At 41.9% G+C, this 144,179-nt stretch overlaps 1 protein-coding gene and 1 long non-coding RNA gene across 2 annotated transcripts; both read left to right on the top strand.

The window, feature by feature from the left end:
* The first annotated feature begins 31,504 nt into the window (after positions 1-31,504).
* Positions 31,505-104,753, top strand: KIT (KIT proto-oncogene, receptor tyrosine kinase). Its single transcript, XM_039542345.1, has 21 exons — positions 31,505-31,634; positions 53,223-53,471; positions 59,807-60,091; positions 63,717-63,853; positions 66,464-66,623; positions 70,196-70,385; positions 71,007-71,122; positions 82,663-82,777; positions 84,102-84,295; positions 85,532-85,638; positions 85,731-85,857; positions 86,168-86,272; positions 86,358-86,468; positions 88,612-88,762; positions 90,667-90,755; positions 93,939-94,066; positions 96,773-96,895; positions 99,482-99,593; positions 99,691-99,790; positions 100,515-100,620; positions 101,968-104,753. Exons 1-21 carry the CDS (start codon positions 31,571-31,573, stop codon positions 102,082-102,084), a joined length of 2,886 nt encoding a protein of 961 aa, XP_039398279.1. The 5' UTR covers positions 31,505-31,570; the 3' UTR covers positions 102,085-104,753.
* An 11,973-nt stretch (positions 104,754-116,726) lies between these two features.
* Positions 116,727-117,972, top strand: LOC120406944. The gene is made up of 2 exons (XR_005599677.1): positions 116,727-116,757; positions 117,519-117,972. It is a non-coding gene; the product is annotated as an uncharacterized LOC120406944 (long non-coding RNA).
* The last annotated feature ends 26,207 nt before the right edge of the window (positions 117,973-144,179 follow it).

The raw sequence follows: 144,179 nt of genomic DNA, 5'->3' as shown, positions 1-144,179 counted from the left end.
GGGCACCAGCAAAGCAGGGGGCACAAAAAAAAGAGATTTAAAAAAAAATTGATATTTGATATTTCAAAAAAAGCATCAAAGTAGTCATCATGGGAAAAATCAGAACTTTGTTAGACTTCCTTACACTCCACTACACGCTCTTCCCCCATTTTTCTGTTCTTTTTTTATTACTTATCCCCACCTAAAGCAGGGGTGGTGTCCTACTAATGTAGATCGAAATAAGGAGAGGAAATCAGAGACTGTAACTGATCATCCTACTCCTGGTGGTAAAACAGACATTGTTCTAGAAGGTGTGGATGTATCAGAGACTGAACCTGCTCATGCTGTGAATAATAGGAGAAAAGATCCTGGTTGATTTTGGTACCGATGATGTAGTTTACTGGATAGATCGTGGACCAAATGACTGTCAACACCTGTCATAGGTCTCACCCCCACTTAGAGCTGTTGGGTTCCAATATGGGGACCTGCATGAATTTATCTCTAAACTAAAACCCTAGTTTAGATCTAGTAAAAGCTGCCACCACCCAATCAGTTACGTGGATTGGGAAACAGTCCTTCCCCAAAATACTTGGGGATCCCAAGAGCCCCAAATCCATGGAGTTCTTACACCCAGGAGAAATAAACCATTCCCCCCTGCTTCCTCCCCCCTCCCTTTTCCTAGGATAGCTACCGGGATCTAACTACAGAGGAATGCCTCCCCTTCCCCTTTCCCTGAGAATCCACCCAAGGAAAGGTCAACCAAGTCCTTAATAGAAAAGAATTTATTAAAGAATAAAAAGAAAGTCACTGTCTCTGTAACCAAGATGGAACAATATACAGGGTCTAAACTTATCAATCTCTGGAGAGAATTCCCCCTCCTTTCTTTCTCAGTAAAAGCAATAACAGTACAGACTTAAAGAAATTCTATAGCAAAACACAGAATTGCAAATACAGAAATAAAAGTATAAGAATACTAGTTCCTTGCTAATACTCACTAGCTTGAATAGAAGAATTTATTGCAGAAACCTGGGAGGACTTGATTAAGATGTCTGGACTCTCTTAATTCCCAAGAGAGACTCAGAGCCAACAAGGAACACAGACAAAGGCTTCCCTCCACAGAGATTTGAAATTATCCTGTCCCTTGATTGGTCCTCTGGTCAGGTGTTTCTCAGGTTACTGAGCTTGTTAACCCTTTCCAGGTAAAAGAGACCTTAACCCTTCACTATCTGTTTATGACAACACCACACTGGGCCATTTGAGAAATCATGTCAGACTTTTACCAATGGCAAACAAACAAGACATTGTCAACAAAAAATATTTTTCGTCATGAAAGCGAATGGTGAGAAATACACTCGAGAATGGCTACTGTCTTCACCATCAACAGGGTCTGTGTACTGTTTTGTTTGCAAACTTTTTGCATATAAACCTTCAACATCTCGGTTTGCTGCAGATGGATTTAGTGACTGGCGGAATACTGTTTTAATTGAACAACATGAAAATAACACTACTCATGGAGATTCAATATGCCAGGGCCTTATCAAGGAATGCAGAAGAAGCTTTTAGAACAGAACAAATATGCCATATTCATATCATGTGCTGCACACTCTCTCAGTCTTGTTGGCCGCAGTGCTGTTGATTGTTGTCCGGTGGCAGTAAGGTTTTTCTCAACAGTCCAGTTACTTTAAACATTTTTCTCTGCCTCAACAAACCGATGGGCAGTTCTTAAAACCTATTTGGGCATATGGATGCATTAGAAAGTATAGCTGAAGACCAATCACAAAAGGGAGAAACTATACAAGAGGCAGAAAACATTGCAAACAAGATGCAAGAACTAGAGTTTGTATTCATGTTGACCATGTGGAATGAAATTTTACAACACTTTTACCACACAAGTCAAGCTCTCCAAGAAAAAGAATTGGATTTGAAAACAAGTGTAGACCTCTGTCAATCATTAGCAGACCACTTACACACTTTGAGGAATGATTTTGAAAGATTTGAAGACATATCAAAAGATACCTTGTCTGATACTAACTACAAAGAAGCCCAGTCCCGCAAGCAAATTAGGAAAAAACAAGCAAATGATAGCAGTGCAACAGAAACAGCATTGAATCCTAGAGACAAATTTCACGTATCTACTTACTATGCTATAATTGATACACTTGAAGCTCATATGAAGAGGAGAGGTGAAGTGTACAAAGAAGTATCAAGGTTCCCAAAAGCTAGTTGACACATACCCTGTTGACTTGAACATGCATCTTTGTGGAGAAGTACGGCAGTTCCACTGTTATATGCGCACAAAATTTAATGAAATAAGAAAAATGAAATTCAGTCACATTGATCTTCATGGCACAATATTGAAAGATGGACTACAACGTGTATCTCCAAATGTAGAGATCGCACTACATATTTTTCTAACATTGATGATTACTAACTGTTCTTCAGAATGCTCTTTCTCTCAGCTGAAAAGAATAAAAAACCCTCAGAGAACAACAATGTGTCAGGACAGACTTGATTCACTTTCCCTATTGTGTATGGAAGCGGACATGCTTTGTTGAGTCAGTTTCGATGAACTTACCTAGAATTTTGCAATCAGAAAATCTAGAAAGAAGCTATTTTAATTTCAGCATACATGTAAGTTTTGTGTCATTTCGAAAAATAAAATTTTATTTTACGGTATAGTATTGGTTTCATTTTGAATTACATATGGTGGGGGGGCACCGTAATCTTTTCAGTGCTTAGGGCCTCTAAAGGTCTTAATCCGGCCTGCCCCCAAGGGTACATGTACTCCTGGTTGAGAACCACTAATCTAGTCTGACCTGTATAATATAGGCCATAGGACCAAATCCCCTGCCTCTTTGCCTCCATAACAGTCAGGCTGGAAGGCTCTTATCAATTTCACTTTGTGCCCAAGTAGGCAGCCAGGAAACCAAAATTTTCCCCTGAAACAGTATTTCTTGAAAACTGGTCCCAAGAAAAAAATTGTTTGACTTTTTGTCCTGGTTTGGAACAATTTTTTCCCTCCAAAACCACAAAACTTTTTGTGGATGGGATTTCCATTTTCCAGCCGGCTCTATATGAAATCCAGAAGCAAAGATCTCTGACTCGCAATTAATGGGTCCTTGGCCTAGGCTCCTCTGGCACAGGTTAAATCCTCAACAGATGCAAAAAAACCCACCAAAATGTTTTGAGTGGAGGTAGTTGGAAATTTTAAAATGTTTTTAAATTACAATGAAAAATGGAATAAACAGTCTCCTTCTTTTCTCTTTTTTCAACCAGCTATAAATTTGAGGGAGGTGCCTTACTGTTTACAATTCTCTCTGATACTCTTAGGCCTGGATATTCTTTCAATTCTCACCTCTGGAGGTACTATCTTCTCCAACAGATGGCCCATGCCATAGTATTCCTCTCACTATCTTAACTTCCCTTGCTTCAGTAAAAGTTTACACTATCTCTAGCAGTGTAAACTTTATCTAAGTTTTTTTCCAAGTATGAAGCAAGAAGTTGTTAACTTGTTAATAAGGGCAGCTTAACATCTCTGGCATTTGCCTTTAGGCATTGTGTTAGACAGAACTCACTTTGTTAATGCCTTAGATTGTGATGACAAAAATTAATAGGGCTCAGGGGCATGGGGAAGTCATTTATGAATATAGTACACTGTTGATGACATTCCATTTTCAGATGGTCTCCTCCCATCCCCTTTGTACTGGGTGCTACGCATTGCTTAGAAAAATCTAGCTAATTTTAAGTTATAAATAAGATCTTTGATTTAAAAAATTACCAGCATGCAGGTCCTACCATATAATTCATCCTTTGAAATGAAACAACTAGAGCTGGTCAGGAATTTTTCAACTAAATGTCTTTGATTCGTGGCAATCAATACCTTCTGCAGAAATGTATTGGTTTCTTTGCAGCTTTTATTGGGAAGATTGTCAGGTCCAAGATAGGATTTCTGGTCAGCAACAGTGAGAGACTATGTCCAGAATAGTCCAGTGGTCAGGGCCCTCACGTGGGATGAGCAAGAGCCAGTTTCAATTCCCTGCTCTGCCTGAGTCAGAGAAATCTCTTCTGTTGGAACTGGTCCACACTGTATAAATGAATGAACATTCATTGCATGTGAGAGAACAAGACACTGACTGACTGTAGGCATTCATGTTGAATATGGGATAGAAGCAGAGTAGAGATTTGAACTGGCATTTCCCACACACCAAGAGAGTGCTCTAACTAGCCGTCTATTAGCAATACTGGTGGGAGTTGCTCTCTGTTTTTCATGAACATTTTTGACATTTCAAAATGTTCAATGCAGAACAAAATCAAATTTCAAATCCTCAGTTTTTTGCAAAACAGAACTCTTGACTCTGGCCAGCTCTAAACGCAAATTAATAAAGTACCCTAGTGTCCATGGCAATTTTTTTTCAGATTATGTATGATTTTGATTTAAATCATATCGTATAGACTTCAAAGGTATATGCTATTGATTATTGTTGCTATTTTTAAGGACTGAAAGTAAATCCAGCACTGTACAAGACCCAAATAAAACTTTTCAAATCTAGAGCCTGAAATAAGACACCAAAATCCATATTCAGGGATGTCAGTAGCGTAAGGGTGGCCTGCCTTCTCAGAGGTGCTGAGCATACATCTGACTTTCCCTTTAATGGGATTGTGAATGATCAGCACCGCTGAAAATCAGTCCACTTTAATTTAGGTGTCCAATATGGATTTGTCTAATTATAGCCAAGTCTGAAAATGTTAGCCATGGCGTCTGCCCTGAGAAACGTACAACCAAAAGGTGAATGTGATCTTTGGATGCATAAACAGGGGACTATTGAGTAGGAGTGGGATGGTGGTATTACTTTTGTATGTAGCACTGGTGAGACCATTACTGGAATAGTGTGTCCATATCTGATGTCCAAACTTCAAAAAGGATGTTTAAAAAACATAGAGGACTGGAAAACATGCCTTATGGTGAGAGATTTAAGGAGTTCAATCTAATTGTTTTATTGAAAAGAAAACTAAGAAGTGACTTGATCATGATCAGCAAATACCCACATAGGGAGAAGATTTCAGATGGTAGAGGATGGCTTAGTATAATACAGGCATCAGTAGACCCCGTTGCTGGAAACTGAATCTTGACAAATTTAATCTGAAATAAGGCATACATTTTTAACAGTCAGAGTACTAACCATTGGCATATTTTACCAAGGGATATGGTACATTCTCCATCATTCAATGTCTTTAAAACAAGATTGGATTTCTTTCTAAAAGATATATTCTAACACAACCTGGAGTAATGGGCTTGACACAAGAATCACTGAGTGAAAATCTGTGAAATTGTACAGAAGCTCAGACCAGATAATACCAGTATGTTCATTATGGACTTTAAAATCTATGGCTCTATGAAACCTAACAGTCAGATAAAGATCAGACAAAAAGTATGCTAGGAGCATAGCGGATGCAGATAACTTCAACTCGTTTTAATTGGCCTGGTGGTGGCATAACGTTCAGATGGGTTAATTTTTGAGGACTTTGTCAAAGAAATTTTTTTTAGGAGGAATTTTCAAGGAAGGGTATTTCATGTATTAAGAAAAGGAGCTCAATCCCAGAGACAGAGGGACAGCATGGAAGAAAGCAGGAGGACAAGAATGAGAGGCAGAAACAAATGGAGTGGTGAAACTGTGTCAATGCTGATGGACCAAAGTGGTCCAACATACTGGGAGGAGGGCAGACATGCAGGTGAGTTTGTGCAGAGCCCTGACAGAGAGGGTGAGAATCCTAAATATGATTTTGGTAGGCGGGGAGGTGACATTGAAAGGATTCAACAACAGAAGTGGTCTGATCTGAAAGGCAGGTGAGGATGAATAACTGCATTCTGGATCTTTTTCTCAAGTGGACAGGCCCTAGATAGAGTAAAAACAGAGGAGATTAAATGGCATTCTAGTGTGAAATGTTTTCTTTATTTCGAACTTTAAAAAAAGGTTGTTTTTAAACAAACTATAAAATAGTTATTCAAATTAGGTCTCTATTAGCTAAGACCAAGTCTACATGTACTGTGCTGCAGCTGTGCTGCTGCAATGTGTCTGCTCTATACCGATGGGAGACAGCTCTCCCAGTCCCATCAGCATAAAAAACCCACCTCCCTGAATGGCAGAAACTATGTCAGCGGGAGAAGCTCTGTGCACACAAATGCTTATGTTGGTGTAACTTATGTCGCTCGGGGGGCAGGGGGATCACACCTCTGAGTAACATAAGTTATGCTGACATAGGCTGTAGTATAGACATAGCCTAATTGTTTGGGGAGATGTAAGTGCAGATAAATTGAATGTCTTTCAATAAATCTCTTCAGCTTTGTCTAAGCCAGGGCAGGGGGTTGGGGTGCAGGAAGGGTGTGGCAGGGGTCTCAAGGCAGGGGGTTATGGGGCTCAGGGCAGGGGGTTGGGGTCCAGGGTGCAGGAGGGGTTTGGGGGTGGGCTCTGGCCCGGCACTGCTTACCTCTAGTGGCTCCGGGGTGGCAGCGGTGTGCAGCGGGGCTAAGGCAGGCTCCCTGCCTGCCCTTGCCCTGCGCTGCTCCTGGAAGTGGCCAGCATGTCTGGCAGTGGCTCCTGGGGGTAGGGTGGGGCACGTGGCTCTGCTGTGCACTGCCTTCACCACCCCCCGAAGGTCCCACTGGCTATGGTTCCCCATTCCTGGCCAATGGGAGCTGCGGGGGGCAGTGCCTGCAGGCGAGGGCAGTGCATGGAGCCCTCTGCTCTCCCCCAGGGGTGGCAGAGACATGGTGCTGGCCTCTTCTGGGAGCAGGGCAGGGCCAGGGCAGGCAGGGATCCTGCCTTAGCCCCGCTGCGCCACAGGGCTGCCAATCCTGGGGGCCAGATTGAAAGCCCTGATGGGCTGGATCCGGCCTGCAGGCTGTAGTTTGCCCTCCCCTGGTCTAAGCTGAGGAAAATTTACACATTAAATACTGAAGAGGTATCAGCAATGGGAAGAGCTGAATTTGTGCTGAAAATGGCTTAGCTGCATGTGTAGACATAAAGTTATCCATTCTTTCAGCACAGATTCAGCACCACACATCACTGACTGCTGTTGTCAGCAGTGAGTAAATTTCCAAGTGTAGAGAAAACTTTTGGAGGTTGTAAAACTAATCTATTTGAAGACAGTGAGTCACAGTGAGTTTCTGAGATGCAGGAACTCTTATATATACTAGCCAAATTTACCATGTCAGGTAACGTTTGTTACCCAGCAATCAATTTGAAATGCACCTCAAGACCATACACAAAAGTGCTTCAATTGATTGCCTATGGTTTTAAGTAACATACAGAACAGGCTCTGTTTTTATAGGGTTAGAGAACAACGGAGCCTGAATCATTCTCAGTGTGTGAAGGTGCTGTCGGAAACATCTAAAAATTGAACACCACAGGGAGGATATCAGAAGTGGAGCTACCTGCTCCATTTCACCAATGTCTCAGCTGGCAAACCTCCTATGGTTCACCAGCTGTGTCCCCCCTGTCTGCTATGTCCCCTCTATCTAAGCTCCCCACTCTATCAGTTTCTCCTCTAATGCACCCTGGCTGATATAGTCAGTCAGTGAACCCTGTTGTCATAGATATAGTGGTCAATGATAAAGATATTCATCAAAGGCTTCTGCAGAGTGACTCTCTTCTCATACAAGCCAGAACTCTTGAAAATGGGTATGTCCCTGCTCAAACCCTTCTCCTGTATCAAGGATATTTTAAATAGGAATCACACAGAACTGCTGATCTTTATGTATGGCTTTATCCACCTGTATCTATGGGCCTCAGCCATAGACTTGACCACCCCAAACCCAGTGACACTCTATATTTGTTACCTGTCTTCACAATGCAATAGTCTTCAATTCTCTCATCCCTGGTGGGAAGGAGAGGAGGCTGCAGCTCTCATACAGATGGGATCTCACTGCAGACCAAACTTCACCCAGATACTAAGTTCTTCAACCACTAACTCTTATTCCAGTCTCCCATAATCCCACATCTGAGCAAAACAGTGTTGATCCATAACTATTGCTCCACTTTGGTAAGGCTCAAGGCCAGAATGCACATAAAACAAGCACTGATGTTAGGCTTTGCAATGCAGCGCTCATCCTGAGGCTTTTTTTGGAGTAATGGTCCGACCAATGACAGCAATCTCATGATCTTAAATCTCCTACTACGTTCCACCCCCTACTTTTGCCAGAGTTACACAACTCTCCCATGCCTATGAAACTAGCTGCCAAGTAAACAATAGGCATTGCTGTTCCATGACACTGTCTGGGGTAGTGATAGTAGCAATAATGAATAGGCCTAGGAATTTTAGGACACTTACAGAAAACTCCTAGAAAACTTCACTAGATTGACCCAGCCACACTGGAAACTATTTAACCCCCTTTGTAAAAATGGTTGCTTTGGAAGTCACAGAATGCAATTGTACTACTATGGCATTAAGAAATGTAGTGTGTGGGCATGCTAGAATGGTTCTGTCAAAAATAGCATTGCTTACAAGTCTTGCAAGGAACAGCAATACAACCAAGCATTTCATGCAGGTGTTTTAACAAGGGTTTTCTCACTCAGTGGATATACACCCAAAGTGCAGACCCAACCTTGAGGTTTCACACCCAAAGTGCAGACCCAACCTTGAGGTTCTCTGCCTATTGCTAGGCCACTGCAGATGGTAGAACTGGCAGAATTTTTGCTGGTGGCTGAAGCTTTAACCCCCTCCTTCTCTAAATTTCCAAACAATATTGTTTGGTGAAGAGCTGGTGAATGTTTGAGAGCAGAGGTGGCTGAAAGTCCTCCAGGGAATCTCTTGATCTGAGGCTCTATTGCATACAACAATGAAAAGTTAGAAGCACTGTTCACTTGAAGAAAGCCTCTCTTTCAGCTCTTCTTCCTGGGCTGATTTTTAGCACCGATAGTCTGCCTGATTAGTATGGGAGGAAATTAATGTCTATTTGTTTTCTCACCTCCCTTGAATAAACAAGAAGCAAGGAGATCACATATCTTTGTGTCAGGCTAAAACCTCTTTACTGCAAGGTGTAAACACACCTATTGTTATTTTGTTTAAAAATAACCTGTCCCTTACCATGCACTGGGCATGTCAATTACAGGGCAACCTGTGCTGAGCTTGAAGTGTTGAGAATCAACACAATGGCTCATTTTGTTCAAAGTACAGCACATGGATGGCTGAGTGCTTCAGACATTTAAAAGCCAGGCATTGTCCCTTTTAAACTTCATTTTAAAACAAAAATCCATCCCACTTTTGATCCATAATAAACTGGTTGCTTTACAGAATCATAGAATCTACAGAGGGAGAAAATACCTTATAATAAAATAAAATAATGATTAATACTAATTTTATTTTAAAAGTATCTTTAATGTACTTCAGAGGTAATTGCTGGGTAGTAAGCAACTTTGAAAATTAGGTTCACTTATTTAGGTACCTAGATTGGGACATAGGAGCCTAACGTTAGGCACCCATTTTTTAACTTCTTGGCCCTAGTCCGTAACATTTTGTTACCAATTCATATTTAACATAAAATAATATTCAATTCACATAGAATAATTTAGCAGAATGAATGGGGTGGTGAGAAATGAGAATGACAACAGGTCAGAGTGAATGGAGTTAAACTGTGTTTCTATCATAAAACTGAAGGTGTTCCAAGTAACTGAATGATAGTGAATTTAGCTTTCCAGGCAGATCATGCAGAGATTAATTTAGCTGAGCTGGGATTCATCAGCATAGGGAACTATACTGTGTGGAAGTTATTAGATTGTTCATATAAAGTCTAAGTAAAGATTCCAAACTTTTTGGAAGCCTTCAGTTCTTGTGTCCATATAGGATTACAATTCGAGTTGAGAATTATCTGTTTTGAATTATTTTTCACATGGGGGGGGGAAGGTATTTGGCTATGATCAGGTAAGTGTTGTAATGTCTAGATGAGTTATTAGAAAGACAATGTGGGTGAGTAATATCTTGTATTGGACCAACTGCTGTTGGTGAATAAGACAAGTTTTCAAACTACACAGAGCTCTTCTTCTGGTCTGGGAAAGATACTCAGGCTATGTCTACACTACGAAATTACTCCAATTTTACAGAAGTTGATTTTTGGGAACAGATTGTATAAAGTCGAGTCCATGCGTCCACAGTAAGCACATTAATTCGGCAGTGTGCGTCCATAGTACCATGGCAAGCGTCAACATTCCGAGCAGTGCACTGTGGGTGGCTATCCCACAGTTCTCGCAGTCCCCACTGCCCATTGGAATTCTGGGTTTAGCTCCCAATGCCTGATAGGGCCAAAAATTTGTCATGGGTGGCTATGGGTAAATGTCATCAGTCAACCCTCCCTCCGTGAAAGCAATAGCAGACAATCATTTCACGCCCTTTTCCTTGGATTGCCCAAGCAGATGCCATAGCATGGCAAGCATGGAGCCTGTTCAGATCACCACAGCAGTTATGAGCAGTTTATGCAGAACCAGAACCTGAAAAACCAGGCGAGGAGGCGATGGCAGTGTGGTGACAAGAGTGATGAGGATATGCATACAGACTTCTCTCAAAGTGTGGGCCCTGGTAATGTGGACACCATGGTGTTAATGGGGCAGGATCATGCCGTGGAACGCCAATTCTGAGCCCGGGAAACAAGCACAGACTGGTGGAACCGCATAGTGTTGCATGTTTGGGATGATTCCCAGTGGCTCTGAAACTTTCGCATGCGTAAGGGCACTTTCATGAAACCTTGTGACTTGCTTTCTCCTGCCCTGAACTGCAAGAATACCAAGATGAGAGCAGTCCTCACAGTTCACAAGCAAGTGGCAATAACCCTGTGGAAGCTTGCAATGCCAGACAGCTACCAGTCAGTAATCAATTTGGAGTGGGCAAATCTATTGTGGGGGTTGCTGTGAAGCAAGTAGCCAACGCAATCACTGAGCTGCTGCTATCAAAGGTAGTGACTTTGGGAAATGTGCATGTCATAGTAGATGGCTTTGCTGCAATGGGATTCCCTAACTGTGGTGGGGCTATAGATGGAACGCATATCCCTATCTTGGGACTGGACCACCAGGGCAGCCAGTACATAAACCGTAAGGGGTACTTTTCAATCAACTATCATGTATTCTTTATTAATTGATTATAAAAGTAGGGAGATAACTCACAAGGTAGCCCGGGTGGGGTGTGGGAGGAGGAAAGGAAAAGGCCACTTCAAAACTTGTTGAATGACAGCCTTCTGTTGCTTGGGCAGTCCACTGGGGTGGAGTGGTTGGGTGCCCGGAGCTTCCCCACCCATGTTCTTGGGCGTCTGGGTGAGGAGGCAGCTATGGAACTTGGAGAGGAGGAGAGAGGTTAAACAGGGGCTGTAGCGGCAGTTTCTGATCCTGCTGACATTCCTAAACCTCCACCAGATGCCGGAGCATGTCCGTCTGTTCCTGCAGTAGTCCCCAGCATTGCATCCTGCCACCTCTCCTCACGTTCACTGGCTGCTTTCCTGTACTGTGCTATTGTTTCCCTCCACACATTCTGCTGATCTCTTTCAGTGCGGGATGCCTTCATGAGCTCAGAGAACATTCCATTGCGCATGCGTTTTTTTCGCCGCCTTATCTGAGATAGCCTTTGGGACAGAGGAGGGAAGCTTGAAACATTTGCAGCTGTGGGAGGAAAAAAAGGGAGCGAAGTATTTTAAAAGATACATTTTACAGAACAATGGGTATACTCTTTCACACTGAACAACACGATTCACATTACATAGCACATGTGATTTCAGTACAAGGTCATTTTTGCATCTCATATTGAGTGCCTGCGGTTTTGGTGTTAGAGATCAAACACGCCGGGCAACAGAATTTGGCTTGCAGGCGGCCATGGTAAGCCATAGTCTTTCGGCTTCTGCAACCTTCATAACAGCAGCGCCCTCCTTTCCCATACCAAGCAAAGCCCGTTGAGTTGTCCATTTAGGGCTGCGGTTTTTGTGTTAATGTGCAGCTGCAGAAACCAGACTAACCCCCCACATCCTTTTCTCTGGGATGATCACTTTAACCCTCCCCACACCACACCACGTGGCTGGTATCAGGGAAGATCCCTGCTAGCCAAACGCGAACAGCTCAAATTGAAGCTCCCCCACCCCCACATCCTTTGCTCTGGAATGATCGCTTTAACCCTCCCCCAACCACGTGGCTGGAATCAGGGAAGATCCCTGCTAGCCAAATGCAAACAGCTCAGCGCCAATGCCCGCCCCCACCTCCGCTTGGCTAACTGCGGGGAGGATTTCTTTTCAGCCACAGGCAAAGAGCCCAGTAGGAATGGCCACCTATGAATGTCCCCTTAATTAAATTCCCGTATTTCAACCAGGTTACCATGAATGATATCACTCTCCTGAGGATAACACAGAGAGATAAAGAATGGATGTTACTTGAATGCCAGCAAACACTGGGACCATACGCTGCCAGGCTTTGTCATGCAATGATACCAGATTACTTGCTACGAGCATGGCGTGGTAAAGTGTCCTACCATGGAGGACAGTATAAGGCTGCTCTCCCCAGAAACCTGCTGCAAAGGCTTTTAGAGTACCTTCAGGAGAGCTTCATGGAGATGTCCCAGGAGGATTTCTGCTCCAGCCCCAGACATGTTAACAGATTTTTCCAGTAGCTGTACCGGCCACGAATGCATCCCAAGTCCTCAGGGCAAATTAATCATTAAAAAATGCTTGCTTTTAAACCATATTTTATATTTACAAAGGTACACTCACCAGAGATCCCTTCTACGGCTTCATGGTCCAGGATACCACCTTGGGAGGGCTGCGAGGGTATTTCAGTCAGGGTGAGAAAAAAATCCTGCTCTCCTCAACTTTGTCCTCCTCCTCCTCCTCCTCATCTTCCCTGTCGGCAAAATCCTTAGGCATGGCGAATAAGAATACCCCATCATCGGAGTCCATGGACGGGGTGGAGTAGTGGTGGCGGCCCCCCCAGAATTGCATGCAGCTCAGCGTAGAAGCGGCATGTCTGTGGCTCTGTCCCGGAGCATCCATTTGATTCTTTTGTTTTCTGGTATGCTTCTCAGCTCCTTAAGTTTCACGCGGCACTGTGTTGAGTCCCTGCTGTGGCCTCTGCCCATCATGGCTTTGGAGATTTTTTCAAATGTTTTGGTATTCCGTCTTTTGGAACGTAGTTTTGATAGCACGGATTCGGAAACCCACAGAACACCACACTAATCTTCACAGATCCAGTAACTGCCCCAAACACACCAAGAAATCCGTTATCTAGCCAGGCCCTCAGATACCATATAATATGCTCCAAGGAGAAAGTCTGGGACATGTATCTTAACACAATCCCTGCCAGAACCATAGATGGAAAACCTGCAAACATATATCCACTCCTCACCCACAACACACTTTTCAAGATCCATTGGTCCTACACATGCTTATCACAACATGTGCTGTGCCTTACCCAGTGCACTAAATTCCCCAATAACAACTATGTGGTGAAATCAGATAATCACCATGCTCTCGAATGAACTCACACAGAAAAATAAGACAAAAAGACCATATCACCTGGGGGGTGAACCCTTCTCACAAAACGATCACTCTATATTTGACCTCTCCTCTCAGTCTTTATTGTCAAAGGAAAGCTGCACAACACCTTCAAAACATGAGCCTGGAAGCTTAAATTTATACTTTTGCTAGACACTAAACCCATAGTCTTAACAAAGACACCAGATTTATGGTTTATTACAACAATCTGTCAGCCACTAACCCCTCATGTTTTGTCCAATGACTAGAGGAGTGTTAACAGGCCACTTCTCCTTCAATTGTCCCTTAGAATAGTGTTAACTAATTATGCTAAATAATGTATTGCAACTTGTATTTAACTGTGACACTCTGAGTACCTTTCCCAGACCTGAAGAAAAGCTCTGTGTAGCTGGAAAGTTTCTCTCTTTCACCAACAGAAGTTGATCCAATAAAAGATATCACCTCTCCCACCTTGTCTCTTTAACATCTTGGGACCAACACAGCTACAACAACCCTGCAAACAACATAGATTGGTTATGCTTAGTGACTTCCTTTTTCAGTTTGCATGGCAATTTTTACATCCAAGCTAATTTGAATTAATTTTGAGAGTTAAGACTTTGTGAGGAACCATATCAAATGTTCTATTTAAATCTGTATTACATCTACTGCGTTCCTTTCAACCACTAATTTGGTGATTCTACCAAAGAAAATCTTTATATATTTGGATTCTCAGCAGTGTATTATATGAATGAAACATTTACAAGCATTTTATATTAGATATAAGATACACTGCTGAGCAGCCAAAGGTAATGAAAATTGGGCTATGTCTCCCTGATTTCAAATGTGTAACTTAGAGGCAACGGGTGATTTGAGGACATATTTACAAACTAGATTTTGGATCCTGATATTAATCGTATTTTTCTTGTCCTGCTTCATGCTTGTTATACTGCTATATTGTTTGTATTATTCAGTAAGCCACAGCCATAAACAAATATATCTGAAAATCTGTATTGTGAAGGTTCAGGAATTGCTTGAAGACATAACTGCTGCTGGAACAATTATTTGCATCAGGTTACAGCACATGGTGCCTGCTTTTAGGAAAGTGCTCCTACTAATTGTTGCTAACTTGTCTATTTGAACTTTAGAGAAATTTCACTTATCCCCCATCTCTGTCCCCTTTCCTCCACAAATACCTTCTTGTGATTAAAAACATTATTATTTTAATTCAGAAGAGTTCTGTGGGAACTGGCATATAAGCATGCCTGGGAAAGCTTGGTGCACAAATATAGACCAGTGAAGTGTAGGCAAATTGACACACAAGATGTGCACCCAGAGCCAGTTTACAGCAGTGGGTAAAGATAATAAATTATAATATAGTTGGTTCCCAATATGGTAGGCAACGTCTAAGGTTAGATAACTGTCACACTGAAGAGCTTCCATTGCTCATTCTGATCCTGTACATGTTTGAATTGGGAGTTCAGTGCCCAGTTTAGTACACAAGACAAGGAAGGGATTCAATATCTAGCCCAATTGTTTTCAGGTATTGGGAGAGTGTTGAAGAAAATACTTATACATAGGCTTATCGGAGCTTTGGCTTTGAGTTTGATCCCTTGCTTCCTAGGTAGGGTTGCCAATTTTGGTTGGACGTATTCCCAGTGGTTTCATCATATGACATAATCTTTAATTAAAGATTAGTCTTTAATTCCTGGAGGCTCCAGGACAATCCTGGAGGCCTGGCAACCCTATTCCCAGGTCAGGAAAGACTGTGAGTCAGATCCTCAAAGGTATGTAGGTGCCTAACTCCCACACCTTTGAGGATTTGGGCCAGGATTCTCAGTGGAGGCTGCACTTTGTATCACTCTCTAGTGACTTACTTGGGTTGAAGTTTGGAGAAGGACTGACTGCCTCCGGAAGGAGCTCCATCCAGATCTCTTCCCTAGTTGGGAAAATCTCCATAAAGTGTGGCCTTTGAAGGTGTGGAAGTAGAGTGAAAAATGAGGGGAGATCCTCAATGACCTACTCCTCCCAAATAATACCCATAACTGTTGATGATTTTACCACTTCTATATCATTTCTATAAATGAGTTTCAAGTACTGTATTTTCTCACAAGTTCTCATCATATTTGGAAGATTAAACAATTGTATTTTCCTTTTATTTTTATAATATTTTTATCTCCCTGTGTTGGTGGGAAAAACCCAGACAAACAACCAGGAAAACTGACTGATTAGAGAGCAGTAAGAATAAAATAGTGCTGTCAAAGTATGCAAACTAGAAAAATATTGGGTAAAAAATAATGTTTTCTTTAATCTATTTAATTGGAGTAGACCTAGGCCTGCCCCATGTAGTCATGGGGATTCTGCCAAGGTGCAGGGGTTCTGCCTACCCAGATTCACTTGAAGGTCTGGAGCCTTAGATATTACTTATGATTACTAAAAAATTAAGAAAGTTATTTTTAATTTGACAGTGTCTCTTTAACATGAGTGGGAATTACACCACATATGACTCAACAGAAGATATACTAGTTAGATTATCATTTAAACCTAAAACTATTTAATATTTTTGGTTCCTGTGGCATGATTTACACATTGCCACTTTAAAATGTGCACTGTTATTTATTAGTGTGCAACATAATCTTTAGCACATTATCCATAAGATTTAAACATAATGCGTGCTCTTTATATTTGAGTTGTTGCTTCTGTGACATTTATACTTACTTTCCTTCTTTTTTATGCTTATAAGGTAGAAATGCCCTCTAGCATTTTGAAATTCATGTCTCAGTGTTTGTTTCCATGGAACTATACATCTGGTAGCGCAGGGAAATATATTTATGTTTAGGCCTCTTAGCTTGTCTATTTGTCTTGCAGATATCAATCAAATCAAATCCTTTTGTTTTCCATTCAGCTAGCTTTACCACATTAAACAAATTAAGATTCTATTTCTCTTAATTAATGTTATTATTGCTGCTGTTTCTAATCCCCTTGGTTTAATAGTCACCGCTAGTGTTTGCTACTGTCTTTTTCCCAGAACAGGGCACAAAGTGTCTTTTCCAGAGACAGATCCTATGAAAGAATGCTCCTTGTTATTAATGAGGGCTCCAGACGCGTATGTGCCTGAAATCTTCATCTCAGAAAATGACTGTGTAGACCTAGATTTTCTCCACTCTGAGTCCTCGGGGTATCCAAATCTATTCAAACTTATCACTGTTCTTTCACTTCCTCAATGTGACAGAATCACATGAAATCTTGAAAGGGTTAGATCAGAAATAATTATGAAATCATTATTTATACTGGAGTATAGAATCCAGCCCCGCCCCTGAAACCCGCTCCTCCCCCCACCCCCCAGAAGAAAGAAACCAGAGATAGTAAACAGAAATTAAGACTATTCATCTTTACTCAATGAATAGAACAATGTCAAACCAAAATAGGAATCGTGTATCTACTGAATGCCCCGCATTTACCAAGAGTTAAAATGATTGAAAAAGATATAAGTAACTCTTTTGAAGTAGCTTTTGAGGGTTTATATTGAGGGGGTAAGATATTTTGTCTTGGTTGGCCCAGGATAACTGATAAGTATGGCTATACAGTTTTTAGAGGCAAGCAAAGATATGTTTGAAGGACTGCAGTATGTATTTATCCTCATCTTTGCCTCATCAAATTCAACTCAATACCCATAATTGGTTAAGCTTACAGCTTACAGGACATCCCCAGAAGGGGAATGGAAATCAGTTCAGTAAAGGAATGTGACAGGAGATGAGGCATGTGGATGGAAGGAGGTTAGATGGGGAGAAGGGGAGGGGAAGAGGAGGGAGAATGGTGAAGACAAGAAAAATCAAAATAAAGGGAGGCATCACAGCTGTTAGGACTATTGATTAGGCCAAACCAAGTGTGATATAAGGGTCTGAAATCAGATAAACTGGCTGAGAAAGTTGATGACATCACAGGGGAGGCTAGAGACAGTGAGTGCCTCCCACTGCGCTAGGGTCAGTGTAAGGACTATTCTGTGAGAAAAAGGACTGGTTAGTGCTCACACCAAGAAAGACTGGCCGCTCCTGGAGGTGGAGAGGTCCACAGGGATGATGGAGCCACTGGCTCCCAGAGTTCCCAGACAAATCAGTAGCAGTCCAATGAGCGTTAGGGCAGTATTGAAAGGCACTGCAGCACTCTCTTTGTTGCCCTGCTGGTGTTGATACTGGGCTGGTATGGGGAGAGCTCCCAGACAGAAGTGACTTTTTAAAGGCCACCCCCAGAAGAGATCTGCTGCAGAAAGAGGATGGAGTAATGCAAGAGTGGCTGCAGCTACCTCTGTGAGGGTCTGCAAATTATTCAGGCTTGATGGTATCAAAAACAGCTGATAGCTCTAAGGAACCAATATTGGTGTGGGCATCTGATCAGTATCCATCTCCAGACATCATAAATCAAAATTCTGAGTGTAGTCTCTATCCTGTAAATCCAAACTAAAGAGATCCAAGTACTTCTGGAGCCCAACTCTGCAAAGTGCCTCTTGGGGTTTGCTGAGCTCCCTCACTTCGCTCTAATTTCACCACATTGGATCAGGAGCCAGATGCTGCCATGGCACAGGCTTCCCTTTGGGTTATAGATAACAATTTCCTTGATACCACACAGTGGAGGAATTCAATCCCTAACATGTCTTTCCAAGCCCTTGGCATTATGTTGAACATAATACTTTTGCAGAGGATGAGCATTTTGATCTTGAGATTTTTCCTCTGCACCCTCTTCTTTTTTTGAATCCGATTAAACTCTATGTAAAATGTGTGTTGAAAATTTAATCTAATTGATGTCAGGTATTTCAAAATTGTGGTTCTCGTAGCAGCTATAATTTACTCGCCTTGCATATTTTATATAAAATATATATTTAAAAGACTCTGCATTATAACAACATACTTAGTGGTACTTATATGGAAGTAGACCAAGCAGTAGTTACCCAGGGAAGTATAACTTTGAATTTCCCGATTTCTGTGTGGTTAAATTCTCAACCATAACTTTGTAGTAATGTGTGTTTTTGTTTGTTTGTTTGTTTGCCATGTTGTGTCTTACAATTCTGTCTTGTGCTCACTCTAATGATATTCCGGTTTTAAGTAAAAATATCCACTGCTGTCTGGTTTGATTTAGCACAGAAATTAGACACCGTTCTTTTTAGAAAGTGCTTTTAATTGTAGTTAAAATAGACTGAAATGCCATAAAAACTGATGTCATGGTCCAAAGATACTAACTTTATTTTAACAAATTTATTTGGGCATAAGCTTTCGTGAGTTTGGGTTCTAGCCCTTGAAAACTTATGCCCAACTAAATTTGTTAGTCTCTAAGGTGCCACAAGGACTCCTCGTTGTTTTTGCTGATACAGACTAACACGGCTACCACTCTGTAACTTTATTTTGAACATCTAAATCTTCTCTTGTACTGTAAATGTTTATAGGTTATCAGTAAAAATAAGAACAGTAGAACATTTTAGTGTAATTCATTAGCAGTAAGTTGATTAACAACAAGTCACCCCATAAAATGTTTCCTTTTATAATTGAAGTGTGTCTCACTATGTCAGTCACGTCTTCATTGAAACAAGAGAAAAACCCTGTTTTCTTTTCACTAGGTACTGTTAGGAAAGTGAATTGCATCCTGCATAAAGGACCAAGACTAACTAGCATGTGAATTCAAGTTGTCTTCAGTGCAGAAGGTGTAATGTGCATGGTGGTCTTTTCAGAAAACTTTTTAATTAACAATGTGTTAATGAATATAGACAACTTGTTCAGGAAGGCTTGTGCAGTCCTTCCAGTCCAAACTCATTCGGCATAATTCTCTGTTACACTTATGCCTGTTTACATCACTTCAACAGCGAAAAGAGGGACTGAAAGTAGGAGTAACAGTCCTCTAGGAATATCCCCTGGGCATTTGTTTCAAGTTTGCAGAATGAAATTAGTTTCCAAATTGGAATTTTGTTATCTAGCGCTAACACCCCATCTCTTGCAATGTAATATTTCCTGTGCCCCGCTCCTAGGATAGAAGGTGTATGGGGAAGTGTCGGGGGCATTGCTGGACTGCATTGTAGTACAGCTATAGTTTGCTTACTAGAGACCTGGAGGAATTATGCCTTTGAAATATTTAATGTTTCCTGGGGAGAACATGATGGGAATATTCCCTTGCTACATTTGCATAACAGGCCCATACTACTTCCAAAATAGCTATTTTGGATAAACTACATCCACAAAAATAAAATTCCCACTTGTGGTTATCAGTGCTTTGGTAGCCCTATATCCCCAGCACTGGAAGCCTCTGTACATGTGGGCTAAGAAGTGTCAAAGTTAGACTCAGGACTCACAGTTTGTCAGACCACTCTCTTTTATTAGCACAGCGCTCTGCTAATAACACCCAGATAATGTGAGCACCATGCAAGACACAAACTATCTTATTTATACAGATAAAAGGGTGAGAACTTAACAAGATAACAAAGGAAGCAGAATCAGATAAGTTTACCTGGGCTAGGCATGCATATCTTATTTCCTTACTAACTATTACCGATCTTCTGTTAATGTTTTGCCATTAGCACCATTGTTTATGCCTAATGTTTCTTTTCCTGGAACCTGTATTTCAACATTTCTTATTTCTGCTTAAAGGTACATACAACATTTCTTTAATCCATTCTTATTTTTACAATATAATTCATTCTACTTTCACAGAAGAAAACTCCCTGTATCCCCTTTCCACTCTAGTATGCCTCCCAATGAGGAGGCACAACTTATCTTAGGCTATGTCTACATTAGCACTTTTATTGGTATAACTTATGTTGTGTTAAAAAAACATATTCCTAAGTGACATAAGTTACACAGACAGAAGCGCTGGTGTGGACAGTGCTATGTTGGTGAGAGACCATCTCCCGCTGACACAGGTACCACCACTTATTGGGGGTGGTTTAATTATTTCTCTTTCCTGTCAGCATACAGCGGCTACGACAGGCACCAGCTTCTTCCTTTCCCCAGAGGTGCTCAATCCCTGCCCCAGGCCCCAACCCTACTCTACCCCTTCCTCCAGGAAGGAGGAAGCCCCACCTGATGAGCTCATGGACTACCCTGAGCCATGGCAGGAACCAGAACCCAAGGCTGGTAAGTTACAATGGACCCCTGCCAATATCACCTCTCATGTTGGTGCTACATCCCTGATTTTAAGCCCAGCCCCCACTCTGCTTCAACCTTACATGAACTCCGAGTAAGACCTGGTTATAAATCAATGATTTTATTGATTTCTAATGAACCACTATTATGCATTTGACAGAAGCTATAAAACAGATTATTAATGAGCAATCATGACCCTGTGTCTGTGCAATTCTCGGCCAGCATGCACGCAGCAATGGCCCTAGTGTCCTGTGGACTGGGGGAAGGGAGTGTGTTGGTTTAGAAAGGTGCTGGTTGGGAATGGGACAGTTGTAGAAAACTTACAATAGTTTGTTTAAAGTTAGTACCAGCTCGAAGATTACACAGTTGCAGTGCTTCTCCCTCTCCCCACAATTTTACCATCCACATACAAAGTGGAGCTGGGGGAGGTTTTGGATGGTCAAAGAAAGGGGACACTTTGTTTTGTCTGAGGAAAACGCTAGTCCCACCAGTCCTTTCTCCCTTGGAAGATTAAAAATTTTTTACCATCCCTGTCCCAGCTATCTGTCCTCTGCCTGCACCTAGCCATACTGCACACAATGGTGGAAACAGGTGGGAGAAGGCACTCTGGCAATTGGATAAACAAAGTGTGGTTCCTTTGCTGCAGAGAGGCCAGGGGCTTGACGATCTGAAACTCCAGGGAACAAAATAAAGTTGTGGTGTGACTCCTTTCCCTGTCCATTTCACTATTGATAGGCAGGCACAGGGGCAGGATTTTCTGGTAATGCCTCAGGGTGGTGGATAGGTTGGACAGTTTTTGAGGTTCGCATCACCCTTTGCACGGAAACTCCATATGCTAGCTGCGAATAGAGTCAATAAGTCTTCAAATTGTCTCTGTCCTGCAAGCATATTTCAGCAAATTTCTGGCATAGTGGGTGTTGAGATTCAACAGTAGTGGAAATCTGTTTGATTCTCCTTCATAGCTGACCAAAACCCTCCATTCAGCAATATGTAGAGGGGTGACCATTAGCAGAAACATCTCCCTGGCATAGATTACCATATTTCCTCCAAAGGACTGGAAAGCCATCTCTCTTTTTCATTCTGGTACCTTGAAAACTGATGTGGTCTCCAAATGTTGGCCTTTAAAAGAAGAAATCTACAAACAGATAATATAGCCCCCGGAAGGAACTGCCACCTTCCCATTGACACACTTGACAATTTTAATTAAAAGAAAACATTATTGTATATATCTTATGATTAGTAGCCTCTGCTTCTTCCCCATGTCTGCAAAAGTTTTCTGAGAACCAAAGCTAGACTAACAGTGACATTCCTGGAATGCTGAAAAGTAACAATATTGTGGCCTTCCACAGCAAAGATATGTTATGTAGGGGAATTTCCTGGTTTCTTCCAAAGGGAAAAAAACCATAATGCCACCCTTGTCTTAGATTTGGAAGGACCTTCCACTGGTGAGAGGGAAAACATTCTGCCAGAAGGGCAGGAGCAGCACTTTAGAGACAGCAGAGGCAGACAGAGAAAGACCCTGGAGGAGCTGCTCATTGGCATGGACAGAGAACCTGGAGTAGTTTGAGCTCCTCAGGGCATAGGAGGATCGGGCATTCAACAAGAAGAGACACTGATGAATTGGTTCATAGAGCAGGAGGTACACCATAGTGAACAGGAGCATTCCCTAACGGAGATGCTGCTAGAACAGATGGCCGAACAACTTCAGAGACTGCCTGATGCCATTACCACTGCTCCTCTCTGTGAACAGCTGCCATTTCCTTTTCCTCTGGCTGCCACTCAGGGTGCTGCTGAGGTGGAGCACCTCCTTCTCCCTCCAAGTGACCATGAGGAGTCTGCACGACTCCCAGGACCACATCCTCCACTGGCATCCAAAATCCCTTGCAGAGGGACCCTCTGTAGCACTCAGGAAGGGAATGATGAGCCTGAAGGAGTCCCAGAAACCCATGTGCCAAGGATATGCAGGAGGGATGGTGGAAGTGCCCAATATATCTCTGAGAAAGCCACTCCTCATCTAATCTGGGGCAGAAACATTGGGGCCCAGTCTTGCAATTGACTAAACGTGGGATCACCATGGGCATTTCACTGACATCAGTATGGGGTGTCCAGGAAGGTGCATGACGCATGCATCTCCAGGAACACCAGCCTGTACAGAAAGCTACAAGTGGGGACTTTCTTTCCAAATCAGAAGATTACAGTGGGGGATGTTGAAATGCCCATGGCGATCCTGGGAGACCCGGCATACTACAGCCATGGCTTATGAAACCTTACATGGGACACCTGGACAGCAGTAAGGAGCGGTTCAACAACAGGCTGAATAGGTGTCAGATGACAGTTGAATGTGCCTTTGGCAGATTAAAGGTGCACTGGAGATGCCTTTAGGGCAGGTTAGACCTTAATGAGGACAATACTCCCATGGTCATAGCTGTGTGATGTACATTGCATAATCTCTGTGAAGCTAAGGATGAAAGGTTTGCTCAGGGGTGGAGTTTTGAGGCAGACCGTTTGGCTGCTGATTTTGAGCAGCGAGATATCAGGGCTATTAGAGGAGCCTAGAGGGGGGCAATTCGAATCAGGGAGGCTTTGAGGCAACACTTTGAAAATGAGAACCAATAATGTATATCTCTGTGATTGGTGCTTCAATTTTACATTACATGTAGTTTTCCTAGGAAGCAATGGTGACAGTTGGGGCCTTACAGTCCAGTAAGCAAATGATTAAAACACCTGTGCATGTATTGGTAGAGTCTGCAATCTCAATTTGGAGGAAACAAATAAAGATGAGTTACCATTCAAATACTTTGCTCTTATTGCACAAGAAACAGCACGCACAAACACACAAAGATGCTTGGTGTGACAGGAGGAACAGGGAAGGGCAGACTTTCACAGCTGTGTGTAGGTCCAGCTATCATTGTGAAAGCTGCGCGAGGAGGTGGAGTGAAGAGGAAACCGAGAAGTCCTGGAAAGTGGAAACAAATGTGTGAGTGGAGTTTTGGGGGTGGACATGGAAAAGAGTTCTGAATGTGCTGCAGGGGAGGGCGGGCATGGATCCGCTCAATCTGCAGCATTATTAAGGACTTCAGCATCTGTGTTTGCTCCTCCGTTACTTTACTCATCCACTCAGTTAACATCCTTAACAAACTCCTGATTCTCTTTTCTGTCCTGCCATTCGGCTTCCTAGCCCTCCTTGTGTTCCCTTTTCTCTGCATTGGAGCACTGCAGAACCTACCAGAACATGTCTTCTTTGCTGTGTCTTGAGCACTTTCTTATCAGGTGGAGACACTCAGCTGGGGCGTGTGGGGTGTTCCTGAAGGCCACATCTGCTGAAGCACAAGGGACAATGCACAGAAGTGGGATTGTTAAATTCACGCACGGCATTGAAACATTTCAGTTAAATACCCCTTTTGCAACATAACACTCACTTTCGCACTGACCCTTGGCAGGCACACATCTTTGCGAACACCCAAACCTGGTGAGTGTTGGTAGGGTGGGGTGGGAGGTAGGCACTCGAAAAGAGCACACACTCTGCAAGGGTCCTGGTGCAGCTGACAAGGGAAAAAATTCTAAAATTCTGCCACACTTTTCCACAGGTGGGGGTCATTCTAGCAGATATCTCACTGCTAAGAATAAGCAGGGAAACGAGTGTACATCTACTCCATGCTTGTGGCTTCCACCCTGCTCTCTGTGCTGCTTGCCCATGTGCCTCTTTGGTCCCTGTACAAGTGATTGCTGAATGGCGCAGGAAAGTTTCCTACAATGGGGGGAAGGAACAAAGCTGCTCTGCCATGGCACCTTCGGCAAAGGATTACCGAGAACCTCCAGGAAACTTTCCTGGACATCTCTCTGGAGAATTCCCGTGAGATCTCGGTGTGCATCAACACTCTGTTCCGCCATACCAATTAGCTACACAGGGAAATGTCCAGCTCACAGAAACACAGCCAGCCTTCCACATTTCTATACCCTGAACCCACATCTCCGCACTACACAAGCCACAACCACTTACCAGGCATCTCCTCTCCTGCTTCTTGCTCACCAGAGAGCAATTGCTGAGACTGGCTAGATACCTCTGGAATGGAAAGCAGTTCCTGGCTGCCTGCCCCACCGGGCAACCCCTCCGGGAGTTCCACACCATTGTCTAACTCCACCTCTTCATCAATAACTTCATCTCCAGTTTAGGTCCGCTTTCTGCAGCCTCCAGGCCCGCCTAAGTATCCACGGGGCTCTTGGCGATGGAGGTGCGGTTACCACCGAGGATAGCATCCAGCTCCTTATAGAACCTGCAGGTCTTAGGTGAAGCAGTGGAGTGATGGTTTGCTTCCTTGCCTTATGGTATGCCTGCCTCAACTCCTTTATCTTCACTCTGCATTGCAGCGTGTCCCGATCATAGCCCTTTTCGCACAAGCCTTGAGAAATGTGCCCGTAGAGATCCCAATTCCTACTGCTCAAGCGCAGCGGTGACTGCACAGCCTCCTCTCCCCATATACTGATCAGATCCAGCAGCTCCGCAGTTGTCCGAGTGGGAGAGCGTTTGCTGTGATAACCCATCACGGTCACCTGGGAAGATGTGATGAGACCTCTCCACGCCGATCCAGCAGGAAATGGAATTTCAAAAATTCCCAGGGCTTCTAAGGGGGAGGGATGGATGGTTGTTTACCTGGATGCAGGGTGGTGGAGTTCAGATTGCGGACCAGAGTGGTCACAATGGGCATTGTGGGACACCTCCTGAAGGCCAGTTAAAGTGCTGAAATCAAGCGTGGTGTCTACACTTGCACTTTGTCAAGAAACATTTAGAGGAAAAAGATGTACGTCTCTCTTCTGGGTGGTTGTATTTTGTTGCCAAAACTGGGCATTTTTCCTGACAAAAGTTGCATTGTTGTGTGTACACATTCGTTATTTTGTCAACAATTGGCAGTTTTTGTCGACAAAACTTGGTAGTGTAGACAAGGCCTATGATTCCAGCTAAGATCATCTAAGCACAAGCTGTTAGCTTTGAGGATCCTACTTTCTGTCTCCAGCAAATGGCAAACTTTCTTTTGCCAGGGCTGGGAGTTACTGGAGCAAAGGGCTATACATAGGTGCTGGGGGTGTGGCAGTTTGAAGTGGTTTCCATTATATAAGGGTTACAGTTTGGTTCAATGGCTCTCCACACCCCCATTACACAAATTGTTTCAGCAGCCCTAGGGCTATAATCAGTTAAACATGACTTGATTTCTGTGAAAGGGATCAATTGCCAGTGGCTGATCAGGAAGTTGTTAGTGAGCTCTGACAGGGAGACAGGTTGCTACAGTGAGAGGTTCTGAGGACGAATCTGTAGGAAGTTAGAGTCACCTGGAAAGACAGATGTATGTACAGTCTGGACTGTTTATTAGAACATTAGCATTTCAGAGAAAACAATACTTTGATTTAAGAAGGCTGTCTAGTCACTGGTTACTACTATAATTGCTCCCGGAGGGAACAGAATTCTAGGATCTGGATTTAAATCAGATCTGCTGAAGTAATCATGGTTGATGCACAAGAACTACAACAAAGATGTAGTCTGCAAATAGGAGTCACATGATAGCCTGAGACCTAGAGGAGATGTGCTTGGTGAGACCAAGAGGAGTCTTCATTAAATAAACAAAATGGGACTAGACAAACACTGATGGCTCTTTATTGGCACATCTTTAGCTTTACTAAGTACTAAATTAAAATGTATTAAGCAAACATAGGCGTTTAGCTTTTCAGCTCAGGAGGCTACAAGCAGGAAGAGTATAGCCAAGAAGCAAACACTCTATTCCCTTATTCTTCTGATGTACATCAGATCAGTCAAGGATTTTAATATTTTTGTTGCAGTTTATATGCAGATAGAAATATCCCCTTAATTAATTTACCAAAGTAATTAATTCTCAAAAAAATTAAATTAAGAAAAATATTGGAGGAGTTCACTCAGTCTCATGTGCATCTAATCAACTCAAAAGGAAAAAAACTTGACAACCTTTTTCTAATAACTTATTTAAATTTTTAGATATGCCAAACATTTGATCTGGAAGAAATCCCAGAAGGATTTTTCATGACCTGTAACAGAACCTGTCACAGTATGTAAAGGCCCTACTTTGTTTCCAGCAAGCAAGGAGTTAATTCCTTGTTCAGACCTGACACAGAATGGAATGAAGTAGCAGGGCTAGAGTTTGAAGGCCCAATCAGACACTGAGTAAATGATATAAAAATACACCTATGAGAAGCAGAATGCTTTTGTGAAGGCAGAGTTCTACGCTCACCGGTCACAGGACTGAGTTGTAACTAAAATGGGTTGTTTCTGTATATTTTCTTGTTATGTTAAGCCATTTCGGTCTTTTGCTATACAAATCATTCTCAGGAGTGAAAAAACCTCGGGGAAGAATAACTTTTTTGCAAATCTTTTCAAACAAATTCACTGCACTGGGTTACAGTACCCTTACTGACTGAAACTTATTACTATAGCCTTCCACAGGATTTCTAGGCTGACAGGTAGCAAAGGGGAAAAACACAGTACATAAAGACTTATCTCTTTTCTTCATATAGACTGCAGACTATAAAAACTCACAAAGGTTTTATCAAGAAGTTTAGAACCTTTATTTTTTGCTTAAGCTTCTACTGATAGGACAATTTTTATAATAGGGTACCATGGATGTGATAATGCAAGACATATCTTTAAGAATAGGATATCGTTTTTACAGTTTTTAAAGATCTAGTGAAGATTGTGTCTATGCTTTTGACATCTGATGCTGGAAAACTCTTTAAGGACTAAAATGGCAATACTGATTTAAGGTCATAGGGACAATGGGCTTTAATAATCATTTTATAAATTAGATATAAAGGGAGTCTGAGATACCCTCTTTCTCAGCAGCAGTGAATAGACTTGTACTGAAATTTTAAAAAGTTTGGCTATTAAGATCCCTCTCCCCTCCGAAATTAATTTTGAGGCTGACTCCTAGTGAGAAATGTGATTTTAAAGAATGCTATTTGATTTAAAAATGTATTCTCCTTTGCAGGCAAAGGCAGGATCTGCCCAGCAATAGAGACTAGCTGTCTAAAATGAAAACAGGGAAATTGAGACAGCCATTTTAAACATACAAGACAAGACTTTGATCTAATGATCTAATATGAGATAATGTTGTTAACCTTGGAAAAATCTGACAGTTTTGTGAAAAAAAAAGAAAATGAATAACTTGCTTTCAATAACTTTTCTGATTTTTACTGACACACCTGAAATTTAAAAAGTCCACATTGATTCTGGTTGCACTTTCCCTGTTAAAAGTTGTCCTATCTCCCTCTCTACATCCAGATGCACAATAAACAAGGGTTTTTTGGAGGGGGGGTGGTTACAGCTTTTTGACAGTTTTCTTTAACACTCCCCAAGTGTGTCTTTTCTTTCTCAGGATGTCTAATAGTGTATAAAAGTTCTTTCTGCATGTGAGTGCCTATTAGTAGGGCTTTGTCTTGATTGTCTAGTGTCAACCGCTCTATGATGCTTGGGGGGGGGGGGGAGCAAGCTTAGTGGAATTTCAGTGCTGTTAAACACTCATGTCTATGTTTTTATATATATAGGCAGCATACATTTTTGTATTTTATAAAAATAGTTGTATATGTATGAATATTTATATTTGTTTCTGTAAAGACTTTCCCCCCTTTTTTCACTGTGGCAGAGATATTTGATCCCATCGTATGACAGCTTCTTGCTTAAAGGAAAGTGATTTTGTGTAGCTGTAGCTCTTTTTACTAAGGAAGGAGCTCTCTTTCTAGGGCCCAATCCTGCCCAGCGCTCCCTGCAGCCTAACGCTGGTGTAGAGAAGTCCCACGCAGGCTACACCCAGGATTGACGCCGATCCTACCTGTTAATAGGCCTCCCCCCATCACCCTCAGTTTACTATGAGTGCTGGGGCGTAAATCTATGACCAAGGGCTTGGCTACACTTACAAGTTGCAGCGCTGGGAGTTACAGCGCTGCTCGGTCATTCCGCTTCCTGTTTTGCCGCCGCCGTGGTGCAGCATTCATTCCGGCAGCGTTTGGCGCCATTGTGAGTGTCTTTCTGTTACTCTCTGTGAATCGCGATTTCTGTGGCAAATGGAGCCCGATCTGCTGAGGACTCTGCTGATGAGTGTCACCAGCACAACACGTTTGGCAGTCGAGCTATTCCTTCAGCTCCAAAGTGACAGTGAGGAGTCCGACGATGATATCAATATGGATTTGTAACAAGCACTGAGTGGTGGGATCACATCGTCATGGAAGTCTGGGATGACGAGCAGTGGCTGCAGAACAAGCCACTTTCATGGGACTGTGTGCTGAGCTCGCCCCACTCTCTGCGCGCAAGGACACAAGATTGAGAGCTGCCCTGACGGTGGAAAGTGGCTATTGCAATCTGGAAGATGGCAAATGGAACCAGTTTGGTGTGGGAAAGTGCAGGACATTGTGGATGGCTTTGCACAAATGGGTTTACAGGCTGGCCTGGAAAGGTGCATGATGCACGCATCTTCGAACAGTGGCCTGTTCAGGAAGATGCAGGCAGGGACTTTTCCCAGACAGGAAGATCACAGTAGGGGATGTCGAATGCCCACTGTGATCCTTGAGACCCCCCACATACCCCTTACTGCCTTGGCTCAACCTATAGGAATAGAAGCAGGAGCAAGGAGCAAGGAGGTTCAACTACAGGCTGAGCGGTGCAGAATGACTGTGGAGTGTGCTTTTGGGCGTTTAAGGCTCGCTGGAGATGTTTGTATGGGAAGCTAGACTTCCTCCATAATATTTGTGAAGGGAAGGGTGAAACATTCAGTGAGGCATGGACCACCGAGGTTCAAGTCCTGGAGGCTGAATATGCACAGCCAGAGAGCAGGGCTAATAGAGAGGCCCAGCACAGGGCTTCAAGGATTAGGGATGCCTTGAGGGAAGAATTTGAGGCTGAAAGCCAACAGTAATGTTGCTGCCTTGCATGGGAGTGAATTGCACTGCTTACACTGTTATTCTATTATCCATAATAATAATATGATTTGCAGTGCCTCTTTCTTTACTGGGCTAAGGTGTCTTTCACTATCTGCTATAATAAAGACTGTTTTCAAAGCCAAGAATTGTTTTATTGAAAAGAAAAAAACTTCCTTGACAGACAGACAGACACACAACATTTCATTAACACAAGAGGGCAAGGGTGTGGGTTGGTGAACTGTACAGTCACAAGTTTGCATATGCCATGTCTGGATTGCTGTTTAATGAATCCTGCACTTCAGGGTGCATATACTGCATGGTGATGGGGTTGAATGCAGAGGGTAAGGGTGGTGGTAGGTATCAGGGCTGGTTGGGGAACGTTCTGGTGTTGTAGGTAGCTGGTGGTGGTTAGAGCCTGGATGCTGGGGAAAGGTGGTTGTGACTCTATAGACTCAGGATGCTGCATTTCTCTTGCGGGTCCTGCTTTCTTTCTCTCGCCACTCCTTCAATTCTTTTCTCTCTGTAGCAGAGTGCTGAAGAACAGTTTTCAGCATGTCCTCTTTGCTCTTTCGGGGATTTTTTCTCAAATTTTGAAGCCTCTGTGATGTTGAACATCTGGGCAGTCCAGTCAAGGTCACTGTACACACAGAAATGACAACATTTAACACGGGCAGCATTGTATCCACTATCTCCAGACATGAATTGTTACACTGAGGAGTTCTCACTTGCAAGTTCTCACTTGCATTCTTTATCCCAAAAGGAAAACACAACAGAAGCCACGAAATGGTGAGTGAGGAGTGGGGCTTGAGTGAGAGGAGCTGGTTGCTTGGGTAATCTGGAGTGCTAGAGGGGTTGAGTGAAGATGCAGATGCAGGGGTGATCTTATCTCCTATCTCTTCACTAAAGAGTCTCCCAACATTTTCACAGGACTTAATCCTGGAAGATGTTTTGTGTTCAGAAATGGTCCCCTGGGACAAGGGACACAGTGGCTCTGCCTATAAACCTTTTGCTGAGATAACTGAAGCAGATTACATCAACGGGCTATTCCACATCTAGACGCTGCCATGCATGCATCCATAACCCCCTTCCTCTCCAGAAACATTTCCACCCAGAAAATCCTCTGCCTGTCCTTCTGCAACTGCTGGCTGCTGCTGCGATTGGGTACTTTCCTCCTGGCTTGAGAAGAGCTCCTGGCTGCATGCCTCCAGGAATCTGCGGTTTCTTCCCCATCCCAGGAGCTTCACTCCTCCTCCTCCTCCTGTCCCCAGCCTGCTCAGAAGTGTCCATCGTTACCCTGGGATTGGCAGTGGGGTCACCCCCCCATGTTGTCCATCTCTATCCAGCATGTCCCTTGATATCTGCTCAAAGATACCCCAAACACTGATGAGGTCCTGCAGGCATGGTTACCTGTAACCTGTAACTGATTAACTGATTGCACTCCACACCTGGCTGCAGCAAACAGGAAGGAGAGAGTGCAAACTGATGTGCAGAGTGGCTGAACAGGCGCTGGAAAGCCTCCACCAGCGCTGCAACTTGTAAGTGTAGCCAAGCCCCAAGCTGCTGGCTGGTCGCTTCTCCATGCGGCGCAGCTGTAGCGTCCCCGACGCGTGCGTTAGGCTGGCTCCCTGGATACTTTCCCCCCTTCTCTAGCGTATGAAGCCAATTCCCGTTAATTTGTGTGCCCCTCTCGCTGACACACGGCGCCACACCCCCCCCGCCCACCGCAAAGGCGCGGAGTTTCTGGCCCGCCTGGGCATCAGCTGAAAGGGAGGAACGGCCCTGGAACCGGTGAGACTCGGGGGCACCGAAGCCCCCCCCAGCCAAGAAGCCCGAGAGAGCAGCGGGCAGCGCTTGCCTGAGCCGCCCGGGACTGGGATCCGGGAGGGGGGGCAAGGCAGAGGCGTGGCTGGAGGAGGAGCAGGTTGGGGGCGGTGGTGGCTGTGCGCTCCCGGGCTCCCTCCCGCACTAGCGAGGTGTCCGTGCGCGCGGGAGGCTGGCGGCAGTGCTGGGAGCGAGGAGCGCAGCGCAGGGAGGGCGCAGCGGCAGCATGAAAGGCTCCTACCTGGCCTGGGAGCTGGCGGGCGCTGTGCTGTTGCTGAGCTTTCCAACAGGTGGGACTGGCCGCTGCTGGGGGGTCCGCGTTGCACGGCTCGCTGCGTGTGCAGGGGGAGACGGTGCGCCGCTCCCAGGAGCGAGCGAGTGAGGGGCGGGAAGGGGCAGTGCTCATCCAGCTTCTCCCGCTGGTACTTGGGCTGTGCAGTCGCCGGTGAGGAGCTAGCAAAGCTCTTGCTTCCAGCGCAGCGCCGGGACAGGTAGGGCTGGTAGCTGTGCAGTGCCGGGGTGCGTGGAGGCGTTGGCGGAGAATTTCTGCTCCTCTGTCTAGGGGTGCTTGAACAATTTGTGTAGTGGGGTGGGGGTGGTACTGAGAGCTATTGACCAAACTGTGAACTCAGCCCCCCTAGTTCCAGCACCCATGCCTCTGCCGGGCGAGGACAGTGTGCCTGGTTTTCTTACCCGCACTCCATTGATAAAGATCGACGAGCTCGCCGCACCAGCTGTGTTTATTGTGAAAACTCTGGCGCGGTAAGTAGGAGAAGCAGCGGCTCGCGCAAAGGACAGGTTCCTCGCATTACTTAGAGGTCCCTCCTGCTACAGCAGGGGGGCTGGTATTTGTTGCATTGCATTGACTACTGACCTGAGTTTCAGTTGCACGAACTTTGGCAAGTCCTTGCATAGCTCGTCCTGCCAATGAATAGCTTGAGCGCGATTTTTGGAGACGCGTGAGCGCTCCTTGCCGCCCTCCAATGCCCAGTCTCGTTACGCTGCTGTAGCGCTTCCTGAAGTCAGGCTTGCATTGGTTTTGGAGGGGCAGCGTGGTAGCTTGATAGCTATTGCAGAGTCAGAATGGGCTACTGTGAGGGAAGCAGAAACAATCACTGCTCCCGAGCAAGGTAATATTTCCTATTCAGGCGTGCGAATCGGGCTACACTACACGCACCCTGGTATCGGTGCTTCCCACATCTAGGGAAGGGGTGTTAGTAGTTAATCCACCTTTTTGTTCTTCAGAGAACTATTATCTGCCGATGGGGGAGGGGTCTTGCATCTGCCCGGGTTGGGTTGTTTTGGCAGTAAACCATCTCGTAATCAGTACGAAATGTCCCTGTGGTCAGATGGCTGTTAAACAACAGAAATGGTAATGAGAAATACTTTCAAGAGCAGGAGTCTGGCTTTCAGCAGCAGAGGTGAAGGTGTAAGTGAAATATAGTCTTCATGGCTGTCGCTGGTTTCATTCATTTTAGACAGATCATTTTGAGGGCACTGTTACATGGCTGAATTTAGTAGAGCATCTCCTAGTCAACGTATTTATGCATTTTGTCAGCTTGTGAGAGACAAACTTTTAATCATCTGTTCTTTCCAAGTAAGAATTCCTGTCAAGCCCTCTTTTAAAGGAGGCTTTCTAGTTCTTGCACTGGCTTGTAGATTTTTAGGTCATTTCACTCATGCTGTGCCTAGTGAACTGGAGAACTGAGTTGATGGTAGGGATGGGACAGCAACTATGCATGCTTGTCATGTCATTGTCATTCTAATTTATTGCCCTCTCTTGTTTGGACAGGTCACTCAGACTCAGGCACTTAGCAATTCCTATCACCTTTATGCCGAATTTTACCTTACTCTGCAGATAGTCCTGTTGAAATAAATGGGACAACTTGCAGTAGAAGTAAGGGAACTCAACATGAAAAAGGTGGCAGAATCAGTCTCAACTAGCATATGTGTGAAATCTGAGCAGTTGCCATCATCCGGATTTAGATTGTATAGGTCAGGCAATGTCAAACCCAACTCACGCTACCGATGACAATCTGTCAGTGCAGTAACTGTGATATATCAGGCTGACAAATTCAGGATTTCCCCATCAAAATATTTAATAAAAGATGTGTAGGGGAGAAACCATCAGATGTTCTCGGTGGCCTAAAATCATCCCTTGGATAACTCTAATGATTTAAAGGAGTTGCACCAGGGATGAATTCAGCTCTCTGTTGGAATCAGAATTGGAAACTGACAACTTAAAACAATTGATTTCTCCCTCCCTTATCTTATTTGAAGCTAAAGTCTGGAGGGAAGCAGTGCATGGTGACAGAAAATGAAAGGTGGCTGAACTTGCTCTCCCAATTCTTGAAAGTGGGGTCTTGCAAATAACCCTCTCTGGCCCAATGGTTCTTTAATTTATCCACAGTGGAACAGCCGAGAGAGAGACACTCTAGCCTGGTGGTTAGCGGCCATCCCCTTCCTCTATTGAATTTTGTAATTATTTAGCCACACTGGAACAGCTTCAACAGGATCGAGTGAGGGAGCCCCATATCATAGTCTCCCATAGCTCAGCGGTTAGGGCACTCACTTGAAGTAGCAGATCCCTTCCCATGGGGAATGTGAACCAGGGGTCTCCCACATCCCAGGTGAGTACCCTAACCACTGGGCTAAAAGTTATTATGAGGGAGGTTGTCCTCCTCCTGCCCTTCTTCCCCCTTGCCCCACCAGCTTCTTGCAAAAAATGGCATAGGGGTGCAGCTGGGGGCTTGTCTACACTTACAGTGCTGCAGCTGCACCTGTGCAGCTGTGCCACTTAGGTCTTGTCTATACTACCCACCGGATTGGTGGGCAGTGATCGATCCAGCAGGGGTCAATTTATCGCCTCTAGTCTAGACGTGATAAATTAACCACTGAGTGCTGTTCCGTCGACTTTGGTACTCCACCAGAGCGAGAGGCGCAGGTGGAGTCGACGGGAGAGTGTCAGGAGTTGACTCACTGCAGTGAAGACACCGCGGTGAGTAGATCTAAGTACGTGAATAACGTAGCTGAAGTTGCGTAACTTAGATCGACTCTCCCCCTCCCCCCAAGTGTAGACCAGGCCTTAGTGAAGCTTCTCCCATCAGCATAGGGGTGGTAGCTATGTTGACAGGAGAAGCCACACTCCTGAGCGACATAGTTATATTGACACAAATTTGTAGTGTAGACCAAGCCTGAGAATCCCAAGTGGCCAGAGCAGCCCAGACAGGTGCCTGTCTCTGAGAAGGCGGGGCTTAGCATAAGCCATTGGCTTGCTATCTCCCATTGGCTAGTTTAGGCAAGGCATCACCTAGCAAGCTGGCTTTTGTGAATCGCATTCTAAGGTGCCTGTCTCTCCTCATTCATTGTATAGGGTGCATGGGTGCCAAACTCAGGCTCTGAGTCCCAATGATTTTCTAGGGACTTAAAAGTTAGGTGTGGTGAAGCTGAGCATGGCCTCGCCTCAGTTTCTAGCCCATATTTATTTACATTTATAAAATACCAGTTCAGTGCTCTAGTTCTGTACAGAAATTACATGGGTCAAAAGGGCCACAAAACCAACAACAAACAATCCCTCCCACAAGAGGTTACTCTCCAAACTTCTTGTAAGCATATACAAGATTATTATATTTAACTTCCCCTGATGTCTACTAACCTCCAGATAACATTTCTGACCCCAGCCCCTTAAGTAGTCTTCTGGTTGTCCGTGACCTTCAGGTCAGCTTTTCGTTTCCTCAGGAAAAGCCTGGGAAAACAGGTCAGCCTTGCAACATGTCCTGAAGGTCACCAAATCCAGGCTCTTGTGTCAAGGAGTAGAAGGTGCAGGGGAGATTATTTTTTTCTCTTGATTACTTACTTGATTAGATTCAGACACATTTTCTGGTGTTATTTGCTTTGAATGGCACCTTAGATGAATTTACTGATATTGATGAGAAGCGAATTGTGAATGAGAATTAATGAATTAGAATGGGATGAGAAGTGAATAGTATGTAAGACTCACTATGGTAAAAATGTTTGTAAGTGTCTGTTTATGTGTGTGTGTGGGTGTATGTGGGTGTCTGTGTTTTATATCACACTTAATTTCTTTGTCAGATAGTCGAGTTTCTCTCCTCCCCTGCCTCTCCCTCACTTTTGCAAAAAGAAAATGAGTTAGTACAAAACTAAACTTTAATATGGTTTCTCCTATGAAATTAAGCCATTCATGTCTTCAGCCCCCTCACTTCACTGCTGGTATTTTGTGCTCTTTCCCTGTCCTTGTGTTTTCTGCATCTCAGTTTATTGCCATCTTCTCCCCTTTGACTTTTTTTTTGTTAGTTCATACACTCTTTTTGTGGGATGTTCTTTTAGAATCTTCTGACTCCCACTCCCATGACTTGGACTCAACACTGCAACACCTTCTGTTTAGGTGCCCAGTAGAATTCACAGCCCTGAGTTAGGCACCCTGTACAATACATGACAGAGTTAAGCATCTAAGAATGGGATCCACAAAAGTCAGCAAGCTGAACAGGGTGCCACCTACACTAACCAATGGGAAATGCCAAGGAGAGAGGGGGTTCATAAGCCCTGTCCCTCAGGTGCTTATGTCTTAGCAGGTGGGAAGTGCCTCTCTCTGCTCAGGATTCACAGCTATGAACCCTCTTCTGAAATTAGGCATCTAAACTTTCTCTTTAAAAGTATTGAGGAGGTGGTGGCACCTTGCCTTATAACTTTTATCCCTGTGGTTAGGGCATTCACCCAGAATGTGGAATACCTAGGCTCAATTCCCGCCTCTGCGGGAGTTGAGACTTGAACGTGTGTTTTCTGCCTCCCAAGAGAGTGCCCTAACCACAAAGCTGTGGAAAAGAGTGAGAATGAGTCTATAGCCCAGTGGTTATGGTAATCACCATGTGAGAGACCCAGGTTCCAGGCCTCCTGCTTCTGTGCATATTTTATTATTTATATGCAGCGGAACAATTTCAACAAGAGAGAATGAGAGACACCAGCCCCAGAATACCCCACAGACCAGTGGTGAGGGCCCTCTTCTGGGAGGGGATGACTCCAATTCTTGTCCTTTCTCCATATCAGGTCAGGTGGGAAATTGAACCAGGTCTCCCACATCCTGGATGAATGCCTGACCACTGGGCTAAAAGTTATAAACAGGCCTGGAACTGTCACCTCCTCCACTGTTTTGTGTAAGGCCTGATCATTTTACTCTGACAGTGTCCACAGGTTTTCCCCACAGGGAAGGTGAGCAAGGCCAGCTTCAGGATTGCACTGAGGCTTAGGCATGAGTTAGGCATCCACCTGAGGTGACTGCACAGTGCACATGGTCACTGGCAGATTTCTGTAGATGCCTAGGGGACTTTACCAGAGAAAATGTAGGCACTTAGGGACTTTAGATGCCTGCAGCCGTGAGTAGGGTGTTTGAGGATCTACATTTTGGCACCTAAAGCGGCAGTTAGGTGCCAAAAATCCCTTTGTGGATCTAGCCCTTTTTTGTTATTCCTCCCACGCTCCCTGAAAATCCTCTCATCCCATTCACTCTGCTGGTATGTTTTGGCATGGTTCCTTTCAGAGCCCATCAACACTCTTATTCAGACAACTAAAAAATAATATAAGGTGTGCCCTCTGCCTGGAAGGATGCGTGTCCATCTCCATTATGTTCCCAACGCCTGCCAGCCCCGGGGGAGAGAGTCTGAGCTTGCTAAAAATTCAGATGGACTGTTGCTAAGATATTTGTTTGGCCCCTCAACCCATTTGATTCCCTAACCCTCCATTTCTGTGTTTGTTTTACCTCCATCTCCCAGCAATTCTGTTTGTGTTTCCCTCCCTTCCTTACAGCAGTGAGTATAGGTATGAGTCTCCTGCGCATATCGGTTGCCTGAAGCGCTGCCAGGAGCAGAATGGAAATGTCAAGGATTGTGCAATACTACTCTTTTCCTGCCAGAGTCACTGGGAAACTGCTGTGATCACATGCCTACATTTGATTCCTCTAGGATTTACTCCATTGCTGCCTAACAGAGAATGAGCAGGGTTTGGGAAGAAGCAGGATTTATATTCAAATCCAATTTAAATACTATTGATACAAATTGGTGACATTTCTATGTGCTATTTTTCTAACGCAGTGCCACTGTTATTGACATAAATTACTCCAACTCTTAACACAATTAGACTATGGTGAATCTTCACATACTTTTCTTTTTATGTTAGTAACTTCTTATAAATTGTATTGTTTCAACAATATTTCCTGCTCTTATATAGATCAGAGGGGTTACCCCTTTACAAAGAGGTGGTATAGGTATTACTCAGTTTTACAGATGGAGAAACTGAGGCAGAAAGGTTGTGACTTGACCTAGGTTGAACAGTAAGCCAGGGGCAAAGCCTGGAATAGACTTCTAGGAATCAAGTATCAGAGGGGTAACCGTGTTAGTCTGGATCTGTAAAAAGCAACAAAGAGTCCTGGGGCACCTTAAAGACTAACAGATGTATTGGAGCATGAGCTTTCGTGGGTGAATATCCACTTCATCAGATGCAGACATGCGTCTGACGAAGTGGGTATTCACCCATGAAAGCTTATGCTCCAATACATCTGTTAGTCTTTAAGGTGCCACAGGACTCTTTGTTACTTCTAGGAACGAAATCCTAGCCCGATCAAATGGAAGAATTTCAACCTAGCTTGACTTCCAGTTCTCTTCTGTGGCCTAATGCTGCCTCTATATTCTGTATATTCTATTGTTTAATTTAACACAGTGTATACATTTGTTGTAATTACTGAATAACTCTTGGTAGATTCAATATATTTTAAATATTTTGTAACAAATCTATCATTCAGTTAGACTAAACATAAAATGCTATGTATTATTATTTTGAAGAAAAGTTTCTTTGCGCCCTGAGTTTTCAGTAAATAATCTGAAAAAATCTTAAAGTAAGAAATCTGGAAAAAACCAAGAACTTCAAAGCATCAAAGAGGCTCCACAACATATTTATATACAATACATGACAGAAGATCTATTATGATATTGGTCTGGTAAGGAGAGACTGTAGTTGGTCAAGGTTAAGCCACTTTTGGGCTGTCCTGCGCTCTTCACTGATGAAGGTAAATGCATGAGAGATGAAGCCATTGCACATTATTTTTCTCAATGTATATATGCCCATGTTATTTTACAGATGTTGTTTTTCTTTTTAGTGTAGTACAAACATCTTCCAGGATTTTGACTCACTTCCTCAAGTCTCTTTCAGCTGTTTAAAAAAGGACAACAGGAAATGAGTTCTAATATCCTGAAAATAATTTTTACTTTAAGTAGTCTTCAGTGTGGCACAATTTTTCATTTTATGTATAGATCTTTGCCTTGTTCCTGCCCATTAGTGTTTAGGGTGACCAGACAGCAAATGTGAAAAATCGGGACAGGGAGTGTGTGTGTGTGGGGGGGTGGGGGTGGGAAATAGGAGCCTATATAAGAAAAAGACCCAAAAATCAGCACTGTCCTTATAAAATCAGGACATCTGGTCACCCTATTAGTGTTTTACCTGATTCCCTCACCTCCCAAAATTGTTGTTCTGTTCCTCAGTGTTCAGATTATTGTTCAGTTTATGGCAAAAGCTGAATTGCAGCTGAAGGTGAAAACCCAGTCTTCTGTTTAAACCTTTCTCTCATTCCAAAGCTTTTGCTCATTATTTAAAATCAAACTCTGATAAGAATGCACAGAACTAGTTAGAAAACTGATTAAAACAACTCTTTTGCTTTGCTATTTTTACTGTTGGGGTATTTTGTTTTATTTATGAATTTTAAGAGACTGAAAGGGTGTTCAAAAGGGCACATAGGCACCTAACTGCTATTAAAAGCCAATTCTGCAAACAATCATGCATGTGCTTAACTTTACATATGAGTAGTCTCATTGGCTTGGGATCTGACATTGGAAACTGAAATGTATTGTTTGCTCACTGGCTAAGATTGCTGCAGTTTGTGATAAAAGCATAAAAGAGTAGTGTAAACATCTGTGTTTGAAGAGTGAATGTGACGTTTTCAGGGTTACAATAATTAGAAGGTACAGTAAATGTTAATCTTTTAGTGGATTTATTCTTTGCTATTTTGATGGATTACTCCAAAAAGTAGGTTACCCAATAAATGTTTTGGTTTTGATCTTTTCTAATGCAGATACACAATAAATAACTCTGTACTGCTTTTCACAAACCACCTAAGGGCAACTTAACTAAAATTAAGCACTACTTAATAACATAATCAACCACACATTTCAGTAGTTTTGCATTTGAAAACATCAAGTGATTAGCATTTGAAATCTCAGCCAACAGCTGAGTACAGAATCATGAAATAGAACTACTAAATACTTGATACTGGGAAAACTTCAGTGGACAAATAGGATAACTGCAGTGATAGATATGAGTGGTGAAGGGAACATAGGTTGATGATGCACAAGCTTACGAAGATAAAGCTAACTTGTGTTTGTTTTTGAGAGCTTTGTAAGTGAAATTTGAGAATTTAGATTTGAATCAGATAGCTTGTTACTTTCCATATTAGTGCTTATTGGAAGCATGACAAATGAGTTACAATGGTCGGGCAAAGAGATGACAAAGGTGTTTTTTGACCAACATTTCCTTCTGTTTTCTGTTGGTAGTAGTCTCAACTTGGCAATGTTCCACATATGGTGAACTGGTGTATTCCTCATGGCATATAGTGGACTGTTAACAAGTGAAAGGCCTGATACAAATGCAGAGTTGAAGAACCTGAGCTGGATGGTTTTAAAGAGGAACTTCACTAGTAATCTCCTGTCATTCAGAAAACTAAGGAGTTGTAAGGGAAAAAGCTCCAAATTAACTGTAAAACACTCAAACAAATGTTGTTTTGCCTATTGCCAACCTTAAACATTCAAAAATCATATCTACAGCCCAAATCATGATATTGCCTTATAAATACTTTAAAAAAATGCATTTTGAGTTTTCTATTTTTCTGGTTTCTGAGATTCTAGGGTGCCATTGGTAATATTCTCAAGTTTTCCTCTGAAGGCTAGAAACTTGCAAATGTTCTTAATGAAAGCCAAAACTCACATTCACATGACCCCAGGAGGTGGGGCTGTTTTTTTATTTTTTTTAAAAACCCAAATATCGCAAGACTCATAAATATTCAGAAAGTAGGCAACACTGCGTTTTGACTGCTTGCAGTATGACTATTTGGCTTAAAGGGAATTGGATAGGAAGGACAAAACTGTTGTTAAACCCAGGAAGCTGGCTAGCAAGGCAACACAGATGTGGAATAGAAGCGTTCTTTTGATTGTTGGAAAAGCATACTTTTTTAATTTAGAAATGTCACATTGACTTCAACAAAATTAATGTTTCTTCCTCATAGGGTGATAGGCTATTTTATTTTATTTTATTTTTATTTATTTATTTGTAGCACAGACTCTCAAGGCTTCCTATTCCATAGCACTTCTATCTTCCAGGTATTGTACAATGCATTGCTAATTTTTTCTTTAATTCTGATATGTTCACAGCTATGTTAATATTATATTGAAAGACTGTGTTACAGCGCAATAAAAAGAGGACAAATTGAGGGAATAAAAATAGCTATACCCTTTCAAGTGCCACCCATAAAGCACACTCCATTCCTGCAAGATGCCAACATGGGATGCTACTTACACTGGACCAACTGTATTAATTCAAATTGCAATTGTGTCAGGAAGCCCTCCTTGTGCATATCCATGACTCTCTTCTGAAGTACTGGGAAACTTGAAGTTTCCCTCCTCCTAGACCAAAACCCATCCCTCCTGCTTGAAGACAAGGAGCACTGGCCTGAGCAAGAGGGATGACCTAGGTTGCCTATAGTCCAGAAGTAGAGTGGGCTGCCACTACTTCAGAACCTTGCTTAACGGAGGACTGTGTGTGTAGTCGGGGGGCTCCCAGTAGGGTTCTTTACTGAGATGGGACATGTACACACAAAACACAGGATCCTTTGCTGGATAGGTGGGGTTACGGTCTTCCTCTTTCTGGGTTGGACTACAGCCTCCCTGAAGACAAAGCAGTGTGCCGGAGAAAAGGAGGGAGGTCTCAGCCTCCCTGAAGAGGAGCAACAGTGGGTCCTCTGGCCCCATCTTTATAGCAGACAGATCTCGTGGCCTCTTCTGCTACCACCATTCCAAGCAGGAGGTGGGGCCATGGAAGGGATGGCCTGTATGGGATGTGCATAGGATCCCAGATTGTATGCAGAGCTGGACTAGGGAAGTGTAGTACACAAAATATATACACTGTGTAGACTACCAGCTCGAGGGGCTTGCAGATGTGTGGTAAAATTGGGATTGAGCCATGAGCTAATGAAACAAACTGTTGATTACAAAAAAAGCACAGCCTTTGACTACGTGACATTAAGCAAATATAAATGGTGACTCTCTCACAAAGAGATCTCTTTGAAGACTGTCTAAAATTTATTTGCATTCATGTTTGGCTACATTGCAGTCATTTGCTTTTTGAATACAAGGGCCAGATTCGGAACTGTTTATACCAGTGTAAATCCATAGTAACTCCTTTGAATAAATGAAGCTACACTGGAGTAAGTAGAGGTCAGAATCTGTTTCACTGCCTTTTTAATTTTGCCAAAGATGAAAATGCCTCTAGCTAGATAGCACAAAGTTAGGTGTGTTTATAAGTGGATGGACAAGTAGATGCAAAAATAAACAAGTAATAAATACTGACTAATTAGATTCCTACCATTTCTTGTGCAAAACATATCACCCACTTCTATCACATGGCACTTTCTATGGGCAACTACCTACAATCAATTCTGCATAAGCAATTAAACTGTGCATAGAAAAATAAATCTCTTAGAGGACTGTGTTAATATTTTAGGAAAGTAAAGACAACCTGGCAGGCAATTTATATAAATGACTTATTTGTAGTATATGCTGACATCCAAGATAAAAGTTAAAATGTGAGGTTTAGTTATTATATTTCCTTGTCAAAAGTAGACTAGGAAGAAATATGACAGATTGTCAGAAATGCATCTGACTCACTATCTGTATGACACTTCCAAAACCAAATTTTATACAGATTTTACAGAATTCTAGAACGACTACATGAAGCAGGTTTTGCTAACCATGGTAAATTCTGGAGATGCTGCCAACCAGCAGCTAATCTGCCCTACATAATGTTTCCTGGCCACAAATCATAAAAATATATACTGGAGCAATATGTACAAAGGCATTTCTATAGACCTAAGTACAATGAGATGTCCCTCTTAAAAATATGTATACACGAGTTGGTAGAAGAGTTTAGTCTTAGAGTGAACACCAAGAAATTGGTAACGACATCTCAAATCTTAGCAAAGCTTATGTAATATTTAGAAAATGGAAATATATATTAAGAGTATTCAGAACTATATAAAAATTTTCAAACACAGATGCAATGAAGAAAATTAGTTTACATGAGCAATTAAATGCGGAAACAAACAAAAACTTGGTGTCATATGGATGCATTATATGCAAGTGTGATGTCTTTTCATAATGTGGTAATGGAGCCATGTAAATATCTTAGATAGGTCGTGACAAAACAACATTTTGTAATCAATATACACTAATCTCATGATTCTGTGGCTGGGTCTTTCTTGTGTCAATTTTTTATTCATTGCTGTAATTTTGTTGAAAAAATTAATACAAAATAAAGTATGTAGAGATAGTAAAAAGCTTTGGTCCTCTAATGCGGTATTTAATGTGGTCCAATGTAAGAGTAACATAATTATACCATTATTGGTATCTTTTTCCCCTCTGAAGGAGCTGCATACATGACTACCGGTGCACCTTTAATGAAATTGCTACCATTTAATAAAGTTGCTGCCAGGGCTTGAAATAATAATAATTCACATTGCCAAAAGTCCTATGTTTCCTTCCTTAATTGAGCTTTTTCCAAATAATCATTGATTCAAATTGCAATCCGAGGGGGAAAAACTACATGCTCCAAGTTTTCTCACTTGCCTTTGTTGAAACTATCTTTTCACAAAAATCCAGAAAGCAACATTTTGAGCTTGTGCTCATTACAAGAAATATTCTTTAAAAATGGAAACAGAAGGAAAAGATAATGTACTTTTTAAAGTAAATGTCACCAAAAAAGAGTAAGAGGAGATTGAAAATCCATTAAGCAAATTGACCAGCAAATGTCGTGATGAATGAAAAACAGAATTTGAATAAACTAATTTTGTCCATTAGCATGCTTCTCAATCCATTTTAATTGTTCTGTCTTAATTATTTTGTATTTTGTTTATTTAAATGTATAATTGCTGCAAAAAATAACTATCGGAGCAATTAGTTGATTAGCAATTTAGAAAACTAGAGTAAAAAGAAAACAATACATTAGAAGGTAATGTCATTCTAGAGGACATGTAAAATATCAAATTTTACATGTGTTACTGCAAGCAACTATTTTATTTGGATGAATGCGTGTTTATATTCACCACAGATCTGTACTCTATGGTTGTCCATTTACATTGTTTTAAGTTTGGACATTCTTTCTAATCAGATTAAGTCCAGTTGTGCATCAGGATTAATTCTGTTTAACACAGCATCATTGAAAGCTTGCTACCACAAAATCTCCATTCATTGTTGTATAAGACTGCTGTGTGTACCTAGAGAGCTTTGTTGCTATTGTAATTATTGAGACTGCTCAGTGCTGGAGGATACCATACCCCAGTAGCCTGCTAGGTGTACTGCAACTCAGGAGAAGCAATGCAGGTACTTCAGCAGCGAGGCATTGTAGGCAGTCTAACTGAGAGTTAAGACTCCTCAGGCCTGGGGTGCCCTCTCCAGTCCAGTCTCTATACAAGCAAACCAGAGCTTGCAGGTTTCCAGGCCAGGCTCATTTAGTGTCTCTCACTGGGGAACCCTATGCACTGGCTCCCTACCCAGTTGCTGCTGCTCTGCACCCTCATAAGTCTTGCACAGACCTGCACTCAGCTGTAATGTCTGGCAGTCACAGCCTGTTCCCCCATGGAAGCTCTGCATGCAGTTACTGCGATTCTGCTCTGCATCCAGCTTCTCTGTAGTTCCTGGCTTGCTACATAGCCACTGCTTTCCAACAGGGCCCAGCCACATCATTGGAGCACTGGGTTGGGGTTTTTACCAGTAATACCTTAATTCTTGTCACCATCATCGCCTTTCATTGTGTTCCTATTCAGTGTGTTAGGTTTGGAAGTTAATGTTAAAAGACAGACATTGTTGAAGACTCTGGCTGTGTCTACACTGCCACTTTGAGTGCAAAAACTTTTGTCATTCAGGAGTGTGAAAAAACTCCCCCCTGAGCGACAAAAGTTTTAGTGCTGAAAAGCGCCAGTATAGACAGCGCTTTATCGCCAGGAGCCACACTCCTGGCGATAAAACTACTACTGCTCGTTCGGGGTGGGGTTTTTATACTTACCTGCCGGGTCGACGTGTAGCGTTCGACTTCTCGGAGTTCAAACTATCACGTCTAATCTAGACGCGATAGTTTGAACTCCGAACGCGCTCCCGTCGACTCCGGAACTCCACCACCGCGAACGGCGGTGGCGGAGTCGACGGGGGAGCCGCGGACTTTGATCCCGCGGCGTCTGGACGGGTAAGTAACTCGAACTAAAGTAGTTCGACTTCAGCTATGCTATTCGCGTAGCTGAAGTCACGTACCTTAGTTCGACCCCCCACCCTAGTGTAGACCAGGCCTTAGTTCCTTGGAATCCAGAAATGTGTAGTGCGGACCGCCCAAGAACTACAGCCCACAGAGCCTAGTGACTGGACAATCTACAGTGGTACTCAGAACATCCGACCACTTCTCTAGTGGAAACTGATGTAAACCAGCACTCACAGCAACACCCTGCAGTGGAGTCAGTTACAACATTATGGACTTTCAACACAAAACTGAAAATACTTTATTGTCCTATTGCTATTTTTAGCTTCCTGATTTATGTCCTTTTTCAAAGAAATGGGGAAGGTAGTTTAAAAAATGTTAAATGTAAGGTCTCGCGGAGCGCTTTTCAGAGAATGTAGAAATGTAGGGCTGGAAGGGACCTGGAGAAGTCATCAAGTCCAGACCCCTGTGGTGAGACAAGACCAAGGAGACCATCAATGAGAGGTGTTCGTTCAACCTGTTCTTAAATACCTGCAATGGTAGGGATTCCACATACTCTTTTGGAATCCTATTTCAGTGTGTAACTATCCTTATATTAAGAAAGATTTTCCTAATATCTAACCCAGGTCTCCCTTGCTGCAGATTAAGCCCATTATTTCTTGTCTGTATTTCAGTCCTCTTTATAACAGCCCTTTACATATTTGAAGAGTGTTATCAAGTTCCTCCTCAGTCTTCTTTTCTAAAGACTAAATATTCCTACTTTTTTAAACCTTGATAGATCAGGTTTTCTAAACCTTTTATCATTTTTGTTGCTCTTCTTTGGAGTCTCTCCAGTTTTTCTACGTCTTTCTTAAAGTGTGGTGCACAGAATTGGCCTCACCCATGCCCAATAGAGTAGGACTGCACATAGTTATTTCCCATGTCTTGCATATAACACTACTGTTAATAAACCCAAGAATATTAGCCTTTTTCACAATTTAATCATGTTCAATTTGTGATCCACTATAACCCCAGATCCTCTCCACAGTACTACTGCCTAGTCAGTTATTCCCCATTTTGTAGTTGTGCATTTGATTTTTCCTTCCATAGAGTAGTACTTTGAACTTTTCTTTATTGAATTTCATCTTGTCGATTTCAGACCAATTCTCCAATTTGTCAAAGTTGTTTTGAATCCTGATACTGCCCTCCTATGTGCTTGCAATTCCTCCCAGCTTGGTGTCATCTGCAGATTTTATAAGCATACTCTCTCTAGTTCATCATCCAAGTAATTAATGGAAATATTGAATAGTATCAGACTGAGGACTGACTCCTGTGAGTATTCACTAGATACATCCTCAGTTTGACAGCAAACCAGTGATAATTATTCTTTGAGTATGGTCTTTCAATCAGTTGCATACCCACCATATGATAATTTCCCTAGTTTGCTTATGAAAATGTCATATGGGGCTGTGTCAAAAGCCTTACTAAAATCAAGATATATCATATCTACTACTTCCTCCCTATCCACTGGGCCAGTACCCTTTCAAAGAAGGAAATTAGGTTGGTTTGGCATGATTTGTTCTTGACAAATCCATGTTGGCTATTCCTTATAAGGCCTTTTTCCTTTTGGTGCTTACAAGTTGATTAATAATTTTTTTCAGTATCTTTCCAGGTATTGAAGTTACGCTGACTAGTCAGTAATTCCCTGGGTCATCTTTTTTCCCCATTTTTAAAGATAAATACTAATTTTCTCCAATACTCTGGGACCTCACCTGTCCTCCATGAGTTCGCAAAGATAATTGCTCACAGTTCCAAGATTCCTTCAGCTAGTTCCTTAGGATGAATTTCATCAGGCTTTGCCAATTTGAATACTTTGTTAATATTAATTGTGTTGAGTATCTGGTCACTTTTTGAGTGAAGATTAAAGCAAAATAGGCATTAAATATCTCAGCCTTCTTGATGTCATCAGTTATTAGCTCTCCTTCCCCACTAAGTAAAGGACCTACGTTCCTTCATATTTCTCCTATTCCTAAAATATTTAAAGATCTCTTGCATTTTATTTCTCTCATTAGGTTTAACTCATTTTTTTGCTTTAGCCTTCCTGATTTTGTCCATACATGCTTATGCTATTCTTTTGTACTCCTCCTTAGCAATTTGTTCATGTTTCCTTTTTTATTTTCAGAGCTACTGATGGAGTCATTTTTCTTTCCTTCGCATTGGGATAGTTTGCAGTTATGTCTTTAATATTATCTCTCTGAGAAACTGCCTGTTCTCCTGAGCTCCTTTATCCCTTTGATTTTCTTCCCATGGGAGCTTACCTACCAGTTCTCTGAGTTTGTTAAAGTCTGCTCTTTTGAAGCCCATTGTCTGTATCCTACCGTTCTCATTCCTTTCTTTCCTTAGAACAATGAAATCTACCATTTCATGATCACTTACCCCCAAATGGTGTTCCACCTTCAGATTTGGACCCAATTTTTCCCTCTTTATCAGAATGAAATTTAAGGGTATGTCTGCACTGGGAAGAAAAAAAAAAAAGACAGACAGACAAAAAGATGACCCATGGCAATGAGTTTCAGAGTCCAAGTCAACTGACTTGGGCTTCTGGGGGGATTATGCTATGGGACTATAATAGCAGAGATGGGGGAGAGTCTCAGAGCTCTGGCTCCAGACCGAGCCCAAATGTCTGCCTGGCTATTTTTAGTCCGATAGCACGATCCTGAGTCAGTTTACCTGGGCTCTGAAATTTGCTGCTAGGGTTTTGTTTTGTTTCTTTGCAATGTAGACATACCCTAAAATGGCTGCCTTCCTGGTTGCTGCCTCGATCTTCTGAAACAGGTAGTTCTTCTGAGTCCCCTTCAACACTCCCCCTTTCCCCACAGAGGGATTCCTGTTTTACAGGCTCATTTAACTTTAATTTCCAGTCCTTTCTTATCTTAATCATCCTGCCTCTGTTTGTAAACAAAACACTGACTCCCTGCCCCAGGGGCACAAGCTGGGAGCAGCACCTCTTCTCTGGAGAACTCACATTCCACACTGGGGCCAGGACATGTGTCAAAACTTGGGGGAGGGGGGCAGAGGAGAGGCAGAAGCCCCCCGCCATGCCCCCTCTGAATGGCACCCCTGCATCTCTTCCCAATCCTTCTTCCCGAAAACAGCATCCCAAGGTCAAGGAAGTGAAAGCCCTTCCAATAACACCATCTGAACAATCAGGCATTCATTTCCGGAATAAATGTATCCTTGCCTGGGCCCTTACCCTCAATTGGGAGGATGGACAAGAACACCACCTTAACCCCGAACTCCTTCATCCTTGCTCCCAGAGCTCTATAGTCACTGCTGATCTACTCAGGGTCATACCTGGCAGTATCGTTAGTACCCACTGGGATGAGCAGCATGGGGTAGTGGTCAGAGGGACAGATGAGCCTCAAGAACCTTTCTGTAATGGCTTGGATGTGGGCTTCAGGCAGGTAGCACACTTCCCAGTACTTTGTCAGGTCAGCAAATGGATGCCTCCATTCCCCTCAGAAGGGTGTCCTTGACCACCAGTACTCTGTGCCTCTTCCTCTTGGTGCTGTGGCCGTTAGTGTTTCAGTCTTGTGGCTGGTGGCTCCTCCTCTTCAGACACTGGGGTCTGCCCCTCCCCATCTGTTTCCAGTATATTATACTCATTCTTGACCATGATGGATGAGGAACCTGGGTGGGGGTGGAGCACTGTCTACTCCCCAAGTGGCCAGAAGCCAGTTTCCTCCTCGTAGAGCAGCTGGTTCTCCTTCCTCTTGTGCCGCTGTAGTTACCTGTAGTTAGCTAGCATCCTCTGTGCATCCTGCTGATTAAATCCTTGTGCTCCTAGGGGATATTCAGACAAGCTACCTCCTTTTGCAGCTCTCTTGCCTGCTTCCTTAGGGACTCCACCAACAGACACTTCGCTCACTGAGGTGATCTCTTTGCCTTGCTTTTGTTGGTGGGGATGTGCAGGCCTCATTCCCAGAAAGTCAAAACCAGGGCCTGGGTGGAAGCCTTCAGGGTCAGTATGCCTGGCTGGTGGGGGGGGGCCCTCAGGAGCAGGCAGAGGAAGAGTTAGTATTGATGTTGGCAACATGCCATTTTCCTCCCAATGCGAGTTCTTCCTTGTAGGGTACTTGCAAGTTAAGAGGGGGAGGGGGAAACAACATCCTACCTCCTTTTCTACATCTGATGGCAAACTCCTTTAGTCTCCCAGCTTCCTTCGTCTCGCCAGCCACATGTCTTTTGAACTAAAAGATAACATAACTGTAAGAAAATTAGAATTATAGGAATCTGTATATTGAAGTGTGTATTTACATTTCAGTTAATGTCTTTCACATGATATTGGTTCTACTGTAAAGCTCAACTAAGTTATATTCCTGATGGTGTATTTGGCTGATCTATCCTTAATGTGTAAGAATTTTCTCATACAAATTTTCTAAGACTCACTTCTGAAAGTGTACCCTGGTTGCTTTTGTGCATGGCAGACCTGCTATAAACTCCCGATTCTGTTAATATTTGATAATTGTATGGCGAGGGGAAAACTGAGGCACAGAAAGGTTAAGTGATTGGGCCCAGGTTGCAGAGGAAGCCCACGTCATAGCTAGGAGTAAAACCCAGATCTCCTGACTCCTAAGTACACTATGGGGGGAGATCGATCTAAGTTATGCAACTTCAGCTACGTTATTCACGTTGCTGAAGTTGATGTACTTAGATCTACTTACCGCAAGGTCCACGCTACACAATGTCGACCGGAGATGCTCTCCCATTGACTCCCCTCGCACTTCTCATTCTGGTGGCGTACAGGAGTCAATGTGAGAGCGATATGCGGTCAATTTAGCGGGTCTTCACTAGACCCGCTAAATCGACCACCGATGCATCGATCACCACGCGTCGAACCCCCAGTAAGTGTAGACAAGGCCCTAGTCTCATTTTTCAATTGCAATGCAATCTCTTTTATGTGCTTGGCAGCTTGGGGCAACACGAAGGTGCTTACGAACATGATTTAAATTTCCACCTGTCAGTGCCTTTCCCTATTACACAAGCACTACAGCTCAAATGGCTTGAAGCTAACAAGAATCCAAGATTCCTCACTTAAGATTTTTCCACTGTTACTCACTCCAGAAGGAAAGCTTTTTTGTTTTTTAGATCTCCTGATCTTTGTAGGATCCCTCACTTTGACTTGCGATGGTTATCTCTCTCTCCATCAGTATTATCTAGAGCCATATCATTCTCTAATTCCTTCAGCCCTATTTTCCAGCTCTCCCTTCTGTTGCAGAAGTCGCTATTGCCATATACCCCATCCCCCAGCTTTGTGGCTTACAAAGCTTTTTCCAGGATACTTCAGTTCTTTTTTTCAATAAACAGTATTGCTCACAGTTGATCCCAGCATTTTAATAATTAAACAAGCTTTGATAAACTAAGGCAATAGAGGTGAGTGAAAGTGACTGTTTAGCTATGGAACACTAACTTCATGTATCTGTAGTTTGCTCCTGCATGTGCCCCAGCTCTGTTCAAAACCAACTGTAGGCATAATCCTGTTTCTGATGTTAAAAAGGTGAATACAATCTGTTTGGGATTAGGGGGATCAGAAACTTTAAAAAAATCTTCAGGCTTCCATCACTTAAATCACTCTTCCCAGAGACAGACACACACACAGCCTTCATCCCACTTACTATCTATAAACCATACTACTTTAAGTTAGTCTTCTTTTTTAAAGATCAGAGATATTTAGATGCGTAATACAAAGCATATCTTGTTGTCTTTCACTTTTGTAACCCTCATTCTCCAACTCCCCAACTCCCTTCCCTAGCAGACACATGTGCAATGCCTTTCCATTGATTTCAATGATCTTTTCAATGAGATCCTTAGTTTGATTACATTGCTCGATACATTAAGTTTAATTTAGGTTGTTAAAACTTTGGGGCAGAAGCCTATTATTCTATGTTGCTTAGAAATAATTGTTCTACATTTTTTGTATCAATGCCCTGAAATGTAGATTATCTGTTACTGGAGCATTCATAAGTCATGGATTTTGCTTTCTAAATGCTATGGTATGTTTGTTCTCTTTCCTTTTCTTCCCCCCAATCCAAGCACATGAATCTTACATTGCTACACTGGACATACAGGCTTTGCTGTAAACATTGGGACAGGTCCTGTGTCTCAGTACCTGTTGGAAGCTGAGTGTGTTTGGCAGCTTGGAAGATGGAGCCTACTGTAAACATAGTAGACTTTGAACTCCTGACTTGAACTATTATATGCATTCAGTGGGTCAAAGCAGACTAAGTTTGGCAGAGCCATGAACATGGAGTATGGCTGTGTAACGACGTTGTCTGCCTCTTTGCTGGAAATGGATATGATTATATTTTAGGATACTTTGTACAGATTCTGCTGTTTCTGTATGTATGGGTTGAAGATCTTCATATGGATCATTTCCAGTAATGTTAGGAAAAGGTTTATCTTTCTAGTTGAGCAGTGATAAATGCCTTTAATCAGCAGTGACAGAGAGATCTCAGTCCAGAAATCCAGCCTGCAAACAAAATAGTTAAAATCTGAAGGAGTTCTGACCTTCATTCTTTCCCTTATACTCTTTCATTGGATACGTCTATACTACCTGCCGGATCGGCGGGTAGTGTTCGATGTATCAGGGATCAATTTATCGCATCTCATCTGGACGTGATAAATCGATCTGCTAATCGACGCCCATACTCCACCTTGGCAGGAGGAATAGCGGAGTCGACAGGGGAGCTGCAGCAGTTGACTTGCCGCCATGAGGACGGCCAGGTAAGTTGAACTAAGATACTTTGACTTCAGCTATGCTAAGTTGCGTATCTTAGTTCGAACCCCCCCCCCCCGCTAGTGTAGCCCAGGCCATTTGTCTTTGGATTTCTCAGCAACAGGAGCATTTATTTGACTTGATCTTAATCCATTTATATACCCTTAAGAGCCACTAAAGCTGAGAAATAAATGAATTAAGGCTGGAATATAATGGGATCCAAACTAATTATAGAGTGTTTTGATTAAACTTGTGGCATTGTCCCTATTTGTAGGGAAATTGACCACATCAGAGTGTGTGTTTTTGAAAGAAAACTAATGCAAGTTGTATCGCCAACTGCAGTATATTTCTACCAGTATATATGCCTGTTGGTCATCAAGTCTGGCTGAATTTTTTTAATGTATTTCAATATATTTAATGTATGGACAGTTGTCATGAGATAAACAGATGGGCATTGACCTGACTAAATACAGATTCTTAAGGGTGTCAGGATAGGCATTGATTGCTGTCACAAGACCTCAGCATAATTTGCATAAATGTAATATGATATGTGTGGTTCAGACAGGACAACATTAGTAAGAGTTTGTCTTCATTCCCCATAGGAACTCCCATTTTCGAGATTAATTTTGAATTTCTTTAGGCTGAAACATGGGGTATGCTAGCTCAGCAAAAAAAACTACTTGGCTTATTTAAATACATTTTAGACAGGTAGGCCTTAATATGCTCTTGGTTGGCTTTGGGGTGGGAAAATGTTTTACATTTTACATTTGGGGGATAATAGTTTGCATAGCTGTACTTTCTCAGAAACTTTTTTAAAGCTGCAATCAGGGTAGACCAGGGTATGTGCAGTGAAAGAGACCTAGCTAGTAGAGCTAGCCCCCTTTGGTGACTTGAGGGGGCTAGCTCTACTGGAAGAAAACAGTTCCTCTAATGTTGCAACAGGAGGTGTAGGAATACCTGCATTATATTGAGTACTTCTGTAAGAGATTACAAATTAGTATTTCATCAAAGAAAATAAATGTATTGTAAACTTTACACTGAAGCCATATATATATTCATATACTTAATCTACTTACAGAATAGATGTGGTTGCAGTTCCTATTGCAGAGCAGCTAAAACAATAATAAATATTGGGCAAAGAGAGTTTAGATCTCGACAACACACAATTAAAAATACAATCAGCGGTCATCTGTTGGCTCTTGAAACCAAATCATGGTAGAATCAAGTTTACAAATATAGTTTCATGTTAAAATTGTTTGCTCTGTCCCCACTGACAAGCCAAATCATGACATAAACTGTTTTAGCTGGAACTAGTTTCCAGACTATTTAACCCACTTTCCATCTGCAGTGGCTGTAAGCTCTGTGCATATGGGCCGGGGTCTTTAGTTATGAGCTGTCTACAGAAACTTGTAGAATTAATTAAGTGTAATACTTTGTATTTTTTAAGGCACAAAATCTAAAATGATACTTAAATGATCAGGTAAATATTTTCATTTGTTAAAACATAACAAATAAATATAGCAATATATACTGCATTTTGTCTCTCTGCCAGGTGGTACAATACCTTCTATTACTCCAGAAAAATCTTCCTTAGTTGTGAATAGCGGACAAGAAGTAAAACTGAGATGCAACGATGATGGTCCAGTGACTTGGGATTTTCAGAACTCAGACCCTTCAGGAAAACCAAAACAATTCAGAAATAAGGAGTGGTCCATAAAAAATGCATCAGCCAAAGACACAGGCAGATACATATGCAGAAATAAAGAGAGTTTGAACACCTCCATTTATGTTTTTGTTAAAGGTAAATTTGTATGTGTATTTTTTCCCCTTTTCCCTTCCAAAGCACATAATTGGAGTCAGGTATCTGGTGTGTCCCTTTGTATATGAATACTCGGAAACTGTAGTAAAGCTGCAAAGAGTTCTATGAAACCTTATAGACTAACAAACGTATTGGAGCATGAGCTTTCATGGGTGAATCGTCGGATGCGTGTGGTAAAGCTGTTTACATTGTATTCCAAATTCATGAGGAATCCATGGCCAGAGATGGGACGCTAGATGGCTCTGAGTTACTACAGTCTGTAAATCATGATTTGAGGACTGTAGTAACTCAGCTGGAGTTATGGGTCTATTACAGGAGTGCTTGGGTGAGGTTCTGGTTCTTGGCATGTTCAGGAGGTCGGACGATGGTCCTTTCTGGCCTTAAAGTCTATGACTGTAGTGTATCAGCACATTAAGAATCAAAATTATTTGTAACTGGATTATCTGATAAGATCAGGTAAAGAAAAGACTTAAGCCCAAATAAAAATAATAATTATTAATAATAAATAGTCCTAGCAGGAACTTAATGTTCAGTAACACCAGGGGATGAGAAATGGTGTAACACATACAGGGAGAAGTTAGGAATTTACATTAGACTATGCTTGCTAGGGTCATTGTAGTCACAGAAAGTTTTTGGCATTTCCATATAAATCTTTATTGTTATGTGCAAAAACTTGGCTTCTGGAAGGAGAATTTGGATACCATTTTAAAAAATGAGCTAAAATCATTTGGGTGGGTTGTTCCCTTATTTCTTCCTTAATTGTATTCTTTGTAGAATTTTAAAAATTATTATTCTTTACATCCACTAGTCTGTAGTCACTAAAGGTTTGACCCCACCCTCTGGCTTACTGAGGCAGTTTGTTACAAATGTTAGTATCTAAACACTCCTTTGTATAAACCAGTGGGTAACAAAGAATCCTCTTGCTTGCAGCGTCCGTTTTAGTTCAGGCAGCTCTGACTAACTCTTGTACACCTTTCTGTAGTGGGTACCTGCCTGTCTTATGATACTTTTTTCTTGAACTGCTATTGCCTTTTACCCACCTCTGTCTTTTCCTCCAGTTTTCCTCCCTTCTGTGACCTGTTGGATTCTGACAGATGGCCTCATTGGCTCTCAGCCAACTTTGCCAACATACGCCTCAAGGGGGCTGGCTCAGCTGATTTCCAGGGCAACCCATTCTCTTGCCTGAGGCCACATGGCTCAGGCTGCCCTCTTTTCCTGTTGGTGTTGTTTTTTTTTTTTTGTTTTTTTTTTTTTGCGTGGCCTTTCCTGTTGCAACTAGTGTTTCTCTTTCTCCACCTCCAGCCAGCAGTCCCTGTGAGAGATGAGGGAAGTTGCTTAGGGACCTGCTAATCCTTCTGGAACTGCTCCACAAGGACAGAGGAGCCAGCACAGCCTGGCAGGGGATTTTCTCCAGATGGAACATTCTCAAAGCTAGTATATGTGGTCCTGTGGCGTTTCTGAAGAAATGCAAAGCTACGAAGTCCTCAGAACAGCCATCCTTCTTTCATGGATAAATTTCTTCCTCTTCTTCACTTCACAATGCCAGGACAAGGCCTAACCATCCAGGTGACCTGACCAAAAGCTAACCTAAAACTCTGGAACCCCTCTTCCCATGAAATGCCTGCAGACTTTCAGTGGGAACATACTGTGTTGGGTTCCTTTAGACCTTATGACTGGTGTATGAACAAATCTATTATTCATCCCACCCACCCACCCATTCACAATCTGCCTTCAAACCACATCAACTGTCTGAGACCAAGAGCTCAGTGCTAGTGCTGGACTTTGCTACCTCTCTAGTTCTGTACCAGCTTTCTCCCTACTATCTTATCCATCCAGCCACCTGGAATCCTTGGAGGCCATTCAGATGTTCTCTAGCTCTGGGGACATTTCTCTTGTTTCTTCCTCAGATCAAGTCATACTTTTGTTTTTCATGGATCATGACAAATGAAGTCAGACATGCCAATACCAGTATGTGACGGACACATTAGAGCTTTATCTATCACACAGATTTTCTTAAACCTCATGGTAGCCATCATAACCAAGTTTGATGAGGAAGGCATTCATATTTCCCATTACAAGAATGACCTACGAGTGGGATATTCTTCACCTCAGAATGGAAAATAGCAAACCAGTGCTGTCAAATGAACATGGTTTTGCAATGAATTAAAAGAGAAGCTTTCTGACCCTCACACAAGACGTGGTTAACCACTTTGTCAAATTCCTAACTCACCTGGGACAAATAGACTTCTGGAGGTAAAACAGATATTTTTGCAAGCCATGCCATGTTCCTGCAGTGTTGTGTGGTACGCTCTTCAAATCCTGGGCTTAATGATGTCCAACGCAGACATAAGGAAAGTACAGAGTAGGGGTCAGCAACCTATAGCATGCATGCCAATTTTGCCTGGAACGCGGCTGCCAGCCGGGGTCCTGGCCTCTGGCCCCACTCAGCCCTCTGCCGGCAGGAGGCTGAGCGGCGGCCAGGACCCCAGACCGGCGGCAGGAGCACCCCCCGGTTCCCCCCTAACCACGCTGGAATTCTGTGGCTCCCGGAGTGTGAGCCACTGGGGCACAGGCTCTAGGGTGACCAGATGTCCTGATTCTATAGGGACAGTCCCAATTTTGGTTTTTTTTTTCTTATATAGGCTCCTATTACCCCCCACCCCCGTCCCGATTTTTCACATTTGCTGTCTGGTCACCCTAGTGGGCCCTGAGCCTGCTGTGGGAGGTGGCTCTCACTCCCAGGAGCCGCAGATCCTGAGTGCGGTGAGGAGGGAGCCAGGGGGCACATGGGGACTGCCACCTGCATGCATCCACTCCAGGAGCCCCCCGGGGTCTGTCTGGGGGCGGGGGTGTGGATAAGGGTTGGGGCAGTCGGGGGACAGGTAGGGGGTAGGGTTCTAGGGGGGGACAGTTAGGGTGGGGGGGTCTCGGGAGGGAGAAGTCAGGGGACAAGGAGCAGGGAGGCTTAGGTAGGGAGTGGGGTTCTGGGGGGCAGTTGGGGCAGGGTTCCCAGGAGAGGGCAGTCAGGGAACAAGGAGCGGGGGGGTTAGGGGTTCTGACAGGGGCAGTCGGGGTGGGAAGTGGGAGGGAGTGGATGGCGGCGGGGCTAGGGCAGGGCTCTCCCCTCTTGTTTGATTGTTGAAGTATGGTAACCCTAGGCGAGGGGAGAGCTGGGGGGCTTATGGGGGCTGGCACCCGCATATATCCACTGTAGCCTGCAGGAGCCCCTGGGGGGGTGCCAGGCCTCAGCCTGGTCAGGAGGGGCGGGGGAGGCGCGGCTTCTCCCCGCTAGCGGCACCGCCACCTTTGCAGGGCTGCTGCCCCCCTGTACTGCGCTGACTCTTCCATGGCTGAGGCTCGCTGCTGCCACAAGTGGGACACTCTGGCTCTCCATTGCCTCTGAAAGGCGGCTCCTCCCTGCTGAGCTGCTGCAGCAGCCCAAGCCCAGCAAAGCCAGTGAGTGGACTCGGGGCAGGGGCCACTGGGGTGGGGTGGGAAGGGCTCATGGGGGGGCTGTGCACCCTCCAGGGGAGTTCAGGGGGCAGGGAGGGGGGAACCTGGTCTGGGGAGCAGCCCCTGGGCACGGCTGGCCTCTGGAGTCTATAAAGGCTCGTTGGGATTTGCCCCACAGTGAACCGATGTGCAAGGGAGGGAGGAGGGCTCAAGGTGGAAGTTTCACCTAGGGCGCAAAATATCCTTGCACCGGCCCTGCCCCAGGGGGTGCGTGCACCTCAGGTTAAGAACCACTGCACTAAACTGATAAGATCTACATTTTAATTTAATTTTAAATGAAGCTTCTTAAAACATTTTACAAAAGTTGTTTACATATAACAATAGTTTATAGACTTATAGAGAGACCTTTTAAAAACATTAACATGTATTACCGGCACACGAAACCTTAAATTAGAGTGAATAAATGAAGACTCGGCACACCGCTTCTGAAAGGTTGCCGACCCCTGGTACAGAGCATTCAACTCTACATGAAACATTGTCAGGCTTTCCTTTTACGCAGTTAGGATGCAGAGGAGAACATGAACAATGTGGTTATATCTGCAAAAAATGTCCTCTATTTGCTACAATGGTGGGTATCGACATCACAATTTCACCATCAGGATTTCTATAGATGCTATGCCAGCCTTCAAAGGCAAAGAGTAATATAGACTAATCATCAGTCTTTCAGAGCTTGGGTCATTCATGACACACACACTCTTTATTCCTTGATCAGAAATCATGCAGTGTTGATAGACAACAGGACAATGACCACCTATTTAAACATGCAGTAGCAGGGAACTAGCAACTCCATTGTCTAGATGGAGGCAATTATTAACCCCTTCCAAGTAAATAAAATGGAGGACAAACATCTCAGACACTTTTCTATAAAAGGCGAGCTGAGTGAATACAATTATAAGCGAGTATCAGAGTGGTAGGCATGTTAGTCTGGATCTGTAAAAAGTGTAAAAAGTGGATCTGTGGCACCTTATAGACTAACATGTATTGGAGCATAAGCTTTTGTGGGTGAATACCCACTTCGTCGGATGCATGTAATTATAAGCAACTCATTTTGTGTTGAAGGAGCAGGAGTACTGCCGAACATGTCGGTGGGGTGAGGTGGGGGAGTGAGGAAAGTATATCTCTAATCCTTTCAAGTGTCTTCATTCCCTTAGACAAATTCATTTTTGCTATCCCATCTTTCCCTCCCCATTTCCAGAATGATCTAGAAAGATTGTACAGGATCAAGCCTTGGTAATTCTGCTCACTTCCACCCTGGCTTTGACACCAATTCCAGCTGTCTGTGACCCAGCTGTTAATTCACTTATCACACATCCAAGGACCTCTTTTTCCTAGGGAACCCTCCTGCACCTGAACTCATCCTGGTTGAAGTTAACTGGGAGGAAACTAATTGCTTAAGCTGTTGCCAGCATGGATTATTCATGAGTTCATTCAGATTGTCTTCTGGTTTTGGAGGGATTCAATGCTTCTGTGTATGCTACCATCTTATTTGGAAGCTATTAAATTCTTGGTGCAAGACAGTAAGCCTACAGTAAGCCTGAGCTGCTTTTGCGTTCAATTTTTGGGGGAGTTCTGCCACTTGAAAAGAAGCACAGTTAATGCTGTCTTCATATTGCAGCTAGGCCAGTGGGCTCAATGTCACTTTATCCTTCCACAGAATGTTACAGATTAGATGTTCTATCCTCAGCTGACTCCATCTCTCACTCCAAAGTTCTCTAGGCTACAGATCTTTAAAGTGTATATATACAGTATAAGTAAAACAAGCTTAAAATGTGCTGTTCATTCTTGTTTTGGTTAAACAATATGCTATGCTCTTGTTTTCTTCTTTTTATCCTCATTGTGGGTTTCTCTTTTCTGGTGCTAGTTCTTAAGTCCCTGTAGTGATTTCAGGATAGTGGATGTAAAAGTTACATGAAGACCAACTTAAATAAAAGGAGCAAAACTTGTTCTAATTCTACTCCTCCAGTGTGAGCTATAGCCTGGGGCAGTGGTATGGAAGATGGGGGCATAAATAAACTTTGACAGTCATTGTGAAATCTCTTAATTTTTTGATTTTCAATATTGTTGGAAAATTATTAGTATTTTAAAATTAGCAGCTAGTATGGACTTCAGCTTTGGTTATAAAAATACTTAATAGATTAGATATTACTGTACTGTAGATTGACCGATTTGAAAAATTGTAAGCAGTCATACAGAATAACTACATCATAATTTTTCAATACTATGGATTAACCAGATGCTTATGTAAATACCCCCAATACTTTAAGGGAGAGAGAAGTTTTAACTTTGGTATTTCCTCTGGTAGCAATATGTGTTCATTTAGATTGTCTCTTTTAGAAGTGAAAATTATAATTGAGGTTGCAGTTCCACTTACACTTGCTCATACATTTTTCAAAAATTCTCCTTCTGGGCATGAAACTTGATAGACCTAGTCTCAGCTTAGAGGTGCTTTTTTTAATAGTCTGAGCAAAATCTGTTCTGGCATTTTTTGAGTTAGACAAGAAGGAAATAATAATTTCCTCTCTTTAAAGATAAAAGAAAAAATAAGATTTTTTTTCTTTCACAAAACTCTCAAGTGACTGAGTTTTAAAACTGCTGCACCTCAGCATAGTGCAGTCAGAAAATATGGAAGTTTTCTAAAATTCTATTAGCAACATTTAACTTAGTAACTTGAATTGAAACAGTATTCAGAATATTAGTAAAATGTATAATTTAATGTATTCTTTGTGCAATCTGACAGAGTTTGTTTTTTTGGAACCTTAACTTGTACAATTCCTGACTTTTTAACATATTTGTCTTCTTTACAGATCCACATATCCTTTTTCTTACTGACTCTGAGTCTTCCATCTATGTAAAAGAGGACAGTGATGCTCTTGTGGTGTGTCCAGTGACAGATCCAGATGTTTCACATTTCACTTTGAAATTATGTGGTGGCAAACCATTCCCTGAGAATTTGACGTTTATTTCCAATCCCGAGAAAGGAATCTTTATAAAAAATGTACAAAGATCATTTAAAGGGTGCTACCAATGTGCGGCAAAACAAAATGGAGTTGAGACAATTTCAGAAAATAAATACCTGATTGTAAGGCCAGGTAAATGCACTTTTTTCCCCTCTGCATGCATATGGGGATTCATCTGAACAAAACAGATTGATGAACACTGCTGCGAATACTCTCCTAAGAAACACAAATGGCTCTTGAACTTATCACTGTTTTTCATAGAAAGATTTGATTTAATAATGCAAGTTTAGGATTACTAGATTTTTTTCATATAATAAAACAGAATACATTTTAAAATACAGTCATAAATAGGTGCTTGTTTGAGGTTTTGGTAGCTGGGTGGATAGGTTGCAGGGATTTTAGAGCTTGTTCCAGGTCTGGAATTTGGTAGAGTGGTGTGTGTGTGTTTGTGTTTGAAGGGACAAGGGAAGAAGTGTCACATAAAGGTCGACAGTGGGGATCTTAGAAAGGTTTTGGCAAAATCCCTGCTCATTTTGGGTAGTTCTGTGGATTCGAAAAGAAATTTGGGGACCCAGGCTTTTCTGAGCCCTACTCCAGTGCTGACACTCATCTTCGATGCTGGCTTTCTAATTCATTTGCTTTGTTAAAACGTATAGCATTCAATAGATTTGGACAGGACTGTCCTGCTAAACCAGAAGACTAGGACACCTCATCACCTTACTGTTATCTGTATAATTGAAATTGGAAGAACTGATAATACATTTTGTTTAACAAAATGTAGTAAGCTAACAAATACAGTTTCTCACAACTGAAGTAAGGTGTGTGTGTGTGTGTGTGAGAGAGAGAGAGAGAGAGAGAGAGAGACGCTGTGTGGTAGGGGAAGGACGGAATGGAACAATCTAATTTTTTCATGGGTGAAAAAGGTAGGTATAAAAATCTTGTCCTCTAATTTTGAATGAGACACCACTGGTAAAGCTTCCATTTGTGATTGTTTACCTCTTATCTGCCTCTGGAATTTTAAGCCCTTTTAGACAGATCTTTTATTTAACCTTCTAGTGACATTGTATATTAGCAAATTGTTGTAAATCAGTTTGGAGAGAAGGAAGTATAAGCCTATTTAATGAAAGCACCTAAAATATATTAACGATTGAGGTGCACATATTTTTAAGGTTTAAATAGCTTCCCCAAGTTCACTCTCCAAAGCTGTGGTAGAAGCAGGAATAAAATCCAGAGCTTCTCATATCAGACAGCTGTTTTCACCACTGGTAGTCCAGGAGTGGACAGTTCAATTCCACTAGCACAAGAGTCAAATATGAAAAGTTCTATATAAGAGCTAGGTATTATATTTACAATAAGGGAGAAGAAACACAAGCCAAAATCGGGAAAGAACAGGTGAAAGAATATTTAGATAAGTATTCAAGTTGGCAGGATCTGGTGAAATTCACTGTAGTGTTCTTAAAGAACTAGCTGAAGCAATCTTGGAATCGTTAGTGATTATCTTTGAGAGCTCATGTAGGATTGGTAACATCCCAGAGGACTGGAGAAGGTCAAACATACTACCTACCTTTCAAAAGGGGAACAGAAAGGACCCAGAATTTTAGAGTTTGATAACTGGAAACATACTGGAACAAATTATTGAACAATCAGTTTATAAGCACTTAGAAGATAATAGAATTATATGGAATAGCCAACATGAATTTGCCAAGAACAAATCATGCCAAACCAAACCAATTTCCTTCTTTGATAGGATTACTGGCCTAATGGATAGGAGGGAAGTAATAGAAGTGATATATCTTGGTTTTTAGTAAAGCTTTTCACACAGTCCCACATGAAAATTCTCATAAGCAAACTGGTACAGAACTGGTTGAAAGACCATACTCCCAAGAATAGTTATCAATGGTTCTCTGTCAAACTGTGGGGGATGTACCTAATCAGGTCCCACAGTGGTCTGTCCTGGATCTGTTACTATTCAGTATTTTCATTAATGACTTGGATAATGAAGTTGAGAGTATGCTTATAAAATTTTCAGATGACAACATGTGGGAAGGGGCTACAAGCACTTTGGAGGACAGGATTAGAATTCAGAATGATCTGACAAATCCGTGAATTGGTCTGAAATCATCAAGATGAAATTCAATAAAAACAAGTGCAAATTACTACACTTAGGAAGGAAAAATCAAAGGCACAGCTGCAAAATGGGGAATAACTAGCTAGGTGATAGAACTACTGAAAACAATCTGGGGTTTATGGTGGATCTCAAATTGAATATGAATCAAAAATGTGATGTAGTTGCAAAAAAGACTAATATCATTCTGGGGTATATTAACAGGCATATTATATGTAAGCCACAGAAGGCAATCGTCCCACTCTACTTGGGATTGTTGAGGCCTCAGCTGTATATTGTGTCCAGTTCTGGGTGCCACACTTTAAGAAAGATGTGGACAAATTGGAGAGAGTCCAGAGTAAAGCAACAACAATGATCAAAGATTTAGAAAACCTGACCTATCAGGAAAGGTTTAAAAACGGCATATTTAGTCTAGAGAAAAGAAGACTGAGCTGGGACCTGATAACAGTTTTCAAAATATGTTAAGGGCTGTTATAAAGAGGATGGTGATCAATTGTTCTCCATGTCCTCTGAAGGTAAGACAAGAAATAAGGGGCTTAATTTGCATCAAGAGAGATTTAGGTTAGATAACTGGAAAAATTTCTAACTATAAGGATAGTTAATCTTTGGAATAGGCTTGTAAGATAGACTGTGGAATCCCTCACATTAGAGATATTTAAGAACAGGTTGGACAAACACCTGTCAGGGACAGTCTAGGTATACTTGGGTCTGCAGCTGCACAGAGGGTTGGTTTAGATGACTTCTCATGGTCCCTTCCACCCCTATATTTCTATATTTCTATGATTCTGTTATTATTTATTATTATACTATAGTACAAGAGACAATTTAGAGGAAGGATTAGGGGAAAATGTTGAAGCAACAAAAGAAAATTAAAGGAGGAAATTGAAAAGCTTTACATATTTACAAATAAATACATAAATACTCAATCTTCAGATAGTGTAAACTGTCATTACTTGATTGAGTTCAGCACAACTACACCAACTTAAAACAGCTGTGTATCTAGCCTACTAAGTCAGTAATACATCACCAAAGCCATCTCAGTCGGCAACCTTGTCAGTCTTGATGAAGACCTACATTTGTGATCATCCATCTCAGAGTTAAGGCCCATTGTCTGGGTGGTGTGGTAAAATTAAGCACTGTCATTCCCTGTGCAGTTCCTGTCCTTTGGCTAAGTGGAGCTCTTTCAGCTTTTAGGGCATTCAGTTAGACATTTTTCAAGAGCACTAAATTCACTTAGACATTTTATAGTTAAGAAATTGCATTTAATTTCAAGATGCAATTCCTTAGTGACCTAATTCTAACTGGTTTTAGTTGTAGACTTCAGCAGGATCATCATTGTCATAGAATGACTTACCTGATTGATAGTTAAATACTATCCACATTTATCCATGTGACTTGCATTTATCCATGTGACTTGAGTAGATCTAAGTGTTTCCTAACTTTAAGTATAGTTTAAAAGGGGACAAAATCGAAATATACTTAGCATGAAAACACTACTCTAATATATTGCAGAGATTTGAATGCCTCTAAGAGGTCTGAATTTTGTTGGAAGGTTAATGACTTGTTGATTTTTATCCCGCTTGGAAGCTCTGAATGTAATGAAAAATAATGCACTTATGAATTGTTTTCCAGTTCACAAAACCCTCCCTGTTATCACCTTATCCAAACCCAGCCAGCTTCTCAAAGAAGGGGAAGAATTTGAAGTTACATGCACAATAAGAGATGTAGATAGTTCGTTGAAAGCTAATTGGATTCCTCAAAATAACACGGTGAGATCATTTAAGTTTTAAAACACAGTCTAAAAAACAACAGGACCTTAGAAAGTCATTTATGTCAGTATTCCTTGAAAATAAAACTTCAGTGAAGATATGTATATGTTTATCTCAAGTAAGTAACATTTGGCCCATTTCAGTTTACCTCCGCTCCTTACTTAGGGCAGTACTGGGACTTTTCCTTACAACACCATGCATGCCAAAGAGAGGGCCCCAGGCACACTCCTGCTTTTCTGTGTCCGCTACTTGCATCATTGATCACAGCCCGGGGGGAGAGCAGCTTCCACATACCCAGTGTTTTCAAACCTGGGTGCCTGACGTTAGGCTCTTAAATCTGAAGATCAGCTTGCCTCTATTGGCGTACCTAAATGCAGAACTACTGAGCATCCATAAATCCCATTGATCTCAATGGGAGCAGCAAGATCTCAACAGCATTTAAGAGTTTGGCCATAGTTTATAAAAGTACCTGAAGTTCCCAAACTGGTTGTTGTTGGTAATAAGACCTACTACTACTCCTGCAGCATACAGTCCCATGTTAATTGATGGGTCTTTTACTCTTAATGGTAGTGACTGGAATACATAATTTGCCATTCATGTGTGTATAGAAAAATAGCTTCTGTGATATTGTAATGATAGATAAATCATACAACCTCAGGCAAATATGACCTGGATACTGACTCTCTCGGGTTCTCTATGCCATTCCTAACTAATCTATTGATGCTGGCAGAGTTTCTATCACTAAGTGCCTATCTGTTGGGAAATCCCAGCTTACAGCTTCAAGAGTTAAAGCCTAAATAACATGTAGGCAGTATGGTACTTGCAGATGGGACTTTTGGTTCTTTGCCAAGGTTAACTATAAATCTTACATTTGAGCACTTTTATTTTCTCATTTGATTGCAGTAAGGTCAGGATCTTTTCTCAACCACATTTTTTCATGCTATATTGGTTTACATTTTTATGAAGAAAAATCCACAAGAAAAATATTTTTGACCAAATAAGTTTGACCTTTCAGTCTTGTTTAGTAAATATCAGGGGAAGCAATCATTTAAATATTGAATGTCAAATTAAATTCTGTATTGAAATGGCTAGAATACATAACCTTAATGAGTTTAAATAGAGGCAGAATTGCATATTGGCCAGAATAGGTCAAAGTAAAAAATGTTCACTGCTTTCCTGATCACTAGTAGTAGTTGTTGCTGCTTTTGAAAAATCAGTAGAAGATCTGTTCTAAACAACCACTTCCATATAAAACTTAACATATAAAATATTAATGATAAAGAGGCCAAGTCATAACTGTGTTAAATGGATAAAACACCTGGAAATGTCTAGCACCTCTCCAAATGAAAACATTTTCATTAGAACATCTAAAAAAATAATTCAATACTATGCTTTGATCTAATTTCAAATCACAAGTCATCCCAATTTAATAGTAGATTGCCACAAAAAACTAAAAGCACTTACTACCCAACCATATCATGAGATCCCACCTAAAATCTTTCTTCAGCTCCCAGGCCTTACCCTCTAGACACACCCTCCAACATATTAAGTGTTTGAGGAAAAAAATGGCTTTCCAGTTTGCCCAGAAGGTTAATAAATCCAGATGCTTGCAGATCAAAGAGGGAAATGTATTCCAAAGCTGAGGACCCCTCACCGAGCAGCCTACTGGCAGCTCCCTGTTGTGTGTGTTGAGAGAGCTTCATGCTGATCATCACTGCTGAACTCAGCTGTGATAGGAAAAACCCAAAAGAGAAGTGGCGCCTCTTCTCAAGCTCTGTGAGGACTTGGCAGTTTAAAATTAGTACCTTAAAATCTACCTGAAACTTTACTGAGAGCCAGAGCAACTCTTGGGGTAATGTTTTTTACATGCTGTTTGATGCACCAATCGTCAGCCCAGCAGCCACATTCTGTGCTAGCTTCACCTTCCAAGCAATGTCAAAGTGAAATTCAATGCGGAGGTCTCATCTAGTCTCCACACAGAAGGACTAGAAACATTATTTTTAATATGAATGGAAGTTTGCTTTCTGCAGAATCTGAATCTTTCCTGGTGCTGGAAAATTACCTCCAGTGAACTGGCCTTGGCCCACTGACATAAACACCAATATTTGGGGAAATTTGGATTTGAACTTTGTGGCTTTGGCCCATTTCTAATGATCTGGTACTCTTCAGACATGTGAACAAACTAGATCCCCTGCCTGAGGACAATAAAATCTAATTGCAAGGTGCCATGTGCCTGTAGCTCCCATTGAAACCATTTGGAATTGAGGGTGCTCAGCATCCAATAAAATGGCGGCTCTCATTTAGAGAGAGCTAGGCTAGTGAAACCCAACAGACTAAGGGTGTAGGAGTGGGGTTTGAGGAGGAGAGGCAATAAAGAACATGGGGAAGAGAATACAGCTTAGAGAAGAGCATTATTTTTCACAGAGAATTGATCATGTAGTTGTTTTCTATGGAGAGGTTCCAGTGACAGGTTTGTCACGAAGGCTTATTATTCCGGTTTAAAGTTATGAATATTAATGTAGTGAAGTTATAATTACTTCTATTTTTAATTTATCTAGGAAGGCTGCTGCATACACAGTATTTTAGATGTTAATTGTTTTTTTCCGACAGACTGTTAAAAGCAAAAGCAAGAATATCGGTGATTATGAATATGAAAGGAAATTAACATTGAGCATCCGTTCAGTGGGAGTTAATGATTCTGGAGCATTCACATGCCAAGCAAGAAACTCTTTTGGATCATCCAATGTCACAATAACCTTGAACGTACTAGGTAAATAATTCTTAAAGAAATACAACATTTCTAAGAGATGGAAAGAGAAAATGCAAAGTAAACATCCTCTGCAATATGGAACAGTAGAGCTCATTATTAAAAAGGTATTGCAGACTGGTGATATGTTGAAAAAGAAAGATTAAAGCTTTAGAGTGTATCACTTCTTTAATGACTGTAACCTACTCTTTGTCAATCAAATGTGATCTTGCATAGAAGAGCAACCTCAACAATGTTTGCATCTCTCTGGTTTGTGTGCTCTTAACTGGTTTAATTTTAAAACTATTTCAGTCTTAATCAAGCACAAAACTTCCCTTTCTTCAGCTACTCACCCATCTTTGTATGGAACCATCTTCTGGAATCTTACCTCCTGCGGTGGGTCTTGCCTCCAGGGCTAGCTTTATGACCTGCGAGGCCTGACTGGAATACTCGGCAGCGGTCCGGGGCTTCAGCAGCCCTTCAGCAGCGGGGGGGTCTGCTCCGGGTTTTCCATGGCACCGAAGGACCTCCCGCCACCGAAATGCTGCCAAAAACCCCTAGAGCAGGGCCCCCATCGCTGAAATGCCGCCAAAGACCCCCGGAACAGGGCCCCATTAGGCGCGGGGCCCTCTTCGGCATGGGGCCCGATTCCAGGGAATCGGGTGAATCGGCTTAAAGCCGGTTCTGCTTGCCTCAGCTCATCTTGATAATGTGCAGAGTTATTACTAGTCCCACAGATATTTGCCTTACATTATTCCCATGCTGTATAGTGCTGGCAGAGCAAATATAAAACAGGTTTTCAATACCCACATTCCATGTATAGGAAATTGATTTTCTGTTACATCCATTGGTGTGTTAATATGTTTTATGTAGGAGAAGCCTCACTCTGAACTCTGTTTAAAAGAATAATTGGGAGAATTTTTATAAAATTACAAGTACAATTTATTTATTTATTTTCTGTACAGCATTATAGCATAAAATACATGGGCTTGATTCAAAGCCCACTGAAATCAGTAGAAAGACTTCCATCTGTTGACTTCAATGGGCTTTGGATCACACCCTTTAAGAACAAGCAGATCTTCTTACTCTACCCCTTTTAGTGACAGGCTGTGCTGAGAAGACTATTTAGATCCCAAATGCCCTGTATTAATTAGTATGACAATCCATGCTTTTAAAATATTAAAATCACCGTTAAGTGCTAATTTGCTAAATTTATAAAGGAGCATATTGATGTAGTTAGTAAGAGAATTTTGAATAATTCTAAGTTACTAACTAAAAGATTTTTGGTTCCTCTGCTTCCGCGAATGTAGAAATTGGAAAAAAAAAATTCCAGCTGTGAAACCTCAGTATTTCTTGATGTAGTGGTTACTCTGTTACCATCTTCCCCCCACCCCATTAAAACAGTTTTCTTTCACAAATACCATTGCAAAACTGTGTGCATGGTTCTCCGTAGTAAGTCAAGGAAAGCAGAAATAAGAAGTATTTGAATCAGATTCTGAGCTGGTGTAAATCAGCACAGCTCCATGGGTTTTAATGCAGTTACACTTATTCACACGGTTGAAGATCTGGCCTATAATTCTGATGTATGTTTTGCTCTATTGCTATACATGAAACTAAATTGTTATGTAAAGTAAACTAATGAGTACTAAAGTAATGTTAAGTATTAAAGAATATAATCTTTTTCAAAGAGCAGGGGTTGGGGAAATAAGAAAGTTTATTATAAGGGAAGGGAGGCTGTTCAATACAGAGCCTATTATAAATACTCCAAATGCAAATGAGTTTGTTGAATTGGTTCACTCAGAATAGTTTTGTGGGAGAAAACGGGAGAAAAAAACAGTTGCTCTGTGCATACTTGCTTTACTAAATGAAATGAGCATAGCACTATAAAACCAATATTTTTACAAGGAAAAAATATTTATATGTTATGCTTAATAAAAAATAAAGTTCTTAATCAGTTAAAAGCTGGAATTTTTCATTTTCAAAACAATATTTTTTGGTTTCCTTGAGTTTCACCTACAATAAATTAAACAATCTGTCCTGGACTCTTTTACTGTTAATTGACAAAATAGGTTATTGCTTTTCTTTACTGTTCCAACTCTTAGGATGAAAGAAGTGAAATATAGGGGGAAAAAACTGAGAGATCTTTGAGATTGTATCAGACACTAAATTAACACACCTTTTTACATTAACCAAAAGGCTTGGAAGAAATAATAGCTATGTTGATGAATCTACTGATATATTTTTTGAAAACAGGTTGATTTCTGTAAAATACAAGCAATTACTAAAATTCTGTTTTGGGTATTGGCAGTTTAATCATTGAATTTTATTTGAAATGTCTCAGATACAATCCAAGATGTTTTGAATGAATAACAAATATATCCAGAGTTAATGCAAAACAAGAGTTTGCAATGGGATAAAACCCTCATGTTTCAGGGTTTAAACACATTTCTAACTAGGAGGGAGCAGGTTGTATCATACCTGCTTGCTATCGGGCTTCTTACATATTCCTCTGAAGCATTCTGACCACTGTCACAGACATGATACTGGACTAGATGGACCACAGGCTTGATCTGGTACAACAGTTCCTGTGTTCTTATTTTGAAATTTTCATGGCTCTGCACTGTCAGACTTCTGCTTTCACAGAGCCCCACTGACTTTATTATGGCTTTAGTACATGGGTCCAACCAGGCAGAGCAATTTGGAAGCGTGCGGGCCCCAAGTTCTAACTTTTGGTCTAACTTAAATGACAGCTATTGTGGATCAGGAACAAGCAGTAAACCACTTTCTGCCAAGTGATCTGAAACCGACAATGCACATATGAATAAATATGGAATTGAAAATTTGTCTTTTAAAGAGGGTAGTATTAAAGCTGATGAGCTTATTAACTAAAAGAAAATCATTTCATTAAATACATTGCTCTACATGATATTTTAGAAGATAAATGAATGGTGATAAATAGTATGTCCCAAATAAAGTTTAAGACATATTAGTAGATGAACAAAAATGCCTTCATTTAGAAGGATTGGTATCCAGACCTGTGAACTTTGTGCATATGTCATTAATTACAGTTTTTGATAGTTTCACTTGTAATTAAGAATGACACAACAGTGAATCATTAAGTACACGGTAGCAAAAACTCAAGGTATATTGTCATAAACAATCAATTTATCTTGCGTTTGTTGTCAACATTTCTTCTCCAGCAAACAGTCAAGGGCTTCAATTATGGAAACATTTAAGTACGTGAGTAAAATTTAAGCATGTACCCAGTTTTTCCAGGAGCATGGTCAGGATATTTCAATTTATTACCAGAAGATTAAATTACATCTGCTAAAGCAACTGTAGGTTTGCCAACCATAGCTGCTGTAAGTTGTTTGATTGTTGCTCTCTTTTGCAGCCAAGGCTTCATTCCCATATGTAGCTAGTAGACTTGGTTTTAGCAGGTGAGAGTTCAGAGTATACTTCCTAGATAAAGTTTCCGGTCCACAGCTTGATGTTGGACCACTGACCTGGTATTAGTAAATAGTGCAATAGAATACTGAAGGATTGGGTAAAAATTGCCTTTAAAATTGGTTTTTTTTCCTTATTATGTCAATCAGATAAAGGATTTGTCAATGTGTCTACTATGAAGAATACAACAGTAGATGTGAATGCTGGGGAAAATCTAAATTTAATAGTTGAGTATGAGGCGTATCCAAGACCAGAAGAAGAAGTGTGGCTGTATATGAATGAAACATTACACAATTCATCTGATCACTATGTCAAATTCAAGACTGTGGACAATAACAGGTAATATAAGTAATTATAAGCATGACTGATTTAATAATTTGAGACAGCTACTGGAATCTTCCAACAGAAGATGAGGATGGGGAGATGCAAAAGAAATTATTCTCTTGCCCCCAATCTCAAAAGGACTGGGGAAAGAAAAATGCCAAATAAATCCTCCTGTCATAGGGCAGGATGCTGGCTTCTTATGCCATGGGGTGCTTGTTTTCAACTTTGTGGTATGGGAAAACCATTCTTGCTGCTCCTGGTGCTGTCTTAGTGTGGATGCTCATCTGTTTGTGCATAATCATGCCCTCTCTGTGGTCACTGTGTTGTACCAGCTGAGTATATCTGCTAGCAACCTCTTGTGGATCATGGCTGGATACCTTCTAAACCCTCATAGTGTGCATATTGCTGCTTATGCAAAACCTTTCGAGCTCTTTCCCCACTTTTTTCCCTGTATAGGCAAGGGCAAGTTTTAGCCCTAAGAGAGCTTTAAATATAGTAAAATGTGGGTTTCAGCATAAACTGTGACATAAACAGTCTGAATATTTACATTCAGAATATCTTGAATCACTTAGCAACTGACCTTCCATGCACTTAGTGAGTAACAAACGTGGTAATGTTTAATTTCTCTGTCTGCAGATACAGGAGTGAACTTCACCTTACCCGATTAAAAGGAACAGAAGGAGGCATTTACACATTTTTTGTATCCAATTCTGATGCCAAGTCCTCTCTAACATTTAATGTCTATGTGAACAGTAAGTAAAATGAACAGTCTGAAATCTTTTATTATCACAGACGTATTTTACAAAATTAAACGCATGTACAAGATGTCACATTGTGGTTCAGCATAGGAGACAATGTTTAATACAAAGTACAGTCTGTAAAACTATATAAATATCAAGATATAAAAGAACAGAGTGCTTATGTAAATACATTTTATGTCATTCCTGATCATAGGAGCTGAATTCTGGAGGTTAAGTGTTGAGCAATTTTAAAATACTGATTTGGTGAGTTTATATGCGGGGAAAAAAATCTGTAGAACCTGGAAACTTGGCCTCAGAAAATAACTATGTCCCATACCCCGCCGATAATTTAGGGTGGCTTATGATACTCTAGCCTCCATAGCCTAACAAAAAATGCATGTAAGAATCCAATTTAGGGTATTAATTGCATACATTTGTTTGAACTACATACCAATGTTGAAATCTTGACAAGGGGATTGCATCCATTGACATGCATGGTAGCATTTTGGCAGTCTCATTACATCTGCAAAATGATGTAGATGGTGTGTTTTCAAAAAGGCCCACATAACTTTAGAAGTGTGTATGTTGTCATTCCAAAGCAAAAGTTATATACAAATTCCAGAGTGTTAGTTTAGATGCAAAACAGCATTCTTCAAGACAAAAGCGAAGTGTAGGAAATGAAACCATTAGTAAGCTCTGGCCTTCCTAATTAAGCCATCCTGTAAGAATTTCATGGTCTAAGCAAGCAAAAAATGGCACATAAGTAAGACCAAATTTAACAAAAATCAAAGCAATAGAGGATCACAAGCAAAATGGAGGAAGCTAAGGAGAACAGGGGAGGCATTGTAAGCTGAAAGGCCAAAGGAATAACTTGGTAGTATAAACATGTTGAAAAACGTGAGAGCATTATCCATAATATAGAAATGTACATTTACATCAAATCCTATGCTATTGATTTGTTTTAATTACAAAATATTGCTCTCTAGAGATGTATTACAGTTTTTAGTCAAGACTATTTCTTTAGGATACAATAATTGTATTAAATGTTCAGCACTAATTACTGAATTGCTCCCATGTGTTGCTGGGTATTAACATTTGAGTTTTACACAGTATCACCATTCGCAATATCATAGCACATTACCAATTATGACACTTGGGAACTAAAGGAATTGTGAGTTATGTATGTGGCCATCAGTTCCTGTGACCCTGACGAGATCTCTCTGATTTTGGATGTCATATCTGCCTGCCAGAAGTAGCCTGTTAGTTCTTCACAGCAAGTGCTCCAGGTTAACAAAGCAGTTCAGTAATAGGTAGCAAGTTCGGAACAGTTTGACTGAGTATTACTTAGTGGCTGCTCTCATGGTCACTTCTACAGCTGCGGCATCAGATAAAATAAATGCCTTCTGACTGAGTTTGTCTGGAGCTGCTTGTGTTTATAGCCACCAGTATTCAAGTCTCCTTCCTTTTTGTTTCAACAGTTAATGGGAGTTGAGGGTTTTTAGCCACCTCAAAGGAGGCACGCAGCACCTCACAGGAAATGTTGCAACAGTGCATGGATTGCAAATTTTTTATTTGCTTAAAAAAAGTTTTCTTTGGAATTTTAAATAAATAAAATAAAATAATTTTATTGGTCTTTCATATTTGTACAAGCTTTAAGGTAAATTTGGCCTGCCAATGTTTTCTGACTGTTTTTTTCCCCCATGCATTTTAGCTTCTTTGTTCAGACATGTATTTTTAAATTTTATTTTAATTTTTAGAGAGTATATAAATTGTTCATTTCTTCTCTGTATGAAAGACAAACAACATAATAACATAAACCTATATTTAAAGTGGTTTGATTAATAAATAGATAATTAACTGTCATTCCAGTGCTTTATAATGGCTGATGGCCAGATCCTGGTCTCATTCTGTTTGCAGAACTCTCGTTGAAGTCAGTGAGAGTTGTGCTTAAATTGTCAGGATATAGCTTCTAATGTTTGTGCATCTGACTTTGGCAGCAGATACTAATTAAACATGAAAAACTGGATTCATAATCTGGAGGAGAATCTGTTTATTTTATTTTTAAAAAGTTTCCATTTTGAATCATTTGTCAAAAGACACGAAAGCCCCTGTGCAAAACTATCTGCACTGAATTAAAATAAGTTTGGCAGGAGGATATGTTAAGCTCAGGTAACACCAAATTGCTAAATAAAGGCTTTGGGTCACAGTAAGCACGACATAAATTAATTTAAGATGGAGGAAGCTTTGAAATAAAGAGCCAAAGATAAAAATATAAATTGACAAACAGCATGCTGAAGGGAATAACAATTAAGAAATGATAGAAATCTTGAGACTAGCAACTAAAGTCCAGCTAGAAATTAGTGAAGACTTTTTTTTTTTCAAACTTATATATAGGTTTCATGACAATCAATAAAGTAGTATATATGCAGTTCAGGATGATGCTACAGGTGGGAACTAATCAGGTTACCACCATGATGTTATAAATCACATGATGCTAGATTCAAGAGTTTCCCAGATATCAGAAAGCCCTACTGAAAATATAGGGAGTGTGTGGGAAGTCACCATGATATTTTAAAGAGACTATTTCAAATCCACAAACTGGAGCTGTAGGTAGAAAGTCCTCTTCCAGTGACTACAGTGTTAGACAATGGCAATAGAAGTGTTACTTTTAGATATTTATTTTCCTCTGTTAATAATGAAGGAAAAAGAAATTGGTAATAAAAGTCTTTTGAGTTATAAATAATAGTGGCATCTTTAGTTCCTCTTTACTATGTTTGGAATCAACATCAATAAGAACTGAATAACAGTTAATAAACTTAATGAAATTAGAGATTTAAAGCATTTAATGACTGATTATTGAAGGGAATATGCAAGTATGCAGAACAATTTAATGAAACGTTAAATAATTAACATGTATTAGCCAAAGCAGTAAGCAACATATAATCATTAAAATCCTATCTGATTTTAAATTAAGGATAATTAGATACTGGAAGTCATAAAACTAACCATAATAAAACATTTCTCAGAATAGGATAACTTAATGAGAAACTCTGTGTTCACACTTGCCAAAGCTAGTCCACATTTGAGTCTATTTACTCTACATTCATTTGACTCCTGATGAGGCTCCTTACTGCATTAAATAAGAGGAAGCTAGAGGGAACTGAATAGCAGTGGAAGAGGCTAGCCCAGAAAAAAACAACTGCTTACAGAGTCTGGGACTGACATCTGGTTTTTAGGTCCAGTCATCTCTTCTCATAAGGATTCTCTGAAGGGGAGACCCAAGTAACGCCAGTGTGTTGTAAGCATGTAGCTAGATATTATTATTATTTTTATTATTATATAGGGATCCTGGTTCTGATCTCACTTGTTATTCCATTATGTTCAATGGAGTTACTCTAGAGTCGTCTTTGAAGTGCTTGCTCATGTCCATTCCATTGTACGTGTGTGTGCTTGCCACATGCACCAGTGCCAGAAGTTTTTTCCTCAGTGGTGTCCGTACGGGCGAGCTCTGGCACCCTCAAGAGTGGCGCATGTACATACCGGTATAAGGGGCGCCGTTGGCTCCCTGCTCCCTCAGTTCCTTCTTACCGCCAGTAATGGTGCTGGAACGTCTCCTTGCCTTGGCAAGCTTACTTCTCTCAACTGTGCCTAGTTGCAAACTTTTTGCATATAGTTGTTAAAAACTTTGATAGTTTTATAGTTCCCTTAGTGTAGAGTTAGTAGTAGTTTGTTAGTCCCGAACAGGACTTAACCTAGGGACGGGACATGCCCTGGTCCCCGGGCTTCAAACCTTGTGACTGTTGCAAGAAACCCATGTCACTCAGTGGTCCCTATAGAAGCTGTCTGAAGTGTTTAGGGGTAACCCACATTAGCGACAAGTGTCACATTGGCAAGAGCTTCAGACCACAGACCAAAAAGGAGCACACCGCCGGCACCGACCTCACACCAGCACTGATCTCCATCCCCAGTACTGGCTAAAAAGCAAAGAAAGTTCTCCTACGTCCCGTAAAGGGAAGGGGAGAGCCAGAGGAGAGGTAAGACCCGCGCGGGGCAGCTCTTCCCCTCCAGACGTTGACCAGGCTCCATTTACCATTGAGCTGTCGAGCCCACTTTCAGACCCACCCGCCAGCCCGGGAAGCGGTAGAGGCATTCGGCCCCTGGCAGTGCCGTCCACACCAGAGGCTTTTCAGGCTGCTAAGGACATACTGTCCCTGCCAGTGCCACCCACACCGGCCATGGAAGTGCCCCATTTGAGGGGTACACCTGCCTTGGGACCCTTCCAACGGTCCCCATCAGCGCAGCACCGCTCCTCGCCACAGGGGCTGCCCCATCAGCGCATGCCTGAACAGCGCCACCAGCCCCTGGATGTGGGTCGGCTTGCCTGCCAGAGTTCCCAGCATTGGTCCCCAGACTCTAGGCAGCATTCCTTGGGCTCTAGGTGTTGATTGCCAGCAGACTGGTGCAGACCCGCAGAAGCACGACACCAGTCCCGAGAGTCCTGGTGCCGGGCGCACCTGAGCTGCTCTCTCAGCTCACAGCACCATTCCGGAGGGTTGAGACGCCAGTCCCCAGAGACCCGTCACCAGTTGCTGGATCGCCAGTACAGTTCACCTTGGGTGCGTCAATGGTCTTCTCACTCCTATTCCTGCTCCTGATCTATGGAGTGGCACCGCTCGCTAATCGTAAGGCATTGATCACCAGGGTACCATCGCTGATTCACCGAATGCTGCCACTGGTCACCAATGACACCGAGAGTCAGCGCTTCCACACAGGTCCTCAATGGAGGTCCGCATCCAGAGCCAACTGAATCAGGGTAAGCAGGCAGCCTCGGTACCGTCTTAGTCCTGCAGACAAGTCTCTCCCTCCTCGGGCTCGGACAGCAAGGATTAGACCCTGCCCGCAGGCCAGAGCTACCCATCGGGGCATCGGCATTCCCCGCTGGGCCACCAGTGGCAGCATGTCCCCAAAGCCAGTGGTCTGCCCCCTGGCAACTCTGGAACCACTGGGGATTTCCCCATTCATCACAGGGGCATATGTCAGATTCAGAGGCATCTGACAGATGATTGGCGATATTCTCCCTCCCATCCCCTGACTCAGAGGTGGAATCAGAGCAGGCTCCCCGGTGCCAGCCAGCCTCAGCCGAGGCTCCCATAGCAGAAGCGGCAGAATTGGCAGACCCGCCTGTACCTGCCCCCTCATCATCATTGCCCAATGAGGCAATAGTAGGACCCTCTGACTCGGTTCCCCAGGACAATGCCAGGACCCACCAGGAGCTCTTGAAGAGGGTCGCCTCAAACCTGGGGCTGGAAGCCAAGGAACTGGCGGAACTCTTGGACACCCTGTTTGATGTGCTGAGTGCAGCAGCCCCCTCCCAGGGTGGCATTGCCAGTACACGAGGGAGTGGTGAAAATTACTAAGGCCCTGTGGCAGACACCCTCCTCACTGCCCCCCATCTCCAAGCGGGCAGAAAGAAAATACTACGTCTCTGCTAAGGTGTATGAGTATCTTTATACCCACCCTTCCCCAAGCTCACTGGTTGTGTTGGCAGCCAATGAGCATGATAGATGGCCAGCCGGGATCAATGCCTAAGAACAAGGAGGCAAAAAGGCTCAATCTCTTTGGTAGAAAAATTTATTCTACGTCCAGCCTCCAGCTGAGAGTGGCCAACCATCAGGCCTTGCTTGGGCATTATGGTTTTAATATTTGGCAGTTCATGGCCAAGTTCTCAGATTCACTGCCAGAGGAACCCAGGAAAGAATTCCTGGCTGTCCTCAATGAGAGCAGGGCAGTAGCCAGGGCAGCCCTCCAAGTAGCCTCAGATGCAGCAGACTCTGCAGCCCAGACCAGGGCTTTGGCCATTTCAATGAGGCAGGCGTCCTGGTTGCAGTTGTCAGGCCTACCAACAGAGGTTCAACAATCCATCCAGGAACTCCCATTCGATGGCCTGGCACTGTTTTCCGAGCAAATGAACCGTAAATTGCATTGCCTGAAAGACTTGAGGGCTACCTTGCTCTCCCTGGGGCATGTACATGCAACAGCCCCACAGGTTCAGGAGCCAACCTCTGTCGGAGACCTTCCACAATGAGGGCAAGAGCTATAAGCACCAGCAAGGCCATCAGCTGGCATTCTCTGCTCACTCAAGCTCCGCCCGTAACCAACCGGGTAACAATCAGGCATTTTGAGGGTGCGCTCGGGGACGACCTTCCAGCCTGTGTCCTGGATCCTGCTCCCCTCTTATTTTCCAACCGCCTGTCTCCCTTCATCCCTACCTGGGCCTCTATAACATTGGACTGTTGGGTCCTCAGCACAGTAGCAGAGGGATATACCCTCTAATTTATTTCCATCCCCTCCTCCTACCATCCTCTCTGTCTCTCTTCAGGGACCCTTCTCATGAGCATCCACTCGCTCAGGAAGTGCAGTGCCTTCTGCGGGTGGGAGTCATGGAGGAAGTCCTGCTGCATTTGAGAGGGAAAGGGTTTTAGTCCCACTATTTTTAAATCCCAAAAGCCAAGGTGGGGGTCTATGCCCCATCCTTGACCTACAGAGCCTCAACAAGTACCTCAAGAAGTTGAAGTTCTGCATTTTCTCCTTGGCCTCCATCATTCCTTCCCTAGATCTGGGAGACTGGAATGCCACCCTTGATCTGAAGGACTCTTACTTTCACATATCGATATTCCAAAATCACAGAAGGTTCCTACATTTTGTAGTTGGGACTGCCCACTTCCAATACACAGTGCGCCTTTTTGGCCTAGCAATGACACCAAGTATGTTTATGAAATGCATGTTGGTGGTGGTGGCCTGCCTCAGACATCAGAGTATCCAGATTTACCTGTACCTCGACAACTGGCTCATCAAGGGCTGCTCTAGGGTCCCAGTCCAGCACAGCGTTGAGACGTTGTGAGCCACTTGTCAAGCTCTGGGCCTGCTGATAAATAAACAAAAATCAACGTTAATCCCGGTCCAACAGATAGAGTTTATTGGAGAGGTTCTCGACTCTACCTGAGCCAGAGCATTTCTGCCAGAGGCCAGGTTCAAGGCAATGTCAGATCTGATTGCCAGCATCACCTCACATCTGCTCACCACAGCCTGGGTCTGTCTCAGACTATTGGGTCACATGGCAGCATGCACGTATGTTGTCCGCCATGCGAGTCTCAGGCTGTATCCCCTCCCGATGTGGGTGACATTGGTCTACTCCCCAGCCAGAGATCACCTAGACAAAATCATCACAATCCCTCTGAGTGTACTTATCTTTCTTCAGTGGTGGTCCGACCTGATGTTGGAAGGTGTGCTGTTTGTGAGCCCGTGACCCATGGTCTCCTTGATTTGGGGTGCATCCAACCTTGGATGGGGAGCACATCTCAGTACACTTAAGACTCAAGGGTTATGGTCTTGAGAGGAGCTTGCATTACATATAAACATCAGGGAACTCAGGGCCATTCATCTGGCCTGCGGTGTCTTCCTTCCCCAACTGTCTGGTTGGGTGGTGCAGGTATTGACGGATAACACGGCCTCCCATCTTCTTTGTCAACAGGCAAGAGGGAGCACATTCATCAGGTCTGTGCCAGGAGACCCTCCGTTTTGTGGGACTTCTACATTCAGCATGCAATCCACCCGGAAACCTCGCACCTCCCTGGCATCCAGACCATGCTGGTAGATCGCCTCAGCAGGTCTATCTTCTCTCACCATGAGTGGTCCCTCTACTCTGAGGTTGTCAGAGTTCTCTTCCAGAAGTGGGGAGCTCCTCAAGTGGACCTGTTTGCCACCAGACAGAACAGAAAGTGTGATCAGTTCTGCTCTCTCCAAGGCCTTGGCCCAGGTTCGCTTTCCAATGCCTTTCTCCTATCATGGTCAGGGGATCTGATGTACGCCTTCCCGCCAATTCCCCTCATCAGCAAAGCCCTCTCAAAAATCAAGAGGGATAAGGCATGAGTCATTATGATCGCCCCGGCATGGCCTTGCCAGCATTGGTTTGGCATGCTCATGGACTGACTATGCCAGCCCCGTGGCCACTTCCCAGTTGCCCAGACCTACTCTCGCAGGATCATGGTCAGCTCCTGCACCAAAACCTCGCCTCTCTCCATCTCACAGCTTGGATGCTGCTTAGTTGAATCCAGAGGAACAGTTCTGCTCTAGTCAGGTGCAGCAGGTCCTCTTGAATAGCAGAAAGCCCTTCGCCAGAGCGACCTGGCAACATGGAAGTGTTTCTCCTGCTGAGTGTTGGAACGCAACATCTCTCTGACAGTCGTCTCTGCAGTCTATCCTGGATTACCTGCTTCACTTAAAGCACCAGGACCTCACTTTCTCTTTGATCAAGGTGCACCTGGCAGCCATATCGGCCTTCCATCGTCGTGTCCAGGAGATCGGTATTCTCGCATGAGGTGTGGATCAGGTTCCTGAAGGGCCTTGAAAGGCACTTTCCGTCAATCCAGTACCTGGTTCCCCAATGGGACCTCAACCTAGTCCTCTCCAGGCTCAGAGGTCAGCCCTTTGAGCCCATGGCTTCTTGTTTGTGGAAGCTGACATTCCTTGTAGTGATTACCTCAGCGAGATGTGTCTCCGAGATTAAAGCCCTCACTTCAGTGCCCCCGTACACAATATTCTGCAAGGACAAGGTCCAGCTGTGGCCTCATCCAGCTTTTCTGCCTAAGGTGGTGCCGCACTTCCATAGCAATCAGGATATATTCCTCCCGGTGTTCTGTCAGAAGCCTCACACAACCAATGAGGAAAGACAGCTGCACACTTTGGATGTCAGGCACGCCTGGGGTTCTACCTGGAGGGCACCACGCCCTTCGGCAGATCGACCCAGGTCTTTATTGCAATAGCTGACAGGATGAAGGCCTTCTGGTGTCCTCTCAGAGAATTTCAAAGTGGATCACCACCTGCATCTGTACTTGTTACGAGTTGGCGCAGGCTGTGTCTCCACCAATAGTGAAGGCCCATTTGACTAGGGTGCAGGCATCTTCGGCTGCCTTCCTGGCATATGTCCCTATCCAGGATATATGCAGGGCCACAACGTGGTCTTCAGTACACAAGTTCACGATGCATTATGCCATCACTCAGCACCTGAGATGATGCTGGCTTTGGCAGAGCTGTGTTGCAGTCGACACATCCAGGAACTCCTACCCATCTCCGGTGGTACTACACCTCCAATGGAATGGACATGAGCAAGCACTCAAAGAAGAAAAGATGGTTACCTTTTTGTAACTGTTGTTCTTCAAGATGTGTTGCTCATGTCCATTCCATGACCCATCCTCTTTCCCCTCTGTTGGAGTTCTGGCAAGAAGGAACTCAGGGAGGGGGGTGCTGGTTGCGCCCCTTGTACCGGTGCATACTCACGCTGCTCCAGAGGGTGCCAGAGCTGGTCCCCTACAGATATCACTGAGGGAAAAACTTCCAGCACTGGTGCATGTGGCGAGCACACACACCTACAATGGAATGGACATGAACAACACATCTCGAAGAACAACAGTTATGAAAAGGTAGCTGTCTTTTTATGCTCCTGTAACCAAGATCAGATTCAGGCCCAGCATCTCATAGTGTATCACTTTTAGGTACTAGCTTGCATGTTGTTGTACTTGGCTTTTATTGAACAGTGGACCTGCATATTTTTTATTTTTGTTTCCTTCACCCAAAGCCAGAAAGGTCTAGATTCGGGCTTCACCCAACATGATATTTTTAAAGTATCTAATGTTCAATTTCCTCTTAAATTCAGTTTAACTATTAATTTGTCCAGCTTTTTCTAGCAATAATCTGTGCTGCATGGTATATTGCCCAGTGTGTACAGTATGTCTTTCTAAAGAGTCGTGTTTGAGTTTAAAAGCAGTCATCAGTCAGTGAATATCAGATTTAGTTAAGTTAAAAAAAATTCTGAATGTGACTGTCTTGGAATTGGGCCTTAAAAAAAAGTTAGATATCGTCCATGAAATCCCCCATTGTCCAAGATGTGCATGATCAGAATGTCCTACACTAAATGTTGCAAATAGAACCCAGTATATTGCAACAAGGTTAATTGTTTGATGCTTTGAATCAAACATTACATGCAAATTTAGAGGTGAAGGAGCTTTCAGTTCCTGAAACATGGCTCACTAGTAGATGAGGATACGATTGAGGATTTGAATGCATTTTATTGCATCAAGTTTAATTAGGAAGTAAAATGGACAATGAAATTCATATCCACAAACAAATTACAGTATATGGATCTCAGCTGGTGTAAATGTACATACTAGCTTCACTAAAGTCAATACAGCTTCATCAATTTACAGCACATGAGAATTTGGAAAAATAATGCATTAAAAAGATCTTTTAATGGCATCTATGAATCACTCAATGTCCTTGGAGATTACAGCAGATTGAATCTTCCATTAGTGTCATTTACAGTTATTTGAAAGGAAGCTAAGATACATATGGTGGTAAATGTGACTTCTGCATTTATTAGAACTATCCAAATCCTCTGTTAAATGAATCCTCACAGAGTGTTTTAGAAAAGTTGTCAAAACTCTGTTATTGTTATACTCTGTTATTGCCTGTTCTTCCAAAAGATCTCAGAAACTGGATCACTATGTGGAAATTTTGCTTTATTGGTTCGTTCTCTTCTTGTGCTCAGATAACAATCTTTTAAATAAATACAGCAATGTTGTTATTTCTTGATATACTAAAACAAAATATAGTGTCTTGAGGAAAGGAAGCAGCTCAGTACAATGTTTTGTAAAGTAATGAATCAACTGTGACTTACTTTTTAGGAATCTAATGCATTCATCCAAATATTAGTTTTATTTCCTACATGTGCAGTCTCTTAAAAACAATTTTTGCTCATGTAAAAATCCAAGCCTGAACTACCAATTACAATGTATTTGTAAATATACATCTGTATTTTATTGTGCACTGTTTAAACTCATTTGGGCAGTGCCTTTGATATTTAATTTGCTGGGTAGCTTCTTACAACAATCTTGCTCTCTAGCAACTATGATCTAGAGAATTTGCAGGGTGTTTTAAAAACACAGCAAATCACAACTCTTAGTCATTTCATTGTGGAAAATTCTTGTACATTTCATTGTCGTACCTTTCCTGGATGTGTAATGGTGTTGTTTTACATAAAAGGCAGATGTATCTATCACACCACGCTTCTGTTACAATACATTCACAATCATGAAAAAAACAGTGTTAATGCATCTTAGGAGGTTAATGGATGTTGGTAGGTTAAACTCTTGTCAGCTGTGATTGTGTCGTTTTAAATTCTTGCACAGATCAAGCATTTTGCATTGGTTCACTTTTACCTTCTTTTGAAAATCTAGCCAAGACTGTCAAAATAATAATATTAAATTGAATATATTTTCATAGGTAGCCAATGTTAAAAATGATACTGTAGGATAGATGTGATCATATAGGCCCTGGTCCTGCAAACACTCATGCACACGCACAACATTGTGGAAATGAGTAGTCCAATGGAAGTCAAATGCATAAATGCTGACAAGATTAGGACCAGAATTAGTAATAAATCAGAATGCAAATTATTTATTCACTGAAAGTATGAGTATTCACTTATTTTATTGCAGCAAAACCAGAGATTCTCACTTCGGACAGACTTAGCAATGGCATGCTCCAGTGTGTGGCAGCTGGCTTCCCTGCCCCTACAATCGATTGGCGTTTTTGTCCAGGAACTGAGCAGAGGTGAGTAATTTGCAGAATGTACCTTAAAAGTGACCTGACACACCTGATTTAAAATTCAAGCAATAAGATGTTGAAAGAAGATAGTCAAATACCTGTTAAAATGTTTCATTATTTCTGTAAGCATTGTCTTGATTGTTTTAGGTTTGTGCTGTTTGGGTTTTTTTGTTTTGTTTTGTTCCTTGAAAGGAGGATACTCAGTGTATTTTACTGAGTAGACATTAAAGGCTAAATTGACTTCTGCTGTAAGCCAGCTGACTACAAAGGCTTCACACCTTTTTACCCGGGGGTGAATTTGGCCCTATTTGTGTAACTTTACAGAATGACAGTTACAGAAGAGTTTCTATATATGGCTATTATCTTTTGGATTTATCATGTAATAACACAATTTTCCAGGACACGGTATAATGACATTTCCATGTATATACAGTAGATCACGTGTTAAATGTGTCTGGAGTTACTATGAAAATAAATTGCTAAATTATCAGGTCTCTAAGAAGATTGAGGTAGAATATTTGTGAAACACATTGTAAAATGCTCCTCACTTCTTCTATCAGAGACATAGTACTAACAAGTCACATATCTCACCGGAATAATTTTTCTTAAGCCTAAAATAGTCTGGTTTTTTAGTCTTCTTAAGGAAAATCTGTATAGTTTTATAACTTATGTTACTGGTAAGATTGCTAAAATTAGCATTCTTGCTTTTATATAGTAAAGATGTCAAATTTTAACTTTACAATTGACTGGTCAAAAAAGAGTAAACATACTTTTTTGACCAATTCATAGGGTAGCTCTTAGAAACAACAGCTTGTGAGCCAGTGCTGGGTATTTTGTTCTTTGATACATATGGTGCTGTTCTAGGTTGGCCACGGATATATTTTTATCTTATTATAACACAATGTCTCTGAATAAGTTGTTAACAGTGGGAGTTGAAACCAGGACCTAAGGATCTAATAGCCTGAGCTAAAGAGCCAGGTTCCATAGCTCAAAGGCTGCAGCAGATTCATAAACCTCTATATGTGGAGTAGCCAGTAGAGTAGACCAGAGAGCCATATTGTGTCCGTATTGGTTAAGTTGTCATGGAGGATTTACATGTATAATACTGCACACAGAGGAAAAAAAATTACTTCAGATCTGATAAGTAGAGTATAAAAAGCAAGTTCTTCAGCTCAATCCTTCAATGGAGCTGTGTCAATTCGCACCAGCTGAGGCTCTGGCTGTAGATATCGAACTTTATCTTAGAAGAAAGTTGAAATAATGAAGAAAGAAATAATTTACTCCAAGTATTTATCCATAAAGGGGTAATTGTCAACAATGTTTCTCCCAGGTGTTTCGATTCACCAGCTATATCTCCTGTGGATGTGAAGATCTATTCTAGAAATTCATCCTTTCCATCATTTGGAAGGATAGTGGTTGAAAGTACCATTGATGCCAGCACGTTCAAAAACAATGGCACTATATCATGTGAGGCTTCCAATGATGTTGCCAGAAGTACTGCTTTTTTCAACTTTGCTGTTAAAGGTAGTGGCCAAAATGACACATAGAAATGTATAAAATGTAATTAAGATGATGGGATGTTTTAGCTCTGTGCATCACAAATAATTACAATAAGATCCATATTTTAAATACATTGCCTGTGTATTTGAAGCTTCTTTGGTACAGTGGTTCAGTAATATATTAAGCTGCATTTCCTGTCATACTTCTTAAATGTTTAACTGTTACAACCTAGTAGATGTTTAAAACTGAAATCTGTTAGCTTCCATTTTCTTCCATCATATATGTAGTATGGTCTAGTCGCCAGAGCACCAGCCTGGGAGTCAGGAAAACTGTTTCTGCCACTGACCTGCTCAATAACGTTCCCGCTCTGTGCCCTCTCACACCTTTGTCTGTCCTGTTTATTTAAGCTGTAATACAATGGGGCCCTGAGCTTGGTTGGAGCCTCTAGGTGCCACCATAATAAAAATAAATAATAACAACAACAGACTGCAAACACACTGGTTAGAGGGTGCTAATGAGTTTTGGCCTCCATAACAGCATAAAAGAGATTGCATAATTGTAAAAGTGGAAATGCCAAAATACTTATCAGTTGCAACCTATATGTTGTTCTTTGTTGTTTCTTTTTTGCAAAAAATGAAGGTTTCTGTGGTGTTCTTTTTGTATATTATATATGGCATATAGTATAGAAACAAAAATGGGTCGATTTGAGGCATATTGATCTTAAGATCATGCAACTGTCCAATTCTCTGCTTCCAAAGACTATGTTGTAGAGAGCATATTAATCATTGGATAACCTAAAAAATTGGGACTTAAAGAAAAAGTTTGTTAACTGAACTTCTCAAACTAATTTGACATGAATCCTGTTTTTAAAGCTAAAAATAATTGGTGAGAGCTGTCTTAATGGGCTAACGATAGAACTGTGTGCTACCACGCAGAAATCCTGAGTTTAATTGGTCTTGGTTTTATGCTTCCTAGTTTGATGGGACTGGAAGTGCTGAAGAAACGAACTAAACTGCACAGTTACCAGGGTAAAGACATGTCTCGAGGTGCCATCAGGCAACATCTTCTTACAGTTCTGTCCATTCAGCCTTGAGGTGGAGGGAGGGGAAAAAGGGAAAATCATCTGCGCTCCAGCAGAAACAAAGAATATTCCCTGAAGAAGAAAAACAATTAGGGGGATAAAGATTTGATATTTAATGATCCTTTAAATGTTGGGTTTCTTGTTCAAATTTAAACAGAACTTTCTGTCTCTTTCTCTAGAACATATCAGTACCCACACCCTCTTCACTCCTTTACTGATAGGGTTTGGAGTAGCAGCAGGACTGATGTGCATCGTAGTAATGATTCTTGTGTACAAATATCTACAGGTAAAATCAGATGCACACATTCATCTTAGTTCTTCTTGTTGAAGTTTTAGCAGTAAAATGGCGATTTCTCTCTCTCTTTTTTTTTTTTCTAGAAACCCAAATATGAAGTTCAGTGGAAAGTTGTTGAAGAAATAAATGGAAACAACTATGTTTATATAGACCCAACACAACTTCCTTATGATCAGAAATGGGAATTTCCTAGGAACCGATTGAGTTTTGGTTAGTTTAGGTTTATTTAACTTCATCTCCAATGTGAAATTTTCAATCCCTGTACTATGAGACCTTGTCATGAAAACATAGCATTTGCTATCAATAGTATATTGCATAGTAAAGTGTATAATACCGACAACTGCTACTTTTGCATGCAGTTTGAGGAAGAAGTTTCCTGTCTTAAACTACTTCCATTTTCTTTGAGAAAAATAAATAGGCTTAAATTGATCCAATAATCTACTACTGATCTTTTTTAAATATAAAGCAAAAAGAACCACTGATAGGTAACACCCATTAAAAGTTGTCTGACAATTTTTAGGTAAAACTCTTGGTGCTGGAGCTTTTGGGAAAGTTGTGGAGGCTACTGCATATGGTCTGTTTAAATCTGATGCTGCAATGACAGTAGCAGTAAAAATGCTCAAACGTAAGTTTCTACTATGTACAATATTCTTTTTTCCTAACTTTCTGTTGTATACTGAATTTGCTGAACAACATGTTTTTCATTCCAGCAAGTGCCCATTTAACAGAGAGAGAAGCCTTAATGTCTGAACTCAAAGTTCTGAGTTACCTTGGTAACCATATTAATATTGTTAATCTACTTGGAGCCTGCACTGTTGGAGGTAAAGTTATGAGATTGTTGGATATTTGTAATTGCCTTATTGTAGAAGTAGAAACCTATTCTGTATAAAACTTGAGTTGCTTAGACACGATGAAATGTTTAACCTTCTCATGTAAGGCCTTTCTTCTAGACTTGAGACCATATTAAAAAATCCACACAAACCCCGCAAGACCAGAGTAATTCTGGCTAGAAATTAAGATTAGTTTTTTGCTGACATGGCTAAGCACATAGTCCATTTCTGGACTCCATCGGATTGGCACATAAAACAGCTTCCTCTTAAGAGTTCACAAAATGGGCTGTCTATATTTGTCGTCTGCAACATCAGCTTCCAACAATGAGAACAGATGTTAAAAGGGCATGATTAGTTTTGAGGAAAAAAAACGGGGGGGGGGGGGGGGGGCGTGGGGACCTGATAGCCTTCAAATATGTTGAAGTCTGCTATAAAGAGAATGGGGATTAATTGTCCTCTATGTCCACTGAAGATAAAATAAAAAATAATGGGCTTAATGTGCACCAAGGGAGATTCAGATTAGATACTAGGAAGAACTTTTTGACTGTAAGGGTAGTTAAGTTCTGAAAGCATCTTCCAAGGGAGATTGTGGAGTCCATATCATTGGAGGCTTTTAAGAATAAGTTGGACAAACCACCTGTCAAGGATGGTCTAGTTTTCTTGGTCCATCCACAGAGCAGGGGGCTGGACTTGATGACTTCCTGAGGTTCTTTTCAGCCCTTCCTTTCTAGGATTCTATGGTTTTATGGTTTATTAGTGTCTGAACTGAGTTATTCATTACTATCTACTGTAGAACTGGTATGTGTATTATCTTGTACAGTCCTCAGATAATCTATTTAAACTGCAACAAACATTATTGGAATATTAGGATTATTAATTCTAAATACTTAGTCAAAAAATGAAAAACGTAAAGTTCTCAAAGGAAGTAACTTTGTTTACTTTGCACATCCTGGACATTTTGGTTTTATTTATTTAAGAACATAAACAGTAATGTTAACGTGCACACATAAAATCCAGCAAATAATGGAAGCTTATATACAGTGATTTCTTAACTTTGGGGCATTTAAATTTGTAATCTGCATGTTATGCTAACATAAATGTTTGCACTTTTTAATTTCTCCCTTTTACTTTTCAAAGGAAAAAATCTTGGAAAAGTTCAGAGTTTTAGACTTATGCGAAAACATTCCACCCTTTCACTTTTGCATAATTCAAAAAAAAAAAAAAAATGATTGAAGGGATTTGGTTCAAATGAGCCACAAAGCAAATTCTATGGCCTGAATCAATGCATGGACTATTTCAGACAGAAAAGAGAATTTTATAAAGTATAAGCTTATGAAAATAAAGGGTTTGTAATAATCCTGATGTAATCTTAACTATAGTATTTGCTCTTATGAAAGTCATAATTATTAAACTAAAGAAAAGTTCTGATGAGGTATTGGTACAGAATGATCCTACGAATGAAATAATGGGCAGCATTATTACATATTCAAGTGCCGTCACTGCAGTCATTCATTCAGAAAACATACATATGATCTATAAACATCTGTGCTGTAGGTGACTTTTAATTCCCCTTTTAAATTTCATTTTAATATTCTAAGATCTAGTGTAACTTAGTTTTCTGTCTCAGCAGACTGTTCTATGTGAATGATTTTTCCCATTGTACTGGAGAGTATAACACGCTACATTATTTAAAAACATAGCTGAAAGAACTCGAAGCTCTGCTGTAAACAGAAGTGAATCAAAAGGATTAATGTTTGAAGCCTCTTACTCTAATGTTTGGAACAAATAACTTCCTTCAGGAAGTGAGCAAAATCATACAGATGTGTCTGGCCAGAAACATTATCACATGAAGAGGGGAAAAAAAGACTTGTTTAATTTTTATACAATGTGATACTATTGATGGGGAAAAATTAATTGGGAATGACATAGCTTTAAGTGCACAATAGTAACTAGTCCATGAAAGAGGAAACTGCTGCTCTAACTTCACTATGACTTTTCATGTATAAACAATGCTGTGTAGTGTGACTTCAAATAGGACATTTTGTGTGTTTAGTTGAATAATATTTTTGTATAAGATTTTTGACTCTGAAAGCAAAGCTTATACCCGTCTTTTAAACTCCATCTGCATCTGTAGGCCCCACTCTGGTCATCACAGAATATTGCTGCTATGGTGATCTTTTGAATTTTCTGCGAAGGAAACGTGATTCATTTATTTGCCCAAAGCATGACGAATATGCAGAAACAGCAGTTTACGAGAACCTTCTGCATCAAAAAGAGCCTGCATGGTAAGAATAATCTGTCAATACATAAAGGCGTAGCCAGAAGGTTCAGAGGGAGGGTAAATCAAAGCTGATCTAGTGAAAAGAAATCACAAGAGGGCTTTTGTGTGGTGTTTTCTAAAGATTGCATAAATTTATTTAAAAAAATCAATTTAAAAAGATTTAATTTTTACAAGTAAGTTGTTTGTGGCTTGTTTTAAAGATAGTTCAAATTATTTCATAACACTTCTATTTTTACTGATTCAATGGCTTTTCTATGATTGTGTCCAGTGCCATTCCTTGGATCAAAAATGTCCATCTTTATTTTTAGTTATAATTACTGCTAATGATTGGCAGCAATCAGTTTGCAACGTAAATGACAATACGGCCAATGTTGTTGTGTTATAGCACTCTGCGTTGTCATGAGTTCCTGCATTTGCAAATGGCTTTTAACAACAGAAATAATGCCTTTCAGTATTGCATTAAATTACAAAAGATCTTGTGACAAAAGACCCTTTGCCACCATTTTGGAGTTAGGATTTCTCCAACCATTGTTCTTGAACTCTTTTTCCCCCCAGTGTTCATCCGCTTGTATATTATTAAATAATTCAATTTAAGATACAGCCCATCTGTGCAAAGGTTCTTCTAATTCCTTCTTTTCTTTAAAGTACTGAATACGTTATTTGCCAAACCTTCACTTGTATAGCAATAAAGGACCCTCTCTATATTTCAGTCTGTACTTTGCAGCATTGAGCCCATTACTCTACTTTAGCAAACTGAAATTAAAAAGACTCCAATAGAGCTGCTAGTAGGAGCTAAAGCACTTTGCTACAGTAGGAAGTTATGTCCCTTTGGTGTTAAGGATGTATCTGCCACATCACTATTGTGCCGTAACACCTTCAAGAAAAGAATGATCATGTTAGATCAGTACATGGACAGACAACACTGCAGATACCACCTGTGTGTTTAAGGAAGTGGTTCTGGTGTTTCCATTTGAATTCCACCATGAGGTTATGACTCCTGCTGGAGGTGCCATCTTCCAAATATGATAAAGCTGAGAATCCCATTATTTGAGTTTCACATAGAACTTTTCTGTAAAAGGTTGGATGGGGACTGTAGACTGTAGAGTCTTTACCAAATTTGAGTATTGCTGTATGCTGTTGAATTGCAGCTGCATAACACCCCAGAGGGCCCTGTGCTTCAGTGGAGGGGTGAAGTGTTTAATTACCTCTCAGGTTTGTTGTGAGACCAAACTTAATGTTTGCAAAGTGATTAGATATTCTTGGATAAAAGGTGCTGTATAAGGCAGGGTAAAGTGCATTTGTGTCCATATAGTTAAAAAGATACAATGAAGAATGAATATTTTTTCTATTTAGTAACTCCTTAGGTATATATTTATAAACTATATGTAATTAGAGTCCATACATTTGAATATGCATAGAGATGGGAAAACTGTATTTTTTAAAAATCAAATTCCCTCTAAGTTATGCTGATTTCTGCAACCAAACTTGAACCTTTTTGGAAATTCTGATGTTCAGTTAACTTTTCTCCCCATTTTTATCTTCTGAATTTCAACTGAAACTTGAATTACCAAATATATTGATAAAAGCGGTCCTGATTAGAAGAAAGAAACATTAGAATGACATCAGAAATATCTAGCCATTTCTTTTCCAGACTCAGCCTTAACTATTAAGAATATAAACACCAATTTTTTGGGTGCTTACCTGAGCTAAACTCCAAACTTTGAGATCAGACCATCATTTATTCTACAATGCGCATCCTTATAGCCTATTTTGTCAAATCTCACTCTGTATATTTTTTCCCTTTAAAAATAATTAACACTCAAACCTTATTTTTTTCCAGTGTTAATTGTTTGTAAAATTTTAGATTCAAATTTGTTCTTAATGTTTTATGCTAAATTATCCACACAGTGATGTCATCAATGAATACATGGACATGAAACCAGGAGTCTCTTATGTTGTTCCACCAAAAGCAGATAAAAGAAGATCAGGGAGGACAGGTAATTACTTATCCAGAAATCTAACCCACATCCTATAGAACAAAGAGGGCTGATTTCTTTTCAATTTTAAAATGATCTTTGCTGATGGATGTGTCCAATTAAAACCCTAATTCAACGTGACAAGGATTAAGAAAAGAATAAACTCAGTTAAAAAGGCTTCATATGTCTATGTTGTGAAAATATTCAGATTATTATTCTACCATTTTAGTAATGGATATTATTAGAAGCAAGAGAAAATCAAGGACATGGTAGGCCTTTTACTCAATGCGGGGAAAAAACAATAACAGAAAATGTGGAAATGTCAGAAGTGCTAAATGACTTTGTTTCGGTTTTCATCAAAAACTTTAGTAGCAATTGGACATCTAACATAGTAAATGTCAATGAAAATGAGGCAGGATCAGCAGCTAAAATAGGGAAACAACAACTTAAAAATTACTTAAACAAGTTAGATGTCTTCAAGTCATTGGGGCCTGATGGAATATATCTGAGAATACTCAAGGAGCTGACAGAGGGGATATCTAAGTCATTAGCGATTATCTTTGAAAAGTCATGGAAGACTAGAGAGATTCTGGAGGACTAAAAAGGGCAAACGTAGTGCCAATTTATAAAAAGGGGAATATGGACAATCTGGGTTGCTACAGACCAGTCAGCATAACCTCAGTACCTGGAAAGATAATGGAGCAAATAATTAAGCAATCAACATGCAAATGCCTAGAAGAATAATAAGGTGATAAGTAACAGTCAGCATGGATTTGTCAAGGACTAACCATGTCAAACCAACCTAATAGTGTTCTTTGACAGGGTAACAAGCCTTGCGGATGGGCAGAAGCAGTAGATGTGGTATATCTTGACTTTAGTAAGGCTTTTGATGCTGTCTCGCATGACCATCTTATAAACAAACTAGGGAAATACAACCTAGATGGAGCTGCTATAAGGATGTGTGAATAACTGGTTGGAAAACCATTCCCAAAGAGTAATCAGTGTTTCATAGTCAAGATGGAAGGGCAAACCAAGTGAGGTCCCACAGGGATCAGTTCTGGGTCCAATTCTGTTCAATATTTTCATCAATGATTTAGGTAATGGCATAGAGAGTGCACTTATAAAGTTTGAGGATGACACCAAGCTGGGAGGGGTTGCAAGTGCTTTCGAAGATAGGATTAAAATTCAAAATGATCTGGAAAAACTGGAGAAATGGTCTGAAGTAAATAGGATGAAATTCAATAAGGACAAATGCAAAGTACTCCACTTGGGAAGGAACAATCAGTTGACACATAGAAATGGGAAATGACTGCCTAGGAAGAAGTAGTGGAGAAAGGGATTTGGCTATCATAGTGGATCACAAGCTAAATGTGAATCAACAGTTGCAAAAATCACTGTTGCAAAAAAAAAAAAAACCACATCATTCTGGGATGTATTAACAGGAGTGTTGTAAGTAAGACATGAGAAGTAATTCTTCCATTTTACTCCATGCTGATTAGGCCTCAACTGGAGTCCAGTTGTGTCCAGTTATGGGCACCACATTTCAGGAAAGATGTGGACAAATTGGAGAAAGTCCAGAGAAGAGCAACAAACATGATTAAAGGTCTAGAAAACATGACCTATGAGGGATGAGTGAAAAAATTAGATTTGTTTAGTCAGGAGACAAGGAGACTGAGGGGGACATAACAGTTTTCAAGTACATAAAAGGTCATTACAAAGAGAAAGAAGACAAATTGTTCTGTTTAACCTCTGAGGATAGGACAAGGAGCAATGGGGAGGTTTAGGTTGGGCATTAGGAAAAACTTCCAAGCTGTCAGGGTAGTTAAGCACTGGAATAAATTGCCTAGGGAGATTATGGACTCTCTCTCATTGGAGATTTTTAAGAGCAGGTTTGACAAACACCTGTCAGGGATGGTCAGATAATACTTGGATAGTCCAGTCCCCTGCACTCAAGGCAGGGCTCTGGACTATCAGACCTCTTGAAGTCCCTTCCAGTCCTATGAGTGTATGTATTTTGGCAAAGCTCCAAGCCTGTATTGGTGGGTCCCATGATTCCAGGTGGATTCAGTGGCCTCAGAAGCTCACTAAGACCCTCAGTGTGACCTTCCTTTCTCAGTGTAGTGGCAAAGGTCACAGCTTATTGAGCTACTTTTATCACAGGCCAGTATGGGAGGTGGGAAGGTGGAATACCCACAGTCTCTGTTGCTTCTTAGAGCTCAGTAGGTGCAGTTCGGCCTTCTGCCTGGACCAAAGTCTGCTTCCCCTCTCAAGGGGATCTCTGTAGAGTAGGGGTAGGCAACCTATGGCACGGGTGCCAAAGGCAGCACGCAAGCTGATTTTCAGTGGCACTCCTACTGCCTGGGTCCTGGCCACCGGTCCGGGGGGCTCTACATTTTAATCTAATTTTAAATAAAGTTTCTTAAACATTTTAAAAATCTTATTTACTTTACATACAACAATAGTTTAGTTATATATTATAGACTTACAGAAAGAGACCTTCTAAAAACATTAAAATGTATTACTGGCATGCAAAACCTTAAATTAGAGTGAATAAATGAAGACTCAACTACACCACTTCTGAAAGGTTGCTGACCCCTGCTGTAGAGCATGGGAGAAGGGGACCCTGGGCCCATCCTCTACTCTGGGTTCCAGCGCAGGGTCCCTAATGGTAGCAGCTGTTGGCAGCTTCCCTTTCACCACCAGAGCTGCTTTGATTCCCCGGGCCACTTCCCCCATGATCCCCTTTTCCTAGCTTCACCCTTACCTCAGGATTCAGCAACACTTCTTCTCCTCCAGTTCCTTTCACCTGGGCTTCCTTGAGGGAACCGGAAGGAGAGATTTTAAGCAGTATGAGTAGGACCGTGATTAGTTCCAGTTGTCTCCATTAGCTTAACAGCCTTAACTGACCCTTTGCTGGTTAATTAGTGTCAGGTGCATGCATTAGCCTAACGACCTTAACTGGTTTAATTGGTGTCAGGTGACTTGATTGGCCTGGAGGAGCCTTTGTTTGGCTACCCAAGGAACAGAGACCTACTCATCCTGAGGCTGATATACTCTTTTATAGCCTTATGGTCTGAGTCCATCACAGTATGGATTGAGTTTCCTTATTTATTCAGCACCACATTCTGATAAATATAAGCCAACTATGTTTCCAGGCAATCATACTTAGTCCATTTACGAAGTGTTTGCATTTGTGTTGCTTAGGATCATATATGGATCAAGATGTTACCATTGCCATATTAGAAGATGATGAATTGGCTCTGGACGTTGAAGTTCTACTGAGTTTTTCTTATCAGGTGGCAAAGGGCATGAGCTTCCTTGCCTCCAAAAATGTAAGTTGTGAATATAAGTGACAGGTTTTCTTCACATATTGACATTTTAAAACATGACCATTTCACCTGTTAAGTAATCTTTTAAACAAATACTGCAAATTAACAGGGTTCTGCTGTACTGTGAAGACTTGACTGGTCTATTCCTTTGTGTAACTCTAGTCCTGCATTTTACCAGCCTAGAGTTTTGCACTGAAAAGTGCTAGTCTGCTCAGAATTAATTTTCCCTGGACTTTACTTGCATAAACAAAAATCTCCAGGCTACCACTGGGAGTACAATGCTCAAAAGGCAGCAAGATTGTTGCATTTCCACTGCTGAGGGCACTGGGAATTGGAGAGCTCCTTCAGTGCATGGAACAGAGCAATGCTATGGCTCTGTGCCCAGAAGTGTGAAGGGAGGGATAGGCCTGAGGAGCTGTAAGGGTGTATGCACCATATCCACAAACTCCACTGACTGTGTGTATGGAGAAAGCAGGAGCAGCAAGTCATTTTCTGTTGCTACTTCCCATGTCCTACAGTTGGGGAAGAGGATTTTGGTCTATAGAAGGGGTGGCCAAATGGCAGCTCTTTTACAATTAAAGTGTGGCTCACAGAGCCCCCCCTATTCTCCACCTACCAGACTGGTGGGGAGCTCGGGGCTTCTGCCCTGTGGCAGGGTGATGGGGCTAGGGGCTTCTGCCTAGCAGGGGGCAGGGGGATCTTGGGGCTTCAGGCCTGCAGAGTGCACCTGCCGGAGATCAGGGCTTCAGCAGGAGCAGGTCTGAATCCACGGAGGCATGTCCCGTGGGGCTGACTCCCTGAGACCCCCCTCCCTGCTGGGCAGAAGCCCCCAGCCCTACCACCCCACTGCAGGGCAGAAGCCCCACTCCAGATGGCCTGCCTGTGAACACGTTAGGATGTAACTTTTAATACTTTTCCATTGGACCCCTGCGTCGTTCAGTAAAAAAAAGTAGCTGTTCATTATTTTATTTATCCTCCTCATAGCGTGGCTCGCTGAACCATTCATTGTGCACCATCCCGAATCTTGCAATGAATGAGGAATACATTTTCTTTCTTTATAGGCTTTTCTGCTACACTTATCGCTGAGGTTGGGAAGTAGTAGTATACCAATTTTACAGTGCCGAGCTTTAGGCATGAGAGTGAGCCTGTGGAGAGGCAAGGATAAAATTCAGCTTTCTCCAATCAGAGCACAGTGCTTTAACCTCAAGACCATTCTTTCTGGGTCAGTGGACCATACCAATTCTGTAGGAATGAGGGAGGGATGCTTTGGAGCCCAGACCATTACATCACTTTACTGCGTTAAGGGGGCTACTCACATGCTTGAAGTTACACACATGCTTAAACACTTTGCTGCACTGGGGTGTGAATAACGCAGGAGTCCCATGGGAAAAAATAGTACAGCAGCATGTAATTAAAGATAGTTTCATAATGCGTGCATCCAAGAGGGCAAGGTAAGGTTGCTCATGCAACCGTAAATTGTCAATTCCTGACTTTTAATTGCTTCATTTTGCAATTTTAATGTTATTTTTAAGTAGCTTTTAGTATGAAATTTCCTACATTTTTTTAAAAGAGAAAAATAAAGAAATTTCACTATGTTTAGCTATTTGCTAGACAGCTGTGTACTGCTCGGTCCATACAGTCAATGAGACAGGAACCTTTAATGCATTCCATGCATTCCTTTCTGTATTATATGGAAGAAGACAGAACTTTTAAGGAAGCAGGACTCTGCTTCTTCCAACTCTTAAATCCTTCTGCACACACCTGCACATAGCATAGAGGAGGCGTCCTGCCTTCTTTCACACAACTGGTGGAGGTACATATGGAAAGAGGCATGACTCCTGCCAAACCCTTCCAGTTGCACCCTCCTATATCTCCATTACTTATGCACAGATATGCTTATCACTGGAAGATAATTAGTTTTGTTATTTAACATAAGGTAGTGCCCATGCACAGAATACATTATAAACAATATTTTAATTTTCCCAAGTCCTGTCTGATTTTCACAGGACCAATGAAGGGCATATCTATGATCTAGTATATATAACATTTTCAAAAGTGCCAAAGACCAATTTTCAAAATTGACATAGGCACTTAGGAGCCTAAGTCTTAATGAAAGCCTAAGTCTCTTTTGAAAATGAGAATTAGGTTCCTAAGTAATATAAGTGCTTTTGAATGTTTGACCCTATATTTTTGCCTAATTTCTAGTTTCCATGACCTTCCCCGGGTCATGAAAATTGTTTTTTAAAAAAACTATCATTTTTTTTCCTTGGAAACAAATTGCATTTTTCCCACTCTGATTTTGTTAGAAAATAGCCCAATCATTTTTGATGAAACTTTCAGAAAAAAATTCTTTCTGCTCAGAGCAAGCACACTGAACTTCAGCTGAAAGTATAAAACTCTGAGAAAGTTATAAGGAACAGAAAATGATCCTTCCTAATGGAAATGCTTAGGCCACCTTAACTATAGGCAGCAGTATATGCACTGCCTCCTGTATGTTTCAGTAACATTATTGTGCGATAAAGCTTGATAGCCAAGTAAGCTTTTTAAACTCAAACACTTTGACTTTCAGTTTGCACTATATATTATGTTTAGTTAGATACATGTATATTCAAGAAAACACACACACAGACAGCAATTCTGCATCAGCAGTGAAAAGTACTGAAGATGCTAACAAATATTTTCCTGTGTTTGTTTGTTTTATTACTTTAGTGCATTCATAGGGATCTGGCGGCAAGAAACATTCTTCTCACTCATGGTCGAATAACAAAAATTTGTGACTTTGGCCTTGCTAGAGATATAAAGAATGACTCAAATTATGTGGTTAAAGGAAATGTAAGTACTTGACTAGGAAGCATCCTAAATTCTCTTAATTGACAAAGAAATATTTTTCTCAAATTTAGTTATTTTTAAATCCTTAAAATTAGTGGTGCTGTTTTTGTTTGGTTAATTATTAAAATAAGTATTAATATAAAAATGTTCCAAAAATCAGGTTTTATGGTGTTTGCTTTGTTATAAATATGCAGGTAACAGAAATTGTATTCTAAATGTGAGATATTTATTGAGTAGGACAAAGTGGGAAGCAGAAATAGGCTTGATTTTCACTGGCTCCATATTCTGAGGTTAGCAATGAAACTGACTTTAATTTGTATATGTAACAGACATAATCTGACACTTGCAGTTGTAGATCCAGTTTCTCTATCCCAGATATATATGGACTGGTGTGAGATGTGACATTTTGGACCAAAAAAGAAAAGTCTGAATACTCTAATCCAGACTATTCCCAATTACAGTAAGACCCCCTTTCACCAAATCTTAAAGTAAATGCAAATTGCATTTATGCCCACTTTAAGTCCCTTCTTAACTGCCAGAGCTGTTAATGGGTCCTTGGTGAAAATCTGACACATATGGGAATAAACTACTGGAGTGTGCTAAAAACTTTCTTAAACATGATTTGTCCAAAGGAAGTCTGGATCTCAAATGTTGCTGTCTGTGGCTTTTCCATTATGTTTTATAGCTATACCAATATATATCTATTTATGTCACTTCAAATACATGTGACTTTCTCAGTGATCTCCAAAAACAACCATTTATATTTGTTCAGTTTATTAAAAAAAATTAGGACCTGTGTTCAACAAAATGAACCCCTTAAATTCTTCCTGACTGCTCCATAACCAGAAATCTACCACCATTCACTAGCTATAAATTCATTGCTCCTCACAAGGAAAAGCCCAGAAGAACAACTGGGCCTGGCAGTGTAAGATGAAGATACAAAAATTCAAGCTCTGGCAAGCTGACAAGGGTAGAGAATTCTACAGTCCCTCTTACTGAAAGTGCCTGTTCCTCCGGAATAAACCCAATGGGTGATCACTTAGGTGCCTTCGATAATCTCAACTGCTGTGATGTCCCACAGGGATAGGCAGTCTCTGAGGTAACCGGAATGTGACCCTTTAAGGCTTAAGTGAAGAAGACTGCATTTGTCGGCTGGTTTTGGAGATCTGCTCCAGCCATGTGTACTGTTCCCAAAGTTCAGTATAGGGTACAATTGAAGTCAGAGGAGGAATTCAGCAAAGCAGCCAGGCTGGGTTAGTAAAATATCTACTGAGTGCTGCTCAGTGACATTTACAAAGAAACTGAAGTGAGAGGCAAGGTTTAATTTTCAACCTTGAGTCAGGATCTGCTTGATCACTCGTGCATCAAGGATTTTTAAGTGCAGGCCAGCAGCTTGTGCGGTGGGCAGTAACTAATTACATTTCACTTGTCTAGACTATGCTTTAGGTGTCCTGAGCTGCTTGACAATAGGATTTTTCTTAGTCTGAGAAGGTTAGAGAAGGATAGGCAGCAGCTGCTAGGGAAGAAGAGAAACTGGGGCTGCTGTGGGAGGGGCTCCTCTAATTGTGTTTGGCCTGATCTGAAACCCAGCTGAGGCTAGGAGCATTGATGCTCTGGACAATAGTGGCAGCCACTTCTGCTGCAAGTAGCTGCATGAGTATCTGGTTGTTCTAACTCAGCCAAAAATTATTCCAATATCTAACTATTGCGGCTATATATTTCATTTAGTAAACCATCAGTAACTCAAATTGCTCATCTATTCCAACCACATGTTCTTATTGTCACCCATAACTCTAGGCAGTTGATGGAAAGATATTAACCTTTCCTTTCCCTTCTCATTTTCCTCTCTTCCTCTTAAGTCCTTTCCCTACTTCCTGCTTCCCTTCCCTACAGGACATCAAGGCTCTTCTAGGCAGAGTAGCTATAATATATTTTGGTATACATTGTTTCAACACTGAGTTAGATGGAAAGGGCTGGGGTTCTCCCATTGCAATACAAACATTCTGGGGATAGCAGAAAGGTCAAAGGAATGAGAAGGAAGAAAGGAAATGAATCAAGAGGTTTTAAACACTTTGTTAACCATTTCCTTTTTAGCAGTTTGCATTTTTGACGGTGTGTGTGTGTGTGTGTGTGTGTATTAGAAGCTAGAGCAGCTAGCTTGTTTGTCTGCTTGAAAAACTGGAATGCACCAGAGCTGTGTAAGCATAATAGCCAATCCAAATAAAGAGATATGCATATTCAGAGTCTGATTATTTTAAACAACCATGCCATGTTCATACAAATCCTCATATTCTTATTGGCTATCATCCATTTTAAAGCAGATACAGGGAGTCACACACTGTTTAGAAAAAACAACTATATAACAGTTATGCAAATCAGACACTTAAACTAATCAGAGTGCAAGGAACGGTATAAGGATCAATAACTGTATGGCATTGCTGCACTCTGACTTGCAGAGAGAATTCCAGTTCAGTAATAATATATAAAAAGATAGGTACCCATTATATAAATGTACATTTGATATTATTAAATTTTCTAACCTTCTTGTCTAATTTTTGTTTTCACCTTTCATCCTCAACCCCTGCAAAGGCTCGGCTTCCTGTAAAGTGGATGGCACCTGAAAGTATTTTCAACTGTGTTTATACTTTTGAGAGTGATGTTTGGTCTTATGGAATATTGCTTTGGGAACTGTTTTCTTTAGGTAAGATATTTACTGATTGAATGTGTACTTTGTATTTTACCTAGAGTTTATTTCCAATTTTAAAATGGCATTGATCAATTAAATGTTGTATCCACAGGAAGCAGCCCCTACCCTGGAATGCCTGTGGACTCTAAGTTTTATAAAATGATTAAGGAAGGATACAGAATGTTTAGTCCAGAATGTGCACCAGTTGAAATGTAAGAGACAACCTATCACTACTAATGAGCCAATAGTTTTTTAAACAAAGGAAGTAAAACTTCCAGATACGGGCTAAATGTACCTTATAACATTGCCTTTTTTTTCCTTCAAATTTTCCATAGCTGAATTAGCTTTAATTATATAACACCTGCATACTATGATCCTTTTATGGTCTAATGGCTCTGGCATGAAAGATATTCTAAGTTACACAAATAAAGATAATACACAGAGCATACTAAACAGTTTCAGTTGATGTAAACTGGTTAAATTGCACCAACTTGTGCAATTCCTGTAGTTGTGTTGTACTTCCTGATTGGAATAAGATGGTCCAAGCATCTTTTTTACTAGCCATTCCCAGTTTAGTATTTTTTTCAAATTGTCAATATCAGACCCATTATCTTTAAATAGGTAGCTATCATGCTGTAGTAACTCCTTACACAGAACTTCCATTACTGTCAAAGGGCGTTCTGCCCACAGAATCTCAGCAATATTGGGTCCTTAGTATCCATAGCCAATTGGGCTAGTGCTACTATTTCTACTCTTACAAAATTTGTTTAAACAGTTTTACTTAGCTGTGTTTTGAAATTTTGGGATAAGTTGCTATTGTTACACTGTATAACTTTAATCTATTTTAGCCCATACAAATAATAATGGAGTTATAATACAGAAATTATTTCTTGCCCAAATTTCCAGTCAATAATATTTAATTTAACATACTTGCAGGTATGAAATAATGAAGAGTTGCTGGGATGCTGACCCTTTACAGAGACCAACATTTAAGCAAATTGTACAGCTAATTGAGCAGCAGCTTTCAGATAATGCAAACCATGTAAGTATGAGCTTCCATATGGATCTTCAATCTTTAATATTACATTTCTCAAAAACCTGTGTGATTTAAATCAGACTCTAAAAAGAGAGCAAAAAGTTTAATGGACTTTTTATTTATGTACTTCTGCACTATAAATTTTGCCTGTTAGGATGATTTTCAGACGTACCCATAGCACTTCGCTGTGCCATTCCCTCACAAATGGTATGTTCATACTAACTTTTGAAAACTGTTGTCTGCATAAAATGAAATAAACACAAGTCAGAGTATGTTTTTGATGTTTTGCATGTTTTTGAAAATGTACGTGCTGTGACACTGTAGATGTTATCATAAAATCTGGTCATAGCTCTTGATTTCTTCATATCTTAAAACACAAACTAAGCTATTTATATGGAATCTCATAATTGTGGATGTATCAGTCAGGAATGTACCTTTTTCTTTTGTTTGAACAGCTAAGTGATACTCTTTCTGGATTTGGCTTTTCTTTACTTTTTGATCTGTCTGCTCTTTTATTTTATCAGCGAGACATAGGCTTCTAAGTGCCTGTGTCACTTTTGAAAATGAGATTTAGGCTCCTAGATCAGTTAGGTGTTGCAGTGCTGAGTGAAGCAACGCCTGCAGATCTTTAAAAATCTGGGCCCTGGTGCATGTCACCTGGAATGCAAGTGTTGACAAACTAGCATCTTGCTGTACTCAGTTCTCTTAATAAGAACTTTGTGGATGGATAAATGGACAAAAGGGCTTAAAGAAGGAATTATGCCATTTCAGAGACACAGATCCTATCCTGTGGGGAATGATTTACAGATCTGCACCTAAGGATCATGTGGCCATATATAGGGTTCGAACTTACTTCTGGGTTAAAAATAAAGGTTCCTTGGAAATTCTAGGTGCCTTGCTTTGACACAAACATGAGTGGCTCCCTGATATGTGGAGAAATGAGGAAACTGAAAACTGCTGGGGTTCAGTTGCTTCCTTTAACATGTTTTTGGCAAACTACAAGGGTTACTGAAACAAAAGCAAAAATGTGAGGAAAAGTATGAAAATTACTGGAGAGATTTTCAAAGATTCAGATTAAAAGATTTCAAAGATTTCTGTTTAAAATTATCTTACAAAACTCCTGTCTTTTTTTTAATAACTGAGTTTCAGGTTCTGATCCATTTTAGAGAACAATTAAATCCAGGCACTCTTAAATTCTATTTCAGGATGTACTTTAATTTCCCAAGGAAACAAATTATCTGGATAGCTATTACTAGGGCACATTGTAAAACGGCAACTAATAGCAACGGTGTATTCTGCTTATATGAAGGAGGTATTCAGTGAAATATTGACAATAGTGTCTGTCTTCTCCAGGCTTACTCAAACTTTTCACCCCATCAAGGAAATGCTGCAGATCACTCAGTGAGGATTAATTCTGTGGGCAGCAGCGCGTCATCTACTCAGCCCCTTCTGGTACGCGAAGATGCTTGAAAGAGGAGAGAGACATCTGGAAAATAGTCAGCCCAGATGGATTAGGCATTCTTATTCTGCAGGAGATGAGAGAAGATAGACATTAATGATTTGTTTTACTTTACTCACTACCAGGGTAGTCTGAACATTGCTATAATACTGTCCTTTACCACACACCGTTACACGTAAACTTAGTCCATCCACCACAGGCAATGTTGCAGTGTTGACTGAAGCTGTATATACTTTGCAATATTGTATGTTTTTGCAGTAGAGAGTCATATAAACAAAAATCTAAATCTTAAACCTGGGTCTGGAGCTAGATGAATACAAACCAAACCAACTATTAAACAGTCCATCTCTAGATCTGTGCCTGGAAAGCTAATAGTCATTTTCTGATTGCTTGGTTGTTGGGGATTTTTTGCTACATTTCTGGAATAAATAAATAAATACATACATACAAATAGCTGATTGCAAGTGGCCAAGTCTAAAACCCTACAAATGTCACAAGCAGGTGTTCTGAATTGGATGCCATGAGAAGAGGGTACCATGTGGACATGGAGAGGGGTGGGAGTGAACAGAATAACATCTCCCCCCCCCAGGCACCTCAGCCTGTGCATCCACTAGACCAATTAGGGAAGGCTTTCCAGACACCTGGGGAAGGAGAGCATCGTGGAGCTTCTATCTCCTTCCCTCATGTCTAAGGTTAAGATTCTGTCACGGGTATTTTTGGTAAACATCAGGAACAGGTCATGTGCAAATTCACAGAAGCCCCTTACCTGTCCCTGACTTTTACTCAAAATAACTGACAAAATGGGGCTGACGGGGGGATGAGAGCCCAAGCCCTGCTGCAGGTTGGGAAAAAGGGGGTCCAGTACCCACTGCTTCAGCTGACAGCTCTGGAGCCCCTTGGCGCCCACAGTGGCTCGGAGCTCCAGGGTCCCTTTGCCTCCCACAGTGGCTCGGAGCTCCAGGGCCAGTGGCTTGGAGCTCTGGGTACTCCTGACACCAGCAGCTGCTGAGAGTTGCAGGGGCCCTCACCACCCACAGCAACTGAGAGCTGTGGTTTGCAGTTCAGGGTCCCAGCCAGCTGACAGCTGCAGCTCTGCTCACCCCAGGGCTGAAGAGATGTCACAGAGGTCTCTGGAAGACGACCGCCGTGACATAATCTTAGCCTTACTCATGTTCCAGCCCATGTTTCACACAGTTTTCATTCCAAGCAAAGAGTGTGGCGTTGCAGGGTGGAAGGGGAGAAGTACATGCTTGGCTAATATTTGTATCTTAAAAATGGTCAAAAAATATGTAAGTGAATAATCTCTTTCCATAGCTGTAGTAGTTTGATCTGGGTACAGAGGAGACGTTTATAGTAGGATCCACCTACCTAAAGGACGGGCAGTTAATTTTTTCACCTTATTTTAAAAAAAGAGCACAGTCAAAGAATTCTTCTTTCCAGAGGGCCCTTGTGTTCATACACAAGTGTAAATTTCCCACCGATGGGCCCACATACCGTAACCTGGGAAGGGCTTTGTTCTCAGTCCCTTTGTCTTTCCAGCTGAATATTATATGATGGTAAAATTAATAAGAGGAAAAGATTATTAGTTGGGAAACATTGGATCTTAATGTAGCAGAACACAAAATATAGCTTCAGCCTTATTTTACAGGTATGTAGATGTGGGGTTACAATATGTTTTTTTAAAAATACTAGCCCTGAGTCCAAGGCTCTGCCAAAGTGTCCGAAACAACCATTTTTTCCAGCACAAATTCTGCTAGTTTGTCTCTTCCTATATTCCTGTCAAGTATAAATCAGAAAAAAACATTGAAAGAAGCATGTAGGAGGCAGTACTACTTAAGTACCTATTTATTTACAATGCGCCTGCACTTAAGCACTCTGTTATTTATACTCAACATACCAGTCAGTCTCCTTGTTTTGAGTTTACATTTACATTTTATGTGTAACTAACTGCCCAAAACAAAATAGCTGTAAATGCACACACTGGTATTATAATTTTAATACCACACATTTTCATACTTTATTTTATACAACCATGTATTTGGTATATAGTTTTAGAAATTTGTCAACCAATCTTAAAATAGCCATTTGCACTGGACCTATCTATGCTGTTGCACCTTTCTAAAGTTAGCCAGTTGTTTGGGGACACACTTATGCATATCATACTTGTTGTTGAGCATTATTGATTCAATGCTATGAAAATCCTTTTGTAGTGTGCTGGCTTTCAGAGCTATTGTAGACAGTCTAGTTGGTATAATTGTAGATGTCTCGGTACTTTGCGGGCACTTAGCTGAAAGAATTTTTGGTCTCAAATATTCTTTAAAATTATATTTTTATAATTTGAGTTTGGGTTTTTTTGAAACTTATTTTGCAGTGACTTGATGTTTTAAATGGTTTTACGCAATTTTTTGTAAATATGGAAATGTAGCAATAATGTCATTTTGACTGGTCTCAGTCCTTGAGTCACAAAAGTATTTTTATATATAGAGAGAGAGATGCAAAAACCATATGTATAAATAATGTATGTGTCTGAAAGTTTATGAAACACTTTTGGATATGTTGTCCAGTTGTAGAATTGCAGTTCTAAAGAGTTCAAATAAAAATGTAAATACATATTCCTATGCTACTGATGTGTAATGTCTTAAAATGTAATATTTCTTTTAGTTATAAATCTTAATAAAGTCTTGGGTGGATGCAAAACCATAGTATCTGGATCTGCAGAGGCGAAGTTTGGAATTCTGAAATATTTTTGAAAATGGGTACTATGACACTAACAATCTACTGATGCTTCTCTGGAGACCTCTATACATATAAATAGATTAGATCAGCATGTGAAAAACTTTAAGAATCTGTGCATGCAGGGTTGTTTTGGTATCCATGAGTGGAAGTATTTTGCTGCTACATATTTTATTGGTCTGAGTAATTTAAAGTTGAGATAAAATGTCAAAATGTTGCAATAAGTTTAGAAGTATGCTGCTGTGAGTAGTACCATTTAAGCACATGCTTAGGCCCCAATTCAGTAAGGTATTTATGAGCTGAATGATCCCTTCAACCAAGTGTTGGGGGACATGTGGTATAGAAATAAGTTTTAATTTACTTCCATTTCCTATTTCAGTTAAATCATTATGAGTCATCATTTTGTTACCTCACTGATCAGTGGTATTATTAATGTTACAGAATTATACATAGTGGGCTGTCTGTTATAATGATCCAGGAAGTGGAGAAAATATGTTTTGTGGGGTCTGGGATGGAAAACAAGTGGTAACTTGTAACTGTGATGCATGTTCACCACGGTTTAGTGCAGGCTGTCATGGTTCAGAATATGATTTTTTAACTGAAATCACAGATTCCGTCGTGACTTTAACAGATCTCTGTGACTTTTTCAGCTTCAGCCCTGTGGCCATAGGAGCCGGGGCTAGAACAGCGGCTAGGGCTGGGTCTGGGTCAGTCCCCAGAGTTGAGTCAGACCCCAAGAGCTGGGGCTGGGTCAATCCTGGGGGCTGGGTCAGTCTCTGGAACTGTAGCAGCCCCAGTAGCTGGAGCAGCGGCCAGAGCTTGGTCAGTCCCCAGGGCTGGGTCAATCCCCAAAGGCTGGAGCAGTGTCTGGGGCCAGAGCAGCCCTGGTGATGAGCAGCGGCTGGACCTGGAGCAGCCCCAGTGGCTGGAGCAGTGGCCAGAGCTGGGTCTGGCTCTGGGACTGGGTCAGCCCTCAATGGCCAGAGCAGCAGCCAGAGTAGTAGTTGGGGCTGGGTCAACCACCAGAGCTGGGTCAGCAGCCAGGACTAGAGCAGGACCTTGTCAGCTGGAACAGTGGCTGGAGCTGGAGCAGCCCCCACAGTTGGAGCAGTGGCTGGGGGTGAGTCAGTCCTCGAGGCGACTGGAGCAGCAGCTGGGACTGGAGCAGCTGCCAGCAGTCAGTCCTTGGCACCAGGGTTTGGACTGTTAGTCCCCTCCCAGCCGGGAATGGCTGCACATGTATGGTCTTGTGAGTTGCACAACAAGCTGTCTCAGAAGACCTGTGTAGGGTTGTTTATCAGAGGTGGCAACCTACTGAAGAAGAATTGTAATTGGGGCATATGGTGATATTTTGAGATGACCTCCTAAGAAGGGAGGTTGCCTAATAAGTTTGTTCTTTTGTACAGGTTTAACTGTATTAAAATACCTATCTTTATCCACTGGAATACCACTGACAAACAGATTATCAGCCTTCACTTGTTTGCATTGGTTATTCCAGAACTTCATGGCAGTGACACTAGCTAAGACGAGATACTTTCACTTGTTAGGTGTCAGTTAGACCATCTTGAAAGCATATCGAACTTTTCCCCCCTTCCAACAAACAGCAGGAGGGACTAGGGCCTCATGTTCTTCTACACCCATTCTGCTGACCTTTTGTGGAGCCAACCAACTTCTCCCGCCTCCAGTTGTGGGGACGATATCCAGGCCTACTGTGTCTCCAATCCATAAGAAAGATTTCAGAGCAGTGGGCTGCCTACAGCAACAGATCGTGGAAGCTCCGGTTCTTGTCGCTGCAGCCTCTGCAGAGCCCAGGGGCCGGAAATTCCTCAGATGGCTCTATTCATAGTAACTAGAAGAACCCTGGTACCTGCCAACTAGCATGAATTAATAGCTGCTTCTTCAATTTAGTTGCTTTTGTTATTCAAGTACATGAAAGTTTAGATGACAATTAAACTGCATTAATTACCTGATAGGCCATTCATAAATAATAGAGCTGAGCAAACAATTTATTTGAATATTCAGTCATATTTTTAAATGAATGTACTTTTCCTTTGCTCATGCCCCTTTTGTGTTCTCTTAGCTGACATGTGCATGTGAACAAATTCTACTGGAATGAGTGTTTATGGAAAGCAAATTTCAGACTTCTATGCATGAGTGTTGGCAGAAATCACATTTTAAGTTTGCACATGTAGCTTTTCATGCTGGAGATGCTTGCAGGCTCTGCCAGTTATGGAACAGAAACATCATGCGATCTAACACCGCTCATATTTTGAATATTCACAATCAAGCCATTCAGTAAAACAGTTACAGTACTTCCATATGGGAAAAAAAAATCCTAGCAGTGAGTCTGAGCGCCCAAGTCAACTGACTCGGGCTTGCAGGATTCATACTATGGAGCTCAAAATAGCAGTGTTGACATTTGGGCTCAGGCTGGACCCCAGGCTTTAAAACCTACCCCCTCAGTGTGAGCTATTTTTAGCCCCTTCTCGTGAGCTCCATGAGCCTGAATCAGTTGACCCAGACTCTGAGACTAGCTGCCACAGGATATTTTTGCATTGTAGACATACCCTTGTGTCACGGAGTGTGGGAGGAGACTAGGCCCGGAACCCCCGGCTTCCTGCGATTCACCATGACTCTCAGCTAGCCAGTAAAACAGAAAGTTTATTTTGACGACAGAAACACAGTCCAAAACAGGTCTTGCTGGTACAGACAACAGGACCCCCTTTAGTTAGGTCCATCTGGGGCCCCCAGGGAGGGCACAGCCCCATTGGGAAGCCCCTCTCTATTTCACAGCCAGCTCCAACCTGAAACTCCCTCCAGCCTCTCACTCAGCCTCCCACCGGCTCCTCCCCCAGCCTTTGTCCTTTTTCCAGTTTCCTGGGCAGAGGTGTTACCTGGCCTCCAACCCCCCACCTGGGTTCTCAGGTTACATGCTCAGGTATGCTCCCTTCCTCAATGCAGGCCGTCCCAGCAAGACTCCCCTGCAAGCTTCCCAGGTCAATACTCCCCACTCAGCATTCACATAACACATCAAGAACATTCCTACTTTGTGACACCTTGAAAAGATGCTCATGAAATAAATATGAATAACAAATACATCTGTGGAGATACATAATCTAGTTGCAGAGAATCCAAGAGCAGAAAAAAGAGACTACAGTATACTCCCAACGGTACGGATTTGATCTGGATAATCAGGAGTTTGGATAATGCAGAGGTTCACAAAATAGGGTTTCCGATAAATGGAAGTATACTGTAATTTACTCAAATTATTCACTGTGAATTATTCTCTCAGCTCAGATAAATGTGTTTTATTGTGTGACTATCAAAACTAACATTTTGTGGTGACAGATCAGTTTCAACTAAGTTTTAATTTTGAGGGGAGAGGGAAAGAAATACAAGAGGAGCTCAGACTCGATAGCCTGACAGTTCAGGTCCTGGCCTAGAAGGTGGAAGTGTTGTGTTCATATCTTTACTCAGAGTGATTCAGAATGATCCCAGATGAAAAATTTTGCTGACTGAGACTTGAACTGGGATCGTCTAAATTCTAGGGTAGAGCCCCAACCACCAGGCTATGGAATAACCCCACCAATGCACCTTCAGATACAAAAATAGACATTTCAGCACAATTCCATTTTCATGAAAACATGCAAAAGGGTTTGTCTTTGTTCTGATGTGAAATTAAAACAAATTTTGAAAGCCTGAAAGTTGCTGCAAAACAGAATTGTTATCATCCAGGCAACTCTAGTGACTATGCAATTAGGAACTTATGTATGTTTATGCATTAAAAACATTCTAACAGCACCTTAGAAGTAATTAAGGTAAATAAGTTGCCCAGCAAATCAGGATGTAGAACGTGCTACATGGAAATTATCTGTTCCCTTCTCCTTCAACCCCCTGATTTATGGTGCCGCATATTATTCACCAGTTGTCTAATTAATGTATTATAATAACATACATTACAGCTAGTCAAAATGTTTTGAATGACAAATGTAAAAAATGTGAAGAAAGTGAAATGCATCATGTTAACATTTAGATTTCTAAATTTCCCATTTTTCATAAAAAATTAAAATTAAAATTTCAATATAATTTTTCATGGTTTTATTTTGATATTTTTTAAATGTTGCAACAACAACAAAAAACACCAACCCACATTGCCATGCTAACTGTAGATTGGCAACTGAGTTTTATCACATGTTGCCATGCGGTGTTCTATGATTGGATGAGTGTACCCATCAATACGGAACAGTGTGTGTGATTGGTGTACTTGACTGGTGTGTCACAGATGGTAAACTGCTGCTGTGTTTATGATGGTGCTTGGGACTTTGGGCTATGGTAGGTTACACTGCATGTCTGACTGTCTTCTTGTGGGTTTTAGGGGAAATTCACCCCAGTGTGGAAGATCTGTAAAAGGCTTTGCACACCACTTGTGCTTCGACTAGGAGTTGTGTCATGGGGCTGTGGATGTTGAGCTGTTCCTCTGCCACATCAATCATTGGGGAGAGGGACTGGATTATGGGCTGGTGTTTGTCTCATGGACCATTGTGGTTTGTAACTCCTTAGCTGGGCTTTTCGTTACACAGGGCTTCTGGGCAGGTCTTACATGTTCTGTGGCTGTCTGGCTGACCATCTGCTCTGCTAGTGGGGCTCCCTGTATAGCTGCCAAGCTCTCCAGCAGCCTAAAATATTCCCATATTGCAGAACACAGAGTTCTAACTCTTGATTTACTGCCCTGCTGAGGGAGTGCAGCCACATTCCCTGCTCCCGCACGCCTTCTCCACATCCTCCTCTTAGCCTTCTACTCTCCATGTTGCTTATGTGGGTGCTGGTGTTTGGTGGATTTTTGGGGTGTGTGGGTGTCAGCAGGGCCGGCTCCAGCTTTTTTGCTGCCCCAGGCGGCAAAGAAAACAAACAAACAAACAAACGATTGAACTGCCACCAAAGTTCCACCAAATAGAAAGAGAGGGAATGAAGGACCAGCCGCCGAATTGCTGCTGAGGACCCAGACGTGCCACCCCAATAACGGATGGAGTGCTGCCCCTTTCTAAGGGCCGCCCTAGGCACCTGCTTCCTTTGCTGGTGCCTGGAGCCAGCCCTGGGTGTCGGGAGCCTAGGGACTGCACACCCTTCCCACCCACTGAGGTACTGAAAAATAAACTGTAAATGGTCACTCTTATGCTTCCAATTCAGGGTTAAACTGTCAACATCTTGAACTGATTCAAAATTTCAATGTCTTTCATTCTGAAATGAAAATATTGAGGTGAGGACATGTTGAGGAGGAAGGTGCTGTGAAGGGGCAAGGTGGAGTGGAGCTGTGCTACACCAGTCCTTCCTTAGCCCTGAGGCTATCAAGGTAGCGTTTCTAATCCCACAAAACCGAACAACCCTGCCCTGCACTTGCCCCATCTCTGAGGCCCCACCCCTGCTCACTCCATCCCCTCTCCCTCCATCGCGCGCTCTCCCCCACCCTCACTCACTTTCACTGGACTGGGCCACCGGGTTGGGAGGCGGGAGGGCTCTGGATTGGGGGGTGGGCTCTGGGGTGTGGAGGGGTATGGGTTCTTGTCTGGGGGGTGTAGGCTCTGGAGGGGCCAGAAATTAAGGATTCAGCATGCAGGACAGGGGTCCAGGCTGGGGCCAAGTGGTTTGGAGTGCAGGAGGGGGCTCCAGGCAGGGGGTTGGGGTGTGTGTGCGGGGGTGAGGGCTCTGGCTGGGGGTGTGGGCTTTGGGTTGGGGCCAGGGATGAGAGGTTGGGGTGCAGGAGGGGGCTGGGGCAGGGTGAGCTCAGGGAGGGAGTTTGGTTGCGGGAAGGGGTTCAGGGTGTGGGATCCTGGCAGCGATTGCTGAAACTCACAGGAAGCGTCTAGATGCATGGACAGCCGGGGAGGCTCTGCACGCTGCCCTCACACCCACAGGCACCGACCCTGCAGCTCCCATTGGTCGCAGTTCCCAGCCAATTGGAGCTGCAGAGCCAGCCCTTGGGGCCGGGGCAGCATGTGGAGCCTCCCTGACCGCCCATGCATCTAGGGGCTCAGGGACCTGGTAGCTGCTTCTGGGAGTCGTGCGGATCAAGACAGGCAGGGAGTCTGCCTTAGCCCGGGGCCTTTGCTGCACTGCCGACCAGACTTTCAACAGCCCGGTCAGCAGCGCCAACTGGAGCTGCCAAGGTCCCTTTTCGACCAGCATTCCAGTCAAAAAACGGATACATGGCAACCCTATATAAAGGCCCTTGTGTTAGTGTTAACAATTTAAAGCAGCTTCTCTGTCACATTGAGCTAGAGCAGGGGGTTCTCAAACTTCATTGCACTCTGACCCCCTTATGACAACAAAAATTACTACATAACTGCAGGAGCAGGGACCAAAGCCTGAGCCTGCCTGAGCCCAACCACCCCTGGTTGGGGGAGGGCCAAAGCCAAAGCTCAAGCCCCACCACCCCATTTGGGGAGGCCAAAGTCAAAGCCCAAGGGCTTCAGCCCCAGACAGGGGGCCTGCAACCTGAACCCCAATGCCCAGGGCTGAAGCCCTCAGGCTTTGGCTTCAGCCTTGGGTAGTGGGGCTCGGGCTTTGTCTCTGGCCCTGGGCAGTGGGGCTCAGGCTTTGGCTTTGGTTCCAGGCACCAGCAAGTCTAAGCCAGCCCTGGCAACCCCATTAGAATGGGGTTGCGACCCACTTTGGGGGTCCTGCCCCACAGTTTAAGAACCTCTGTGCTAGCGCCAGCAGCAATAACCAGGCAGTGATAACTGGTTCCCTGACAACCCCCTACCCGTTTTTCCCCTGGGCCTTGTGTTGAATCATAGAATCATGGGACTGGAAATGACCTTGAGAGGTCATCTAGTCCAGCCCCCTTCATTCATGGCAGGACTAAGTATTATATAGACCATAATATCTAATATCTAGTATTATCTGGTTCTGCAGAGAATCTAGCCCAATATGGTGCACGTGGGCAGTACATGTTGCACAGGCTTTTCTCAACGCTCAGAGTGTGAAGCGAGGGAAGGCTCTGCTGCATACTGTATGGTGTACTAACGATTGTACATACAGGCCTGAATTTATCTGTGGTGGGTGTACTGGCCAGTCACAGCACAGGGGTGAGCTATTCTCTGCAAACAGCACCCCACACCAAACTGGTCCGTAAAAAGAAAAGCCACTAACCCTGTATCTTCTGTGTGGACTTAACTAGGAGAGCAGGAGTTAAACAAATAGGTTTGCTTGGCAGGTGGCTCTTGGTACCCCGCAGTTTTTAATTGCTGCTCTGTAAGGCTGCTTCACAAGCCTATGATTCTGAGGTGTGTCTTATATTTTTATTTTTCTATTGAGTTTAAATAATATAATAGCCCTGCAAGCAGGAAAGATACTGTTGATAACTAAACTGCACAGTGCCTTGTTCTAGCCGCAGGGAAGCCTGGGCTCTGAGGTTTTGGTTTTTTTCCTGTATTGCAATTTCAGTAAGCATATTTCTGCCGGGCAAGTACACTGACGATATAGGCCACATATGTTCACAAAAGCCCTATGATGTTGTCCTAAATTGCTTTTAAAACAAATCTTCCTTTAATCATGTTATGAACTATTACAGCCATTGCGTAGGCTTCATATGCATATGATAGTCATGTGTACTGATCACAACCATGGCACTTTTCTTTTTAGAAAGAAAAGACTAATCCAATTTACCTCCTCAAGACCAGACCACTGGCGTCAGTTTTCCCCTAAGCAATACATGTGTGTCGAGCCATATGATAGTGGTTTGGACCTGTTCTTATCATCCATTCAAAGCAATGAGTGTTAAAAACACCACTTCCTGAAGGGATGGAGGGGGGACAAAGGAGGGAGTGTGAAAGAGAGCTGTTTGTCAAGTTTACCCTACAAAAATGATTTAAGACTAAATACACTACACCTGCTTTATTACACACTGTTTAGTCTGGGGTTAGAAAAAGAATGTGAGGGGCCCAATGAGAGTTGAGGGCACTCTGCACTTTGCCGGACTGGGCCCTTAGTGAGGTAATTATAAACTCTGAAAAGAAAGCTATTATATTAGTTCAAAAGAAAAGCTGAATTTCAAAACTCACATTTAACATCATATATCTTCATCATTCAAAGAGGCAAATACATTAAATGCAACATAAGAACAGACATACTGGGTCAGACCAAAGGTCCATCTAGCCCAGTATCCTATCTTCCGACAGTGGCCAATGCCAGGTGTATGAACAGAACAGGTAGGAATGAACAAAACAGGTAACCATCTAGTGATCCATCCCCCGTCGCCCATTCCCAGCTTCTGGCAAATAGAGGCTAGGGACACCATCCCTACCCATCCTGGCTAAAAGCCATTGATGGACCTGTCCTCCATAAACTTATCTAGTTCTTTTTTGAACCCTGTTATAGTCTTGGCCTTCACAACATCCTCCAGAAAGGCTTTCCACAGGTTGATTGTGCGTGTTGTGAAAAAAATACTTTCTTTTGCTTGTTTTAAACCTGCTGCCTATTTGAGAAGCATATCAAATATTTCACCTCATGAACAGGTGATATTCTCCAGACCAAGTGAACATGTGAGGGTAGTGCTAGTATAGCTTAAGTGGAAAGTACGCACAGCGTAACTAATCTTTGTTCTCTCAGCCACAAGATTATTTTCACTGCAGCCAAACTCTGACTAGGGTGGAACCCTATTTTTTCATGACTCCCTTGGCATGCACCAATTCAACTATACCTGATTCCAGGAGAGACTCAGAAGCTATGTCTTGCCTTGCCTCCCTTCATTTTCTACAATGTGTGTATAATAACGTAAAGGTCCACTACACATTTGAATTTTCCTAGTGTAACAGCAATGAAGATGTTACAGACTAGCATGGTCACCACTTGTACTGAACCAGTGTGATCCTTCCAGTGAGATGGCAAGCTAGCTGTGTTTTATGGCACTCCAAATTAATAGTCTCTGGGTATATATGTCTAGTCACAGCAGCACCTTCAAATGTGATTAAAGCTGATCAGCAACATACTGCAAGGGGAAGAAAATGTTTCTGCTCCTTAGTTTAGTGGGAAGTTGAACAAAAGCTGCTTTCTCTATTCTCTATGCCTAAAAGTTTTATTTTTAGCAAAAAATAGCCTCAAGGGCTCACAATGGAATTCTCAGAAAATGGTCTAAAAACAACTGTCATTTATTAAAATATAGTAGGATGGCTTTTTCTCCAGATATGTAAGTGCTAGGGCTTCTGCTGTATACAGGTTTTTATACCATGCTCATCATTACAGTGCATGAACACCCTCCAGTAGTGCATTAAGCAACATGGCAACACATCTGTTATGTGTTGTTAGTTCTCTCATCCTTGTCCCCAGAGGGAGAAGCATATGGAGTGGAGTGGCCTGTTTTGGTAGGGTTTTATTTTTTTACTAAATCTACCTGTTGCTATGTATTTATATTGGAGAAGACTAGGCCACAGAAGTGTGCCTTGCACTTGGAGTGAAAGGTGGTGAAGTTAGTGATGGTGGGAGTTCCATTGTGCCAGAGAAGTGAAGTTTTCAACCATGGTCTTTGTCCTGGAGCTTTAGATGATCTTTTTGATATCCTGGGCCTGGGTCATGGAATGCTTTGAAGATAAGGACCGAGATCTTGAACTTGATTAGAAATTCTGTGGGAAGCCAGTGTAGAAAGTGGAGGAACAGGTGTGATGTGCTCACATAGCCTGTCTTGTGAGGAGATGCACTGCAGCATTTTGTATTAGTTGGAGTTTCCTAAGTGCTGAAGGTTTCATGCCCATGTATATTGCATTCATGTATCCAGACACAAGGTGACAAAGGCATCAGTAACTGAGGCCAGGTCTTTGTCCACCAGGATGAGATGGAGTTGGAAAGAATCTTCTAGCCATTCAGAGCTGTAGAAAGCATTCCTTGAAGTTGTTGCAATGTGAGGGCTCTGTGTCAGCAAGGAATCCAAGACTCTTAGACTATGGACTGAATTTCAACCTTCAATCAAAGGAGACTGTACTGTGGGTGCAAACTCCTCCAAATATTTTGTTCTGTCCACTTGCATTACCTCTGCTTGGCCTGGTTTCAACTTCAACCAGCTACTTTTCATCCATGAGCTGATCTGATCCTAGCACTGGGCCATCATGGCAGTACTGGTGTGGTTGTACATGGTGAAGGGTAGGTAGAACTGTGTGTCATCTGTGTATTGCTGGCACATGGCTCCATGTTGTCTGACCGGTTCATCCAGTGGTTGCATGTAGATGCTGAAAAGGACTGGAGAGAGAATTGATCCTTGTGGAACCCCACAGGTGAGGGATCCAGTGGTAGAGGTTCAGTTTCCTGTCATTGCTCATTGGATGCCTCCCTCCAGAAAGGACTCAGACCATTTCAGTGCATTACCTTGGACTCCTGCCAATTCCCTCAGGTGAGATAGAGGTATCTCATTGTCAAGAATATTTAACACTGCAAAGATGTCCAGGAGGATGAGAATGGATATCTGTTAGCTATCCATTGATAGGAGGAGACCATCCCTATGTGCCAATAAAACAGTTTTCAGTTCTGATGTCCTGGCCTGAATGCAGATTGTGCAAGGTCTGGAACGTTAGCTTCAGTCAGATGATCTTATAGTTGGCCTTATAGAATCATAGAAATCATAGAAATGTAGGACTGGAAGGGCCCTCATTAGGTCATTTTGTCCAGTCCCCTGCACTGAGGCAGTATCAAGTATTATCTTGATTATCCATGACAGGTATTTGTCTAATTTGTTTTTAAAAGCATCCAGTGATTACACAGTCTCCCTAGGTAATTTGTTCCAGTGATTAACTACTCCTAGTGTTAGGAAGTTTTTCCTAATGTCTAACCTAAATCTCCCTTGCTGCAATTTAAGCCCATTAGTTCTTGTTCTGTCCTTAGTGGATAAGGAGAATAATTTATCACCCTTCTCTTTATAACAACTTTATAACAACTTGTAGATTATGATGTCCCCCCTCAGTCTTCTGTTCTGCAGACTAAACAAACCCAGTTTTTTTCAGTCTTCCCTCATAGGTCCTGTTTTCTAGACCTTTAATCATTTTTGTTGCTCTCCTCTGGTTTTTCTCCAGTTTGTCAACATCTTTTCCAAAGGGTGGTGTCCAGAACTGGACACAGTACTCCAGTTGAGGCCTAATCAATGCAGAATAGAGCAGAAAAATTACTTCTCATGTCTTGCTTGCAGTGCTCCTAATACATCCAAGAATGATGTGTGCTTTTTTGTAACAATATTATGTTATTGACTCATATTTAGGTTGTGATCCACTGTAGTCCCTGGATCCTTTTCCGCAGTACTTCTTCGTAGGCAGTCATTTCCTATTTTGTGTTTGTGCAGTTGATTATTCCTTCCTAAGTGGAGTACTTTGCATTTGTCCTTATTGAATTTCATCCTATTTATTTCAGACCATGTCTGCCATTTGTCAAGATCATTTTGAATTCTATTCTTATCCTTCAAAGTGCTTTCAACCCCTCCCAGCTTGGTACCATCCACAAATTTTATAAGTGTAATCTCTAAGCTGTTCAAATCATTTATGAAGATATTGAATGGAACGGGACCCAGGACAGATCTCTGTGAGACGCCACTTGATATGCTCTTCCAGCTTGACTATGAACCACTGATTACTGTATGAGTACAGTTTTTAAAATAGTTGTGCACCCGTCTCATTGTAGGTTCAACCAAGTTATATTTCCCTAATTTGCTTAAGAGAAGGTCATGGGAGAGTATCAAAAGCCTTACTGTGATGGGTTGTTCACCCTGCACTAGCCCTGAAGGAGATAAGGTGGCTCAGAAGGGGCCAATTAACCTTATAGGCTACACCCGGGGGAAGAGTCAGGCTTGATTGAGAAGCACTAATTGAAGATGAAGCCCAGCTGAGCAGGAGCAGGCTAGGCTTGTATAAAGCCAGGAAATTGCCAGCAGAAAGGGACTGAAGGAAGAGAGACTACAGTTGTGTTCTGGGCACAGACAGGTGGGTAGGAGGACACCTGGAGGGAAGTAAAAGTCCAGGATCCTGTCCCTGGAAGAAGGGGTTTATCCAGAGGAGTGATGGGGAAGGCAAAGTAGAAAGAAGCACAGAGAGAGAACAGCAAAGGCTGAGACTGATGGGGTCCCTGGGCTGGAAACTGGTGTAGTGGGTGGACCAAGGTTCCCCTACCCAGTCATGGTGCTGGATAATCTACAAACATATTTGTTAAATAATCATTAACAATTAAGCATTAATAAGGTATTAATCTTCTCTAAAACTGTGCACCCAGACCGGTAAAGTGGGTATTGCACTTTTGAGGACTATGCTCAGTATTAGCACATGCGCGCACTCACTTGCTCTCTCTGGCTCTGCTGCATCATGTTTTTACCACTCCTGACTCAGAAAGAGGGCATTATATTGTTACTGTAACTACAGGCTATGAGACTGTATATGCACTCACGCACCCATCCGCACAGGTATTTTTACCATAGTGACTATAAGAGAAAATGAAATAATTAAGAACAACAAAATATGTCTAGCCTTCTGTCTAGGTTCTGTGTGGCACCTGTCATCATGGTACCTGAATCCTTCCTGTAACAGTGTGATAACTGTGGGTAGATTGTGGTTACATTTTGGTTTTGCAAGCTGCTCAAAAATGCTAGGGTGAGATTTGGTTTGTTAAAATGTTCAGCCCTCTTTAAGTGCAACAACTATTGCTATAACCATAACAGTTGCTGCAAACGGTTCTCATATGTTCCCACCAGTGCCTCCAGGTTCACACAGTCCTTGTGTATCCTCCTCTCCGAATCCACAGCTGCTCCAGCAGTGCTTGAGAAAAAAGAACAGAGATAGGGCCAAATCTGCTGATACCCTGAATAAAAATCCAGTAGCCACTGCTGCCCACTTCTGCACCTTGCATCTGAAGACCCAAGAGTGGAGTGAGCCTGGAGCCCTGTTGTGTCACTCATTAGACAGTGGAGGCTGGCTCCGATTCTGCTGCACCCACACCAGCTAACAGAGACCCATTCCCCCATGCCAGCTGTTGATTCCACTTCAGGAACCAAAGGAGACTCATGCCCCAAGTAAACAGCCCAAATTACTTATTTGCTACCCCTGCCACCATCATAGGCCATTGGCCACCCACCTGCTACCACTGCCACTGTGAGGAACAGCTGCCACAGAGAGCGAGCTACTTAGAAGAGCCTCAGTGAGAATATAGTAGGGGAAAGCATTGGGGTCTAGAGGTAATGGACAAGAGGGTGGGAATAGAAGGAGTGATGGATTTGGGAGGGCCACAATATAAAACTGCTGGGTTGTTTTTTGAGTGAAAAGATGGGGTGGAGAATGGGAATGATGGATATTTTTGGTTGGAAGGACAGAATTTCAAATTTCACCCTGGGAATGTTGCATATATTGCCAGCAGAGATGGAAAATTGTTGAAGGTGCACCTTCTTAATACTTTGGTAATATATTACTGAACCTCCCAATTTAGTACCAACTCCGAGTATATATAAACTTCCAGATCACTAATAATTAAGTATGTTAAATAAACCTGTGCCTAATATTGAGGCCTGCCGCATCTCATTAGGGACCATCTTAGAATTCAGTACTTATTGTTCATAGGCAGTTTTCAATCCATATGGCAACGATCATATCCAGGCCAATCCTAATTAATTCAAGAATATTTTGTGTATCACTGGACAGAAACCTCTACCAATATCTAGCTATATTGCAGCTCCTGCATTCCCTTTGTTTTCAAACTCATGTTGCCTGTTGCTCAAGGTTCAGTTCTTCTCTCTGTACTTAAAGATTTGTTTCTTTTTATATTTGTTCCATTAATTTACTAGGTACTGAAATTAGCCTTAACAAGAGGGTGGACAATAACAGTCCAGATCCCCCCTTTTTTTTTTAAGATTGCAGTCTCCATTGTAATTCTTTGACTTGTCCCTATTTCTCCATAGCTTTTCAGTAAGTCCCCAAATTTCATTAGCTAATTCTCTAAACCTTCTTTTTTCTCAATTATTTTTCTTTTAAAATGCAATCTCTGGTCAGATCCCAGGTGGATTTACCATTCAAGAAGCAGCTTGATGAAATTCATCAGTATTTGAGTAAAATAAATTGAGAAGGGATATTGATTGTGTGTGAGAGACAACAATTGAGGGAGAGTTGATTGAAGCAGGAGATGGATCATAGAATCATAGAATATCAGGATTGGAAGGGACCTCAGGAGGTCATCTAGTCCAACCCCCTGCTCAAAGCAGGACCAATACCCAACTAAATCATCCCAGCCAAGGCTTTGTCAAGCCTGACCTTAAAAACCTCTAAGGAAGGAGATTCCACCACCTCCTGAGGTAACCCATTCCAGTGCTTCACCACCCTCCTAGTGAAAACATTTTTCCTAATATCCAACCTAAACCTCCTCCACTGCAGCTTGAGACCATTACTCCTTGTTCTGTCATCTGGTACAACTGAAAACAGTCTAGATCCATCCTCTTTGGAACCCCCTTTCAGGGGGTTGAAAGCAGCTATCGAATCTCCCCTCATTCTTCTCTTCTGCAGACTAAACAATCCCAGTTCCCTCAGCCTCTCCTCATAAGTAATGTGCTCCAGCCCCCTAATCATTTTTGTTGCCCTCCACTGGACTCTTTCCAATTTTTCCACATCCTTCTTGTAGTGTGGGGCCCAAAACTGGACACAGTACTCCAGATGAGGCCTCACCAATGTTGAATAGAGGGGAATGATCACATCCCTCGATCTGCTGGCAATGCCCCTACTTATATAGCCCAAAATGCCGTTAGCCTTCTTGGCAACGAGGGCACACTGTTGACTCATATCCAGCTTCTAGTTCACTGTAACCCCTAGGTCCTTTTCTGCAGAACTGCTCCCTAGCCATTCAGTCCCTAGTCTGTAGCAATACATGGGATTCTTCCGTCCTAAGTGCAGGACTCTGCACTTGTTCTTGTTGAACCTCATCAGATTTCTTTTGGCCCAATCCCCTAATTTGTCTAGGTCTCTCTGTATCCTATCCCTACCCTCCAGTGAATCTACCACTCCTCCTAGTTTAGTGTTATCTGCAAACTTTCTGCAGGTGCAGTCCACACCATCCTCCAGATCATTAATGAAGATATTGAACAAAACTGGCCCCAGGACCAACCCTTGAGGCACTCTGCTTGATACTAGACATGGGTGTGCAAGTGCTGGAGAGGTAACTAGGATGTTGCATGAGAGCTGACTGGGGCAGGAGCTAGGTAAAAGGAATTTCTCTCTTTGCCCTCCATCTTATTTTTTATAAATGTCCGTCTGCTGACTTCAGCACCTTTGGCTGACATACGAGACTTCTCATTTTTATGCTCTTATCTTTACTCTGCAAGCCTTAGCTGACAATAATGTCTTGTCTATTTCCCTCCCCACCTTCTCCATTTTTAGCATAAGTTCCTTTTTACCCTGAGATTTTAAGCAGCCCCATATTAACCAAATTAGCCACTTCTTGTTCCTTGCACTTTCCTTTACAGTGCAACTCTAGCTTGTTTTACTTTAATTATGATGAGTTTTTAGGATTATTCACCTTTCTTCCACTCATACTGTGACACTTTGGGATTCAACCCAGACCAGTAAGGCATTGTGTCACCACTTGCCCTTCCCTGCCACCCTGGATGTCTTCAATGCTATGCTGCTGTGGCTCATAGCTCTAACACTAACAGCCAGCCTACAAGCATGCAGGGCACGCCCTGACATCCACTGCCCAGCAGCGTGAGCCCAACACGCCTTCAATCCCAAATTGTCCCTAAATTGTCTGCCACTGTGACAATCTGCTGGGGTTCCCAGAATTGTGAGTGACTGTGCTACCCCTCTCAGCCTCAGCAAGGGAGAGCTTTGCTACTGCCAAGCTGCATGACAACCTCCAACACCCAACTTGTCTACCTTGCCAGCAAACTCTTCGGGGATCTGCCAGTCCAGCTCTTGGCTTGCAGGTACCAAACAGTGAATCTCAAGTTCCCCAGAGACCTCTCTCTGCAATGTCCATTCCTCTCCTGGATCACTCTCAGGAGTTATTAAGTTTGTTGCTCCTTTAAAGAGGGAACACTACAGCTCATTAATTTAACTGGGGTTTGACAGACACTCTTATTTCAATCACTGCACTGAATTGGTTTATATATAAGAAGTTTATTTAACAAAAGGACACAGGTTTAAGTGATGTCAAATATAAGGAATAAAGGGCTACAAGCAAACAGTAAAAATAGTCTTTTAAGACTAAAACTTAATTTTTAGCAAGTTACAATCTTAGCCTAAGCAGGTTTCTCACCTATATTCACTTCCCAGGGACATCAACCCCTTTGGCTGATAGCCCCAACACTCTGTAAGTTCAAGAACTCTGGACCCTTGAATCGCCCAAGTGATGGACTGCTATGGGGTTCTCTCTCCTTTCTTTTCATAGTTCAGTAAACCTTTGAAATGTATTCACAGAAAAGTAAGCCCCACCCAAACTTCTCTTGCCTGCTGAGATGTAGGCACCATGCTATCTTCCCAAAGTTCATTCACCCTGCTACAAGAGGCAGGAAGGCTCCCTGATCAGGGGAGGGAAGAGCAGGATGTGCAGTCTCCATCCCTCATCGAGATTAAGCATTCATCTTTCCCCACTTGCTCTCCTGATGGCTTTGTTTACCTTGCATGTAAATGTGTTTTTCTTTGTCTTTGGTCACACCTTGCCTAATTTACATGAGAGACACATTCAAGCAGGTAGAACCACATTCCTTTGTCTGGAACAGGCATGGTTTAGGCACTGCTTGCCATAGGCGCTGACTCTGTGGGTGCTCTGAGGCTGGAGCACCCACAGGGAAAAAATGGTGAGTGCTGAGAACCCACCGGCAGCCCCCCATCAGCATCTCCCCATCTCCCAATGCCTCCTGCCTGCTGGTGGGCCCCACCAATCAGCGCCTCCCCCTCCATCCCCGACCCTCCCGCCCGCTGCAATCAGCTGTTTTGCAGCATGCAGGAGGCTGGGGGAAAGGGGGAGGAGCAAGGATGCGGTGCACTCGGGGGAGGGAGCAGAACGGGGTGGGAAGAAGTGTGGTAGGGGCATGGCACTGAGGGAAGGGGCGGAGTGGGGGCAGGGCCTGGGGCAGAGATGGGGGTCAAGCACCCCCCGGAACAATGAAAAGTTGGCACCTGTGCTGCCTGCCAAAGATATTTTATAGCTATATGCTGCAAATATGTTCTTAAAGTCCTTCGTGCGTTTACCATAGATAGACCATGCAATGATTTTCAGAACCAGAGTGTTATCAGTTTGTATATGATACATCACAAGGCACTTTTTAGATACAGATTATGACAACAATATGTTAGGTGCAGTGAGTGTGTCAGGCCTGACAAGAGCTGCTGACACAGAGTAGTGAATCACCAATGGGCCTCCGTGTCACACATGCATTTTAATACTTCATGTCACTGAAACATGCTCACTGAGGTTCTAAGAGTTTATATGAGCCCTCAGCAAAGAAGAGAATTTCAGCTAGAATTTTTTAATTCTCCCAAATGCGATTTCTTTGGGTCTAATCCTGGCTGCCCATGCAGATGATTTTTACAAAGGGTTACACAAGTACTGCAAAAGCAACACTATTCTGTACCTGTACTCTGACTGCTGGTTACTCCTCCCTACACTGGTTCAAATTAGTTCTGCTGAGAGAATGTATAACCTACACAGGCGCCGACTCCATGGGTGCTCCAGCCCTAGTGCATCCATGGAAAAAAATTAGTGGGTGCTCAGCACTCACCAGCAGCCAGTTCCCCCTCCCCAATGCCTCCCGCTCACTGTGGTCAGTTGTTTCGCGGCATGCAGGAGGCACTGGGGAGGGAGAGGGAGAAGTGGAACGGGTCGTGCTCAGAGGAGGGGGCAGAACTAGATGCGAAGAGGTGCGGTGGGGGCAGGAAGAGGTGTGGCAGGGAAGCCAGTGTCTGTGGTAACCTAAGTTGGATGAAAAGGTCCCAGTGCCAGATCTTGAGCCATGTTCTTGCCTTGGAACATCTCTCAGCAGCTTATAGGAGGGAAGGCCTGTGGAACAGCCTCTTTGAGTCTTCTGGAGGAAATTAGAATTGAGATGGAAGTGCTAATTTGGGTCAGAATTTGGCCCTTGAAATACAATAATGATGATGATTTACATACTGTAAAAGAACACTATAGTGGGATTTCCAGTGCTGGCCTCTGTTGGCACTCAAGTCAGAGTCAGGCCAATACTGAGTGCTTTTGAAAAACCCACTCAAAGTGATTGGTCATCGAGCTGAGCAGGTATGATAGTCCAGTGGGGTCTTTTTCCCTCCTAGGTTTAGTTAGTGTATTTTCCCCCTTTAGATTTATGATATGGGATTCAAGAAGTCAATTTTTATCTTGTCTTTTTGGTGATTGTATTTTTTTCCTGGAGCTGTGTTTGGACTGTGTCCTTTGTTTGGGATTTTTAATTGTAATTTCAACAACTTTGTGGGCCATAATTTTTGTGACCAGATTTCTGGTTTCCATTTGGGCAAACTCACAACCTAAATGTACAAATATTTTAAACATATACAAAAAGTTGCTACAATGAGGACAAAGGTTAGAATCAAGTCAAAAGAATGTGTGTGTATGTGTGTGTGAGAGAGAGTTTGTCCACTTTGACATTGTGGATGTGTGATCCTAAGTGTAGTAAACTTAGGATCTTCATATATGGAGTCTGTATGTTGATTTTTCCCACCTGAAAATAAGAACATTTAGGCAATGATCTTCTTTTTTTTTTTTTTTTTTTTTTTAGTAAAATTAGGTACTGTGGAAGGTTAAAATGTAATTCTGGTTCAAGTTAGTGCTGTTTTCTGGACCACGGCGAACAGATAAACATCTGCTGCCCTGAAATCTATACAAAATGCAGTCACCAGGCAAAAATCAAACATCTCTGAAAATGATTATTTTGGCTACATAATCTAGCAAGCAATTATTACATTATCTCCCAATTATGGTCATACATTATTAATTAATTTTCAGATAAAAAGGTTTTAGTAAATGCAGACTTTTTGGCATGTATGATACTCAGACCCAAGTGTAAACCTAACTGAGCAGTTAGTTTGGGCATGATAATGAGTAAGGAAGGGGAGGGAAGAAAGGGGGGATATGGACATTATATACGCAATTGTGAACATTAGACTGTCTTGTGCGTATTAAGTTGAAGAGACACATTTTTTGTTGGAAGAGGACCTGGTGAATGCAAATAGTATGCTTGTGTTTACATACAGTCATCTGCAGTAAATGTACATATAACTCCTGTCATTGCGCCCACCAACGCAGATGTACATCAGTGTTCTTGAGCCTGCATCAGAGAAGTGTATGGCAGGAAGAGACTAGGGATAACATTTTCAAAAGCCTCTAAGTGATATAGAAGGTAAAGTCTCATTTTCAAAAGTGGCACCTCAGCTACATTTGAAAATGGGAGGTAACCTCCTAAGTCACTTTGGCACTTCTGAAAATGATACCCTGAAACTAATCTAAGGGCAAAATTTTCCTCTCTCATTTGTACTTCATATTCTATATTCCACAAGCTGAACATCCACTAATGCCAACAAATGGTATAAAGATTCCCAGGGCAGCTCAGAGAGGAGGATCGTTCCCCATTCTGTTGTACCTTCTTTTCTGAAAGAAATGTCACAAAATATCCTATGGCATCAGCAAGAAATACTTTCTTTAAGGATAAATAGCCCAGAGTACATTCTTTAACAAGGCTGACTTCAAGATGAGACTTTTTTTTTCTTTTTCTTCACTAAGATAAATAGAGCTTAGCTGGTGAAAGATCATTCAAAATTTGTAGAGCCAGAAAGTAAATCAGAAAGATCTTCCTGCAGTGTGTGTGCGCCAAAGCATCAGCAGGAAAGTTAATAATAATTAGTAATAAAACTTACCATTTTATGGGACAGATTCAGCCTTGGCATAAGCAGGGGGTAATCAATCCTAAATACACCCATGTGAAATAGGTAAGTGTTATTACCCAAATTTTACAGAATAGGCAGAAATAACACTTTCAAAGTCTAATCAATTGAGATAGCTCATCTCAATTTATTAGACTCTGCCTGTTGGTATGCATACTTCCACCTTTTCATGTTCTCTGTATAAATAAATATCTCCTATCTGTGTGTTCCATTCTATGCATCCGAAGAAGTGAGCTGTAGCTCACGAAAGCTCATGCTAAAATAAATTTGTTAGTCTTTAAGGTGCCACAAGTACTCCTGTTTTTTTTGCGGATACAGACTAACACGGCTGCTACTCTGAAAACTTTCAAAGACCTACACTTACTGGTAAATTATCCACTATATATCTTTTGCTGTTTCTACAAAAACACCAACAAAAATAAAGAAACCTCCCAAGCTCAGTTGGCTCCCAAATAATTGTGTTTATCAATGTACAAGAGTACCTCCATATTGCTGCTCTGATGGCTTTCTTGTGGCTTCTAAAATGTAGAACACAGTAAATGCCACTAGACTGCTCACACAATATTTAAGGGGATACTACCCTGTGCCTATACGCTTTCCCTACCTTTCTTCTTCAAAGTGGCCTCTGCATATTCCCACTTATGGGAGTTCAGTGACTGGTACAACAACCAGGTTGGTGGGCTGAGGAGTTTTAATTAACCAAGTATCATAGGATTTTACTTGCAAAGTGAGCATGAGATCAAAATGCCAAGTGAAGGGAATAGTGCTGTGCATGTATGTACAGAACTACAAAAAGCAGATCTACAGGAAACATTACGAAGGGCTGCCATCAAAGCTGCCTTACCCTTAGTAGAACGAGGCATAAAATTCTGAGGTACTGCTACATGATTAACATGTAACAAGTCCCAAAATGTGGCTTGATCCACTTAGACATTGTATGGAGATGGAATTTCCTCTGTGATGATCCCCAAAGGCTACAAAAAGTCGAGATTTCCTAAATGTTTTCTTCCAATGCAAATATTTCTGACTTCTGAGTATGGAGTCTAACTTCTCCGGCTCAGAATGAGGTCTGAGGAGGAATACCAGGAAACAATGATCTTATTCAGATGGAACTCAGACACCACTTTTGGGTAAACATAGGAGGTTGGGATGTCTTGTATTGAAAATAGTAAGTGATCATGTAATTACTGACTGTATAATAACACATACACACAAGGTCTGATTGGTCTGGCTTTACAAAATATCCCATTTGTTTTAAAATACTTGGGCTGAAATTCTCAAGTAGAGTGCCTAAAGCTAAGTACCTAAATCCATATTTAGGCACCTAGATAAAAGTGGCCTCATTTTCAGGGGTTGGCTTGAATGGGAGCTGTGGCTGCTTAATATCTCTGAAAACAAAGCACTTGTTTTGGTGCTTAAGGACTACTCCTTCTGCATTGAAATCAATAGTTTTCCCAGTGAGTTCAGTGGGTGTGGGATCAGCCTTTATATATGGATTTAATTGCTCGATTGTAGCCACTCAAGTTTAAAACTCAAGGCCTCTATCTTTTTTAAATGATTCAGCCAGATTTCAGTGGGTCTCCTTAAATTGCAGGTACATCCATTCTGTATTTGGGAAAGGGTTATTGCACTCTTTAATGTGAGATTTGCGACAAGGGTTTTGTGTGAGTAAACCAAACTATGCGAGGCTGAAACATTATCTTTATGGAAAAGTCCTATAGCATTTAATGGGAATTAAACCAGTAGGGTTGTAAATAATTGTATTGGGATTCTATATTAATTACACTAAAAGCCTATAGAATGTAATAGGTAGTGTTATTCTTGATATTGGATTTTAATCATCCTAGTTCCCATTCTTGCAAAGAATCATCCGTGTGCCCTGTGAGCAGTCCCACTGCAGTCAATGTGTAAAGTTAAGGATATGCATGTTTACATGATCAGCGCTGGGCTATAATCTTATATAAAGTTGTATAGTTTGAGTCAAAAAACCTACAACATAGACTGTCACTTGTTTGTTAAATTCCAGATTACTTGGCCAAAAAGGTGGCTCTGTGTGTACATAACTTTATTTTATTTGATTATTTGTAATTACATCAAATGATAGAGCCTTTGGGATCCTAAGCTCTCCACTGTCAACTGAAACCAGCACTTAGCAGCCAATACAGCCTTTGAACTACCTACAGATGGGGATGTAGCTTCTCTTACAGGGAAAACACATGACAGTGTTGGTTTTTGTTGTTGGGGTTTTTTGTTTTTTTTTTAATATAGCCTTTACATTTACTTGCAGCCTGGCATTTGAGGAGCAGACTTAGGCTAGCTGTCACTAGATGACTTTTATTTCTTAAAAACCACCGGATTCTCTCTAGCTTCTGGGAACACTTCAAAGACTTCAAAGGCAAATGGACTTTGCATAGTGTCTTGACTTTGAAGTCCAGTATACATGATACCAGTGGTTTAATGAATAAGAGTTTTGCTAAAAACAGCTACAGCATTTTTCTTCTGAGTGCTACATTTATTTCTCTAACAAACAAGATCTTAGAAAACAGTAATAGGCGGGCATGCCAAGAGACATTTTATAGACCATCCTCAAAAGCATGTGTTCTGCTCTTTAAAACCTTGTGATCGCCTTCACGTCTCTCTCTCTTTCTTTACATATAAGGATATATATTAAATAGAACACAGGATCAGGCTATACGCACATCTTAGGATCTAATACCATTTATATAAAGCAAATTTTTAAGAATATTTATTTAAACTTTTTTTAAAAATGCTCTTGGCATGTGTGCATAATCTATTAAAATAAATCCAATCACTACGCATCTGAGCCAGTTTCCATGACTTAAAAACTCCCCTCGATTTGCTCTAAAGTGAAGGTGTTCACTCCAGCTCCCTTGGTTCACTGAACTTTTTGCACCTCTTCCCTCTCAGAAAAAGCTTGGAAGAACAGGCGCATAGGAATGGCTAGAAAACCAGAATTCCATTTCATGAAAAATTGAGGTTTCAAGAGTTGTTTCTACTCCAATGTGGAATGAACCCAAGACCTTCAGAAAAATTCCAGGAAGAAATCAGACAGTCCGATGGTGAGGGCATACGTGATGTTTAACCTGTTGACAGGAATATAATGTTTCTGTTCTGTCCCCACACATGGCTTATAGTCAGTCTCTCTCCTGTTGGAGCTGTTTGAATTAGTATAGCTAATTAAGTAGTCACTGGGCCAGAGAGAGACTGATGCTATAGCCCAGTGTTTCTGGAACTCATCGGGGATGTGGGAGATAAGGTTCAAGTCCCTGCTCCAAATCAGGAAGAGTGCTCTATCAGCTTTGATTAAACTTTCTCCAGGAAGATTTGTCAGGTCCAGGATGGAATTTCTGGTCAAAATCAGAGAAAGAGGAACCACCACCACCCTTCCTCAATAACCAATGGCTCAGTGATCAGGGCATGCACCTGGGAAGCTAAGAGTTATTGGCTATTCTGGGCAGGTCTGTCTTTCATTTTGACCAGAAATTCCCTCCTAGTCCTGACAACCCTTCCCAATGCCAGTTTTGCTGAGACAATACATTTCTGTGAAAAGTCTGTTTCAACAAACTGGGATTTTCTGATCCAAAAAATCTTGGCAGGAACATCCTGGCCAGATCTACAAATATGTTTTACAACATGAATTGAAAGTCAAGAAATGCAGGCTCTGGTACATTAGTGTGGAGAGTATGTTCAGAGCTCACTGAAAAGGCTATCTGCTAACACCATCTCATGGAAACCAGTGGGACAAAGTACCTCAGCTGATCTTAACTGCTGTGCTATCACATGAGGAGAGAGACAGTCTCTGAAATGTCAAGGCCGCAAAAGCAGGGCCAGATTAACCTTTTGTGGGCCCATCACCAAACATATTTGTGGGCCTCCATGGGGGCAATGGAGCATGGTGAGGGGGGCGCCGACCCCCGGAGTGAGGGACCAGCACTGCATCCAACCCTCACATATCACCTCCATATTGGTGCACATAACAAAATTAATTCCGCACATGGGTGTGAAAAATTAGCAGGAACACTGCCCAGGACCAACCCCTGGGGCACTTTGCTTGATACCAGCTGCCAACTAGACATTGAGCCATTGATCACTACCCGTTGAGCCCAATGATCTAGCCAGCTTTCTATCCACCTTATTGTCCATTCATCCAATCCATACTTCTTTAACTTGATGGCAAGAAGCTGGTGTGTGGGGCCAGGGGGTGGAAAGGAGCCCTCAGCTGGCTGGTGGGCAGGCCCGAAGGAGCAAGTGGTGGGTGGGGTGGGGTGGCTGGCAGGGTCTCAGGGCACAGTGCAAGCAGAGCAGGCTGGGGCCCCTTCTGAGCATGGGCCTGGGTCTATGGAGCCATTGGCGCCATTGTAAACCCGGCACTTCCCAAAAGGATTTATATTTTAAAACCTACACCTTAAATTACACCCAGAAACAAACTGGAAGCCAGTGCAAATCACACCACAGGTGTAATGTGCTGTCTGCAAGAGACGTTACTTAACGGAATGCATTCTGGCATTCTGTACCACTGGAACTTTCCAAGTGGTCTTCAGGTGCAGTCCCATGTGGAGTACATTGCAACAGTCCAGCTGCAAGTTGACAACCTTCTGGCCAGTTGCAGATGGTAAGAAGGGCTATTGGCCACTGCTGCTCTCAGGATATCCAGAAGCAGGCAAGGATCCTAAAGATCCCTGTCATGTGAACCTGAGTTACCAAAGATTGCTAGATTCCTTAAAGATAGCAGCTTTTCTCAACCTAATAACCATTTCAGTCAGACAGACAGCTGGTTGTCATCTGTATAGTGAATTATCACAGCCAATATCCCCTCATTATCTCTCCTAATGGCCTCAAATATATCCTTGAACAGGAGGGAAAGCAAAATAAAACTGTGGGTTAGGCATACAAGATTGCCCCTAGACAGCTAAGCAATCTCTCTATTCTGCCCTCTTGACCCTCTCAAAGATTAAAAAATGGAGCAATTCCATCTACCCCTTCCTGGGTCCATGTCAGGAACACCTTGTGGTCAACAGTATCAAACACCCCTGATGCATCGATTTTCATCCATCTCCAGAAGGGGCCAGAACACAAATCATACAGACATCCCTCTGACAGCTACCTCAAAGCCACCACAACTACTGATAATGTGAGTATAGCAATATAATTTAGAGCCATTACCCGTGTTATGGAGGCAGCAGTTGCAGCTCCATAGTTAATGTTGAGATGAGTTTTGCACTTAAAGAAGAGAGAACATCTAAAAACAGTGGACTGAGACATACAAATTAACTTTTCTCTTCGAATTTCTAGGGTATGTTTCAAAATATTTTGAAAAAAGAATTCCCTGTCAAATAATTGAACAGCTAAAAGATATCTGTTTAAAAGCATATGCTGGAGTTTATGATAGCATGCTGCACTGTGTGTTTATGTAAGAGATAGAGGGAGGGAACCCATCTGGAGCCACCACACAGCTTCAGTTTAGCACCTCTAGAATGTTGCAAAATGCAGATAGTTTATTATATTTTTGACTATGTAGAAAGGAAGCAAGAGGCCTTTGCAGGGAAAGCTGAGGGGTTTGCAGATCTTGTGAACTACAGATGCTCAGGAAATGGGGGCACTTGTGTGGGTTACTTATACGGAACTTCTGAACTAAGATCTTGCACCTCAAATATGAGTCCCAGTTCACTCATAACCATTAACTGGTATGACTGACCACGACTATAACCCAGAAAAATTCCACAGCTTATCTAAGGTATGACCAGGCTTCCTTGTACTCTGTATGACATGTGGCAACCTGCATCTGTTTAATTGCATAACAAAGCAGTTACATAAGAGGATCTTAAGAAAGGATAAAATAATTAACAGTGAATAACTGCCACTGTATGTTTCATCCTGAGGCACATTTTGAGAAGTCTGATCCTTGTCTTCAGTTATGAGAGGAAAACTACAAGAGAGAATTAGGTCCCTTAAATGGTGCATGACTGGTTTAAATTCTCTGTAACGTTGTCATAAACAAAAAAGTAGGCCTTAATTATCCCAGATCAAAATAGATAGCGCCTACTCATTTATCTGTGTTCAGCCTAACTGGTATCTCTGCCCCCCACATACACATAATATGGTGTGACTGACCTTCTGTGAGCTTGGAAAATATTGTAAATTCTTATCTTACTTTGTATTTTCATTTGTATTTTATGGTTCTGACACCCTGGATCCTCCAGTGCTTTGGAAAAATAATCACACAGCAGGAGCAGAATGATGCTAGGCCAGCAAACTGTGCAAGACTGCCATTCGGAGCAGCCCATTTCCTGCTGTCAAATGTATCTAACAGGTCAGTTCAGTCTGATTTGGTACCAAGTAAGAGAGAAGGAAGTTAGTAAAGATAATGGGATAATCATGTTACCTTTCAAATAGGTTTAGATACCTGTAAGGATTCCATAGTGTAATACTGTCCATTCAAGTTAGGGTGGCCAAGAGAATTTCTCAGCCTAGGGCACCTTTCTGTGAGGAATTTATCTTACAGTGACAGCACACGACAGGGAAACCCAGGTTCTACTCTCAGCTGTCTGACTACAGGCATGACTGAGTGTAGGCAAGTTTCTTAACCTCTCTGTATTTCAATTTCCCCATGTGTAAAATGAAGATAACACTATTCCCCTACCTCACTGAGCTGCTGTGTGGCTTAGTTCATGAACAGTTGTAGAGCAAATTGAAATCCTGGATTAGAAGGCACTATCGCAGTACAAATATCCCATATTCGGTCATTCATAAAACTCTATCATGCTTCCATACTATACTAGTTCACACGCTTAGATAAATAAAAATGCCAGCACACTTAACTATTCCATAACTTCATCATATTTCAAGACTTTCTCACACAAATATGACAGTTGCAGCAGTGCGTTGGAATTTGGGATGACAACTTCCAGGTTGTTGAAATAAACAAGAACTTTTCCTAATGTGACCCTATTCTTCCAAATCGTTGGAAATTGGTTTGCTTTTTAAAATTTCTTGAATGCTTTTGGGACCTTTAAAGTTACACATGGCTCTGGGAATTGTCTGAGCCTGCCACCTCTCTCTCTCTCTCTCAGAAGCCCTTGTCTATTGTAAATGATGTGGGAGCAGATAAAATATTAGAAAGAGCAGCCTTATAGGTTCTTTTTGGCATGGCAATGAAAAGGTTTGGTTGGTCCCCACCAGACAATGACCATGTAGGGAATCTTCAAAGTGGCAATCTGGCTGCACAGCAGAGACTGTCATTGCTCAGTTTTGAACTCTCCAGAGCTTGGTAGAAATTTCAAAGCTGAGGGAGGGAGATGCACAAGTTCAGAAAAGTGGGCACTGTTCTGGATGCCCAATTTTCTGGAGCTCAACCACCAAAAAGCAGCTATCTCAGTAGATGATGGTAACCGGCTACTGTTGTGCCCACCTGGAGGTGGTTGGACAGTGTTGCAATCACTGATTAGGAGGCCTGTATGGTCTATATGGTGGACACTGGTTAATAAGAAGAATTCAAGAAGCTGAGGAAATATACCAGACATTATAAATGCCAGCACTATTTTCACGGATTGGGCAATCACTCAAATCATTCATATTATGCCTACTCATGCTAGCTGCAAGAGAAATGTTGCATAAAAGTAATTGATACAAGATAAGAGGCCACTGCTGCATACTGTAATCCAAAAATGATACACTCAAATAAAAATTTGAGACAACCTCAAAAACCACTCTTGGACTCCACCCAGAAAGGCAACAGCTGGGGAGGTGGAAGCTGAGAGTAGGTGCCCTGGCGGTACCAGTGAGGGGAAATACAGATGCAGTTGCCCTGACCTGTGACACACCTATCTTGTTTTCATAAATAAGCAACAGCTATGCACAACTGCCACCAACTGATCCATTATCAATGGTCTAATTTCTTATAGACTGAAAGTGTGTCTTGAGGAGGGATTTTAATGAAAAGGCAGTGGATCCATAAATCAGTTCATGAGCAGGAGTCATTAAGATAGTTGTGGCGGAAGAGGACAAGCGGTGATCAAGTCTATCATCATTGTGGGGGCAGGAGTGAGACCTGATGCGTGACAAGAGCATGAAATTTCGGAAGGGCAAGCTGTGAAACTGATGTAGTGGAAAAGGGGGAATCAGTGTAGAGGGCTTCAGAGAGGATGGTGATATGGTCAGAATGACAGGCAAAAACGATTATCTTAGCAACTCTGTTTCAAACGGACTAGAAAGGGGGCAATTTTGCTGCTGGGGACACCGAAGAGGAGAAGGTTGTAGTAATTAAGAAAGAAGATGATGAGAGCCTGGACAATGGTTTTGGAACTTTTCAAGAGGAGCGGATGCAGACCGAGGGCAATGAGTAACCCAACAGCTGTGGATTTTAAGTTTAAAAGAATGGAAATCTCTTTTAATGCAAGTATAGAACTGAAAGGAAGGACCAATGTATAAATAATAAAAATATTTATGACAATAAGGCTTGATATCAGGATAGGCCAAACTAGTCTAAGGAAAACACCTCGGAAAACACTAAGTAAGCTAAGGACCTCATCTATTGTGTTATGTATTAGGGTGCCAAGAACTTTGGAAAGACTTTTTTTATTGTTATAAATCCAAATACATAAATCTAAAGCCCAACAAAGTCAAGAGAGACTTTCATTGATTTCAGTGAGTTTTGGCTCAATCATCAGCCTCTAGATTACCGCATTTGTTATCTTTTTGGAAACACAGAAACAGAAGGCTATAAGGGCCTAGGTTCAGCAATATCTGTACACTGCACTTACAGGAAATCAATCTGTGCATGTGAGCAAAAAACACCATAGTGACGTATCTGACCCACACACAGATTTCTGTTACGGTGAAATTAAGGTTGTGGACACTTAGCTGTGGTTCAAGTGTATATTCCAAGAATGATAATTTAAAAAAATTACAACTCATGAAATTCATTGTTAAAGTTAAACTTACAAGCTATCCAGAACCTTGAGCATATTGAAACTTATTGTTAAGGTTCAGCTGGGTCGCCACAGAACCTCCTAGGCATGGACCCTTTAATAAAGAGCATGAAAAGACTTTCTTCCTTAGTAGAGAGACATGAGTGAGATAATATCTTTTATTGTACCATATTTTGTTGGTGACAGAGAGCAGCTTTTCAGCTTACACAGAGCTCTTCTTCAAGTCTGTGCTTCTTCCTTATGTAATTTGTCTAATCATGAAGTTGTAAAAGTCTTATGTGTACTATGATGATTATAAAGAAGGCCATAAAACAGCATAGCCACTATGCAATTAAAATTAAGACATTCAGTTTTCTGTGGTCGCTGGTAAAATGAAATGGTTATGCATTAAAAAGATAGCATGAATTTCGGAGGGTATCAATGCAGGATCTGACATATGTCAAAATGACCTCAACAAATTACAGAATTGGTCTGAAATCAGCAAGATGAAATTAAATAAAGGCAAGTGGGAACGTACTACACTTAGGAAGGAGAAATCAAATGCACATATACAAAATGGGGAATAACAGGCTAAGTGGTACTACTGCTGAAAAGGATCTAGAAGTTATAAGTTGATCACAATTAATGAGTCAACAATGTGATGCAGTTGCAAAAAAGACTAATATCATTCTGAGGTGTATTACTAGGAATGCTGTATGTGAGAAATGGGAGTAATTATCCTGCTCTACTCTGCACTGGTTAAGGCCTCAGCTTAACTACTGTGTCCGGTTCTGGGTGCCACACTTTAGGAAAGATGTAGATAAATTGAAGACTCCAGAGGAGAGCAACAAAAATGTTCAGAGGTTTAGAAAACGTGACCCTGAGAAAAGAAGTTGGGGTGGGCGGGGAGGGGCTGATAAGTCTTCAAATATGGTAAGGACTGTTATAAAGATTATAGTGATCAATTGTTCTCCATGTCCACTGAAGATAGGACAAGAAATAATGGGCTTAATCTGCAGCAAGAGAGATTTAGGGTAGATATTAGGAAAAAAATTCTATCAGTGTAAGTTCTAGAATAGACTTCCAAGGAAGGTTGTGAAATCTCCATCACTGGACATTTTTAAGAACAGGTTGGACAAACCCCTGTCAGAAATGTCAAGGTTTACTTGGGCCTTCCTCAGTGAAGGGGGCTGGACTTGATGACTTCTTGAGGTCCCTTCTAGCCCTACATTTCTATGAGTCTATAAGGTCGGTTACATTAAGTGAATGTCCAAACTTTCAAAAGGTTGGGTTTCTTAGTGTGACAGGGTCAGGCCAGATGGCTACAGGAGAGTGTTAGAAGGCAGATATATTAGTCCCAGATTAAGTAGATCCCTTTTCCCAGGGTAAAGTAACGGGGCAGTTCCAGAACAAGCAGGAACTTGCTGGAACCAATTAAGGCAGGCAGGTTAATTAGGACACCTGGAGCCAATTAAGAAGAAACTGCTAGAATCAATTAGGACAGGCTGTCTAATCAAAGCACCTGAGTTTAAAAAGAACCTCACTTCAGTTTGTAGTGTGCATGCGAGGAGCTGGGAGCAAGAGGCACTAGCAGCTGAGAGTGGAAAGGTGTTTTGCTGGAGGATTGAAGAGTACAAGGATTATCAGACACCAGGAGAAAGGTCCTGTGGTGAGGATAAAGAAGGTGTTGGGAGGAGGCCATGGGGAAGTAGCCCAGGGAGTTGTAGCTGTTGCGCAGCTGTTCTGGGAGGCACTCTAGACAGCTGCAGTTCACAGGGCCCTGGGCTGCAATCCGGAGTAGAAGGCAGGCCCAGGTTCTCCCCAAACCTCCCAACTCCTGATCAGACACAGGAGGAATTGACCTGGACTGTGGGTTCTACCAGAGGAGAAGGTCTCTGGGCTGTTCCCTGACCCACATGGTGAATCTCTGAGGCGAACAAATCTGCCAATAAGCTCAGGACCCACCAAGATAGAGGAGGAACTTTGTCACAAAAGTTTAACCTTAAAAGGACAGTATCCATTTGAATTATTAATAATTAATTAATTTAAAACAGAGAACATAGAACATAACATAAGATCATAAGTTCTTATGCATGTAAACGTATTCAGATGGAAATGTAATTTTTCACATTGGTAGTGTTTCTTTTACTCTGAATCTCTTGGGTTTCTAAAACCTGGGGGTTGGTTTTTTCACTCTAAGATTCCTGAATGATGAGGTAAAGTCAAGCACTGATATGTGCTTGTAAACATAACTTCACCATAGAGGTTTTGTGTTCAGTTTCCTTAATGTTGAAAATAATCCAATCACTGCTGCTGTTATTGATGAGAAGAGAAATAAGGGGAAAAAAATGACTGTTACAGACTGTGGGCCAGATCACCAGGCAGTGTAAATCAGCAGGACAATGGTGCTATGCCAATGTACACCAGCTGAGGCTATGATTCTGTACATTTACTAATTCTATGTGTTATATAAGTGAGCCAATCACACTTCTTACATTTGTAAGGAAAGTAGCAGCAGTGGGTGGAGAATTAGTCCCAGTAAAGAAGTCCCTTTTTTCCAGATCCATTGAAGCAAATGGATGGGAAATCACAAGTGGTAATAAGACGGCATAGCTCTATGCACCACCTGAGGAGCGGGCTCAAAACTGTAAAACATTTTAAAACACGGGACCAAATTCTAGCACTCATTTATTCCCCTCTCCCAATTTGGGTGTATGTTAAGGGCTAAATTGTTGTTTTTTAAGCCTTCAGAAGCAAGGACAGTGGCTGTGCACCTCCCCATTAGGAGCTTCTAGAGGCACTATGCTTCAGACAGGTACGATGCCTTTTGGAGCCAGTTCCTGCAGTACCCTTTGAAAGTGCTCGCCTCATGCCCCTTGAAAGAATTCCAATGCTGCCAGCAGCACTAGAATCCCCTGATCCTTGTGCTCAGAAAATACAAGGATGGGAATCATGCCTAGCACCTGTGTGGATGTGGAAGAAGAAAGACTACTTGAGCCCTCCAACCCATTTGCTCACCCGTATACAATCAGGTACAATCTGTGCCTGACTAGAAAAGCCATGTTAATATTGCACCCATGTTTTGGGGGCACAAATTGACCTCTGCAGGGTATTCCTGATCCTAGCCAGAATAATCAAGGTGGCATGAAGATATGAGGGGGCCACAGAGACGTCAGAGCATGTATGCACTAAGGATTTGATCATGTAACTAGATTAACATATGTGCAGGTGTACAAGCACACAGATCTGATTGCAGGATTGGGTCCCAAGTGTGTGACCGCTCCACCCTGGAGCTCCCTTCAGTGAATTCACTGATGGAACACACCCCATCAGACTTTTCTGAGCTGTAGCTACCTAGGTAACAACAAAACCCAAACACCATCCGGTTATGTACAGGCATGCTAAGCTCTGGATACATTTTGGCCACTTAGGTCCTTTTATTTTGACAATTTATTGATTTTGATTTTGCAAGATGAACTCTCTTGCCAAGTATAGCACCTCCCATAACAAGATGGGCATCAGAGTGGAAATAACAGTGCACAGGTTCATGGTTGGACATGAAAGAGGCTGTTTAATAAAAGGTATTAAGCAATGCAGTATGCTAGAGGTCAGTGTAATTCAAGTAAAATGGAGGTAGGGAGAGGGATGTACTTTGCTCAGATCTGTGTACTTTCTATGATAAATTTGCTTCTTTGTGTATTCTAGCCTTCTGGTTCCTTGTTTTCCCATAGGGCTCTTTATAATAGTGGAATTGTAACTGCTCTGTATAACTTTGTTGTCTGACATTTTAGACTAAGTAACTTATTATATTGCCTCCAGTTGTAGTGAAATATTCTGGAGCAAGGTTATATTGCTGCTCTCCCCTGGGGATTCTCAAGGCAATATGCATCAGTAAACAGCTGAATCAGCCTAGCTGGAGATCTCCCCAGGGTAGGGGACTCTCCAACTGATGTAAGGCTGGCATAGTGGATTCTGATGCCACTACCCCTGCCTTAGGGTGATAAGAGCGGGGCACTACTGCACTCTGGCTAGTCTCATCTGGCAGATAAATACTGTTACTGTAAGGTAGTATATGAAGGGACTGGTCAGTTATTATTTGTCACCTACACATATAACATTAAGTCAGAGCCCAGCTACTAACTTCTTAGTCCCTGGACACCAGTGTCTTCCAGGGAATTTTGCATGCAAATGCACAATGCATTAAGCTTTTATAGCGGGATCTTGGGACACACCAACAGCACCAAGAGGTTAATTAAACCAAAGTAAAGAAAATAACGAGGTTTTTCTAATGAATTATTCAGAATATCATTAAAAATCAAGCACACACGAGACACATGACACACACTAGAGATCCTAGAAGTAAACACACAGCCATGGCTTAATGTTATAAACAATTAGATTTTAAAAATATGAGGTTTCTGTGTATTGCTAATATCTACTGTTAAATAGCATGTGATGTTTGATGCACAATTTTTCTAGTAAGCAGTATTTTTGGTAATGAGAATTATAGAGAGCCAAACATCCACTTCTTTGAGCACAGTACCAAAATCAAGAATTCCCCCTATTGTCACTGAACTGGCTTTATTTAGCTCAATTCCACATTTAGTCCAGTGTAAAATGCAACCACCTGTGTAAGTGAATGGAGAATTCTCATTATACATCCAGTTTGCACAAGTGAAAATCACAACATAAGGTTGCAAGGTAATGGAGAAACACCCTGCTAGAATTTTGTGATAGCACTTTTGTACCAGCAGGTGTTTGTTTTAGTCCTATCCTGATTTTGGTTCTTCTACCCCCGTTTTGTAAGATTTCAATTAATATATTTTTATCTGTAAGATTTCCAAGTCAAACATAATAATCTATTTAATGAAGAAATATAAAAGACTTGCCTTTTGTAAAATATATGGAGGTGTAACAATGAGCAATGTAGCAGTGAGTTTTCCTGTGCAGGAAAGGTATACTATATTCACTACACAACCATGTTCTGATGCCTTCAGTAAACAGCATATAAAATAAGAATGTGTACAAGAATGTTTTAGAAAACTGCTTCAAGAGAATGAATGAAAATCTTATCTCCGTTGGGAGATTCCCTGCTCCAGCCACAGGTTACTAACATCAGAAGCCCAGTGCATGTCAGGATATCCCATCAGCCATAGGAGGAAGACAGATCATAGGAAAGATGCTTTGCAGTCCTGAAAAACAAAACAACTAACAAATCTATCTTGATATTTATATGGTCTCCTGCACGATTGCCATAGTATGTGAGCACTATGCGTATGTCTTCTGTTCACTCTGGACACGATTCACTGCACCTTGAGTGTATAATATGCTACCATTCTGATTTCCTGGTGTTCAGCTAGCACTTTGCACTCACTTTGCAAAATCCAACAAACCCCGACATGGACAGGAACTTTCTGGGCCTGATTCTCAGGTACACTGCTCTGGTAATGGAAAAGGAAAATGGGTGTGAATTACATTTATGTCCAATTTACTACCTCTTTATATGGTTAGAGGGGTGTAAAGAGGCCTTCAGGTATATAAGAATCAGGCCTTCAGTCTAGATGACTTTTATTTTAGACAAAGGGAAACATCTAACAAAGAGAGAACGAATGTCTCCATGAGAAAGTAGTGTGTATCTCTTGCTGCTTCAGATCCTCTGTCTTGAACTGCTGCAAGACACTGCCCTTCCACAGTAGTCCCCATATATTTAAAGATATAGGACAGATTTTAAAAAGAATCATGTCTCCTTAGTGTTACACAGCTCCATTCATCATGGCCCTTCTCCTCTCCTAACCCCTACATTTAACAATTCTTTAATCAGAAAGTTTATCAATACAAGCCAAGCCACTGTATTGCATTGATTCACTATTTTAAATATGATTATTCCTTTTGTGGTTAAAGTCTTTTCCTAATAGTTTTCCCAGAGAAATGGTTGCCATGCAGACAGGAAGTGCCTGTTCACTCAGTTAAATCTCAGTGAAACCTTTTGAAAATAAAGACTACGGAACTGTAAGCTGAATTCTGCTGAGGAGGCTCTGATTCACATTTTGGGTTTGAAGCCAAACCACAGGTAGAATATGGACTGGACTGGAATCCTGTGAGCTGTTCTCCCAAGATTGCAGCTCTGAATGACAAATACTTTGCAAGATCAGTCAATTTTATCTGGTTTTTGCTGTCTTGAATGATGGATTCTTGCAAGATCAGCCATTGTCACAACATACAGCCAAAATGGATCCAGAAAATAGGCACTTTCCAGTTCACGTTCTGACTTGCACAAAGAACTACAGAGCAGGTCTAGATCCAGGAATTTGAACCCAAGCCTTTCAGTATTAGAGTGCAAGATTTGAGTTTTTTTGTTCTGGCCCTCTTCTACTTTAGAGTAAGGAGTGATGAGAGATATCACTCTGGGTATGTCTACATCACATCTGGGTCTGAGCCTTCCAGCTTGGGTCCAAAGACTTGTGCTAGCATGATGCACAAAAATAGCTGTTTAGACATTACTTTGATGTTGCTGTGCGGGCTGGAGCCTGGGCTTTAAAGCTCACACCCTACCAGGCTTCAGAGCCCAAGCTGCAGTGTGTGCCTCAGTTTCTATACAGCTATTTTTAGTGTGCTAGTAATGCAATCCCCACTGTGGGCCCAGGCTGGAAGGCTTGCTCCCAGATGTAGTGTAGACATACCCTCAGGCATGGTCTACACTGGGGGGGGGGTCGAACTAAGGTACGCAAGTTCAGCTACGCGAATAGCGTAGCTGAACTCGAACTACCTTAGTTCGAACTACTCACCTGTCCAGACGCCGCGGGATCGAAGTCCGCGGCTCCCCTGTCAACTCCGCCACCGCCGTTCGCGGTGGTGGAGTTCCGGAGTCGACGGGAGCGCGTTCGGAGTTCGATATATCACGTCTAGATGAGACGCGATATATCGAACTCCGAGAAGTCGAACGCTACCCGCCGACCCGGGCGGGTAGTATAGACGTAGCCTCAGAGAACAAAATCCTGTACCCCATAATAATTCACTGCCCATAGGGAAAATTGCTTGGATGCTGCAATGAACATTTCATCCAGTCATTTGTCTTACATGGCATTATTTTAATTTTGTGGCAACTTTAGTTTCTGATGAACTTTTCTGGTTTTATTAATCATGTACAAGCATGAACCTTGGGCTTGTCACCAAATAAAGACATCTTTACTGCTGATGTACTTGCTACTATGACAAATGCTGTAGTCAGGGAAGTAATCACTAAGTGCCAAATCATTTTCATTTGAAGTACTGTTCGTCCCTAAGCACCAGATTTCATAGCATATGGCAGGCATAACAATTAACTGAAAGGCATGTCACGTGTTAGGTGCTGTCACAGCACTAGATAGCATTCTGCAGTCAAATATCCAGCACATAACATGCCTGTTGTGGAACTGAGATGCATGCCACAAGTCATAACATGCAGCAATCCCCTTTCAACATTTTGTCTAACCAATTTAAATTCGATGGTGCGGCCTCACACTTGGCATTAGGAAATAAGTTATTCATTTGTCTTGGTCCAGGACCCCGTTGTGCTAGACACTGAACAAACACAGAACAAAGAGATGGTTCCTGCCTCAAATCGCTTACAGTTAAAGTATAAAACAGGAGCCAAGAGGTGGATACAGACAGATGGGGGAGTATAAGGAAACAATAAGAAAATGTTGGTCAGCATGATAGGCCACTGGGTGTGCTGTGATCCCGTCTATCTGATCTCAAGCTTTTTGTAGGCATTTCAGCAAAGCACAGTTTCGAGGAGGTACTTGAAGGAGGATAATGTGCTAGTTTTGTGGATGTTTACAGGGAGCACCTTCCCGGCATGAGGGGCAGACTGGGACAAAGCACAAAGTTGATTGTTTGAAAATTTAACAAGTGCGTGATGGAGACTGGCAACATTAACTGATAATAGTGTTGATCTTCACTATTAGCCGTAACAGGGCTTTTCTCTTCTGCAAGCCACTGGAAGGCAGTGGTACATATGCTTCGGCAGAATGATCCATCCATCAACTGCGATGCTCTCACTTACAGTCCCAGTTTTAAACGCTGGGTACTTGGGGAAGGGCATTCTCAGTGGGCCACTCAGCTCTGACATTCACTTCCCTCAGTGGGGTGAGCGAGCACAAGTTGGCTGAACTTCAGGGAGTGTTGAAGGCCCTTCCTGTTCATTCGGGCTCATAATATCTTTTGTAGAAAATGTGTCCATAAATAAGCTCACTTAAGGTGCACAGGAGAAAGCTAGCAGACATTCCTGTCTCCCTTGTTAGAATTCTGCTCCCATTGAGTTCCTTAAAGCTTTGTGGTTGTAAACACAAGATGGCTTATAGCACAGACAGTTAAATGCTGGAGCAGCTTCTACTTCATGCTAGCAAGAGGGATTTTGACTCCTTGCCCAGCCATTCTGCTGCAAGGGGAATTATTTCTGAAGTTAAGCCATTTATTTCTGAGTGTATTGCATCTGGCTTTCTCATGCACCCCCTTCCCTTCTGCCATCTTCCTCATCACATTCACCTGCTTCAGCTACCGCTGCTCCTCCTGGATGTTTGACCACTCTCCAAGGATGTCTGAAAATACCCCATTTTGACAGTGCTCATCCAAGTTTCTTTAGCCTATCTAAATTGCTAATGCACATAAGCTATTGTGCTTCTAGTGGGCACTTCACCCAGCCCGGGAATTCGTATGGGCATTTCTGAAAATACCACTATGTTCTGCCACTTGTGTGATCCTATTACCCCCCACTTTTCTTCGCCTCAGTTTGTGTGTGCCCCTGTTCTCAAGTGTTCATTGACCAGCAGTGAGCTTTGCAACACCTACTCACAGAAGGTAAGTCACAGAGCATTTCTAGATACGGGGAAACTGACATGGTTGCTTACTTTCCCTGGGTCTGTTCTTTTAAAGTTAGGCTTCTGGCAAGTGATCAAAATCCTTTTCCCTTTCTGTCTAAAACAGAAAATTAAAATGACAGGACATGCAGTCAATGCTGGCTTCAATGCTAAGCAGTCATTTGGGGGTGGGGGGAGGAAGGCATTTGCCAGGATGTGGCCCAGGCATGGTTCATTACCAAAATCAATTTAAATACCTTTAAATATCATTAAAAACATATGCAATTGGAATCACCATGCTCCAAAGCTCCCCAGATAATGCAGGGACACACCACATTCTATGCTGTACTGGTCATGTAAGCACACCGCTATCTCCTGTTCTCCAAGCTGGTCTCAGTCACATTATTTTTCCATTAAATCCTCGGTGGAATCATAAAAAGATTTGGGTCATTACACAAACTAAAAACTATTTCCCCATGATAATTTTTCCCCTTCTGTTACTCACACCTTCTTGTCAACTGTTTGAAATGGGCCATTTTGATTATCACTATAAAAGTTTTTTTCTCCTGCTGATAATAGCTCACCTTAATTGACTAGTCTCATTAGAGTTGGTATGGCAACCCCCATTTTTTCATGTTCTCTGTGTATATATCTTCCTACTGTATTTTCCACTACATGCATCTGGTGAAGTGGGTTTTAGCCCATCAAAGCTTATGTCCAAATAAATTTGTTAGTCTCTAAGGCGCCACGAGTACTCCTTGTTTTTAAAATACAAAATACTATAAACTTTATTTCAGCTGGTGCCTATTGGCAAGGCAAGGCTGTGATGTCTACATAAAACTCGGTGTTCTTAGATCACTAACTAGCAATGGGTGATAGGGATGCTGAGGTGCGATCATCTCAGAGGAAGGACAGCAACAGTTCAGTCTCTGAGAACAGGTTAATTCTTGCTCTTGTTTTTGCACAATCAGTTGGCAAGACAATCAATCAGAAAAACAGGTAAAGCAAGGGGATTTCTGCCACCACTGTAACTTGCATGGTGGCTTCTAGGACCAAGAGTTGTAATGCAAAGAAGACAGGTGAAGTATCATACATACATTCCATGTGGCCTCTAGAGCTTTCCAGAGCACTGCACTGAGAGATTGTTTCCCTGCTTGGGTCTCTGCCTGAAACAAGAGGGTAGAGCCTTCAGGATCTTTCCTGTTCTCACACCAGGCTTCCCTTCATCCGCCTCCTTCAGAGAAAGCCCAGAGGGTATGTTTAGACAGCCAAAAGGGAGTGTTTTTTTAATCATATTCACTCAATCCGGTTAGCTTAGCGTGACTGAAAAGCCCCATTAAGATGCAGGCTAACATGTTTTAAGCCATGTTGACTGGCCATATTGCACCTAGCCTGGGCTACAATGCAGCCAGCTACCATGGCTTTGAATGTGTTAGCCTGCATCTTAATGGAGATTTTCAGTCATGATAAGTTAACATGACCAAAGTAACATGATTCAAAAACACACCTGTTTTGCCCAACATGACCAAAGCAGAGAGTTTATTTAATAGCACTTACCATACCAGCAGAAGCTGCTGGTCCAGTCTTGCTACAGCAGATACATTTCAAGGCTTGTCTGCATACATAATTTTCTCATGTTTGAAAACTGTGGTGAAAAGTTGAGTTTAAGTACATGATGCTGAGCATGACTTAGAAGTTGGTGTGGACCAGGACATGTTGTCCC

The sequence above is a fragment of the Mauremys reevesii genome, linkage group 5 (genome assembly GCF_016161935.1).
Source record: "Mauremys reevesii isolate NIE-2019 linkage group 5, ASM1616193v1, whole genome shotgun sequence".
Lineage (NCBI taxonomy): Eukaryota > Metazoa > Chordata > Testudines > Geoemydidae > Mauremys > Mauremys reevesii.
The sequence above is the reverse complement of the archived record's forward strand: the minus strand, read 5'-3'. Positions and strand labels throughout refer to the sequence as shown.

Excerpts from the sequence above, each read along its gene's own strand:
- KIT (XM_039542345.1), top strand. The coding sequence starts at position 31,571 with ATGAAAGGCTCCTACCTGGCCTGGGAGCTGGCGGGCGCTGTGCTGTTG. Across the intron at positions 70,386-71,006 it reads AAGACTGTGGACAATAACAG|ATACAGGAGTGAACTTCACC; the intron begins GTAATATAAGTA and ends CTCTGTCTGCAG. Across the intron at positions 71,123-82,662 it reads ATTTAATGTCTATGTGAACA|CAAAACCAGAGATTCTCACT; the intron begins GTAAGTAAAATG and ends ATTTTATTGCAG.